The sequence below is a fragment of the Plectropomus leopardus genome, chromosome 13 (assembly GCF_008729295.1).
Source record: "Plectropomus leopardus isolate mb chromosome 13, YSFRI_Pleo_2.0, whole genome shotgun sequence".
Classification (NCBI taxonomy): Eukaryota; Metazoa; Chordata; class Actinopteri; order Perciformes; family Serranidae; genus Plectropomus; species Plectropomus leopardus.
The window spans coordinates 2,503,290-2,647,468 of record NC_056475.1 but is presented as its reverse complement, the minus strand read 5'-3'; the positions used below and the strand labels follow the sequence as shown (position 1 = coordinate 2,647,468).

The window sequence follows — 144,179 nt, the reverse complement described above, 5'->3', positions numbered from 1 at the left end:
CCCCCCGCCCCCCCCCACCCACCCCCCCCCCCCCCCCCACCCTCCCCCCGCACCCCGCCCCCCCCCACCCCCCCCACAACCCCCCCACACACACACCCACACACACACACACCACACACACACACACAGCCTGGATGCCCCTGCCGATGTCATCACATAGTCTCAGAGTGACCCAGGAAACACTCGGGATAAGAGACGCCAGCTATGTTTGAGGGCTTGAACTTTGGGCAGCCTGCCGAGCAGTGAGGAGCCCCGTATACACATATAACACCAGAGACTCGTTTCACACATTCACTAACGCAAAATCTCTTCAAGAGCGACAATGCAGAGACACCCCAGCGACGAGGCTTTCACCTGCATCATTTAACATGGACTGACGGAGCGCTCCAAATAAACCAGCCTCATAAAAAATTCAGTCTGACTCGAGCATCGCCACAGAACCGCAGAGCAAAATTGAGATAATGTAGATCACTTAAGGCGCTGAAAATCTGCCCAACAAGGGCTCAGTTGGCTCTGTCGCTTGTTAAACCCGAGCAAACTGGGTTGAGTTTTTGATGAACATGAAAAAAGGCAATAAGCAACTTAACAAGCAATTACCACTAAAGTAGCAAGACATTGGTAAAACGTTACGAAAAATGTATCTGAAAATAAGCAACAAAAAAGACAGCAATTGACTAGAAAAAGTGCTAAAACTAAATGAAAAATTATTTTAAATATTTTAAATATAAATAATAATACATATTCAAATGTATAAATATTATATTTTAATTACATGATAAGAACAACTTATATATAGTTTTCTTGAAATGTACCTAGTTATTTTATTTTTCCCAATTATTCTCCCACAGTTTTTTAAAAAATTATTTTAATTTTTATTTTTAAGCTAATTTTCAGGTCAGTTTCTAGTCTCCTTTTAGTTTTTTTTTTGTTTGTTTTTGTTTTTTTTTTTTTTTTAATTTTTTGCAATTTGTGGGACATTTCATGCCAAGATGCTGATTGTTGACAGATTTTTTTCTAAAGAAATGTAACCAAATTAACCCCCATTTCCAAGGGTTAATGCTTGTAAACTGCAACAAAGCCAAGAAAAGTGATGTTGATCCAGGATTTAAAGTTTTAATCTCTATATACTTCTGTTAGGCCAAATCATGCAAAATAACAAAGTTGCCTACCTTAATTATGCAGATGATACGCAAATATACATTTTGCTTTCACCAGGAGCCAGATGCATAAACAATGTGTATGCACAAAAACCACGCATACATAACATAAACAGGAAAACAATGTCCAAAGCTTGTTTGCCAACTTCACTGATTGATTTTATTTCTTTTTGCAGCTTACAAAGCCTTCTGAAAATGTCAAACTTACGTCCATTTAAAAAGTTAATGACCCAATGAGTGATGCATTTAAGCTTTATTTTTATCTACATTCATCTCCCTGTTAGTAATGGTTTAACTTTATCATGCAGAGCACTTTGTAAAGTCAGTTTTCACATGAGCGCTCTGAATGAATCATTGATCCTTTTGACATTAAGTAATGATGATCAAGATTTTCATGATTAGCAGAGATGTGATGAATTAATGCTACAAATATCCAAAGCCATGCGTAATGACAGCTGATCTGGCACTGCTGGAGAACTTTGCCAATACAACTTTTTCACTGAAAGTGCAGCTTCTTTACTGTATTTCTCACTGACAGGTGGAATGATTGGTGGAGGGACATGTATGTCAATATGCAAACTTATATTTAAGGTTGTTTCTGCGCCCATTTATGGTGAACTGTGGGTGTAAAAATGAGGCTCCTAGCCGTGCGCCCAGCACCACAATGACTGAGATTTATATAACACAGTCAGGTGTACACACGGTTTTATAAATCTGATGGAAAAAACAAATATTTATGCCTCTGTGCGTACACATAGTTTTAGTCATGAATCTACAAAAGAGTTTCATGCATCTGGCCCCAAGTGTTTATGGATCTGTAGAACATCTGTGTCTCTTTATTAAGCAAATCAATGATTGAACGAACTTGCTTTGTTTTGTTTTACTTTGTTTCCTTTGTTCTCTCCTTTTTTTTGGGATAAATTTCAGGTCATTTTTTGTAAGTAAGAACCTGTAACATGTCATGTGTTTATGAAAGAGATAAAGCCAATTTGCTCAGGTTTAAAGAGTTAAGTCGAAGCTAAAAATGCTCCTTTTTTACACTGCCTACTCCACTCTGTAATGATTGCAAACTTATTTAAAAAATGATTCTAATATTATTTAAAATTATCTTTTTGATCTCTGCACCTCCTGTCTGAACTATTGCTACTTAGTGATTAAAAAACATCATTTAGTAACAAATTTTACCTTTTATATTTTTTCTCTTTACTCTTTTATTGTAAGTCTCTATTCCTTGGTACATTTTATTGCTTGTTGAAGCACTTTGAATTGAAGTGTTGTAGAAAATTTGCTGTACAAAAAAAGCTGCCCTTCCTTTGATAGAGACAAGTGCTGCTTTTTATTCTGTCTACAGGTAGATTTGAAATATAGCTGGCTACCAAGATGCCGCTATGATTTGATCCAACTGGACCTGGAAATTCTGACTAAGATCTGAGTCAGTTTTTACCCATGATCAGAGCGCCCCCGCAGTCCCCTTTAAGTCCTTGTTTGCTATTCAAAGGAGCACAGGAGCAGCTGAGCCCAGCTTTGGCATTTCCCGTCGCGTTTGGGTTTTCTTTTCATCTGTTTTCTCGTATCAAACTGTCCTGCTCGGCTGGGTGCTAGCTCTCCACAGTCCTCCCCCGCCTCCTGCTGCACGGCGACCGCCAAAAGAAGCATGACTCCAGATAATATGAAGTGTGCAGATGCTTGTGTCACTGTCAGCTCGCTACAGTCAGATGAACAGAGTCTTGGCTCGGTAGGTGAGGGTTTTATCTAATGCTCAGTCTCCGTTTGAAAGCAGATGTACAAGCTGCCAGGCTCTCTTTTCACGTTGCTGTACAGTACTGTCTCATTAACCGCAGCTTGTGCGCCGTGTTGAGAACTTTTGGGACTCCTTTAACCCCTCTTCACTCTCTCTAATTACTTCAGATGCTCAAGAAGCTCTTTTTAGATTCCCCTTCGGAGCAACATTTTGTTTGATGTGGGTTTAAAGTGGATTCGGCGTACAGACAAGCAAACCCTGAGAAATACACATAAAATTATAGCTGCAGCAATGAGTTGGGCTGGGCATTTGAGGAGCAAGGAGAAGTAAAATCATGTGATTCTAACCCACACAGCACAAAGTCTGAGGAGGCAAAAGCATGTTTAATCTGCACCACCCAGCAACTAGAACTCTGTAGGCCCCGATGGCCCCGATGGCCCCGATGGCAAGTTGTTTTCAGGTTTAGCTCCCTCACCGGTGTAGAATTCAGAGCTGACATGTATTTATAGGCAGATTCAAACTAGTGTAGTAAACTAGTATAATAAAAATGTAGTTTTTAAGACAAAATTCTGAGGATTTGCACACTTCATCTAGACAACATAGAAAACATCTAACATTTCTCAGATTTTAGGACGTTTGCAGGATTTAGGACGTATCAAGGATGTGAAGACATCTCTCAGATTTTAGGACGTTTCAAGGACTTTAGGACATTTCTGGGATTTTCGGCCATTTCAAGGATTTTACGACATCTCTCAAATTTTAGGACATTTACAGGATTTTAAGACATATCTAGGATGTGAAGACATTTCTAGGATTTTAGAACATTTTATAGAATTTTTGGACATTTCTTGGATTTTAGGACATTTCTAAAACTTTAGGACATTTGCAGGATTTTAGGATGCTTCACAGATTTTACGACATTTCTTGGATTTTAGGATATTTGCAGGATTTTAGGACATATGTAGGATGTGAAGACATTTTGAGAATTTTAGAAAATCTCTGGGATTTTAGGTAATTTCTAGAATTTTAGGGCCTTTCTTTGATTATAGGACATTTCAAGGATTTTAAGATGCTTCTCAGATTTTAGAATGTATGTATCTAGGACTCTGCCATCTTATGTAAACTCAAAATAAAAAAAACAGTTTCCAATGTGACCTTTTCATTTTTATTGTGAATTGGAGATTGGTTGGGCACCCGGTACACTATTAGGGGCCAGAGTTGGCCCGCGGGCCGTAGCTGAGTATCACTTCCGTAGGCCATAAAGGTGATTTGTTATGAATTTCAAACTTTAAACAGGCGCTGTAGCTGCACCATCAGGATTATTGCCCCCCAGTTCTTGTTGTGGAAGTTTAACATGGAACTGGACTTATAGTGCCAAGTTTGGTTTAGTTTAGTTTTGCTCTGAAGGTGAAGGGAATTAAATAATACAAGAGCCCCTAAAAGGCAAGTAAAAACGCAGATAAATGTGCAAATGCAAAACTGCACAAGCATATTCAAATCTCACCTGCACTGTGAGGCAAAAAAGACAAACAAGGAGATTCTGCATTCTCTTTGACACCATGTATTCACCTGCCTTTCCTCCCACTCAGCCGACCTACACAATACACCTACACACGAGCCCTGAAATCCTCCTCACACAGACGCATTCAGCTGACACATTTTATTCTTTTGTTTTGTCCTTTGGTGCGCTGTTAATCATTTTCATGTGATGAGCTTGATGCGGTTAAGGGCATTTTCTTTTCTTTTTTTTTTAAGTAAAAAAAAATCAGCACTGTGGATAATTGCCAGGTTCTTTGCTCTTCACATCATAAAACCAACAGCACTCTCATCATTCAGCCAAACCTTCCACACAGTGTTCAAGAAGAGAAAAGCTGGAAGAACATCACACTTTCACCTCTCTCTGTACCCTTCCTCCCGTGCTCTTTTTATCTGCCTCTCTGCTGCTGCTGCATCCCTGAGTCCTTTTGTTGAAATATATCACACAGGCTTCATCGCTGGCACCGGTTTGTGCTCCTCATCCCCTCCTCACTGCTGTGCAGTCACCTGCCTGATTTTCTTTCCCTCCGCTCTGTCGCGAACATGCACTTCCTTTGTTTTCTGCAGTGGAGTTTTCATTGCTCTGCATCACAATGAACTCCCGTTTAACCTCCGCAGAGATCCCAAAGGGCTGCGTGTTAATTCATTCATAGAAAGCAGCTCCTATGCTTCCTCTTCTGCTTCTTTTACATCAGCCACATTGTTTCATTATCTCCCTCACAATTATATCCTCTTTTCCTCCCACGTCATTCCTTCTGAAAGATCTAAACTTCTGCGAGCAAATGTATCCGTGACTCATAAAAATAGTCCTTTTATCCTTTACAGGAATAGATCATTTACAGTAATCTAGTTTAACATACCATCATGTGGGCTGTGATGTGTGATCAAGTGATGAGAAGCAACAACAAGACATCACATCAAAGAAGAATTACTCACATGGTCTCGTCGTTCTGGAACTCCAGCTTGCCGGACACCTCCTCGTAGTCCTCCCCTGCCTTGGCGGTGCCCTCAACGGTGTGGTATGGCACCGCCACTTTCCCCCTCGCCCCGGACGTCCGGTGCACCTTCACCTGCATGTTGCCGACGCTCTCGCTGACCCTCGTAGAGTTGCTCTCAAATGTAAAAATGCCGGCGTGGTCGTCATCGTAGATGGTGACTGTCGCGATGTGAGCGCTGCCCAAGGCCGCCTTTGGAGGGACATGGGAGAGGCCCACCGTGCTGTTGCTGGAGGTGATGGAGCTCGGCTCCAGGATGGAGACCTCGGCTCGGTGCACGATGCGTGGGTTGCTCAAGCGGACGTAGAAATGCTCGTCCTCTTCGAAAATGTCGTCATCGATAACGCCGACGGTGAACTCTTTGGTCGTCTCACCAGGCTTGAAGACCAAAGTCCCCTCGGCGAACTCGTAGTCTGAGCCGGCGTTGGCGGTTGCGTCCTCTGTTCGGTAATCCACCTGAGTGGCAAGAGCAAAGAAAGCATTACTAAATATCATGGAAAGAAGGCAATGAGCAATGAAAGAAGAAATGATCCAAAAATCAGCAAGGAATGAGAAAATAAAGACAAACTACCTGAAAATTAGAGGGGAAAAAAAGAATAACGTGAAATAAAGAAAAAAGACGACAGAAATGATCTCATTAAGATGCTTAAAAAGTTATTATAATTCTGTGACCTAATTTTAAACTATTATGATTATGATAGTTTTCCTAGCTTTTCTTCGTTTTTCCCTAAGACATTTTTCCCTGGCTTTTTTTAGTTTAAAAAAATTCTACATCTTCTAATTTCTTGCAATGTGTGGAAGTTGCTCAGTGTATTTTTTATTCCCAAAATTTGTTTAGAAATCCAAATAATTTGCTCAAGGGTAAAAGGTATAACCCTTTGAAATTTGAAGCAACAGGACATTTCTTGTGGTGCTTTCGGATGCCTTTATAAAAGTTTATAAACCTTCAACCCGGAGCAAACTGGTGCGATTTCTTTCTTTCTTTCTTTTTAATCAAGGGTGATGAGCGACTTGGTAAGAAATGTTCCATAAATTGCAAGAAATTAGTAGAGAATTATTTTCAAAAAGCTAGAGGAAAACGTCTTGTCAGAAAACAACTAGGGTAACTGATTATTTTTATAATGATCATAATTACATATTTAAAATTAAGTTACAAAATTAATATTATTTTTAAGCATTTTTTTATAGATCATTTCCTTGTTTTTGTTTAAAATTCTATTTCAGGTACTGTTCTTGTACATTTTCTTCTCTTCTTTCTTCTAATTTCCTGCTAATTTTGGGGTAATTTCTTTCATCTCTCATTGCTTTTTTTCTCATATTTTAAAAAGAAATTAAGTAAATGTGCTCGTTTTTCAAAGGGTTAAATACTTGCGAAAGGCGTCTGAAAGCAGCACTAGATAAATGATGTCGCTCCAGGTTTTAATATCTTACGTGCCTCAAGCAATTACATTTGATTTTAAACTGATCTTATTTTCTATAATTACTTCTTATTACCTTCACAGTGCAGCCGCTCTCTCCTCCATGCCGGCTCACTGACAGCTTCAGCGAGCCACAGTTCTCAAAGCACTGGTAGTGAGAGGGGTCAAACTGCAGGTAGATGGTGTTGGGGTCTTCCTCTTGCCCACTCGCCTCGTGACAGCTCACCACCTTCCTCGCCTGGTCGGCTGCGTGCTTCTTCAAGATGTTCCCGGCTCCGATCATCATGCGAGTGGCTTGGATGCGATAGAAGGCTCGGCTCTTCTGTTGTTGGACCAGCACTTGGTAGTTGGCCATCTCGATCAGCTGCTCCATGTCCTTCTCCGGGTGCCTCTGTTTTAACTCTTTCAGCGTGCGAGCCATCTCCCGTCGGGCTTCTTCCTCTTGATCCTGCTCCGCACTCAACCCTCCGCCTTCCTCCACCCCCTCCAGCATCCCATCCAGAGCCTCTTTGGGGTGCGTATGGGAGTTCACGCCCTGTCCGTCCATCTCCAGGTCCATTTTCGTGAACATGGCGTCACCCTCTGACTCGATGATGATGCCACGGTTCTTGTCAGCTCGATAGCGCTTGTGGACGTACTTGTAGAAGAGCAGGCGGCGGTCTGCGATCCAGGCTTGCAGCACGCACAGAGGGAAAAAAAGGAAAGTCAGCACGGCCTCCCAGACTTCCACCTTTCCGGGTGAGACCACAGACAGGATGAGGTAGAGCCAGATGTAGGCGAAGACGCTCCAGGCAGCGGTGACAAAAAACACCCGCAGGTGCTTTATCTTACGGGTTTCGTTTTCAGGCACCACATAGACACAGATGGCGATGATGATGAACATGTTGAATGCAGCGCTGCCCACAATGGTGCTCGGACCCAGAGATCCGGCCTCAAAATTATGGCCAACCACTTCAATGACAGACAGTAGGATCTCTGGAGCAGATGAACCCAGCGCCATCAGAGTCAGGTTGGACACCGTCTCGTTCCAGATGCGCACGGTGGTCGTCGTCGTCTCACCGTTGGGCTTCTTGATGGTGATCTCCTTTTCCTGAGATGTGATGACCTCGATAGAAGACATGAAGCGATCTGCGATGATGGACATGCCCAGGAACATGTAAATGAGGGCTGCAAAGTAAACAATCGCGCGTGCCACCTTGTCACCCACCGCAGGGTTCTGGGGGTTCCACATGGGCAGCACGACGCCATCGGAGCAGTTATCTTCACTGGAGCAGTTAGCGGGTGTGCTGCCGGTATCGTCATGGCTGGCGCTGCCCTGGGAGAGGTGAGTGACTCCTGGGAGCAGGACTAGCAGGAAGGAGAGGAACATGCATGGTGTGCAAGGTGGAGTGAAGTTCAGGAGGCGCTTGTGCAGAAACATGGCAGCGTGGTGATGTTGGAGTCTTCCAAGTTCATTCACATGTGATTTATCCAAATCTCTGAAAGAAAAAGAACAGGGTTCATAAACATTTTTATCATTAATTTTCATGACTTTGGGTCAAATGTTCAAGACCTCTGAAATGATCATCAATACTCATTAGCTGTTCTGTTTCATTACTATATAATAGCTTTTTGAAATATATATAGCCTAAAAACATAAAGAATTCAGAGAAGGACAAACTCCTTAGAGCTGAAGATTTAAATATAACTTAGGGACTGCTTGTTATTTATGAGAGGAAAGGTGGTGGTGCAAAATGGGGGAGGAATGTCAAATAATTAGTTAAGCACTGGGGAATGACTTCTGTTTTGTTTTGTTTTTTTTTAAATGTTTGCCCTTTGGAGGTGCATACAACTTAAATTACGTATTTTGTATATATTTTACTGTAAATATCTAAAGAAAAGATGCTGTCTAAACCAGGAAGCTTTTTGTTTGTTTTTTTTTACTCTGAATTTCAGCAATTTTGTGTTTTTAATTTTTGACATTGTTTAAGAAACCATTTGGGTGATGTTTTTAAGAAAAACAACTGGTAATTTTTTTTTATCATAGCCAGAAACTGTAAAAACAGAAATTACCATTGCATTTTCGAATTTCTGATGCTTCTTGAATGCATCATGTGTTAATATACAGGTTTCTGAAACAAATTTCCATGACTTTTCCAAAACCTTAAGGGTATATTTAGTTCTCCAAAACTTTTCCAGGCATGGAAATTGCCATTTGAAAATTCCCTGACTTTTCAGGTTTTTCATGAGTAAATTAAGTGGAGGATAAAATCTTCGTCATATTCACTACGTCAGATGTTCATCCAGAGTTCTATTCCTAAAATAACCTGTACAAACAAAGGTATAACATCACAGAAGTACTCTCAGTCATACTCTTTTGTATGCAAATGATGTGGGATTAGACCGTTTCATTGGTCCGAGCTTGGAAAGCCACAAATATTGGCACCTACTAATCACTGAGTCATTGATATTGAACCACCCTGTCAAACTCCCACACATATAATGGTCATTGTGTGCTAAGCAGCAGTAAAAACGTTACCCTCTGCACCTGTAGTACTGAGGGAAAAAGTGACTCATGTATTGTCAAGTTCGAGGGGATTCCAAAAATAATCTTCACTGGCAATATAACAAGAAAAGAGCAGTTGTTCTCAGGCATCCTGGACCTGCTGATAAAGATATTATAAGACCATTCAAAGGAGAAACAATCCTGGTCTCTCATGGCAGTACGCCTCTCAACTCAACCCTGTAATATATTATTTAATGCGAAAAATGCAGTAAACAGCCTTTTTTTCCATTTTACATGAGCCATTTAAAATATGTCAGGGGACAGATTAAAATAAATTCGCAGAGGTTTTCTTGGCAGCAACACGGCAATCAACAGCTTGAGTGAACAATTCAGAAAGTGAAGCATCAGTGCTGTCCAGAGGATTAACATCTGCATCGATGTGAAGAGAGAGGAAGCCAAGGAATGTAATCTGGTGCTTCCTAATTAAATTTTCAAGACCATCTCCATCTCAAAAATAGGTTGCCTACCTACAGCAGGAGCGATATGACAATGCTTTATGTACAGCACATGCTGCTGTTGACATGCAGCAGAAAAAAGGCTCTGACCTGCATAACAGGAGAGCAGGTTTTCAGTCAAGGCTGCATTTCAGGGTGAAGCAGTATGGTGCAGATGTTGAAATTAAGTTGTCATTTTTTTGTTGTCTTATGAATAAATGACAAACAGATTGTGTTTGTGCAACAACAGCATTATGCAACAACTCAACACATGTCTGCTGATCAGATTCAGTGAAAGATCAGCACCATGGACAGTGTTTCCCGCAACAAGCAAGATCAGCACCATGGACAGCGACTCATGCAACAAGCAGGATCAGCACCATGGACAGTGACTCATGCAACAAGCAGGATCAGCACCATGGACAGCGACTCCTGCAACAGGAGAAACAGGAAAGAAAATAAAGAAATTCTTGATTTGTGTGTGTGTGTGTGTGTGTGTGTGTGTGTGTGTGTTTTATCTATATTCTGAACAGTCTATCTGTATGAGGTTTATGGATGAATGGACTGGGGAGAAGAAAGAGAGACAGAGAGGGAAAAAAGTACACTAATAAAAATCCTACCTTTACCATCACTAATGTTACGTCCAATAATTGTATAATAATAAAAGAGAACTGGCAACTACGTCATGGCGCAATGCATTCTGGGCATACACTACTTTAGGACACGCTTCTCTAAGGAAGACAGAATTCCGGTACAGTAGGTGGCAGTATGCACCTAAAAGTTGGCATGGCAATCCGCCAGAAAACGCATTGAAGATGTCCAAGAAACAGTGCAACATACTTTACTGATAGAAGCTGAAGACGGGAGCAAAGGACAGCTGCTTTAAAACAATTAAAGGATTTAAATGGCCTTTATCAGGCGATTTTAACAAGCTGCTAAATGTAACTTTTTGTGGAGTTGAGCACCTACACTTAATTACAGTTCAAAAATTATAACGGTAATGTAATGTGTAATGTGTGTTTTCAAACTGGATGAACTCAACTGCATCCACTGTTGGTACTCAGTATTCTTCTTTGAGGTTGAATGGTGGTTGTAAAACAACATGTTGGTGAATTACCACCACAAACTGGTATTTTAGATTTTGTAACTCAAAGTCCCACAAGACTTTACACAACTCAATACCACTCACACCATGATCCTATTCTTTATAAGCAAAACAAAGTCGGGGGTGTCTCCCCCAGTCTGTCAGCAGCAAAGCAGGATCTGGGCACAATTAGGGAACGTCAAAACGGGTCATCCTAAAATCTGAGAAACATCCTAAAAGCCAAAGAACATCCTAAAATCTGACAAATGTCCTTAAATTAGAGAAACATCCCAAAAATCCTAGAAATGTCCTTAAATCCTAGAAATGTTCTTAATCCTTGAAATATCCTGAAATCTGAGAAATTTCTTAAAATAATAATAATGTCCTAAAGTATGGAAATGTACAAAAATCAGAGAAAGGGCCTAAAAACCTAGAAATGTCCTAAAATCCTAGAAACGTCCTAAAATCAGTTGTTTTAGGTGTGGTACTGGCTGAGACAAGGAATAAGCTGAGCAATCCTGTATTCATTCTTGTATTCACTGTTCCTGTCTGCCTCATATTATTTTTTTGTGTTTTATATTTTGTCTTGCAATTTCAAAAACAAAAAAAAAAAAAAAAGAAATCTCTGATTCTGGAAGCTTTAAGCTTTAAAATTTGTGATTAATCATATGTCCGTAATATTAGAGCCAAGGATGCAATATTGTGTACTACACTTAATTCAGAGAGAATTAAATATACCACAGCGCTGTCGTGTGATATCATTGATTCCTTCCCATATTATGATACTGCTTTCGTCTGGCACACAACCCTGCACAAATTTTGAGTGGGTGACGTTTCTATGGCAAAAGCAAGCTCTCCAACTGGTGGCAACACAGAAATAAAACATGTTTTTTTGAAAATATTATAGAGACAAAAGGTGTCTTCATCTTTCATCTGTTCTAGTGGTGCCAGACACAGTTCAGTGACATCAATGGCGCAGGTTTTGTTTGAACATTGGGGAGGTGGGGACATATAAAACAGAGGGTTTAGAGGTTATGAGCATCAAATACTTAATTTCCTGTATTCTGGTCAATGTTTATGCAGCAATTTGTGCATCTACTGCATCACTTTATGGTATAAATGTCTTCAATTTTGTCAAAAAAGTTATCATTTATATTTTTCTACTACTAGCTGCATTATTTTCATAGTACTGTGTCATTTTTTTAAATGACATTTCTTGTTAAATATTGCAGTTACATCCCGTAAAATTAATTCTTTCCAGGATTTTACTGGGTGTAACTATAATATTTCACAAAAAGTAAATACTGTAAAAATGATAGTAATGTGGATGCACTGTAAAATGGTCACTAGCTCCTAGTTGCATTACTTTTGGTGTATGTTACGGTTTTGATTTAACAGTATTTTTGTGGAATTATTACATTTACATCCTTTAATATTTTGCCAATAATCGTGCATCTATATCACTGTGTCATTTACAGTATTTTTTATTTTTTTTGTTAAAAAATATTATGGCAATATCCTGTAAAACTGATTATTTCCAGGATTTAACAAGATGTAACTGTAATATTTCACAATAAATTAATCTGAAATTAATACAGTGATATAGATAGACCATAAAATGTTTGACTGTACATTTACAATAAATTACAGGCTACTAGATGCATTACTTTCACAGTAAGTTACTGTATCAATTTTACAGTATTTCTGTGAAATATTTGCAAAATCTTGCAAATAATCACAGCACCTATATCACTGTATAATTTATACATTTATTTATTTTGAAATATTAGGCACATCCTGCAAAACTGATTATTTCCAAGACTTTAAAGCATGCAACTGTACTAATTCACAATAAATTACTGTAAAAAGCTACAGTGATACAGATAGACTGTAAAATGTTTCCCTTTACATTTACAATAGATTACTGGCTACTAGTTGAATTACTTTAAATTTCTGTGTCTTTTTTTGCAAAATATTACAGTTACATCCTATAAAACCCTGTAAATAATTAAGAGTGCACATATCCTACACACCTACATCCGCCGCTGAAATGTACAGTAAAGGTGACATCCTCTCTGAAACCACCAGGTAGCAACCAGCTAAGAAAATACAGAGACTTACTGTTAAAAAAAATACTCTCATGTTTCTCTGAAGTATGAATGATTTATTAATCTTCACAAGCTAAAAGTTTGGGTTTTTTTTTTTTAGGCCTTACTTTGATAATTTGCAAATCTGGAGTCTTACCAAAGACATTTCTCTAGGGATGTAACACCCCACTCACCCCCCCGATCTGCACCAGCACAAAACTTCAATTCTCTGCACTGATGATATTCAGCATTCATTTCTTGATTAACAACCAGTTTAACATTTATCCCTCAGACGAACCCAGCAAGATGCCACTTGTCCTTTTTCAAAGTTTCTCATTTAAAGGAGCACTGTGTATGATTTACGACTCAGCGTTAGGTAAGTATACGGACAAGGATGGAGCCTTCTGTCTGTCCTCTGTGTTCATTTTGTCTGCATTTGTGCACGTTTACTTGAAGCTAAAGACAACACAGAGCAGTACCACTGGAGATCGTGGGGGAAATGTAGCGTGTTTCAAGCAGAATGCATGCATAGGAGATGAAAAAGACATTTAAAAATGTATTTTAGATGTGTTTAATGGCCTCACAGACCACTACCGACTACAGCACTGCCTCTATGAAAAAAGGTACATTACTACAACCTCCTCCACCGTCATGTTTGTTGTTGTGTTTGCTAATATGTATATGTATGTATATATGTTAGAGATAAAGATAAAGTAAATTAACTGATTAGCTGAGAATGGTTGGAAATGTTACGTTTATCCTCCTTTTTACTCCTTTTCAAACATGTAAGATCTTTTCTGTTTGTTTTACATGTTCGGAATAAATATCTATCTATCGAAGTTTTGACTCGGCCCTCTAGAGCCATCTGTTGGCTGTATCTATGCCATCATAAAGAGCGCATGGAGGTACGAGGGCAGTGACGTTTACGTTTGACACAGAAGTATAAACAGCAGTATAAAGAAGCCCTTAAGGCGATTTAGTGTCATCTAGTGGTGAAAATTTCATATTGCAACCAGCTGAAACTTCTCCCAGTGAGAATTCTTCAAGTTTTCATTATTTAGGAGGTTTTTAACTGGGAGATGAATTATCTGCAAAGATGATTAAAACTGATAAAAACATTAAACAAGGCAGTTTCCTGTTACAAAATGGCTTTTCTCCTATGCTGTTTGGCATGTTGGCCGCTAGCCTTAAATCTGTTCATGTGTGCTCACATTTTTTCTTTGAAAACTTAAGATCCAGATGTTTAGGATGTTTTTACTGGAGGGTGTATCATGTATAGAGGTCTCTTATTTTCAAAAACAAGCAGACCAGGATATATAAATGGGACAAAGCAGCTTCATGTTAAAAATCTGTTGTTTGGGATGTTGGAGTCAGGCCGCTTGCCTAAAACCTGCTTATGTGTGCTCTCCTATTTTTTCTGACAACTCTCTTCCTCTCCACAACAAACAGGTGATTTAAACTTGTAGAAACACTAAATAAATCAGTTTCACATTTAAAAAACAGTGTTTTCCTGATGCTGCTCATGGTGAAGTGGCTGCTAACTACAGTGGTAAACACAAAAATGCGAATGTCCCTGTCTGGAGCAAGTGTTTGGTTTGTCCAATCTGGGTAGAAACATGGCAGAGCAATATGGTGATCTCTGTAGACCAGGACCTGCTCCCTATGTAGACCCAAACAGCTGATTCTAATGTAACAACAACATTAAGATACTTATTTTCAGGTGATTATACACCAAAGAAAACATACTTGTCAATATATCCCCTTAAATCCTACACATTGAACCTCTAACCTTTAAAACTGATCCACATCTAAAAAAAGACAAACGCTTCTGACACAAATTACAAGTAATGATGATTTAATCCTCAGACTTGTTCCTGTTTGTTAAGCAGGGGTCTCAGGTTGACAAGTAAACACTTGTACATAATGAGTCACACTTTGATGCCGGCATTTGTTTTGTGAGTTTTTCAAATGGTGGCAGTCTCAGTTTGTAATGAGGCTCATCATAAATGTCAGTTCTACCATCTCGGGATTACAAAGAAAAAGTCATGAAAAGAACAAACAGAAAAGAAAAATGTAGCAGAAGTAGTGTGTAAACAAAAAAAAACGGACTATTTGCAGATACCATGATCAATAAAAAGCAAAAAGGAGATGCTGGTTTGCATGCAGATATGAGCTTTGTAGCACAGTGCAAGAAAACACAAGATGCTCATGCAGAGATATTCTTTAATATTTCCAGTTTTTTAATATTCTGAGAAACTGCATTACTTACCTGGGTGCAGTTGCCAGTGAGTCAGCTCAGTGTGGAAGTTGTGGCCTCAGGAGATGAACTTATCTCTCATATCGCTCTGTGGAGAGACAGGTTATCTCAAATTAACGAATCGTGGAGAGAGTTTCATAATCGGCATGAAAACTAGAGCACATTAGAGAGTTTTAAGTAGCTTATTAAAAGCCAGATATCTGGTCCAGTCAGCAGCAACTAGAGTAGAAAAAAAGACAAATAAAACAGCGCTGTTGCAGACTGGAGACAATTCAAAAAATGTTAACTCTGAGACAGCTCGATTATTGGACATTACAGATGCAGGAGGAAAAGCCGATTATCCCATCAGTACGCTGTGCATGAGGGACAAACACACTGGTCCATTTGGTGCGCACAGCAGTCCCACAGATACTCACAGAAAGCCCTGGATCTCAGCTGGACGCTGGTCACAGCGTGCCTACCCTGCACCAGTTCACCAGAGGAAGACACCCCGTGTGCCATTCACACAGCAGGCTGGTGTAATGGTGTTGCCTTGTTGCGCTGGTGTCTTGGAAATGACGCGTAGCTTTCCACGGTGCTTCTTCGCAAATTTTTTCTCTCCCTCTCCCTCTGACAGGTACCCTACCTCAGCAAACTTAACACTGACATCGGATTAGTTCCTCTCATTAAAATCCCCCTTTTGCTCCACCGCGGCGACACCTTCCGCGAGTGCAATTCCCCAAAAACCCCACAATGCGTTTTCCTCTTTATCCTCTCCAGGTTACGTGCGATTGTTGATGCGTAAAATAATAAATTAAATTACTGTCGTCCCGTTTGTATCAGTCAGAAATTCTCCCAAACTGGTATTTCATTAAAAAAGAAAGGCTTTCATGGTGTTTTGTCTCCCGAAAAAAAATAAACTGAGGGGGGAGAAGGAAAAAATCGCTTTTCTGTCTGAGCTGAACCAAACAGGACTGCACATGAGAGTAGGCGTGAATGAATGGTGAAGGATTGAGAGGACGCAAACCAACACAGACCACACGGATCAGGACAAGATGGATATCAAGCAAGAGAGAGGGATGGTGGCAGACAAGAAGAAAGAGGAGTGTGGTGTTATGCAAATGGAAGTCTTGTCTTACTCTTGCGGTGGGCAGCATTGGCACAAGAAACGATGAGCGAGAAGGAAAAGCAGTAAGACTGCTGCAGAAACAGGGGAGGAGACGTTCAGATACAGCGCTACACGCACGGCTGGTCCTCCTGACTGCGCATCAGGAGTCCACAATGAATGACCATTTCGCTCCGAAATCCTCATTATTTGCTCATTAATGTTATCAAGCCATCAGCGCGGATAAACCTGCCGCAGGCTAAAAGCGAAAAGATCTCAAATCCGAGTTGCAGACAATCCCAGATGTTGCTGCCTGCTGTGGGTTGGTGTTTTGGTATACACAGAGATGTAGAAGAGAGAAAAAAAAACACATATTCTGATTTTCAACCCTTAAATTATGATTCACGTTACTATAAAAATGGTAAAAGTTATAAGTCGCTGAGAAACAAAACAAATCAAACTGGACTTTGACCCATTGAAACTTGAGCAATTTGGCTTGATCTCTTTAAAAAAAAAACATAAGAAGATGATGGGCAACAAAAGAAGAAATTACCCCAAAATTAGCAACAAATATAAGTTAAAGGGACAACAAAATTATCCGGAAAATTAGTAAGAAAAAAAATTAATTGAAAAAAACGAAAACAAGACTTGGAAAAGTCCCTAAAATGATTCAAATAATTTTGTTACATATTTTCAGCTATGTAATTATGATAATTATACCGTTTTCCCTAGCTTTTTAAAAATAGAAAATTCAAAATCTACTAATTTCTTTAATTCTTTCTTCTTTAATTTGGTTAACATTTCTTCCCACATTATATGATTGTATATTATTAATTATTTATTACTATTTATTGGTATCTCTTAAGTACTGTTTTAAATATCGGGGAGATACTGTGATCTTTTGTTGTTTTATAACAATGACAATAAAGAACTTTTGACTTGACTTTGAAGTTGCTCACTGCCTTTTTTCCCCATGTTTTTGAAACAATCACACCAATTTACTCAGGGTTCAAGGGTTAAATACTTCTGAAAGCAGCACAAGAAAAGTGATGTCGCTCCAGGTTGCAAAGGGTTAAAATAAAGAGCGAGGAAAAGGAAGGTAAAAATCTACTGGCTACAGCAGCTCCATCTGTGCATTTCACACCTGCAACACACCTGCAAAGATTCCTGCAGGTAAGAAAACTTTGCCATTTCGATCCTCACCACTAGCTGTGTATAGTTTGGCCTGCAGGTGGCGCCAGAGTCAAATCAAACCAATATTAAAGGTCCAGTGTGTAGGATTTAGCGGGATAGAGTGGCACAAATAGGATATAATAGAATAATTTATTTAGACTGTAATCACCTGAAAATAAGAAATTGTTACATTTTCGTTTCCTAATAAGCCGTTCATAACTACATAGGGAGCAGATCCTCGTCCACGGAGTTTACCGTGTTGCACCAATAGGTTAGCTCCAGAACAGACAAAGTAAACATTGGCTAAAAATAGGGACATTTGATATGAAATGTATGAAAAACTGCAACAGGAGACTCATTAGAAAATTAAGAAGATAACTGGGGTAAGATATTCTGAAAATTATATTTATATTAATTGTGATAATATATTTGAAAAAAGTTACAGTAAAATATATATTATTATTTATTTTTATCTATTAATTTGTCTGAGCACTTTTTCCAGTTATTTCCTGTTTTTTTTTTTTTATTTCTTTTTAAAAAATTATTTTCTGGTTATTTCCTTATAGTTGTATAGTAATTTCTTGCTAATGTTTGGGTCATTTCTTTTTAAGTTGGTCATTGCCTTCTTTTTAAGCCAAAGGGTTGACTCAACATGTAAATTTTGACCTCTCAGGTCATCATTTCCATGATCAGGATTAATCCTCAGGGCACCATTAACGTCTGCATCCAACAGAATTCATAAGTCGTCCACACTTCGAGTGTTGACACTGAGTGACAGAGCAGCATCACCATCCCAGGAGCCACACTGCTAGCAAAGCTAAAAATACAGCTTTCATTTGGAAGAAATTCATTTAGTTTTATTGGCAAATGATTGCCTGTAATAATTGAGGAATGGAGGCTGTAGATTACCCACCTGAAGCGCTGATTATGGCGAACCTCAGAGGGAAATAAAAGAGATTAGACTGAGATCTGGAGGACAGAAAGCACCAAGGTAGGAGGAAGACCAGGTGGAGGAGCAGCACACTGGAATCTTCTGCTCCTGTAGAAAGGACTCAGTTTAACATCAGATTAAAACATGTGGAAAGCTTTGAGCTGCGACCCACAGAAATACTACAGTCACTTACCTTATTTTGTTCATTGCAGTACATCTTGTGCAACTGCTCATAAGTAGCCTCTCCTCTAGACTTGTGCATGTTTTCTGCAACATTGACACACAATGTTCTATTTAGGGAAGCGCGGACTTCTAAACATAACTCATGCTCATTAATGTCAAGTGACTGACCTCCCCAATTTGTGTTGTAAATGCATGAGCCAAAAGGTGAAAAGGAAAAATATTCTACACCTCTGAATAAACATAGAAAGGCAAACACATTTAATCCTATCAAATATGCTGTATGAAAATGAACAAGTGTGATCTTTGAATTAAAATCAACAATGACTTACTCTCCGAATGGGAGCAGATTGTGATGTATGAGTCTATGAGAAGAGGAGGTGCTGCTTACTGTAAGCCAGTGATACCCCAGATATGGGGTTTGAGTGGCCCACCAACTATTTTCTAATTCACAATAAAAATAAATTGATTCCCACTGAGGATCTGTTTGCATACTTTTAGTATATAAAAAAGAAAGTCCAACAAATAATCATAGAAATGTCCTAAAAATCAGAAAAATGTCCTTAAATCCTAGGAATGTCTTAAAATATGGGAAATGACCTACAATTCTAGGACTGTCCTAAAATCCTAGAAACTTTGTAAATTCTGAGAAACATCCTAAAATCCTAGAATTGTCCTAAAATCCTACAAACATGTCTTGTCCTGTCCTTTTGCAAAAGTCGCCCCTAAGCAAAGCAAGTTGAGTGTCCCTGCTGCATGTCATGATACTGATGCACTCTAATACACTTTCACACCCTCCAATGTGTTTAAATTAGCAGATATGTCTGTCACAGGCCTGTCAGCCCGAGCAATGTCACAACCCATCGTTAATTCAGCACCACGGACAGCAGCGCAGACCACCTCTAATTAACACCAAATAATAGCACGCAAACAAAGCAACCAAATCATTCGAAACAAGCACGCAGTATGTATTTACAGTATGTATATTACACACCTTATGGCCTTTATTTTGTGTGTAATGTTCAGTTTTTGGTGATGCTGTCAGATATTTGTGAATTAAGTAACATGTTTATTATCGAGGTCATACTTCACCCATTGCAAGCTGTATGAATGCATTAAGCAATGACAGAAGATGTGACCCAGATGTGCTTTGGAAAAAGTGCTTAAAATATTATAATAATTCTGTAACATAATTTTAAATATGTAATTATGATAATTATAAATAGATTTCTCCCAGCTTTTTTCCTTTAGACATTTTTACCCTTGCTTTCATTTTATAAAAAGTCTAACAAAACACAATCACTACTGCAATACTAAAATATGTTGATGACAGTGTCAACAAAAACTGAACATGCGTGTGTTTCTGTGACTGAAAAAAAATGTGGACATCATTGGTGCTATAAGCCTGTATGAAAACTGTGATGTGGTAGGAGATAATACAACAACATTAACATTAACAATAACAACAACAATAACAACAACAACAACAATAACAACAAAATGAATTCAAGTTCCACCTATTTGGTTATTCCCAGCCTTCAGCTGCATCTCACAGCAAATGTAACCGGCTTAGGTGCCATCAGGAGACCAATTATCTTGTCACTTATAATTATCCCCCGTGTCGTTATTAGTGATAACAAGGATTCTTGGTCCGATGGGAGATGTTCATGTTTCGGGTACAGCATGAGCGTGCAATAAATGTTGAGTTATGTGAACCCCAGTTTTCTGATGTAACGTAAGAGAAATTCATGTTGCCTGTTGTGAGTGATGTATTGTGAAGTACATACTTGGCCTTCTGTGATTTCCACTCCATCGGTGCCCTCTGGCCATGGACTCCAGCACTTTGATGCATCTTGTTGGGTTGTTCGATGCATCAAAGTATACGCCGCAATACTGCAAAAGGGAGAGAACAGAAAATAGAATTGGTTTTGTTGTCTTTCACTGGAAGATACAGTCTGGCTGCTTTGGTAAGTGATAAACATACAAAAAAAGCAAAACAAAACAAAGCAAAAGTATTTGCTTTTTTATGAATTTGCCTATTTTTCTCAAGTTGTTTACTTTTAATGAATACCTATCTCTGAACACAAAGAGCAGATTTTTTTGTAAGGATGCATGTGATCCTGAGTCTTTGCTGTCTTTACCTTGTCTTTCTGTCAGCACAAAAATGTTGGCATTGTATATTTCTGCAAACCACGAACACCTTTAATTTGCACGTTTCATACATATTATACCAAAGTTTCTGAGGTGACATAACAAAAGAGCTGACTTTGTCACTGAGAGGTGGATGGCGTGTCACCTTGGCGAGACGCCTGCTGCATACCAGCAGACAACCAAAGTGGTTGTGTTTTGTTTTAGAGAGTCATCGCAGTTTTTTCAGCAGGTTTTTAGGCTCTATTCGTGTGTGTGTGTGTGTGTGTGTGTGTGTGTGTGTGTGTGTGTGTGTGTGTTTGATTGACATTTTGATCATAAGGAAGTGTGCCAAATTAAATCACAATTTTCAGTGGAAATTTGATCTAAACAGTAGAGATCTAAACAATAACATGCATGGCAACAAATGACAAATGCATTGAAACAAACATTATCAATCAGTAGTACCAAAAGCTGCCCTTCTTGCCATTAAATCTAGATGTGGTTGCCGTATTTTAGAAAGCCCTGACTTACATTTTATGTTGTAGTAGAATTTTATCTAATAGGATGTAGCTTGACAATTTATTTAACCAATGTAATAATGCAGGAGAGTGATCAGATTTCCAGTGGATTATTTTTTCTTAACCATAACAAAGTGGTTTTTGTGCCTAAACCGAACCACAGCGTTGTTGAAACGTAAAGTTAAAATGTGTCTGCTAATAAGTAATGTATAAAAATTAACATATCCGTGGTTTGCAAAAATGTACAGTGCCACAAGCTTAGGTGGTTTTATGTTTTATGGTGGTGTTATGTTTTACAAAGCTTACAATGAAATGAGGATATATAAGATGTTAAAGCCAGAAATGCAGATTCTTAGAGAATCATACCACAAATGTAACTGTTCAAGTAAAGACTGCAACAGGTGGCTGGATGACAGCACAGCCCTTTTCTATATTTATTTATTTATATTACAAATATCTCTGTAGAACAGAAGTGTATCCTCCTTGCCCCTTGGAAAGCAATAAAATATTTAAATTCCTCAGATGACTTAAAAACATAAATGCTGTTATCTCTTTTTATCCTTAACTGTATGATCGCATCTCTAACTGTTTCGGCCTCAGATTTCTTTATTTTCTCATTCTTTTTTTTACCAGCACCTTTGTGCTAAGCCGCTACATTATCTGAAAAGAAGTTGTGATTTTCTTTGTGGTGCAGTGAGCTTCACTGTGGTTTTAAGACGGATATGTGCTGAATGTTGCTATAATATAAATGGTTTTAGGATTCCTGCAGTCTCAGCACTTTGCTGTGCTCAAGTTTTACATCTTGATATTATTAGATTTTGTTGCAGCTGAATTATTACACAGATACTCGTGATAAGATCTGCCTAAGAGAAGTCACTGCAAAAGAGTTAACCTCAATAAAAAATATTAAGATGCCTTCAAGCATTATCTAAACAGTATTTAAAGGGCACAAAACATTTCATTTCTGGTTAAACACTGAAAAGCAACCTTACTAGATTTGTTTTTGTTGCTATGGTAACTGTTCCGCCACTGTGCATCCATGGATGATAAGAACGTTTTTACGGGCCTGCTGAGCTCTTCTTTTTTTTTTTTTTTTTTGGCAGACGCTTGTGTATTTATTTTTAGCCTGGAATAAATCCATTAGAAATGGGACAATGTTCAGTGAACCACTTGTTGTAGTGTTGCTTTACATCATCTTGTGTGTGTCTCTTTTGCCTTCCAGCATAGAGGTCAATGAAAACGTCTGCAGTCTATTTGTTGCCGCGAGGTCATGATAAACACACCGTGAACACACTCGTGTTTGTTTGTGTCTGATTTGTTCCGTGCAAACTGTGCACAATTAACTCAAATATCCAACAGCCTTTTAACTACAATATAAAGCTGTTTGACGCTGTAAACTTGTCAGTGAAGTGCAGGAAGCTAAAAGGCATGCATTAGCCTAGTAATGCTCAACTAATGGCCTGCAGGCTAAATCTGGACCCTGATAGGGTGTTGGGTGGCCCCTCAAACATTTTCTAATTTATAATAAAAATAAAATGATTCACACTGGGAATTGTTGGTGCATTAAAAAGCATCAAAACAGAGATTGCTTATTTTTTTTAAAGTGCCAGTGGAGGATCCCCTGCACCCGACAGAGGTCCTCGCTTAGCCCCTAATGTCCTAAAATTCTAGAAATGTCCTAAAACTCTAGATTTGTTCCTAAGTCCTAGAAACACCCTCAATCACAGAAACATCTTAAAATCCAAGATATGTCCTACAGTTCTTAAAACATCCAAAAATCTGCGAAACATCCCAAAATCAAAGAAATGTCCTAAAGTTATAGAACTGTACTAAAATCCAAGAAATTTCTTAAAAATCTGAGAAATGTCCTAAAGTCCTAGAATTGCCCCAAAATCTAAAAAATGACTTTAAATCTGAGAAATGCCCTAAAGCCCTAGAAACATCTTAAAATCCAAGAAAGGTCATGAAATCCTTGAAGCGTCCTTCCCTGAAAATGTCCTAAAATCCTCGAAACTTCTTAAAATCCTAGAAATGTCCTAAAATCCTAGAAACATGCATGGGGCTGCTGTGACTGGTCCCTGGCCTCCTGAGATGATTAGCCCTACAATAGCTTATTGCGTCCTTTGGGTGCAGCATTTGATGTTTTTCCACATTATTAATGTGGTCAATAAAGCTGTTGAGAAAAAAAAGAACATTTCATTTAGGCCCAGTGGCAGCAGGTCAGGAGGCTTTGAATTGATCTCATCTTGTTTCTTTGTGAACTGATAGCACAGCTTATTACTGCAACACCTCTCTGTACCCACGGGACGGTCGAGAAAGAGCTGCAGTATCCAGTAAACACTGCTGTCAGCTGTTCACCAGCCCGGGCCTTAATCCCCACGCTGTTACTGTAACCAAAAAGTACTCAGATGTTTTACTACAGTAAAAGTAGCAATACTACAGTGTAGATATGCTGTGTTACAAGTCCTGCATTCAAAATTTTACTTAAATAAAAGTGCAAAAGTCCACAAGAATGACACGAATGCAAGGTGACACTGACCTTGTACTTAGACCTATGTCCACCAAAATCAAATCAGCTCATCGCTGAGTCCAAGTGAATGTTTGTGCAAAAGTATCATTGACATATCAAGTTTACAAGAATGTGCCGGACAGATGGACAACCAGAAAACATACGCCCCCCGGTGGGGTTGTTTTTTTTTTTTTTTTTTGGTGTTTTTGTTTTTTTGGTTCACCAAGGCTATTCCTTAATTAAATCAAATTAAATCAAATTATACAGAATTTTATATTATTTAATTCACAAAAACGTGCCAGACGGACAGATAACTCGAAAAATAATGCCCCTGGCTTCGGCTATCGCTGGTGCGGAGGCATAACAACTGTATTTTCCTTTGAGCTGGAATGGAGTAGAAGTACAAAGTAGAATGAGATGGAAATATATAAATAAAGTACAAGTACCTAAGTCAAATGCTTTGGTACATTTACTTAGTTACATTCCAGGACTGACTGTTACTGAGATTTCTGTGTCATAAGTCCAGGCTGCAATAATAGTCCCGCTCTCTCTTCATTTTTTAACACCTAACATTTGTTTCTTGCAGCTCTTTATCTGAATGACCAATGAGGACTTTCTCTTCTTTAACGCTTTTAAACCCGAGCAAATTGGCTTGATTTCTCTTGAAAACATGGGAAGAAGACAGTGAGCAACGTGAAAAGAAATGACACAAAAAATTAGCAAAAAGTACAAGGAAACTCTGTGAATATTAACATTAATAATTAATTAAATAATTAATATTAACAAGAAAAAAAGAAAAACAACCTCCCCAAACCCAAACAGCAAAACAAACAAACAACAGGAAAGTTAAAAAATATATATTAATTTATTATTATTATTTATCAAAATATATATAATATAATAATTTTAAATACAGTTCCCTAAAAATCTTTCCCTTGCTTTTTAAAAATAATTTTCTAAATTCACTAATATCTTTCAAATTTCAATATGTTTCTTGTTAAGTTGCTCATTGCTTTTTTCCACCATGTTCTGTAATAAATCAAACCAATTTGCTCCAGGTTCACAGATTTAAATACTTGTGAAAGGTGTCTGAATGCAGCACAACAAATGTGATGTCAGTCCAGATTTCAAAGGGTTAAACAAGTGAACGCGGGCGCCTCAGAGCCCTCATGTGCAACAAATAAAATCTTCGTAAGAATTTAAAGATTCTGCTCTCTAGAGTGACTCATCTGTAAATCAATACTGCTGTTAGACACCTAATGTGACCATCTGTTGCTGCCTCTGCTGCTCGCATGTTGCCATCTTGTGGACAATTTAAAATGTGTCACTTCGGTTGCACTGATGAACGAATTAAAATGTTCTCAGGAATCTCGCATACAGATTTGAAACCAGAGTTAAATGAAATCCAGCGCCAGTCTTCAATTCTGTAGAAGCTGTTAACACAACAGAGACAGCAAGAGTTCGACTGATGTAAAAAATAAGAATAATCTCATCTAATCTTTTTTTTCTTCTAAGTGATGCAGCAGTGAACACATCAGACTGATGTGGGAGTCAAAATATCTAGGGAAAAAAGAAAAAGCTGTCAGACCTTTCCCTGTGTTAAAAAAAAAAAAAAAAACTGGGTTGCCATTATATTACCGTAAAATTAACATCCTTTTAATGTTACCAAGTTTTACAGTTTTTTACCATTAATGAAAAAATCAGCTGTTTTTCTCACATTATTTTTCAGTTAACATGATCAAAAATACATTATATAGCTGTTTTCTCTATTTTTTTATTTACAGTATCTTACAGTTGACTTATTTCTTTTTATTTGCCATTTAGTTAGTTTTGTTTCTTTCATGCTTTTAAACAAACCTATTAGTTTTATCTACATTAACACTGACTTGGAAAGTTTTACAGATATAAATATTCACACTACATGGGATTTAAGAGAGTTTAATTAAGGGAAAGGCTGTAATAGGCATTACTTGCTCTCACTCTGACCAAAACCTAAAAAGCTGGCTCCAAGCACTGAATGCAAACTAATACAATATATTCTTTGGGAGTGAACACCAGCTAAAGCATTGATTTTTCAATCATGCAATTACAATATGAGAGAGAAAAAATGCTCAGCCTGTTGAAGCACTTAAACTTTTATTTCAATTCAATTCAATAAAGTTGGAAACTGCACATGTAGAACAGCTGCATGTTAAAGTATAATTACTGACTGACTTATGGCCCACTTGAAGGCACCAGTTCTCTCAGTCCAGACAGGTAACCCCTTTCACTGCAGGAGAGACAAACAGAGAGAGAGACAGAGAGAGATGACTTCCAAAACAACCTTCATTGCAACTTCTCACATACAAAATCAATGTGTGTCTCTCGTTTCCTTTTTAATAACTGGGACCAAGAAAGTGAAAATCCAATGAAAAAATACCCCAAACCCTGAACTAACCAATCAGCCAGAGAAAATATCCCAGCCTCCAACATCCATACAGTTATATGTAGTTTTAGAAACAGAATCCAAACAACAGAGAAAGAATACAAAGCATGAAAATAAGAGATGTCATGAGTAAAAAATAATATCAAAATGAGAGATTGAAAGAGGAATTCAGACTTTCTACCCTGCAAGAGAGAAAGAGGGAGAGAAAAGGAGGGAGAGACTGAAAGGGAGAAATAATTAGAAATGAGACAAGCTGCTGTTTTGTTGAATATATGTGAGTAATTGCATTGAGTAAACTCACCATCTTAAGTCCCACTCAAAGTCCACAAGACTCCTCAGCAGAGTGGATGCATGGGGATTGACTGTTGTCGACTGGTGACAGTTTTCCTCTATGATGTTGCTCAGTCCAGCCTTGTGCCTCTCTGAGTTTACTCCAGTGAAGAGCCTGAAAGATTATAGTAGAGTTTCTTCAGACACTGAGTAGAAATCAAGTTCTGTAACTCACTTATGTTAACAAGGTAGATTTATTTTTTCATTTCATGAAATGGAATTAAAGTGGATCCTAAATCCTGCTACATCTTTTTGGCGTCAAAGGAGGAGTTTAGAGTCTCACAGTCTGGGGAAAGAAGCTGCTTTTTAGTCTGGTGCTTCGGCAGCGGATACTTCTGTATCTTTCTCCCAGAATGCAGCAGGCTGAACAGACTGTGTCTGGGGTAGCTGCTGTCTTTCAGTATCCTTTGGGCTCTGTGCAGACACCTCACTTCACCGAGGTCACTGATGCTCTGTAGACGGGAACCAGCGATGGTCTGTGCAGTTTTAATCACCCGCTGTAGATCCTTCCTGTCCTGGGCCGTGCACGAACCATGCCAGCTTGTGATGTTCCAGTCAGTATGCTTTCTATTGCTCCTCTGTAGAAGTAAATCGGGATCTTGCTCTGGAATTTAGCCTTCCTGTGTTTCCATAGGAAGTAGAGCGTTTTCTGTGCTTTTTTAAACCTGGGTGGTGATGTGTGATGACCAAGATAGGTACTCAGTGATAGTAATTCTTCAGAACCTATATCTGTTCATCTGCTCCATCTCAGCTCCCCTGATGTAGACAGGAGTGTGTGTCTTTGCCTCCTTCTTTCTAAAATCAACAATCACCTCCTTGGTTTTACTGACCTTCAGCAGTAGGTTGTTGTCTGTGCACCACTCTGCAAAATTGTTGACTTCCTCCTGGTGTGAAATCTCATCGTTGTTGTTTGTAATGAGGCCAATGATGGTGGTGTCGTCCGCATACTTTACAATAGAGTTCTCCTGATGTCTGGGAGTGCAGTCATGGGTATACAGTGTAAACAGGAGGGGGCTGAGCACACAGCCCTGGGGGGCTCCAGTGTTGAGCACTAATGTGGAGGAGGTCAGACTGCCAATTCGAACTCTCTGGGGTCTGCATGTGAGGAAGTCCAGTATCCAGTTACAGAGTGTTGTACTGAAGCCCAGAGTGTTAAGTTTTCCAATCAGCTTCATGGGAGAGAGTGTGTTGAATGCTGCGCTCAAGTAAACAAACAGCATCCTGATGTAGTCGTTGTTATTCTCCTGGTGACTGAAGACTGAGTGAAGAGCAGTAGATATGGCATCCTCTGTGGATCTGTTGGTGAGGGTCCAGGCTGGGAGGGATGTTGTCTTTGATCTGCTGGAGAACCAGTTTCTCAAAGCACTTCATCAGGATTGGGGTAAGAGCCACAGGGGGGTAGTCATTGAGACTAGACTCAGCAGACTTTTTAAATACAGGAACGACGATAGCTGTCTTGAGGCTTGAGGGAACAGTCTCTTGTGAGAGTGATTGCTGTTGATTTGAATATCATCATTGGATTTTTTTTTCTGGTATTTATTTATATCATCATTTAGTTGTATCTGAGGCTTTGGCAATATTGTTTTACAAACATCCATGCCGATAAAGCAAATTGAACTGAATTGAATTGAGGAAGATGTTAAAAATGTCAGTTAAAACATTAACTAGCTGATCAGCAAGTTTTTAGTACGCATCCAGGAATGTTGACGGGGTCTGCAGACTTGTTTATATTCACTCTCAGCAGGAGTTTTCTTACATCTGCTGTGGTCACTGAGAGTGGCCAGTCCTCTGGAGGTGGAGTAGACTTCACAGCTGAGTCCTTATTCAGGAGATCAAAGCGAGCCTAAATGTGTTCAGCTCGTCCGGATGATGGAGGCCCTCCTGCTTTTGTAGCCTGTGACATTTTGAATCAGCTGCCACATACATACACATACAACACAGTTAAATGCAGCAAATGTATTGATGTGCAATAGCATGTCACCAGAGAGAAAATAATAATACATGTTTTACTGATGTAATCTGACCTTTGGTTGAATTCAAGTATGAACGGGCCTCTTCTTGGGGTTGAATCCTGTCACATATGACGTGGCCCTCAAGACATACCATTCAGTGTTAAATACAGCCTCCAAAAATTTTATCTGAAACTTATAAGAATTTACTTTTGTTGCATTTATAAGTTTTAAGTCATTTTTTAATGAATTGTGTTGAGCCATGGCATGTGCAGTACTGGTTAAGAAATTGTATTGTTTTAATTCATTATGAATGCTCTGTCCATCTGTTTCTATAGTACCACACTATCCAAAAACCAGTCTTACTCTCACTTCAACTGTTAAAGTAACTTTTTATAGGCTCTAGCATAAAAGGTTTACAAAGTCAAGACTAGTAATGTGCTTCATGAATTCAGGGCATCATCATCTTTGATATTCTAGCTAGCTGCTTCGTCCTTCTGTCATGACATGCACATATTCAGAAATACAAACAAATTGGGCAAAACTGAAAGACTTATGAAAGACACTTATTTATGAATAAAATAAAATTGCTACTCACCAAATAATTAGTAAGATGGAGATAGATGAAGTAAAGAACAGATCCAGCTTCACATGTGCAGTTTGGGTGAAATGGCTCCTGCCCAAATTCAAAAAATATTGCTTGATACTGTTACTTTAAATACTTTGGACAATAGCTTAGCAGTAAAGTGCTGTATTTTAGGAATACATTGCAGTTCTGTTAAAAAATAGTCATTGGAGTGTAATTTAATAGATTTTCTTGTATATCAACAGCAAACCACTGCATTTAAAAATAACATTAATACGGTTGAAATTCTGCTGTAAATTTACAGCAGAGTAAACTACATGTATGGCTAATTATCACAATTGCACATTTAATTTAAAAATATTTTTCAACTAATTTTTTAAAATTTAATTTTCAGGCTTAGAGCTGATTCGCATCTGCAGTCCCTCGGTAAGTCATAGCAAATACACAACACAACAACACATTATAAAGTTGTACAAGAAAAGGACAGAGACAGACAATGCAACATAAAACTACACAAAGTGCACATTACAAAAGTGCACTTGTCAAATAAAAGCAAGTTATAAAGTCCAGAGTTCAAGGTCAGTGAGTTAAGAGCTCAGCTGAAGAAATTGATTGCTCAAGTGCAGTGTGATGAAACAGTATGTCCCAGTCTCCTACAGATGTAAAAAAACATTTTGGTAATGTGGTTTCTGAAATTATCATTGACAATGTGTCATCTACTACAACATTTCTGTTTAGACTACACAAATAAACAGGTTAGAAATAAATTGACATCAGCTAGCAAATTATTCTGCATCTTAGTAAAGTATTTTGGGGTTTCATGGCATGCTTTTTGCAGTGTGACTAACAAAACTGTGAAAGAACATCAGCTGCAGTCACTTATTTTCACCACTAGTGGGCAGACTAAAGCCAGTAATGAGACTACAAACATACTCCATAACTTTTAAAGTGACAAACAATCTTGTTGTTTCAACAACCGGTTTAATTACTCCTCTTTTTTTAAATAACAGTTACAGCAGCTATGATGCACAACACCATCCACATAATCAAATAATATTTTTGTCTTGATCAACATGCATTTTTCAGCGACGGCACCAATATTGGGTGGTGTCAGAGGCTATTTCCACTTTCCTTATACACAGACAACTGGTTAGTCATTTGGCTAATAAAGGTTAACCCCAGTAGGTACAATTTAGGTCAAAATTGAGTTATGTCTGAAATTAATTTTGACACAATTTACTGGTTCAATCTTGTTGTGGGCTAGAGGAAATATGGTTTAAAAGGGTGCAGTAATTCCAAAACACAACCAAAACCCATGACAAAAAGCCATAAATGTAGTGAATATTACAACAAAATAATACTTGGGGAATGCTTAAACATTTCTCTGTTAATAAGAGAGGTAAATCTGCAAAATGTCACTTAAATTAACATGACGTGACCAAAACGAGACTAAAAATGACCACAAAAAAGCCCTGGAAAACATCTTTAAAAAAAATCACCATGTTGTGACAAGGGAATGATTAAAATTTAACACAAAGAGATGTAAAGGAACTGCAAAGAGACACAAAATAACTACAAAAAGGTACAAAACCACATAAAGGGGCATTATGACTGATGAAGAGAAAATATGCAAAACTATGACACCAAAAGAGGCTAAAAAACTACAAAGTCCATGTGTTAATGCACATCTTTTTTTTTCTTTGTCATTTTTGTACGTTATTGATCTGTATGCATTTGTTTATTTAACTTTAAAATGCTTTTTGGGGGAAAAAAATGCTCCTCTGTGTGTGAGGTAGGGGGGCCTTTTACATACTGTCCCCAGGGGCCAACTGTCCGATAATCCTCCCCTGTATATTACATGGCTGAACATCAAGTGAAGTAATTTTAATGGGAGCAAACTCAGGAGTTGAGTGTTCGCTCTGAGGGCCAGAAGATTAACCTTCTTGGACTTCCTCCGGTGACTTTGGCCCAGACACACTCATGTGGTGCTTATGATTTCTGAACTCCTGGCTGCAGATGGAGCCAAACGCTCTCAGCCCAGGGCTGTCTGGCAGCCTTCAGCACCCGTGGCATCCAACTGCAGTTCATATAACTCTATGACTAAACTAAGAAACTGATAAACACACAGTGTGATTACTCACTGTGACACAGAGAGAAAAATAGCTGCTATAAAAGTGGATTTCTCCAAACAAACTCTGCATATCTCATTAAGAGTTATTTTATTGCTTAGCCGGTTCAACAACCTAAATGGCTTCAGGAGAGACACAAGTGAGAAAGTAATTAACATCCAAAATAACATCTCGACACAGTTTGACCAGACTGCAGGGAATCCCTGACCGCAGACAACACCGCAAACCGAAATAGAGCAGCAACCTCTGCTTAAGCATTAGGTGGCTAACACAGTAACCCAGATTGCAGAATATCACTTTCACTGCTACGTGCTGTAACCCAAATAGCTTTTTTCACTCCACATTTTTATGACTGGCAATCAGCCATACAGTCTGCTATATGCTGTACAATATAGCCTGATAATCCAACTCTCTTTTTAATAAGAATAAGGTACTAAGGAAAAACAAACAAACAAATTTAACAAAAAAATTTAAAAAATACAAAAAAGTTTATACCAAAAAAAAAACAATCACAAAAGAAATGTAAAGAAAAAAAAAGAATCACTGAAATATTCAAAGTAAAATCAATGGCTATAATGCCTTTCAAGCCCACAGGCTCGCAAGTGTGGAGGACATGTTTTCTTTAAAAAAAATCACCTAAAAATTTAAAAGAAAACAAATTGACAAAAAAATGAAACTGAAAAGAAAAAAAAACATTTTTTTAAATCACAAAAAAAAACTTAAAAGAAAAAAGAAATTTTCAAAGAAAAAATAATCAACAAGAATTTATAAAGAAAACATCCTGAAACATCCCTTTTTTAAGAAAACATGCCTCCCAAACCTGCAGGCCCATAGGTTTTGATGGCATGTTTTCTCAAAACTCATCTGTAAAATAAATACAAGATACAGCCATGTAAAGTTGTGTCTCTCTCCTAAGCCAAAAATAAAAAACATTATTTGACATGCTTCCCACTTTTTGCATCATCCCTGCCCCTCTCATAAATAACAGACAGTCCCTAATATTGATTTTGATAGCTGTTGTAAAGTATTCTGTTAATCAGTACTAATTGCTAAAAACTACTAATATTTTCAATATTACAATTTCTAAGTTTTTTTTTTTTTAAAGTTTCTCAGGGTAAATAAGCTGCCAGGGTGCATAAAAAGGATCAAAATTAAGTTAGTTCATCAAAAAGGAGGATCCGGGTTACGCTCCCAATGTCCTAAAATCCTAAAAACGCCCCCTGCTTATAGACTTTTTGTCAAAGAAATGATGTAGAGAATCAGTGATGATCATATGGGATGTTTGTAGCAGAGGAAGTGACAGCAGCGTGCGTTAGATGGCACCAGTGGTTTCTGAAATCTGCTCATTAATAAACTGAAATTGGGGAGGATAAAAAAAAAAGAGAATGAACAAAAAGTGAAAATGAGAATTTTAACAGATGTTGTGTTAACAGCCAACAGAGCAGAAAGAAATGAAAAGAAATGACAGGTGATTGAGAGCAACACCCCCCGAAGAAACAGACTTCCATTTCACGAATTGACGGGTGACTGAAGGCTCTGGAGAGAGGAAATGACAGAGAGAAGTGGGAAGAGGAAGAAAGAGGGATGCAGACAAAAGGCAAAAAAAAAACATTTGCAGGCTGCCCTGCCCCCTCATCGCTCCCCGGGGAGAGAGGGATTATGGAAATGTATAAATGCAAGAGAGAGGGAGACTGACAGACACAGAGGAGGAGGAGAGAGAGGAGAGAGGGAGGGAGCGATGCTATTGGTTAACCGTTCAACATCAAGCGTGATAGAAATATTTCTCTCTCAGTCTAAGAAACAGAGGAAGACAGTAGACTCAGGAAACACAATCAGGTCTGTTTGCAAAGAGATGAAAAGGGACTTTTAGGGAGAAAGGTAGAATAGAATAGAAAGGTGGACTAATTAACTTATGACCTCTTGGAGATTATTATTAAAAATCAGAATAAACGCGGCTCAACATGTAGATATTCTGCAGCTTAAATCGCACTCCCCCCCTTTTTCCCCTCCTCTATTTAATAATTCACCCTCCAGAGACAAAAAAACCCATTGCTTTCGGAGAAATCTGGGGGATGAGAGAAAGATGCAGAGAGAACTGTGACATGGTGCAAATTGACAGAGACGAGGACACAGTGGACTGTTCAGTGGCAGACACGTCTCCGACCAGACGCAGGTATTCTCTACTCGATATAATTAAGCCTGATCAACTATCAATGTCGTGCTCTGATCTTGTTTTTCTAAGTCCTGGTGGATGCGCGTTATTGGCATTGTGTTGTTGAATAGTTGTTTAATTTGAAACCTGATTCCAATATCTACCGCCTAACTGATTTATACTCATTTTTATACTTAAATCTGGTGTTATTTGCTTTGTCAAAATTTGTCTAATATGCAAAGCAATACCTGAAATGATCAGAATATCGGTGTGATAATTTCTCAAAAATTTAGTAATAAAATAAGTAACGTGCCAACCAAAAAAAAAAAAAAAAAACAGAATTTGGCTGTGTAAATTGTAATTTGCAAAACAGTTATTTCAAACGTGCGTCATTGATTGTGTTGTTGATTTAAAGCAACAGATGAACTGAAAGCCATAAACTCAACTATCACAAGCCATAACCATCTTTGGCGATAATCGTCCCGGCTGTTTTAACGCTCAGTGTGACGAGATTCCTGTGCTTCTGTTGTCGGAGTGTCAGTCAGACAGTTTTGGGTTTACTGTGAGAGAAGAAAAAGAGAGAAAGAGAGAGAGAAATGTGTAGGCTTTGTTTAAAGAGAAACTACATGGAGGAGGAGGAGGAGACAGACATCTTGCCTGTCAGAGACTGAAAAAAAGGAGCATCAGGCCAACGACACAACTGTGGCTACACAGAAGTGCTTCCTAAATCACAGCGAGACAGGTTTGCTGTCAGGTAAACAAAAACGAGACAAAGAATGGGAGCCATGCTGATTATTGATTGTTACTAAAACTGAGTGCTCTACCTTCCTGGAGGACATCAAGAGTGGGGGGGGCAGACAATAATAACCTCCGCCAAGAGAAGGAGGGACAGCAATAGCCAGAGAGAGGCAGAGAGCAAAGGGAGAACTTCCCTTTCTCTCTCTCGACCCATCTCGTCGTCAGGCTGGCCGGCTCAGCCATGGCGTTCACCTTTGCGGCCTTCTGCTACATGCTCACCTTGGTGCTGTGCGCCGCGCTCATCTTCTTCGTCATATGGCAGGTGAGTAACAACTGTGCACACCAGCTACAGAGGGGGCACGAAACCTGCTTTGCTTAGGGGCCAATTTTGCAGAATGACAGGAGGCTAGGGGCCAGAATCAGCGGCACCATACATGCTTCTACAATTTTAGGATATTTTTAGGATTTAAGGACTTTCGAGGATTATGGGATATTTCTCTGATTTTAGGACGTTTCTAGAATTTCAGGACATTTTTAGGATTTAAGGACTTTTTTGGGGACAATTTTAGGATTTTTAGACATTTCTAGGATTTTAGGACATTTCCAGGACTTTGGAATGTTTCTAGGTTTTAGGGACATATCTTGGGTTTTAGGACATTTCTAGGAATTAAGGATGCTTCTAAAATTTTAGAAAATGTCTAGGATTTGGGGATTTTTCTCTGATTTTAGGACTTTTCCTGAATTCTAGGGCATTTTTAGGATTTAAGTACGTTTTTTTTTATTTTAGGGCATTTCTAGGATTTCAGAATATGTCCAGAACTTTTAGAACATTTTGAAGATTTTAGTGATATTTCTAGGATTTCTTGGATTTGAGGAAATTTCCAGGGCTTAGGGACATTTCAGGGATTTCAGGATTTTCTAGAATTATGGGATGTTTCTAAGATTTTAAGACATTTCTAGGATTTCAACGACATTTCTAGGGTTTCAGGACGTTTCAAGGATTTTAGGACATTTCTAAGATTTAAGGACATTTCTAGAATTTAGGACATTTTCATGATTTCCAAACATTTCTAGGATTTTCTGTTTTTTCTAGGATTTTAGGACATTAGGGGCTTTGCTAGGACCTCTGTTGGGTTGCAGGGGATCCTCCACTGGCACTTTATTTGATAAAAAAGCTTTATTCTGGTGCTGTTTTATGCACTCTGGCACCTCATATATACTAAAAGTAACAAAACAATGAATCACTTTATCTTTATTATGAATTGGAAAATAGTTGGGGGGGCACTGACCCAGATTTGGCCCATGGGGCATACATTGAGTATCACTGAGCTACTGCATATACACTCATTAAAACAGGGCACATGTAGGGCCTGTAAACGTCCACGCTCCGGCCCACACTCGCAGACAAACACAGTCCACCTACACACTGACAGGAACACTGCACACACACATTGCTCAGGTACTCCAGAGGTAATGTTATCCATAAAATGTCTGAGCTGAATATCAGTGTAATTGTACCTATATGTGACTGACATTTTCAATTGCCTCTTAAAAGCCACCAAATGACACATTGTTCCCACACATCGAGCTGCAAAGACATAATTAGTTGAAACAGACCACAGAGTTTCAGAAACCTGACAAACACAAGATTTTAAAGGGAAAGTTCACCCCCTAAGTCATTTTCTCCTCTAACTTGTCGTGCTATTTATTAACGTAGATAGTTTTGTGTTGGAGATATTGGCTGTAGAGATGTCTGCCTCCTCTCCAATATAACAGAAGTAGATGGCATTTCTGCTTGTGGAAATCAAAGTGCCAAAAAAAAAAAAAATAATACATTTGAAAAACTCAACAGAAATCTCTCTTTTCAGAAATGATTTTTCTCAAGATAATTCACAGACCTTGTTGTGAGCAGTTTTCCACAGGGACTAATGTTGTCACTATACTGACATTTCTAGCTTCAATACAACACCTTGAAAAATATTGATATTCATATTCAAAAACCACTGAAAATAGTGACACAATTTGAATTTTTTTTGAAGAGATAAACATAACAAGCGTACAACGTTAGAGTGATTAATTTTACTAATGTCTTTGCTAACACATTCAAACTCCCAATTCGTACGACATTTGGTTAATTACTCGTCACTTCAAAATGTGACGTGCTAGGTAACCATCCTGTGTCAGTTTTGGATGTTCAGGAACTACGTGCCAATTTACTCATTACATGCATCGTTTCTCTTCACAACAAACATCCGTTTTCACATTAAATTCATACGGTCTCTCTTCAAAATGAACTTAGATCCTATATTTTAAAAATCACTCAAAGTGCTTTTACACCAAGAGTCACAGTCGCCCATTCACACACATAAATTCATCCACTGCTGGCCAAGGCTGCCGTACAAGGTGCCACCTGCTCCTCACTCTCACACACACACACACACACACTCACTCACACTCACAGACACAGACACACACATACACACACACACACACACACACACACAAGCAATTTATGGTTCAGTATCTTGCTGTGATACCTCGACATGTTGCCTGGAGGAGCCGGGGATCAAACTGCCAACCTTTCAACTCTGTTTGCTTGTTACTGGCATTATATAATGTCACTTGACATATGTCATTAGCATAGTATGCTTGATATACTGGCACACTAAATCTTTATGAAAACATGGACTCATGGTTTCACACGTACAGGGACAACAGCAGGTTTATGGGTGAAAGTTGGAAATTTGTTAGACATAAAGACACAAAAGCCGCCACCAAGATCGGTTATGATTTCTGAAAAAAGACATTGCTGTTGTCAAAAGTTTGGATGGGAGGGGGGGTGTAATTTTTCATTTTTTGGGCGCTTTAAGCACCACAAGCTGAGTCTTGTTACATTATATTAGAGAGAAGGCAGACATCCCTACAGCTGATAACACTCTAAAGTAATATATACAGATAATAACACTACAGTTAAGAGGGAAAATATCGATTTTGTGTTGAATTCAGACCCCCTTTAACAAGCATTTAAACCTTTGAAACATGAGCAAATACGTTTTGTAAATATGAAAAAAGACAATGTACAAGAAACTGAAACAAAAAAGTCAGAAATATTAAAAAAATTTTAACAGGGAAATATGAACATATGATTATTTTAGTTTTATATTAAAAAAATATGCTACATCATGTATATATTTTTGTAATTTAATTTTAGCAATGTTCTTGTTTATTGGTTTATTCATTTTATCTTTTTTTTTTTTACAGATTTTTAGGTTATTCTCTTTACTCATTTTTTTTAAATTTATTTGGTCATTTTTTGTGAAATTGCTCGTTGCCTTCCTCCCATGTTTTTAAATTAAATCAGCCAATTTGCTCAGGTTTCAAAGGGTCAAGTCTACATGTATTTCATCTATTCCCACACAGCAACCTGCTTATAGCTGGTTTATCATGAGTATAATTAAGTGGAGCTCATCTGACCCTGACACATTAAACAACAGGCTCCCTACACAGTAAAACACTCCTACGATCCCAGAGACAACAAACAAGCTCCTCAAACAAGGTGCTTCAGCAAACTGCATAAAATGAGTAAAGGGAGACAGCAAAAAAACAATGATCATAAATTCCACCGCCAGACTGTTGTGAATATTTCTGCCTGCGGCTTTTTGAGTGGAATTTGCACAGATACCGCTGGACACCGGCGCACCCGGCTCAGCTGGTTACACAAGAGCAGACAAACACCGCAGCTTTGATCCCTCACCTTTCGCATTCGATCCACGGAGGCAGGGATAATGTGAAATACATAACACATCATTATGAACATAAGACTTGAAATGACTAACGTACCAATTGACTAAGTGGGTGAGACTACATATGAGTCAGTCAGTGTGTCTGTGTGTGAAAGAGACGGGGAGAAGCGTGTGTCTGGCTCACCATTCAGCCATGTGACTGTTATCAAACTATGTTCACCCCTTCCCCCCAGTCTGCCTCTACCCACGAGTGCAGCACCCCAATTCTACGCGGCTCCCGACCAATCAGAGCGCCTGTGCGATGCTATAGTAACCATGGAGCCCGCTGAGGGGCTCACCATGTCGCCATGGAAACTGCATCTGTTTACAAGTGCGAAGGAAGACAAGGCAGAGCCATATAGACTCGCATCAGCACTGTTTCCACTCCTGAAAGACAGTATTTTCACATATAATTTCACAGTCACTGTTGACGCAAATCAGATGCTCACTCATCTGCAACTAATGTCTGCGTTTTTATTGCTTTTCAATGAGCCGTCAAAGATAAGCCGAGCTGCTTAAAAGCCTGACTGATGATAAGCGTAGCGGGTGGCCTTTACACCAAGAATTATTAGTGTTTTTATAGAGCTATTAATCAGGGAGCTGGTGAGAAAAAAATTATCACCTCACAGGGAACAGTTAGAGAGCTTTTATCTAAACAATGGTGTTTTCTCTACACTGACATCAATTTCATATATTTTGATCTTTTTATTCACAAGTGTAGAATTCTGGGGGGGGTGTCAGGAGGATGTGCATTTAAAAACATAAAAGGGCAAAGGACTTTTACTTTGAAAAAAAGAAAATGCATAAATTGGTGCATAAAATACTCTTTCAATGTAAATTTCTACTGCTATCATGATGTCCATATCAAATTATATATCATATAATCTTATCACCAACATCTGATGAATGACTCACCATTTGGCATCTTTTGTACACTGTAAAATCTGTCAAGTTGATTTTACTTTAAAAAAAATGTAGGAAACCAATTGTCCTGAAAAATATTTCGTTAAAATCTGTCTTAATTTATGTTAACTTGTATCTATTTATTAAGTTTATTCAAAATTTATATTTACTAAATATTATGAAGTTGTTGCAACTTAAAAATGACAAGTTTAATTAAATCAGTCTTTTCTTAGATTTAGCAACGTCTATATATCAGTATATGCATTCTGCTGGTTCCAAAATAGTCAGTCATATTTGTATTTTCTTAAACATGTTAAGAAAACAGAACTCGCAGATCTCCTAACTTCATTTTTGGAATAATCCTCTTTTTCATGATCAAGTTAAGTCAGATTGATGTGGTTTATATAAGTTGCTAACACTTAAAAACAACAATGTAATTTCACTTGTGGCGACGTCACAGCATCTCGCAGGATGAGGGGCTAAAATTAGCACTAACACCCGGGTGTTCTGTTCACGTGAATGCCGATCAGAGCCGGAGGTGATAAACTCCTGTTACTGCAGAGTCATTTGACCCAGGTGTGAACGTCGATTGCAACCTTTCCCAAAAGCCAGATGTTAGTGGGTGTGAGGGTTTTTGTGCAGTGAAATGAGGCTTTATTGACCGTTATGCACCATCTGTGTACTCACAGTGCACTGCTTTGTGCCATACTTCTCAGTGTGAACGCACTTACAAAATAGCAATTATAAGTACAAAGGTATCCAATTTAAGACAGCAATAGTGACGCATGTAGGAGCTTACACATTGTACAGAAAAAGAGCAAGGCTGTAAGTAATTATGTACACATTAACTATTTAATCACTGTGCTCGGGCAAAGTGAACAATGTGGCTGCAGCTGGACAAGATGTGGTGGGTGTGCAGCAGAGTAAACTGTTGTAGGATAGTTACAACAGCATTGTATGACAGGCTGAGACAAGAATATTTTGTGTGTTGAAAGCAACTGTCTTTTTTTATATTACAGTTACAGTATGTGCATTCATTAGTGCTGTAAAAGTAACTAATTGAGAACAAACCAACGTGTCTGTTATTTTTCAGATCATTGCATTTGATGAGCTCCGCACAGACTTCAAAAACCCCATTGATCAGAGCAATCCCACCAGAGCGGTAAGAACCCTGCTGTTTCTCTTCTTTCAAGGATGATCAAACCATCACACTCACACAGAAATCCCCTCTGTACTGTTACAGGAGGAACCTTCACTGAGCTGCACATAAATACTGAGAACAAATTGAAGATTTTACTTCAAAAACGTCACATAGGACCTGAAATGTATCAGCCAATATCACAGACTGAGTTTATAAGGAGTGATTTTTTTTTTTTTTAACAAGAATCCCACACTGTCATTTCAGCCTGTAAACACAATGGAGAAGCCCAATCACCCAAAAATATTTTAGCAACGAACGTGCTGCAAACTGGGGACACGTTACATTTGCATGTTAATATGTAACAGATAGACTGAAACTTTACATTTCAACATTTGTTAATGTTTGGTTAGATTTAGGCACAAAAGCCCCTTTTTAACGATCAGGAAAATGTTTTGGAACACACAAAAAGAGCTGAAGGTTGCTAAAATAAATACCCTCATTTCGGAGCTTAAAGTCTGCAGGGAAGATAGAAGCGGGTCCCTAAAAACACCCAAGTCTGAGGGTTAAAAAGCAGCAAGTAACACAGCAATGACTCATAACAAAACAACTGGTTTTAGGGTCTCTAAAAAAAAACACATTTGGGGGCTAAAAATCGAAAGGAAAAACAGCCGTAGGTTGCTAAAAAAACACCCACATTTCCAGGCTAAAGTCAGAAGAAGTAAGAGCCACTGTTCCCCACATTTCAGGGCTGAAAAGCTGCAGAAGATTTACAGGTCACTACGTATGGGTACCAAAAAGCCACCTGAAAAACTGTGAAAACACCCACATTTTGGGGCTAAGTTCACAGAAATAAGAGCAAGGGGTCCCTAAAAAACGCCCATGTTTCAGGGCTAAAAAGGCAAAGGAAAAACAGCAACGGGTCCCTTAAAAAATATCCTCATTTTAGGGCTAAAAAGCAGCTTGAAACCCAGCAATGACTCACTAAAAAAGCAACCCATTTTGCTGTTTGTTGGTTTCAAACAGTTGTTTGGCTGGCAGGCATCTTGCATTAGTGACAAAGCATTCACTATTACCTCCGCCCTTTTGAAATGTTGATATGTTACGTGTGAGACATGAAAATGTAACATATTTCAGTTTTCTTCTGCCGACCAGGTGAAAAAAAAAAAGCATAATTTTATGTAAATGAAGGTTGTGATTTTCGAAAGAAACCCTTCAAATGTTTTACTCAGCTGCATTTAGTCAACATCAAATATTTGTACTTCTTTGAAAACACTTCCTACTAATACAAGCTGCCAGGTGATTGCAACCGTAGCACCCAGGCTGCGTTTGCCTTGAACGCTCATCTGTATGCAGATTGAAGCAATCAACCTTCTGCGAAGACGGCGGCTCGTTGGTCTAATCAATTAAAGAGATGGATGCAAATGAAGCCGTTGTTTGTACATTGAGACACCGCGCTGTCACCAAAATAAAAGCCCCGATATGAGATTCACCTCACTGCGATAAGAACAGACTCGTTCACTTTAAACCATATCTGAAAATCTCTGTCTCCATCTTTTTGCAAAAACATAAAATAACATCATCAGAAGCGACTTGCCGTTGCTGTGAATTTCCCTTTTCACAAGTTAGCTAATGTTCTGGCAATCATGTGAACCTGCATCTGAACCGCAAAGTGAGAGTGATGAGGAGTGGGAGAGGAAGCTGTGAAAGCAGACTGTGGGAGTGTGGAGGCACGCCAGCTACAGGGGGGTGGACACAATAACTGCAACACCTGTAAAATATAATGCAACTGCAAACAAGAGCTCGGGAAAAAAAATACTGATGTGAATTATCAGATCAAAGAGGATGCTATTTGTTTCCCTTCAGACAAAGACAAAGAGCTGCTTTTTCAGACAAAGTATCAACAAATATTGAACATTACAAGCTTCCTGGCTGCTGGATTTGTATTATTTTGGACAGGTGTCTCTTCAACCTATAACTAACAACCTGCACGTGTCAACATGTCAGATGTCCTCACAGGGAACATCATCTGCCAGGATGCGATGCTGCTGTTCTCACCCAAAATCAATAAACTGCACAAACAGAAAAAGACACACTGTACACGGTGGCAGCCTTGGAAAATAAACAGCAATTATTTCTGATGTTAGCAGAGAGCAAAGCCTGTTCGCTCAGCTGCAGCTGTCTGCAAAGAGCACACAGGCGGTAAATATTTGTCGGTAAAAGAGAGAAATTACAAGATTATTTCGGGAGAGGATGAAACATGTGTTTCCAAATCAGGTTTATGTGCACAGCAGACCAGTCACCGGGGGGGAGGTGGCATTGTACATTTTTGCAGACCACAAATAGGTTATATTTTTATGTTTTATACATATAAACATGTCTAAAGTGATGGAGTTTATGAACAGACTTTTGTCATCAGGAGGTGAAGGGAATCATGGATGGTGTATCAAGTGGTTGGACACCACTGCAGGCCACTGTTCAAAACCAACAACATTGTTTTGGTTTTTTATTTTGGCAACCCTTTGCTGCTACCAAAACTGGTGTTTTTTACTTACTGCATTGTTTCCCAGCTGCATTTGAGCCTATAAACTGGTTTTTACCGACATTTGCGGCTTTTAGTGCCGTTTAACCAATCACACCGGAGTGTTTTGCACCAACACGTTACAGTTTTTGCCAGTGTCAATTTAGCCTCCAAATTTAGGTGCTTTTCACTAACATATCGCAGCATTTCACAGTGGCATTTAAGCTACTAAGCACTGGCATTTTTCACTGACTTATCACAATGTTTCAAATCGCCACTTGAGCCACCGAACCTAAGTGATTTTTTACAGACTTAATGTGACATTTCATAGCGGTATTTGAGCAATCAAATCTAGTTGCTTTTCACCAAAATATCACACTGTTTCCCAGCGTCATTTTAGCCACCAAATCTGGGTGGTTTTCACCGACACATTGTTGCATTTCTCAGCAATGTTTGAGCCACTGAATCTAGTTTTTCGTGGATATATTGCAGTGTTTCCGAGTGGAGTTTGAGCAATCAAATTTGGGTTTTGCACAGACATATCGCAGCGTTTCACATTGACATTTAAGCCACGTAACAGGCATTTTTCACTGACCTATCACAACGTTTCAAATCGCTGTTTGAGTCACCAAACCTGGATGTTTTTCACCGACATATCAGGGCATTTCCTGGCTGTGTTTGATTAATGAAATCTAGGTAAGTATTCACAGTGTAATTATAGCCACCATACCTCAGAGTTTTTCACTGACAATTTGCGTAATTTCTCAGCAATGTTTGAGCAACCAAACCTGGTGTTTTTTATCGACATAATGAATTGTTTCTTGTTTTTACTGATAGATTGCAGCATTTGTGTTTTTCTACCGACCCGTCCTTGCTTTCCAGCAGCCTTTATGCCACCAAATGTTGGTATTTTAGGCCAAAACATGATCTTCTCTTAATGATAATCAAGTGTTTTTTCTGGCTGACTACATATTAACCACAGCCTTGCTGAAAGCTAAAGTTTAAACATATCTGCTACATGACATTGTAAAAATATAACAAATGCATGTTTTGTAGAAATGTACAATTCATTCTGGTGACTGGGTTGTGCACAGCAGTAAAAAGCAGACTTGCTGCTATTGTAGAAAAGACTGGAAGTTGGCTAGCTGACAAAATTAAGTATCTTAAAAAGAGGGGTGCGGAGTCGAATGGCCTCGGTTTTATGTCTCTCTACATGAAATAGCAAATTACAAAAGTCAAGCTCTTGACATTTCCTTCATTTCAAGCCTTCGATAGTGGAAAATTATGAGGCTGTTCGTCAGTGAAATCAGTTATTTTATTCTTAATTGCTTGATAAGATTACTTATTCTCTGCAGATTATTTTCCATACTTGACAACAGTCTTTGGCCTGCTTTTCTTTTATTTATTCTGTATATTGTGAAAAGGTCTGCGCTGCCTTTGATAAATGTCTTCAGTTGTGTTTCCCTTGTTGGAACAATTAAAAATTCATAGTGAAGAGGATGACCTGACACTAATTAGGGCATCTCGGGGAGGCTCCAGGCTGTAAAATCAGCAGAGCCGAGTATCTGCAGGACAACAATTTATGAGCGCAATTACAAAACCATAAAACGCACAGCGGCTTTGCTGGCAGGTCCAGCACTGTCCTCTTTACATTTTTAAGCTCTGTGTCGTGGAAGGATGCCGTGCACGGAGCAAGCAAAAGGAAGAAAATGACAGAAAAGCAAAAGCAACAACTGCAAATAGACAGTGAGGCTGGAGAGCGAGCGTCTGGCTCAGAGGCTCAATGTTGTAAATTCAGGGCAAAATCCACTTTCAGGTCACTCGGGGGGTTTCGTTTATGGCCACAGATTCATAAAAAAGGTGCAGGCTGGCTAAAGGGAATCACAGTAGCATTAATACTGGAAGCCGTCACCCTGTAACTAAGACAGATGCTTCAATATGTCATAAAATGAGACTCTCTCCAGCTGAGGCTTCAGTAAACTCAGGGGGAAAACAAACACCGGTATAGTTTACACACACTGCTTATCTACTTGATGTATTTTTGTTCCGCAAACAAATGAAGCAAAACAAATTAACAACCTGTCTGTTAATTACCACACAATTGTGTTTACCTGTTCTCTCAGCCTAGTGATGGATACAGATTAATAAGTGGATGAGTAAAAAAAGCAAAACATCTTATTCAAGCTGCTAGCTAATCGATGGACACCAAAATAAAATGTCACCATTAGAGGCCTTTAGCTGCTGGCAAGTGGAAGACAGATGGCTTTCATTTCTTAAACTGATCAGTAAGGCCTCGATCATGGCTCACAGGGGACTCATGACTATTAGCTTTAGTGCAAAATGTCTGCACATAACATTGATGTCCTTATTGCTTCAGATGTGGCTGATGTCTTCATGCACTGACAAACAGTTTCCATAAGTTTCTCATCAACTCGCGTTTTATTTTTCATGCTTGGTTACATCGTTTTTTTAGCTTTATAACAGAAATCAACTTTAGAGTCTGAGATAGTATATGAAGTTGGTTAGTCATTATTCATTAATCTGTATTTTTTAGGGGTTAAGGTCGAGGTGTATTGCAGAAAGAATCAATGTGTATTGTACCGATGCATCTTTTATTACTAGAGCCATTACATCACTATCTTCTTATAAATAACTTTTGAAGATTTATTTTTATGAAAAGGCATTCCTATAATTACTCTTTGAATTATTATTATTATTGTTGCTATTATTTTATTATTATCATCATCACCATCATCATCATCATTATTTATATAATTATTTTTAATTTTTTTTCTTTTGTGTTGTATTTTTGCTTTTGACAAAATGTCCTGTGCATTTTATTGTGATTTTATGTGTAAAGCGCTAGTTTTGATATGTGCTATAAAAATAAACTGTATTATTATTATTATTATTATTATTATTATTATTATTAACATTTATATTTTTGCATGAATCTCTGTTTAATTGCAAGCACATAGCAGGTCTAGTTTTTTTTATTTTATTGATGTTTCACCCATAGACTGTATTAAAGAAGTGGATGTAGCCACCTGTGACAATAATTATCTAAAACTTGAAAGCATGTATAATCCTTAATATATTTATTTTAATGGAAAGACACAATCTGTGCGCAGGATGAAGAAATGCCCACTGTTAACCAGATTTTCTTTATGTCCACAGAGAGAAAGGATTCTCAACATTGAAAGAATCTGCAACCTGCTCCGCAGAGTGAGTAATACTTGTTTTTTTTACCTGCTGATGGATGACTAAAACAGAGGGGCTCCAGACGAGCATGACCATTTGTCTCTCTAACCATTGTGAGGACCGTGACGCGTACTGATTCATTTCACATGAAGCCCATCCACACAACCCGCCGTCACCACTCTGCAGTGCAGACACGAAGAGACAGAGAACAACTTTACAGTCAGAGAGAGACTCAATGTCCCTGAAATTATATATCAATAAACAGAATGGGCTACAACAGGGGCTTAAATTATCAGGGAAGGTGGGATGCTAACTGTGCTATTGGGGCCCATACATTTATGCAGAGAGTAGAGTAATATCTTCCAAGATGAACTCGATGATAATGTGTCTTTTATCTGTAAAAAGATGAATGTTTTTATGACTGATTGAACCATTAGTCTGTTAAAATAGCCATCATGGGAACAGCGTCCAATAGGTTCAAAGTGGGAAAATGGGTAATAGAGGTTTACCTGTATTTCAACATTTGCTGTTGACTGACAGATTGATTTATTGACTCTATGTTTTCCACAGTGGTGCACAGCAAGGGACAAAGTGCCACTCAGTACGTTTACATGCTCTGTTAAGCCAAGCTACAGTTAGAGCTTGATTAGGCCATTCAACTGGACTACTGTCCTTGACTCAATATACAAGCACTGGGGCAGAAATGATTTATTGACAGAAGTAAATCCGACTCTGCTACGGTAGCAGGAAATATGCCCTTTTTCAGGTCGTTGCTATTGGACCTTCTTTCGGTTGACATATTACATCACATACCAAACAAGCTGGCAAACGGCAAACAGGTTGCATATCGAAAATATGGATATCTTCTCTGCACTGTAAATTTCTTACGTACTCGACGCTTTACTATTGTACATATGAGATACATGCTATTGTTCACTAATCTGTGCTGTTCGACTTCCCGGCGCACAGACTACACACACACACACACACACTCACACAGAAGAATACTCATCTGCTGCAGAGCCATGTACACAGTTCTGCTCTACTGGCTATAAGAAAGCAGTCTATAGTCTTTTTTAGCAGTATTTTTTACATAAAGCCAATCCAACCAATCTAGTCTGGTAATCTTAGACTGATTTACTCATTTGCTTTCACTTCATTATTCAGTCCCACATTATGGTTATTTTGCCCCAACCAATGAGCAACAACGTCAACTTCTGTTGCATTATCCCTGGTGGACAAATAATGGCTAGCCTCCAAAAAACACCCGTGTTTGGTGCCTAAAAAGCTGCTTAAAAACAGGGTCATGTCAACAAAAGACACCCACGTTTGGTGCCTAAAAAGCCATTGGAAAAACAGGAATGGGTCTCTAAAATACAATCACGTTCAGGGCCTAGAAAAGCCACTGGAAAAATGAACACTAATGTTTATCTGTATCAGCTAGATGTGCAAATAAGCGGCAGTTTGCTCAGACGTTTGCTACATCAAAAAGACTTGAAAGGTGATAATATCTGTGTCAACGTTGTGTTCACAGCTTGTTGATTTAGAGGAAGCAGGCTAGTTATCTGAACCATCTGTGTCAAACTACATCAATTTCTGCTAACATCTAACAGCCAGTCTACATGTGCATGAAACTATATTTGCACTCGTAACAGCAGCGGGCCATGAGTAACATTAACACGTTCTGTGGGAAAGTGTTTGGTGTGATTTCGGTTTTGTAGATTGTAGTTATATCACATCATGCAACCCATGAGTTTTTAAGTGTTTTTTTTTTTTGGTGTGGTTACTGTGATTATATGCAGACCTGTAACCTGCGTCCCTGTGTCTGTTCTGGTTAGTTGGTGGTACCTGAGTACTCCATCCACGGGCTCTTCTGCCTAATGTTCATGTGTGCTGGAGAGTGGGTCACACTTGGCCTAAATATCCCGCTGCTCTTCTACCATCTGTGGAGGTACAGTCCCTTAACAGATGTCTAACAAGCTTCTGATGATAAGGTGCGAGCATGAGCCAAAACTCTCTGCGTTTTTTTCAGGTTTTTTCATCGGCCAGCTGACGGGTCAGAGGTCATGTATGATCCTGTCAGCGTGATGAACGCCGACATTCTCAACTACTGCCAGAAGGAGTCCTGGTGTAAGCTGGGCTTTTATCTGCTCTCTTTCTTCTATTATCTTTACAGGTCAGTACAAATTATCAATCTTATCAATCTGCTCTTGTCTGATAAGATTTCAGTGGCTATTTTTACATGCACGCTAATATTCTGCTTTTATTTTCAATACAATAGTGACAGCATTTTGAATTACATGAAATTACAAGTTGTGTGAACAGAATATTCTTGGAAATGTTTCTAGGAATTAAGGACATTTCTAGGATTTTAGATGTTTCTCAGATATTAGGACATTTCTCAATTTTTTAAAAAATGTGTAGGATTTTAATACATCTCAAGGATTTGAATACCTCTCTAGGATTTTAGAATATTTCTTGGATTTTAGATGTTTCTCAAGACATTTCTAAAATTTTTTGACGTTTCTAGGATTTTAATACATCTCTAGGATTTGAATACTTTTCTAGGATTTTGGAACATTTCTTGGATTATAGGACATTTCTAGGATTTTAGGATGTTTCTCTGATTTTAGGATTTTTCTGGGATTTTAGGAAATGTCTAGGACTTTAGGATGTCGCTGGGAATTTACAACATTTCTTGGATTTGAGGACATTTCTTGGATGTTTGGATGTTTTAAGTATTTTAGGAAGTTTCTAGAATTTTAGGATGTCTTGCAGATTTTACACTTTTTGACAGATTTTTGACACTTCTCGGATTTTAGAACATTAGGGGCTTAAGACCTCTGTGCAGGGGATCCCCCACAGGCACTTTTTTGATGCTGTTTTATACACTATTGCACCTTATGTATACTTAAAGTACAAAAACAATTCCCAGTGTGAATAACTTTATTTTTATTTGGAATTAAAAATTGGTACAAATCTGGTACGCTATTGTGGTTTTAGGAGCATCCTTTGGACATGTGTACAGCAAATCTAGAATATGCATTTCAAATGGTGTTTTTATCGCAGTTTGAAACACATGTTCTCTTGCCTGTTCAGAGTCAGCTCCGTGCGTTATCATGTGTTGTACACAACCAACTAACCAATAGTTTCCAAGGCCGTGGTGGGGATGCATGCCAAGAAAAAGCCCACATTTCTGGTCGGAAGGAGAAACAAACCTATTTTAAAATATTATGAAAGACTTAGATATCATCAGCTCTTTGGATATGTGCAAAGATCACAACACCAACCTTTTCAAGAAGGTGGTTCAAGGTATGAAAGATGGAGGCTGTTTCAGCATGCTCAAAAAAGTCTGCAACCGCAGGAGAACTTAAATATATATATATACGCGAAGAAGCAAAATAGCCCAAGCAGCTCAAGTCGTTCCCCTTTTCCACATTTTTGCAAGATTAACGACTTTAGAGGGCATGTTAATTTCCATGCACAGCTGCATGTAAAAGGGAATATTACAGGGATTCATTTTCATTAGTTACGTAAACAGCTTAGCACGAATATTGGGCCTTATTCACTAAGACATGCGCAGAAATGTCCTTACTCTGCAAATAAAATGACTGCACACTTGAAATTCTGTCCCATTGTCTTTTTTTTGGATAAAGGCAAAAAACGGAATATCCTGTGCATGTAAACTTAGCCACTGATGCCTTGAATTTGTTGTGACATTAATGCGAAACAGCAGCACAGTTACAGTTTTCTCCCTGTTTTTCTTCCTGTTGCCCCGGTCAATTACCCGCCGCAGTATGGTCTACGCCTTGGTGAGCTTCTAACAGACAGGATAAATCTGGAGAAATAAAAGGAAATGTCTGCAAGAAAGACTCAGAGGAACAAATGGAGACTTTGATTCTTCCTCTCTCCATGTATCCTTCCCATCACTGGCTTGGGTTTTCAACCGTCTAACTTTGGACAAAACAAGAAGACCAATCTGAGTGATAATGTGAATGTAAAGGCCTCCGCTCGATTACACCGGTTTCTGCTGTCGGACGACTGGACGAGGTTTTGAAACGAAACAGAAAGAGGACGCAGCAGGTGTGTTGCCTTTGACCCATTATACGAATTAACAATATCTTTCTGAAGGGCTGGAGTTTTCCCGTGCTGCTCTTACCGATCCAGTCGCTCAACTCACTGTGAATCTCCAAACACTAATGGGCTGGAAAACAAAATAATTTGTCTGTATTCTTTGACTTTGAAAAATGTACTTAAAGCAGGATTGTTTTGGTATCATTCCATGTATTTAAGATGATAGACACCTCTAATATCAAGCCACTGCTTTGATCGTGTTACAGGTACATAAAACTGTAGAAAACAGGTCAAATTGTACAGGTTAAGAAATGCAGGATGGAGATACAACAAAACAAGGGGTGAGGGGTTAGGCTTAGGGTTTTCTCTGATGCCAGCCTCTGCCAAAAGTCAGATTTAACAAAACAACAGAGTTAATCATAAGTTTGACTGCTTTGAGTGCTTGTAATGTGCATTCAGAATAAGTATGTCCATAGCTGTAAGGACACATTTTATGCTACATGCTAGGTTCATGCTTTCCAAAGAGCTTCATGCTCAGACATTTAATGCCAAAAGTTTATAGCTGAAAAACCATTGTGCCAAAAAATAAATAAAACGAAAGGTCCAATGTGTAGGATTTAGGAGGACATATTTGCAGAAATGGAAAATATAATGTAATAAGTAAGCTTTCTTTGGTTTAAGTGTAACTTTAGAATTAGTCATATATTTCTAAATAGCGAGCGAGTTCTCGTACACGGAGTCCATCATGTTCACTGCCATGTTTCTACAGTAGCCCAAAATGGACAAGCCAAACACTGGCTCAACATAGGGCCACTGGTGTTTTTGCATTGGCCGTCGTTGTAGTTAGCAGCCCCTCCACGAAGAGCCAAACAGTATTGGAAAAACACTGATTTATTTAATGAAACTGCTTTATTAAGTGTTTTTACCATTTTAAATCACCAGGTCTGTTTGTTATGGAGAGGAGGAGGCTTCTGTTGAAAAAACGGCTAACGGTAAAAACCGCCTGAACGTCTGGATCTTAAGTTATCAAAAAAAAAGTGGGGAGCACAAATTGGCATGTGCTAGCAGCCCATCTGGGACGAGCAGAACAGCATTGAAAAACACAGATTTTTAACATGAAACTGCTTTTTTCAGTGTTTTTTTTATGATTTAAATCACCTAAATTTTGTTGTGGAGAGGAAGAGACCAAAGTGGATAATTCAGCTTATGGTAAAAACTTCCTGAATGTCTGGATCTTAAGTTAGCAGTGAAAAAATGTGAGAAGTATTTAGCAGGTGCTAGGCTAGTGGTCCCTCTGGGGCCAAACAGTGCTGAGGAAACATTGATTTGTTATGTGAAACTGCTTTATTTAGTGTTTTTACCAGTTAAAATCAACTGGCCTTTTTGTATTAGAGAGGAAGAGGCCTCTGCAGATAATTCAGCTTTCTGCAAAAACCTCCTCAACGTCTGAATCCTGAGTTATCAAAGAAAAGGAGGGGGTACAAATGAGCAACTGCTGGGCTAGCAGCCCATCTACCACACGGTAAAAATGTCTGAATCCTAACTGGAAGTTCATGCTCTGCACATGGGAGGAGTTTCAGCTGGTTGCAGTCTGCACTGCTAAATGCTGCTAAATCCTACACACATTTCCTGAAGTGAAAACAAAAATGACAAAGCAGTATCTTTGTCTTCACGCTAACGAACTGTCAAGACTCGTTTTTATTTTCACTTTTACATTTCATTTTGGCACAACGGCTTTTATTCTTTGAAAAAATAGACAAAAAAAAAAGAAACGTAGTTCTGTTGTATTTTTTAGTGTGCAATGAGCGCCTTATTCCTATTTCCAGTTTACTCATCTGCATCTATACTGTGGTCATCTTAGCACAGCAACTTTTCTCCGAGGTAGAAAATAGAAATCTCATGTACAAAAAGCAATTAAAAAACAGCAAACTAGCAATGTAATATGATTCATGAGACATATCGATGCAGTGTTATTCAGTGTATGTAATAACAGTGAGTATGACACAAGTGGCGGATGAGACAATAATGACTCTGTGGCCATGTTTCAGTTATTTCACAAGTGTAAAGGCAGTGAAGTCATATCAATACGTCTACAATCATACAGTTACAGAAGTGACGGACATTAATGTTGCTGGAAACAGCGAAGCCTCTCTCCTTGGCTGGTGCTGCCTTTGCTGTCCTGTGCTCTTTAGTTTGATCTATTAGTAGATACGTGGTGGTTCAAATGTGTGATTCTAACATCAGTAGAAAAACAGAAACTCTGGAGCCTGAAAACAAGCTGTGATGTTTGTCATGCGCCGGCTCCACATGTAGTAATTGGTGGTGATGACACGTTTGGTATATAAACTGTGGGACTCGCTTAGGAAAATAACATCTTTGTTTTTAATTATGTCAAAAGATTTACCACTAAAATTCACACCACAACACAAGCTTACAAGAAGGTTCAACAGTATTTTTTTTCTTCCTTAAGTCAAATTAACTTCTGGACACTTAAATACAGAACAAAGACTAATTAATATTATTGCAATTACTACCCAAATATGTCTCCCTGTTTCTCTATTGTGTATCATTGCATAATTATAAAAGATTTAACTGCATTTCAATTGGAAGCATATACTGATGGGCATCAATATTTCTACAATCGGATAACACTGGCATTGTTCTGTATTTCGGTTATTGTCAGCAAATCCCATGATAAGACTAAGAATAACAATATTTTAGACTTCCCTAATCTGTCTGTGACATTCAGCCTAAAGCCTGTTTGTTTCTACTGAGGACAAACATCATTACAAATGCATTGTTTCATTTTTAAAAAGGCAAGAGGATATCTTAAAATGACATTCAAACTACTGCCAATACACAGCCCTACTGCTTACTCCTTGAGTAAGAATCCTGCGATACAATACGCATCGCAATAAAGAGGATACGATTCAATATATTGCGATACTGTCAGTATCATGATACATTACAGTATTTTTAAAACTAATTTTAGGAGCTGGTGGTGGGTCCTTTGTGTTTACGATGGCAATATGTTGTACGTTGGAGTGGAATGGCGTGTTAACACTGAACACAAAGTGTCTCGCATGGTGAGTTTACATACAAAGTTGGTGCAAAGTCACGAATAGATGCAAATTCATGCCAGGCAGCGCAATGGACCCATTGTACGTGACGAGATCGACACCTTTGGGTCCATCACGCGACTTGAAATTTTTCAACTTGAGCAAGAATTTCGTGTGACGCTTTGTTTTGATAGCCTAGTCGAGATTCTTCTGACATTACTGAGATTTGTAATGAAGGATAAACGATGGGCCACTAACTGCTAACTGGTATCTGATGTGTTGGGAGTGAGAATGTGTTGCAACATGTCAAAACATATGTGAAAGAACCCTCTTGATCACTACAGAAATGCCACCAATTAAAAAAGCATCGTAGTGGAGCTTCATCTCACACACACACACACACACACACACACACACACACATCTTGTGCCAATCACAGCGTGTTACATGTCACTTTGGTACTAATGAAGGGTTCGGAGGGAACAACTCAAACCGCTTTTGTGATTTGAAATTCAACCAAATTGCAAAATTTCCTACTTGACTGAAGCAACTTCAATAGTCTGTCAGTGTTCTTGCACACAGTAGACGGTACGTGCTGTGCCAAATGATGTTCCCATGAAAGTAATCACAGGACACTGAGACCTCAAAACTCTGCCAACAATGTGAGCGTGTCGAGTCTGGACAATCACTATTAAAGCACAGGAACACGAGGACGGGAGGAGAAATACAGCTCGGCTGAATGTCATTATGTAGTCGCTCTAAACAAAGCGTTTTAGATAACTGTATTTAAGTATATCTATTTGTATCTGTCTTTTATACATTTATCATCAATGTATGCTACAGTAAATTTGGTGGATCACTTTATATTTATTAGGTTACACTCTGATGTACAGTTAATAAACAGCAATTCTCATGCCGTATTCTAATAAAACCTTAATGCCAAAAAAAGATCTCCAAGTTTCTTACTTCCTGTCTGTTAGGGGTCAGTGTTTTGCCCATCTGTGAGGAGCTTTGCAGACGCGATGCTCCGCCAACACAAGAGGTTTGCTGGAGGAGAAAAAAAATATAGAAATGAGGATGATGAGGGGACACTAAGAGGTGCATTAGACGTCGAGAGCTGTCCAAAAAAACAACTGCATTTAGAAGTGGTTTTAGAGACGTTTGCAAAAGCTCTTTAAGAGCACCAAAATAACTGAATTCCCTGAAAATGCCTCGCTGATGTGAAAAGCGCTTCTGCTGGAGAGGCGGCAAAGAGAGGATGATAACCTTTCATTAAAGTCTGCACCTCCAGAATACTAACATATCAAATTATAGAGCGCTGGATGCCTATGGGATTGCATAACAAAGCTAACTTGACATGAGTTCATCCTCACAGTAAGAGATGAAAATGTCACTGCAGCTGAAAAACATTAAACTTTTTTATGCTCAGCAGTATTTTTATGCCTCCACGCTGGCAAAAGCTGTGAGCAGAGGCATTATGTTTTGGGTTGTTTGTACTTCTGTACATTTCATCTAATTTCTGTAACTGTGATATCTCAGAGAATGCGTTAAATAAATTTCTTCTAATTGGGCACAAATGTTCACTTGGAATCAAGGATGAACTGATTGGATAAGTGAAAGGTCAAGGTCACTGTGACTGCGTCTGTCGCATTGTTGCAACATAAGAAGGCCTTGAAGGAATTTTCCTCAAATATGGCACAAACGTCGACATGGACTCAAGATTGAACTGTGAAAATTTGATAGTCATAGGTCACTGTGACCTTGCATCTATCTCATTATTGTGAATGTGATAGCTTAAGAGCACCATGAAGTACTTACTTCAAATTTGACGCCAATGTCCATTTGTTCTGATGAACAGATTAGAATTTGGTGTTCAAAAGTCAAAGGTCAAGGTCACTGTCCCTCATCTGTCTCATTTTTGTGAACACAATATGTCAAGAACACCGTGTGGGAGTTATTTCAAATTTGGCATGAACGTCCACTCCAATCAGTTCATCCTTAACTGATTAGATCAGGTTGTCAAATGTCAAGGTCACTGTGACCTTGGATCTGTCTCATTCTAATGAATGTAATATCTCAAGAACACCTTAAGGTGATTTCCTCAAATTGGCACAAACATTCACTTAACTTTACTTGATGAACTGATTAGATCTTGGTGGTCAAAGTCAAAGGTCAAGGTCACTGTGAACTCAACTGTCTCATTCTTGTGAACATGGTTTGTCTCAACATTGTTGAGGACGTTTTTTTTTTTTTTCCAAATTCGGTACAAATGTCAACTTGGACTCAGCAGCTAACTGAGTAGACTTAGGTGGTCAAAGGCTAAGGTCCCTGTGATTTTGCATCCTTTTCATTTTCATGAATGTGATATCTCAATAACAATTTGGGGCAATTTCTGTAAATTTGACACCAACATCCATTTGGATTAATGAACTGAGTAGAATTTGGTTCAAAAGTCAAAGATCAAGGTCACTGTGACCTCATCTGTCTCATTCTTTTGAACCCAATATCTTAAAAACATCTTGAGGGTTGTTGTTTTTTTTTATTAGGAGCAAACGTCCTCTTAGATTCACCAATTAATTGATTAGATTTTAGTGGTCATAGGTCAAAGGTCAAGATCACTGTGACCTTACATCTGTCTCATTCTTGTGGATGCAATCTCCCAAGAACTCAGATAATTTCTTCTTCTTGGCACAAATGTCCTCTTGGACTCAATGAACTGATTAGACTTTTGTGGTTGAAAGTTAAAGGTCCTTGTGACCTCACAACACGTGTTTTTGGCCATAACTCAAGAACTGATTTGCTGATTGTAACACAATTTCACATAGATTTCTATTCGGATAAAATGATGAAGTGATGACATTTAATGTACAAAGGATCAAAGGTTAACTTCACTGTGACATCATAATGTTTTCTGGTCGTTATTCAACGTCATATCTCAGGAACAGAAGGACAGAGGTTTTTTCAGATACAGAATTTGTGACAATTTATCTTGGGTGTCCACCTTGAAACTGATTGTAGAGATCATCTGTGCTGCCAAGGGGAAGATATGTGTGAAGCGTTCATGTTTTCACAGACATGGATGTAAACTGTAAGTGCTACTTGACTGGTGTGCAGAGGATTTCAACCACAAGGCGGTAATTCTAGTTTTCTCGTCTGGTTTTTAAAGGATCAAGGACACAGAGCAGAAAATGCTGAGGATGTCCTGACGACGCCTCAGGGAGTCATTTGGAGGGTTTACCGGGTTGTCTAAATAATGATTCAAAAAATAAAACAGAGCAACAAGGAGTCTTCAAGCTGCCATTTTCCCCCCTGTTTGAAAAGGACATATCATTCCCTGTCCGTTCGCTGTCACCATGGAAACTAAATTGTATTAGAGATTCCTGTTGACTCACTCTGAGGCTCTCACTCAAAACAGAAAAATACAATTCGAGTCTGTCCACAGGCCTGGCAGCACTGCTTTTCTGCACAAAGCATTTATTTTTCTCTTTAAAAATTCATACTCCCTCCGGTACAGGTTCATGTAGTCATGAGGACCCAAACTTCAACGCTTCTGTGCATCCCACCACACACACGCACACACACACACACAACACGTGCATCTGTTTCTCGTTCTGTCTCGTCCCATGGTTCACACTGTGTCACACTCATCATCCCGGGCTCTTCCTCTTCCAGCACCCTCCACCGCCATAATTGTCTCAACTCCTTTCCCCTCTCTCCTACGTCTGTGCTCTTGCAGAGATGTTGCCATGGAAACTGGCTACAACTGATGGGCCTGAAACGTCACGATTGGCATACACAATTGCCAAGTGCGCGAAGAGGTGCATGCACGGGGACGGACACACACACACATTTTTCTCATTCATTATTATGCAAGACACTCTGGGATGTTGCATATTATTATGTACAGTATGTACACATAAAAGGACGAGAAGGACGTCCTCGATATGAAGACAAGGACGGATACAAGAGAGAAAAGTGAAAGCATTATAAAAGTGGAGTATTTCATTAAAAGAAGAGATTTAATTAAAGCAAAAAAAGGTTAAAAGTCAATATAAAATGCTTTTATGTGGCCTGTATGCTCTACACACTCAAATTCCTGCTCAGCACAGAATGGATTTTCATCAAGACTGAAAAAGCAGAAATGAAAATAGCCACTTCACTCTCTAACAACTCTAGTTTTAGTCTACCTTTGCTCCATCATTTTATAACTGCTTCCATTTTGTCGTGACAAAATTAAGATGTTGTTTGCTTCATTTCCTCCTAAAACTGAAGAAGGAGCAGATGTGCTTCTTAACAGCGGCCGTTTGCGTCCAAGAATGTGTCAAACCTGTTCGCACTTATGTTTTTATTTGGACGGTGGCTCGTCGGTCCAGACAGAGAGACTTGAGCGTGACTCATTCTGGCTGTCAGCTGCTGTCTCGTTTATAAAAATACCCGCCGCTTTCATCTGTAACTAAACACTAAGACCATTTTCAACTAATTGCCTGAATTAATTGAAAAAAAAGTTGCATTTCATTAGTTAATTATGTGAAAATTACTCTGTGAAACTAAATCGAAAATGTGTTTTTGCTAAAAAATGAAATGCTGTTATTAATAAATGAAAAAAAATCCAGTATGTCTGCTGGTGTTTTTGATCAATAAGGGCATATGGTCACATTCCTGAGGCACTTTTTAGGCTAATTTAAGCGTAATGGTCTTTTTAATCAGGTCTAATTTTAAGATTAAATTTTAAAATCAAATCACAGTATATTTTTTATGAATGAGGCCCTGAGGCCTTATATCCGAGGTGTCTGCTGTCCTCCTTTTGCTCTTCGTGATGATCATGACAGTTTCTAATTTTACCCCTGATGATGGACGACTGTAATAGTGATCAGAGCAGTGGGTTAAAAGATCTTTACAACTTTCTACCTTTTGTTTCTTTTTAGTTAAAACACAAACTGATGAACTGTCAGATCGGTATAAATCTGAGAATAATTATTGTCAATTTAGACAATAACAAACGCATACAGTCTTTTCTGTATGATCAGAAAAAAAATTGTCCAAATTTCTCATTATCTTCACTAAATATAGATGAGGAGCGACAGTTTAGCACTGTGAGTGTGGATCAGGGGTGAAAGAAGATACTTTACTTAAGTAAAAGTACAAATGCAACACTACAAAAGGACTCCACTGCAAGTTAAAATTATGCATTTGAACTGTTTTAAATAATGTTTTGTTATTTATGAAACCAAGTTTAGAGGGGAAACTTTCCCTTTAGTCAAACTGATAACAAGTGTCGGGTTTCAGCCTCAATGCCTGCCCGGTGTCACATAGAAAACCACAGAGGACGCAGGACAGCTCCACTAATTTCAACTTAATTTATTTAAATAATGATTGTTAAAGTATGAGTGGTAGGATGAAAATCTCAAAGAAAAAGAAAAACATCATCTTAGTTTATTGATTTAGTGGAGCAATTTATGTCTTGAATAGTATTAATCACATTAGATACATCAGCCAGTCTATGTCTTAAATAAAATCACTTTGTTTTGATCAAATAATTAAATGAAAACATTGTGTTATCATGTTGAATACTACATTTAATTTAATCAGTTTCATTCTGTGACATATTAAATGCATTTATTGCAATTTTTTAAATATTCATGTATTTTTATCTATTTTTATTTATTTATGGTCTTTTTAAAATAATATTTGTAGTATTTTTTAGATTGTTTTTAATCTAACTTTTAATTCCAAGCAAAATCAATCAGTGTTAATGACTCATAACCATAAACCACATCAATGAGTCATTTAATCACTTAATCAAATACTTATATAAGAGAATGGATCGCTGCAGACGCTGGCGTAACAACACTACTCGTGCACTACATAAATCATTAATTTGCAGTCTGGCATTATTACCTTTACTGATTTACAAACAAATATCGGAGTAGGAATCACTCAGGTATCATGATACTTCAGTGACCAGACAATATTGTTGCAATGTGCTGTGTCCACCGTGCAAATGTCACATTAAAATGAACCAACCAGAAAGAGACTCAAAAGACCACAAAGAGATAAAAAGGAACTGCTTAGAGACACAAAACAACTACAAAAGTTTCAAAACAACCACAAAGAGATGCAAAAGAACCACCAGGAGACACAAAATGACTACACAGCAACACAAAACAACCAAAAAAAGAAAATTACCTCAGAGTTACACAAACGACTATAAAAAAGGCACAAAAGAACAACAAGGAGACACAAAATGACCCAAAATAGACATTAACCACCTAAAAAATTATTTGTTTAGCTCCTATGTAGAGGAGGTGGTGGGACCCCTTTGCGTGTCTTTGCCCAGGGGCCCAATGTCTCATGATCCGCCCATGTGATCAATGCAGCTGCAGTGGCCCCAACTTTCTCTTTTTGTAAGTCAAAAATATTAACATAATCTTTACAAATATATTGTATTATTATGATCGTATCATGTTTTTGTAATGTAAAATGTTATGAAATTGTGATCTTAATCTGAAAAGTAACCACTATCGGTCAGATAAAATAAATGTAATGCAGAAAGAAGCACAATATTTCTCTCTGAGTTGTTGAGAAGAAGTAGCATTAAATGGAAATACTTAAGAAGAGTCAGAGCATGGGATAGAAAGTACACTAGAATACTTCACTCAAATAAAAGTAAAGTTCCTTTAAAGACATTTTACACAAGTACAATAACTTGCCTAAAAATGTTCTCAGATAAAAGTAAAGTAAAAAGCAGGTAGGTTAAAATGTAAGTATAAATACTGCTGCATTAAGAGGAGGCAGCCTCAACCAGAAAAGGCACAAAATAATTAAATAAAAATGGACGAAAATAAATACAAAGTATATGGACACCACGGCGGATGCAACAAGCATTATTAACCCCGCGCACAAAATGCATAGAGACACACAGCCGAAGATATATATGATAATTAGCAGCAAGATTGATTTTTGTACATTATTATTTTTTTCTGCAGTGTCAAAGTGCAAGTGCACTTTTCAAACAATTATTTAGAGGGGGCAGCCTCACAACCAGAAAAGGCACAAAAATGGCTGACAGTAAATACAAAGTGCATGGACACCACGGCGGGTGCAACAAGCATTATTAAACGACACAAAAACAGCCTGACACTTTTCAGAAAATCAACAGCCACATAAAACATCACTAAGCAGACAACACAGAGCTGGAAAACAACATAAACTCCACAGCAGCTGCAGCAACAAACACATTTAAGCACAAAACTGCAGTTTTTACACAAGTAGTATAGTACAAATACAGGTGCATCTCAAAAAATCTGAATATTGTAAAAAAGTTGATTTGTCTTGTAATTTAACACATGTTGTATATTTATTACACATGAATCACAATATTTTGATTTGGTTGAGGCTCCTTTACTATGAATTACTGCATCAGACTGTTGTGGCATGGACAGTCGGGTGTCTCTAATATTTTTATTTTTTTTATTTTATTTTTTTTTTTACATTTTTTGATTATAAAAAAATGATATAAAATGTGCTTAAAACATTTAAGTTCATGCCATGGATCAACAGCATATTACATTTTCACTTTCTTAAATAAATGATGGAAAATACTGGTACTTTTTCCACAATATTCTAATTATTTTTAGATGCACCTGTGCACTTTACGGCGACGTTCTGCTCTTACAACCATCAAGGTGAGTTTGTTGTACTCACCTGACTGAACAGTCTGATGCACAGGACTTCATCCTCCTCTGCTCCAGGTTCACTGTCTCTGCCCGGCCAGTCTCCGTCCCTCTGCGTCCCTCAGAGTTTCCAAACATTTTGATCAGCCTCTGCAGTCTCTGTGCCAAACAAACAGCAGTGAGTCCTCACACACAGACAGATAAATGTATAAGTTAAATAAAAACTTGATTTGCTTCACTTAATGTGCTGACTAGGTGGTGTAAAAGGTGGTTAAAAGTACAAACCTTTTTTTTCTTTCTTTACAGGTATGAAGTCAGCCTTCACTCATGATCATGCAAATTGCAGCAAACATCTTTTCCTCAAAATATATGAAAAATAAAAAGAAGCAGGGTTTTTTTTGCATGATGCAAATACTCAAAATATGTATTATGGGTGTACTGGTCTATGTTGGTCTATAGCTCCACGAGGGACAAACATTGTTAACTAAGTTTGCCTTAACTCCATGATGCAGACTTAGCTAGCTGAGCTTCCACACAAACACAACTTTAATATAAAATACTGTGTGTTTTCTAAAGTTTTTGTATTTGACCAACCTTCTTCATAATGTTGCCACACAGGCTGAAACTTAAGTGTGACAAACAGATTCATATCGTGTATCATGACGTGAGTGTGGAAAGACGTGAGGGAAAGTTTGTGCTCACCTCACCTTACTCATTTGACTTCCCTCCAAAAAAAATTTTGAAAAAAGTGATGTCACTTCCTGAAAATGGCCTCCGTGGAATTGTAGTCCTTTTCGTCTTTCTGGTTTAGGTGCACAACGCCACCTACTGTACGGGAGTGTAAAACATCACGACACAGCAAAACAACAAAAACTGACAAAAACTGAAAAATAAAATAAAACAAAACAAAATACAATAAAATACATGCATCCAATCAAGGCAATGCTGTGGAAAAGGTGCCTAAAAATAATAATAATTCTGTAAACATAATAATAACCATATAATTCTGATTATGATAAATTGATTTTTGGACAATTTTCCTGGGGTTTTTATATAAATTTCCAAATATACTAATTTCTTGCAGTTTGCAGAAAAGTTCTTGCCAAGTTGCTCATTGCATTTTTTCTTTAAAAGGAAGTAAACTAATTTGCTCAGATTTCTAACATCAAAATTTTTGTGAGGGCATCTGAACGCAGCACAAGAAAAGTGATGTAGAAAAAGCTAAAAACAAACAAACAAAAAAGTTTTAAAAAATCAAGTTTTTTATTTTTATGTATTTGTTTATTTTTGGTTTGTTTGTTTTTGATTTTTTCTTATTTCAGGTAATTTTCTTATACTTTTTACAATTTTCTTCTTACTTTTGGTCAAGTTGCTCATCACCTTTTCCTGATGTTTTTAAAAAAAATTAAGCCAATTTGCTTTCAAAGGGTTAATTTGCATTAATATGATATAAGATAGAAGACCTTATCCTGTAATTTGATATAAGTATTTGTCTTATATAAATGACACTAAAAATATGTAAAATCTATTAAACTAAAATAATGTTGTTGTTATAATCTGACATGTAGAATTACAATTAAACAAAAAAAGACATAAATAAAACAAATGATAAAACAATTTAACATTAATCTCATATGAGAATAACAATAATAATACATTGTATCATGAACTTTTCTCAGAAGATTCATAAAGTGGCACAAGAGCAAGAAAATGAAACAGAACAAAGGGGGGGGGGTACAGATACAGTACATATACACACGTACATACAGAATATAATGTATCAATTCAGCACAAATCCCACCACCATGCAGACACCCGTGGCATTATACAAGCACATTCCTAATTAGCACTTAGTGTATGAAAAACAACAGAAAATAGCTTGAGCGCTGTGTAGGCAAGGCCAGAGGCAGCTGTATTGCAAATGGGCTTAAAAGGTGAAAAATGAAGGTGTGCATGCATCAGCAGAGAGCTCTGTCATCCGCATGCACACGCCTCACCGCAACGTGAGAGAAATATAATTTGCAGTGTACATGCACACAAGATTTCTGCCTTAGTAAGCACCAAATTAAAAAAAACTTTTCCCAAGGTGACGCACCTTTCTGTTAACAATGTGAACACCTGTGAATCAACCTGCTCTGATTCAAAGCTTCAGGAAGGAGCAGAGCGTTAATGATGATTGAGGGCATTATTCAGGAGCCTCCGGCTGCATTTACTTGTACTAATGCACCTCATATACTTTTTGTTCCTTCAGAGTAATTCGCAACAGAGCGTATTCAAAGCCTGACAGAAAAAAAAGCAGTGAACGTCTGCTATAAAAGCACGAATGCCGGAGAGAGAATCCATTTAAACAGGATGATGATGACAGGTTGGAAAAGGTTATTAAAATCTGACACAGCTATTAGCTGCCATCTTCACAAGCTCGCAAAGGCGTAGATTCAGATCATCATACGAAGGCATAATGCATTTTTCTATGGACACATAATGTACACTGAGGGCATGTGAAGACATTATGTTTGCAAAAGCTCATTGCCAGAGAAAATGTTGTACGTTTCCCTAAACCACAAGCTGTTTACACTTTTATAGAAAATTATTTAGCAGATCATTTGTTTCAACACTGCTGTAATTGTGTGGTTATATTTAGGAACAAAAACAACTTGGTTATCGTTGGGAAAAGATCATGTTTTGGCTTAAAATGTCCAGTTTGGGTGCACAATCTTTGCTAGAGAAACAACAATGCTTTCAGAAAAAAAACACCTGAATATTGTGCCACTATGTCAGCAGGAAACAAAGCATTTTTTTGGAGGAAAATGACCAAGTAAATGCAGATATATCTTTAAAAAATAAAGTTTTTGTGCTACTATCCAGGCAAGAAACACAATTATGTCTAATAAAAAAACAAAACTTCTTTTTGTGCCACTATTCCAGCAGGAAATACAGAGATGTCTCATAAAAAACAACCACTTTTCTACCGTTACCCTGGCTGGAAATGCATCAATATCTATTAAAAAAAACAGCACTTTTTGTGCCACAATAACAGCAAAACATGCAGCAATGTCTTGGTAAACAAACAATTTTTATGCCACTAGCCTGGCAAGAAACAATGTGACGTCTCATAAAATCAGCCACTTTTTGTGCTACCATCCCGCTGGAAAAACAGCCAAAGGTCACTCAAAAACATCAGGTTGCCACTGAAAACACAATAACTTGGCCAAAAACAACCAGTTTTGTTGATTGTTTGTCTCTAGCAGTGATCTGCGTTTTTCACGCATCGATTGATTTGATATTTGCATGAAATGAGCAAATGTAACATATCTGTGGTTTGCAGAAACGTACAGCGCCAACATTTTCTTCTGGCGAGTGGCCTGGTATCCTACAGTGCTCCAAGAGATTCAATTAGCTGTCTGTCTAATAAATGCAGCTAGGATGCGTGATCAAGTGCTGTTTTGTATTTATTTATTTTAATTGTATTTCACAGAGAACAACATACTTACAAAAAAAAGAAGACGTTGTAGTAAAAACTTAAAAAAAAAAACATGTTAAAAATGCTGTGACCCAGTCTTTTCATTCTAAAAAAAGGCACTGGTGTTTATATGGAAATGCATTTTATTTGTTATGTTTCTAGAATATTTTCTCGTTGAAATATTTTTTCTTCTATTCTTTTGCAACAACTTGTGTCATTTTTATAAGAAAAAACAAAAGGCCAGCACTGTTTTCAGATGTTAGCCGTTTATGCTGGAATGCTTTGGAGACGTGTGGCTCCTCTATCAGACCCCTGTAAGGTTTTAAAAGTCAAAATGCAATGAATTAGAAATAGTGATCCATTGAAAATCATCTTGTAATTGGACTGCAGCCTAACGAATCGAGGCTGATTAAAAACTGTGAGCTCCCTGCAGAATCCTAGTAGCAGCACCGCGTATTATTCGTGGTCCGTTTAACTGAAAATGGATTTAAATTTCGAGTTATTGCCAAGTTTGGAGGATGTGGCGAGACAGTTTTGGTCCATCTGTCTGCTTTCCTGTTCAGTAGATATATGGGAAGATCCTGTAGGGGACACGTCGGCAGTAGGTGTCCCACGCCAGCCCGTATTTGGCGCGACACTGTCTCTCGTCTCGGTCCTCTCGGTGAATCAGCAAGACGGTGAAATAAATGACATAGAAGTAAGGCAGGAGATGTGAGAATCCTAAAGAAAAGACGAGCACACAGAGACTGTCAGCAGGAGGAAACACAACAGAACAACAAAGAAAACTTAAAAATGTATGAATCACAGATGAAATTTAAAATGATCATCAAAACAGAGAAAACTGACACCTTTGTCTTATTATTCCCTGTCTGTGTAATTGCATTGTTCCATTTTATACTGTGTGTAGCTTTTATCTGTTGTTTTATTGTAATTGTTTTATCTTTGTGTCCGTCAGTGCTGAGAGAGGCGCTTTTAAATACAATGATTATTATTATTGATCAGGATTTGAATGACATCAAACAAGCTGTAATCAAGCTTCCTACGCAAATAGCTGTACATTTTCTTTTCAGTCCGTATTATACAAGAGCCCTGCAGTGAATGCCAGTTTAATTAAGCTTCTTTTTTTTTTCAGAAAATACCTTTTTGTCTTTCAGTCGGGGTCTAAATGTGACCGCCGCACATCTTTTGTGAGTGCAGCTTTCAAACGTCTGGAAAACGCTGTCACGATTTCACTTTTTGGAGTTCATTTGTGACTTTTACAGCAGCAATTAAGGCAGAAACCACAGTACATCTCAATTACAAAGGCAGCTACAAAAGTGAGTCACGGAAAGTTTGAATAGCAATGAGCAGAATGTGTCAGCGGCAACAAAACGTCTGACAGCCACCATTACAGGAAGAGGGATTTCAGAGGAACATAAGGCAGCTTACACAAGAACAAAGACAACACATTGTTGCTGCCTTTAGTGCTTCTACATCAGTCACTAACACATTATAATTATCTAGTAGTTTTGGTGACTACCAAAACGTCTTCATAGCGCAGAGTATCGGAAACTGTCAGTTACTGGGTTAGCAGTGAACACTGAGTCAGATTTGTCATTTTGTTCGCCTTATTTCGGTCCTGGTTTAAAGGACCAGTGTGTGAGATTTAGCAGCATCTAGTGGCGAGGATTGAATATTGCAACCAGCTGAAACTTCTCCCAGTTTGAATTCCACCACTGTCTATTTTTTTGTCCCAGGACACGAATCATCCACAGAAGTCTTTTCCCTCCAGGATTTTGCAAAACAATTCATGCAAATTCGGGCAGTTTTTGTGAATTCTGCACAACCTTGCGATTTTTTTCCAATCACCGCAACTTTACCACAAATTTTACTGCACAGCTGCACACAGCGTATTGATCCACTCGGCCTCTCTCTTTTTATCTCCCTGCTTATCATGAGATATACTTACTTACTTACAGTCTCCCAAGTGGCCGCGATCGTCTCTCCAAACCTCGTTTTAAAGTGTAGTAAACGTCGTTTGGATCGATTAAATATGATTCAAAATAATACAAAACTATCCACCGTACAAATTAAGGTTTTTTTTTGTCATTTTGCATCTCATTTTTATCTGCTTAATCTTGTGTGAAAGCATGCTGCAAAAACAGACAAATCTCCAACAAAGTTAATTTTCTCTTAATTTGAACGCCTAAAACATAGCAATTTGCATCACATTTTTTTTAGAAAAGCTGCCACAAATTAGGCATTTCAGGCTGCAACAATCACAAAAACAGCCTGAGAAATCCTGAGAGAAATGTCACTGTTTCTCTGACGCTATTTGGGACAGTAGGGGCTGCAGCTAATGTTTGCTCAGCTTGTTTTATTCATATCTTAAAATACAGACATCAGGTGACTTGAGTTTATCTGCTAAAATACATAGTTATAAATACCTGAGAGTGTAGCATAGAAATGTGGCTTAAAAATGGATTAAAAGTCCATTTATAATCGCTTCTGGCAGACAACCACCAGCCTGATGGATGTGCAAAGGGAAAATGATCCCACTAACAGGGTTTGAACATTGTTGGAATCATTTGGGATGATGTCAGTTCACACTAAAACTGGCCTTGTCTTTTTTGGACATTTTAATGCGGAAAAGTTGTATGTTATATCTTTAACTGGCTAATTTACTACTCACTGCCAAAGTTTGCCTATGAAAATGTTAACATTGGCTCTTCAAAACTGCGTACTGTAAATCATTTTGTCTGACTTGGGGGAAATCAAGAGTTAAGAATATCTGTATAAAAATGTCCAGTCTTTGCGCTGATTGTGTTGTTTGCTTGTGTAGATCATTAGGAGGCATCAGTGTTACACAGACTGTTTCATGAGCAGAAAACTGCTTTAAAGGGTCTTTAAAATCCATATTTCCACAGCAACAACACATCACAATAAAACTTGTATAGAGAAGGAACAAACACACAGGCTGTTTTGGCGTGACTGTGGAGCTCCCCTCAGCTTTTAAGTATCTCTCAGTTCATTATTTTCATTTTCCAGCCTGCAACTAAATTGTTTTGGTTCAGTCTCACTGCTCAGATAGTGCCGATTTCTGCCGAAAAGCTCTTAAAACCCCACAGCACGCCACAAACCCGGCACCAAACAGCAGGCAAACACAGTTAGAGACTAGCTGGTGAATTCTGCAGAGCATTTAACATCTGGTGGAGAAAATTTGCTGATTTTTTTAAGACACGCTGCACTGCAACAAAGACACAAACTACAAGCACTTAAATCTTACATGAAGAAAGCTGCTGGCCATAATAACAGACGACCATGTAAGATTTATCACTTAGTGAGCACTTTTGAGCAAATTTTTCCTCAATGTGACGCACTGACTGTCACCTCAAGTTGGTGGTGACCAAAACAGAGATAAAGTAGGAGTGAATAGTTGACTTATATTCACCCGGTGAACACATGAACGACTTAAAATGAGAGCTAATGTTGCTCATCACCTTTTAAAAATGACACTGGTAAAAAAAAAAAATAAATAAAAAAAAAAAAAAGTACAAGAAAATTACTTGAAAATTGGCAAAACAAACAAACCATAAAACCCTGCAAATAAACAAAAAACAAAGCAAACACAAAAAAAAGGAAAGTAAAAAAATCATTTTTTAAAAAAGAAAAAGGAAGGACCTAAAAAATAAATAATATAATAATTTTAAATATATATAACTGAAACAATTACAAATATATGCTATATATAAATATATGCATTTTTCCCCAAATCTACTAATTTCTTGCATGTTTGAGACATTTCCTGCCAAATTTCTTAGCATTTACTTATATTTACTTTATGTATATTTATATATGTTGACTTTACTTGAGGCTTCTGAATGCAGCACGGAAGTGATGTCAATCCAGGTTTCAAAGGGTTAAAAACTACTACACATCTATTTTTTTTTAAAATGATATGTCTGAATATAATTAATACTCAGCCTGATATTAATTTGTTATCAAAAACTTCCTCCACAGTTTCTAACAAAGACTCTTAGTTGAAGTTACAGCACCATGTCAGTGTGGCCACCGAGGCTTTTGAGCTGTCTTACCACACGGCAGCGACCACGCCAGGGCCATGAGGAGGTCACCGAGGTAATTTGGATGACGAACGAGACCCCACCAGCCCGACACCAGCAGCCGCTTCCCCGTTGCTGTGGCGATGGTCTCCAGTCCTGCGAGGGAAAATGTAAATACTTCAAAAAGTGCAAGTCACTTCAGAGATCAACGCTCGCTTCGCTCTGATTTAGACAAAAGATTGAAAATAAATGACTGACTTGCAACACTGGGATGTGTCGGGTCTCGTCTGAACTGGTTCTTCTGCGAGTTTGATTTTCTGAAAATATAATATCCAATACCTGATGGCAAAAAGAGAAATGATAACATCAGCATCTTTAACCGGGACGCGCAATATATTACTCACTAATGAACAAGCGCTTTCACATGATTACCATTCAGTGCTATTATAGCTGCTGCTCCCAGTGAACTGAGGGTCTGTGGGTGAACCACGAGGAAGGCAGCCTGCAGGCCGTACGTGAAGGGGACCCAGGCCAGGTCCCCGAACACCAGCATGAAGCCAAAACCATCATGAACAATGTCCATGGTTGTCAGAACAGCTTCCTGTTAGAACGCAGCAGCACACGTGATGAAGTGAAACAGATCAGGTAATAAGTATGCAAGGCTTTGTGCATGTCTGCAGGATTAAAATGAGAGTTCAGGTAAACAGTAGAGGTGGTTTTTTTTTATCTGTGACACAGCTGACCCACGCACCTCATTCCACAGAGCGTCGGCCACATACAGCAGCTGGAAACTGTTGACCAGTATCATGGCGAGCGAGGGGGAACCTCGAAGCTCCACCTCCTTCATCAGCATGCCGAGGTTTATGACCACCTGAGAGAAAAACAGATGGAGTCAATACAGAGTAACATCACCATATCGCAGGTTAGGCAGCCAGATATATAAATTATATAATTATATATATCAATAATATCATTTTATATCAATGAAAATTCATTTTGTTTAAAAATTGACTTATAAATCTACCTTCTGCCCTCTTCTACCTTATATATACAGTATATATGTATACTATAACTATATATATACATACATAGATAGATAGAAAGAATTATCAAAACATATTATAATTTGTTTTTAGCACTTTTTTTTTATCTAATTTCCTGTTTGTTAATTTTTTGCTTTTCAAGGTAGGTTACTTCTTAAGTTGCTCTTTACCTTCTTCCCACATTTTTGACAAAAACAAGCCAATTCGCTCAAAGAAACGTCCTACAATCCTAGAAATCCTCTAAAACCCTAGAAACATGTATGGGCTGCTGTGACTGGCCCCTGGCCTTCTGTGATTTAGCAAAAGTGGCCCCCAAACAAAGCAAGTTGAGTATCCTTGGTCTAAAATTGCACGTGTCTGGATAATAAATGTAAACATTTACACATTCATAAAGGCCTGTAACTCTCTTGACAACCATGCACTTGATTTATCTATATTCTTTAAACCATTGTAAAAAAAATAAAAAATTTATAATATTAATTTATATTTTATATATATTATTTTTGTTGATATTTTATCCATGTATTTTAACTTGCACTATTTAATGTCTTAGATTCTCATTTTAATAAAACATATTTAAACATATTTAATAAGTTAATTTGCTGGAAGGAGCCAGAGATTCAAGATTTTCATTGCCAAAGACTGCTTCTCTGTAACTGCTGTGCACCTTAAATCATTTAGGACATTTAGCCTGTAAAGTGTCATAATTATCTATTGTAAGATGATGTAAGTTAAAAGTACATAAACATTCAACAGGAAGCAAAGATCTCCCACACACTGTCTGTGGCCAGCTGGTGGGAGCTTTTTCTGTCCGCTCCTACGCACCTGGCTCCAGAACATTCAGATGTGCAAAGGTTTGACAGTTTTTACTGTAAATACACAGAAAACAACATGAATAAATCTTGATCTTTTGCTGTCTCTGTGTTGTTTCTTGTGATGAGTGAAGATAATGAATGAATGAAGATAGTTTTTTGGATCTTACTTGAAATTCTCGGTGGGATTTCTTTATTTTGTCTCATTGGGTGTGATGACTCAGACACAGATAATGATGCCTGCCCTCCAACAAACGTCTCACTGTGTCAGGTCATCGGGGAGAAAAGTTTCTCATTTCAACTGCAAAACTCTCAGACTGCAAATTATTATCAGCAGAGAGTAACATCGCCACCTGTTGGTCCTGCTTGGCTCTCGGACAGAGATCACCATCAGTGTCACTTAAAACCTGGAACGTCATCACTTTTCCGTGTGCTGCGTCCAGAAAGCTTTCTCACGTATTTTAACGTTTGAAACCTGAGCAAACTGGCTTGATGTCTTTTGAAAACACGAATAAAAAGGCAAGAGCAACATGGCAAGGGATGTCAAATTGCAATAAATTAAGGTGGCAAGAAAATAGAAGGTAGAAAGTAGATTTAATAGTCATTTTTTTTTAAACAAAGTTTAAAATTACGTTAGTTTAAAAATGACCTGAAAGTTTTATGAGAGAGAGCGAGAGAGAAATTGCAAGAAATTAATAATAAAAACTACAATAATAGTAAAAGTAATAATAATAATAGTGATAGTCATACTAATAGTATTAGTATAATAATAATAATAATAATAATAATTTGCTTGAAATCCCCACTATTATTATTATTAACCATTTTTATCTAGATTTTTTTGTTGTTAAGTTTTTGATTTTTTTTAAACATTTTTTTAACAGCTACATTTTGGGTAGTTTTCTTGTAACTTGTAACTTAGCCAATATGCTCAGTTTCTAAGAGTTAATGTTCATTTATAGCTATACATTATTTAGACTCAAAATAAAGTGAAAGATTACGAAAGTTTCAACTTGACGTGTCACAACAGATTCAGATATTTATAATTTGTGTTTAATAAACACTTAAAATTTGTTGTAATCTTTGTTCTTTTAAAGGTCTTTTGCTTTTAAATTAAACTTTGCTTTAAATCCTCACTGTATGAAAAAAAAATTAGCAGCTAGAGTTCAATATCCTCTAAAAGTAAAATATAAATTGGAGAATGATTCAGTAAATTCAGTAAAGCAACACACACACACACACACACACACACACACACACACACAGAGAAGACACTCAGAGAGTGACCTGGCTCACTCCTGCAGGTTAACTCACCCAGCCAATCAGACCCGGTCTGAGCTCACAGAAATATTTCAGGTCAAAGTTTCCGACGCGGGGGTTTAGCTCCCGTCCGATGAAGAAGTCATACAGAGGATTTCCTAGAGGAGCCAGAGGGATTAATTTTTTTTTTTTTAAAAATCATCATCATGAGGATCTGACATCAACAACATGAAAAGTTTAGATCACCTGTAAACATATTAAATCGCTTTTTATTTGCTGTATATACCAGCAGACACTGACACAGACAACGTCAAAGGCTGAAAATCTTTAAAACTGAGAAAACAATGAATATGTTATGTTGTCGTTTAAGTATCCCTTCCTTAAAAAAAGGTCCTTCATTTTAGAATATAATAGAAATACTCTGTTAATCCCATGAGGGAAATTGTTTTGTTAAAGCAGCGTCAGAGTGACAACTGAATAAAATATTTGTTAAAACTGTAAATGCAAATACATATACAAAGGAAGGCACTTAACATAGAATAAAACAGAATAAAATAAAATAACACGAATAATAATTAAGATATGTATGTACATTATATACAGAGAACAAACAAAAAAAGCTTAAAAGATTAAAAAAGGAAATAAAAAGAAATAAATGTGCAAATTAGTGTGCAAAAAGTGAAGATGGAGTGAAAATATAGTTATGTGCAGAACTGTAAATGTAAATGTGAGTGTTGGTGTTACCTCTATCTGGATCTGTGTGACATTAAATGTAGTAAATTATTTTAAAAATATAAAGATATTAACCATTATTTTGAGATTTTATGATGCAACATCAGAGAAAAAGTTATTTATAGATAATGTATTTCATGCCTTTAAGGACTTTTTAAGGATCAGCAGGAACCCTGAAAAGCGAGAGGAGTCTGCAGCCATGTTAGAAGCCCTTTTTTAAGGCTGCAGCATTTTATCTTTTCACAAACTGGGCTGAACGTTATCATCAGTGAGCAGGAGCTGAATCACAGCGCTGGATGCTCTCTGGTTTCTGCCTTCAGATGCAGCAGAGCTCAGCACAGCCGGTGCAGCGGGGTCACCGTTCACTCTCTGCCTGCAGGCTCCGTGAAGCTTGGCCCACCGTTAGATAATTACCCAGAGGAATACTAAAATCTTCCACTACACAACAAAAAAAGCCTACAAATGCTCTGTGTTTTAAAATAGCATTTTTTTTAAAAGGTGGATTGTTCCTTTATTGATGAATCTCCACTCTCACCTGTGTTGCCCCCCAAAGCGAGAGCATGAGCAGGAACCCAAAAGGAGCGGACGTAGAGGTAAACGGAGAGCAGGAATGACACTGCGATTGCACACACTGCCAGAGGCACCAGCAGCTCGAACAGATACCCCAGAGGAGCCCCGAGCACCAGCAAGAGCAGCAGCAGCAAACCGCTGATGCACAGGCCATGAAAACCTGAGGGAGACAAACAAACAAAGCTAAATGTTGCAGCCCGGGGAGAAAGAGATTCGCAGACTGACACTACAAAAAAAAAAAGTTGGAAGAGATTGAACTTCAGATTGTAAACTTTAGCTCAAGGTCAAATCAGCCAGAAACGCGTAGAGGTTAAACTGAAGATATATAAATATCCTTCTTAAAATAAAATGTCACAGTAAGAGCATTGCACTGCAGTAGAAGATAACAAATGCACAGCAAACTGTGAAATATTGCAGCTATCATAACACAACTATTCTCCGTTACTCACAGCACAAACAAACAACCACACTGCCGAAAATCACATTTAAGACATGATTTAAAGATTAAATCTGTGTCTTAACATATGCATATTAACCCTTTGAAACAAGGTGAAATAGGCTTTATTTCTTTCAAAAACATGGAAAGAGGGAAATGAACAACTTAACAGAAATGGACCAAAAATGTGCCTGAAATTTTTAAAAGGTTACCAGATAATAAGCAACAAAAAAGAAAAGTAAAATACAAAAACAAAAAGGAAAATGACAAAGAAAAATAATTATTTCTTACTTTTATTTAATTTCTTTTTTTTCTTTTTTTTAACAGTTTTTGGGACATTTTCCCATGTTTTTGAAAGAAATAAATCCAATTATCTCAGGTTTCAGAGGTTAAAATGCCTGTAAAAGGCATCTGAACAAAGCACAAGAAAACTGATGGCGATCTACTGTAGGTGTTAAAGGGTTAAAACGTATAATATGATACAACTTTCGTGTTTCTAATAATCAGTAAGATAAATACCGTTTATGGGATACTTGAGACGCGTTCCATCCCTCAGCACTAATCCTTCAGACACCTGCAGGGAAACACACTCACTTTAATCTAAACACAAAAACATCCTGTGTATTTATCACAAATTTAAACATAAATAGCTAGCCATGGTTAGTGAAAGTACATGAAAATGTATGGAGATCAGTAAACCAAATTTGGATTGAAGTCAACTGATCAAAAGTGTGCAATTCATAGAGTATCATGTATATAATATAACTAAGACCGAGCGATTTGGCTGACAATCATCACTTTGTTAGTAACAATATTTTCCAATATTACTACATATCACTACAAAATTACAGCTTACATTATGACATGTGTATGGAGCCAATGTCCTGCCAAAACTTAACAACCAAAAAAGATTAAATTAACTCAGAGCGCCACCTGCTGTCTTGGAGGGTGTATTAATTTCTTTTTTTCTGGCTATTGGCTGCACACATAAATACATATTAACACTTAACTACCACTGATAAACACAACAAACAAAACAGCCCGTCTCATCAGTGTTGTGTTGCACTTCTTTTATTGTGAAGCACTTTAAGCTGTATTCCTGGTATGAAAAGTGCTCTATAAATAAAGTTTTATCATTATCATTATTAATGTATTGACTGTGTTTATGTACCTCACACAACCCCACTTAAAAATATCCAAACTGTCCCTTTAACCTTAAAACCAGGCTGATGAACGCATCATACCTTTCCAAATGGCATCACGTAGAGGAGAGCGTGCAGAGCGATCCAGCCCAGCAGAATCACGAGAGCCAGAGGGTCCCATAAGTGGTCAGTGGAGGGGAGGGGAGGGGGCCACTGGAGCACACTGGCCTCCGGCGATCGACTCACACTGATCAGGAACAGCACCGTCAGCGGGAGGAAGATGGGGATGCATATGGCACCTGAGAGACGTTTACGGAGTCAGAAAGAAATGAAAAAGTGAAGCAGAATCACTAAGAAAACTTCTCAATGGAGCACAGCGAGACTAACTCCTGCGCGGCCATATTATTACAGCGAATGTGTGATGACTGTGAATAAATAAGCAGGTTGAATGACTGTGTAGCAAAAACAGATAGTTTAGCTGTCGGTGTGGGTGCAACAAAGCACGTGGTTCTCTTTCGCGTTGTCTCATCTGCAGTCTGCAGAGAGTTCAACCGTCGTGTTCGAAACATGAATTAAAAACAATCAGAGAGCAAAATGGAACACAGCAGGACACACACACACACACACACACAAACAGAGAAGCTGTGATGTATTTGATGTATTTTGGATCATGTCTATAATGAAATCTTACTTAAGTGATAATTATTTAATATAGCTGTAATAACAACCCAATCAACCAGTGATGCACGAGAATGATTGTTTCAGCAGATGAGAATGAGAGCGGGGCGGACACCTGCTGGAGACACCGACGGAGAATGAGAGCGCAGCGGACATTCGGACACACTGACGGAGACACCAACGGAGAATGAGAGCGGAGCGGACATTCGGACACACTGACGGAGACACCAACGGAGAATGAGAGTGGAGCGGACACCTGCCGGAGACACCTGAGCAGACACCAACTACACCGGCGGAGAATGAGAGCGGAGCGGACACCAGCGGAGACACCTGCGAGGACGCCAACGGAGGCACCGGCGGAGAATGACAGCAGAGCAGGCATTCAGAGACACAAGGGGAGATACCGGCAGAGAATGAGAGCAGAGCGGACACCAGCAGAGACACCTGTGGAGACACATGCGGAGACCCTGACGGAGACACCAGCGGAGAATGGAAGCGTAGCAGACTTTCCAAGACACCAGGGGAGATACCGGCGGAGAATGAGAGCGGAGGGGACACAGACGGAGACACCGGTGGAGAATGAGAGCAGAGCGGATCAGTAAGCATCAGTGGGCCTAACTCACCCCCGACTTTCACTTTCAATAGCTATGTCCCTACAAAACACCCATGTTTGAGGTCTAAGAAGCTGCAAGAATAACAGACACAGGCCAGTAACAAACACCCATGTTTGAAGACAGAAAAACTGCTGGAAAGAGTCACAGGTACAGTCACAGGGGGATAAAAAGCTGCAGGAAACAAAGTGATGGGTCCCCAAAAAAAATCCCACATTTTGGAGCTGAATAGTCATTGGAAAAGGAGTCACAGGTCCCTAAAAATCACCCATGCTTGGTGGCTAAAAAATCTGCAGGAATAACAGACACAGGTTGGTAAAAAAACCACCCACATTTGAAGGCTGAATAGCTGCTGGGAAAAAAGAGTCACAGGTTCCCAAAAAAACACCCATGTTTAGGGTCTAAAAAGCTGCAGAAATAATAGGCAAATATCAGTTAAAAAAACAACAAAAAAACACCCACGTTTGAAGGCTATAAAGCTGCTAGAAAAAGAGTGATAATTCCCTAAAAACACCCACACTTGGGGGATAAAAAGCCAAAAGAATCTCAACAAAAGGTTCCTAAAAACATCCATGTTTGAAGGCTGATAAGTTTTGAGAAAAAGAGCAGCTAGTTGCTAAAATCCACCTACAACTGGGGGCTACAATGCTGATGGAAACAGCAATGACTCGCTAAACAACCAGTTTTGTTTGCTGGTCTTGAACGTTGGTCTGCACCTTCCCCTCCACCTCCAGATGACAAAGTAGGTTCTTTAACTTCATCACTTTAGAGATGTGTATGTGATATGTATGAAAAGGGCAAATGTGATGTATTTGTGGTTTGCAGAAACGTACAGTGCCGACATTTTCTTTTGACGACTGGGTTTGTACAGTCCTGTGTTTGATGGGAGGTCACTCTGTGTAACTAGTGATCTTCAGTGCAGCAAGTTTTGTCCTCTTATAATTTCTATCGTGGCTTCAGTTTGTTGATTTTAAGAAAGACAAAATTTCATGGCAACATATATGGCATATTATTAGAACTGATAACACTTTTTCTGGCATTTCTTTCTCTCTTGGATGAAATCTGACTTTTTCACCCAACAACATTCACCTTCAGTGTGCAGTAGTATGTAGGTAAGGCAGGTAAAAGCATGAACAAGTTGACATGGGATAAGAGTGCATGAACAAAATGAAAAGAAAATGTTTTGCTTTCTGCTCAGCTGCAGCACACGTGCTAGGAAAAGCTGCTATATAAAGTGGAGCTTATGGCTATATAAATGGTAAAATGAGTGAGATTAAATGCAGGTGGATGCTACGTGATGGCGCCGGGTTATGGCGGTCAGGTCTGCTGCGACTCACCCAGGGTTCCTCCAAACTCCCTCTCTGTGTCATGTGACGATCTGTGTTTGAGCGTTTGACTGCTTGGCCTCATTATTGGTCTCCTGTGGAAAAAATATTTTATTAAAACAGATATAATTCACTCAAAATAAAGACATGAGGAGCAAATAAATATAAATTAGACTGCAAATGACCAGAATCAAAGAGCCTTTTGATGATGGTAAAGTTTTAGTTTTACCAAAAGCTAAACATTATGTTAACAGTAGCTGTGGTCAGTGATGGAAGAAGTATGCAGTTTATTTATTGAAGTAAAAGTACTGGTGCCATATTTTAAAAATACTCTGTTCCAAGGAAAAGGCCTCCATTGAAAATGTTACTCAACAGAAAAACGTACTTTGAGTATTCAAAGTAAAATTATTCCATGCAGAAGGATATGAGAAGGATATAAGTTGCTTGTTGCCTTCTCCCCGTGTTTTTGAAAGAAATTCAACCAATTTGCTCATGTTTCAAAGGGTTAACTACATAACTGACTGTGTAATTAACTAAATAACTAACTTACTAAATAATTAACTTAAATAATTAATTAAAAAAGGACAAAAGGGAATTAAAGAGTGGATTATAGTGGTGTCAACAAAAAGTAGGCTACATTGGATTTTTTGTTTTACATTCTGCAATATAATTTAAATGAGCTGTTAGCATGTTGAGTCCTTCTACTGCTGTGTGAGACAAAGTTCAGGTGTTGTGTTATTGCAGCTACATTTCTATTATGAAACGTGAGACCAAAGGCCGTGCAGTCTGCCACCCATTACCTGTTTAACCCAAAATGATCTGAGCGCGACAAAAACAACTTTGCAGAAAAACAGCGCATGTAAATGAGAAAGAAGCAGTTTGTCTTGTAACAGTAAATTCAGAGTCTTACCGGTGAAAAGCATGGAGGTGTAGACGGGAAAGTAATGATACTCTGATGTATCCATCCAGCAGCCTGCAGAGGAGAAAACGCCCCCGACACACGTTGACCAGCACGAAACTGCCTCTCAGCCAATCAGAGGCCGTCGCGGTCATCAGAAGAGGGTGGGGAAAAGAGGGTTCAGCCAATCAGAAGCGCGCATCAGGTGGCGACAGACGGAGCACGCTACAGAGAGGAAGTGACTGGAAGATGTTGTGAAATACACCTGAATTACACTACAATCTTGTTAAATTTTTCAGTTACACGACTTTAAAAACCCGTCTGTGAAACTGCAGCTGCAGATATTCTTGTCATTGCAAAACTATCTCTACTAGATTTTAAACTTTATATATAATTATAGCCAATAACATAATAAAATAACAACAATAATGATTAAAGAAGAAATGAATCAGGATGGGTCTGGTTGCCTGATTCTCCTGAGCCTGCCAGATTCCAGCTGCTGACACTGCCATCAGTGGGCAGTTATCAAAAAAACGACCTGGCCCAGCATCGACCAAAACTCAGCACGCCAGAAGAAGTAAATCGGGCCATGTCTGGTTGACCGACTCTGCTGAAATCTAATGAAAAACAGATAAATGACACCTCAAAATCAGGCAAAACAAGCTGGCCAAATTCCAGCCCAGCATCGGCCCAAACTCTCCACCAGAAGAAAGAAATTAGGTCAAGTCTGACAGCCCAAAATCATCTGCTGCCACTGCTTTTACTGGGATTAAATGTTGTTTCAAGGTTTTTTTGGGTTTTTTTTTCTGTATTTCAACATTGAAGATCGACTGCATGCCGGCTGGGGAAGAAAACACATTTTTAATCACATTTAAACACTTTTATTATAGACATACACATAGAAACCATTCCTAAACGTAGCGAAAGACAGGCAAGGGTTAAAGTAAATCAGCTGCAGTTATTTTAGTGTTAGACATAATCAGATTGCATCCAGATTGCAACTTATTCAGCAGAAGACACTTCAAATAATTTATTAATACAGATTTGCACAGAGCCTAAATCCTCTTTTCAGTCTTTATATTCTGTGTTCATGTTTTTAGCACATTTCCTTTGAAGGAAAAGTTTGGATTGTATCATGGATATTTCATTTTTTTAATTTTTTTTGCATGTAAAGAAGGTGGAAGGGTTTCTTTTCTCATATTTTGTGGTTTGTAAAGGACTATTTTAACATTAAACCCAAGAACTACAGGCTCATGCACTTTATGTGCCTGGAATGTGATGCTGATCCATCCAAAATTCACGGTGAAATCCTGTCAACTTTTGCAAAATGTTTGATTTTCTTTTCTGTTGGAAGGTTAATTGATATGCTTACAGCAGTTTTCCCAATGACAATTTGACTGTATTATCTGAATCAATAAATTAAACATTTAACAGTAATTATGTAAGTTTTTAACCCTTTGAAACTGAGCAAATAGGCTTGATTTCTTTAAAAAACATGGAAAGGTAATGAGCAACTTAGCAAGAAATGGCCCAAAAATTAGCAAGAAATCACAAAAAAGAAAATTACAGGAAAATTTTTAAAAAAAGTTAAAGAAAAAAAAACCCAAAAAACAAAAAGCGATCGTAAGAAAATGTGAAAAATGAAATAATATTTAAAAATATATTTTTTGTTAAATTATACTGAATATATAATTAAAAAGAATTATAAATATAGTTTTTGGGGCATTTTTTTCCTTTTTTTGGATATTATCTAACAATCTCCCCATAGCTGTTTTTTTAAAACTTTTTTTGTGCATCTTTCTGGACATTTCTTGTCATGTTACTCATTGCCTTTCTCCTATGATTTCAAAAGAAATAATACTAATTCTCCCAGGTTCCATCGGTTTAAATGCTTGTGACAGGCGTCTGAATGCAACAAAACTGATGTCGATCTCGGTATCAAAGGGTTAAATTTGGATGCACGATTCCAGCATGTGTTGTAATTCAGTATTTGTGATGTGGTGTTCGTGCTGTGCTCCACTTTGAGCTTTAACCGCGTTCACAGATGACCTCGATGACGCTCTGCTCCATCGGCGCGGGGTCCAGGCAGCGGTGGGCGGAGCTCCCCACTATCTCGTCCAGCAGGAAGTGTACGAGGTTCTCATCGGAGACGAACCGCCACAGGTACATCTGCAGGTAGTGGCAGTCAACCTGGATCTGCTGCAGCCCGTAACGGCCGAAGGTGCGCAGGCGGACGCACTCCAGGAACGTCTTCAAACTGATTTTGATAATTCCCGTCATCACGGAGACCTGAGACAGCGGAGGGGTGTGTGAGTGTGTGTGATGTTTTTTCACTGAAGATGACACTACAGAGCAGGGATGGGAACTGATAAGATTTTTTTTATACTAATGCCATCAGCGATGCTGCTTCCTGTTTTGATTTTCTGTGAGGGAATAAAGGTGGGGCGTCTGTAGGCTACCTGCTTACTGGAGCAAAATCATATGAAATATTTCCATTATCAGCTCCATTATAGAAAACAGCCAACAGTAAATATTAATCCTTTGGGACTGTTTGGTGCATTTTACGCACTTTTCATTCTTCATTTTTGGATCATTTTGGCATATGGCATCAATTTTGGCAAGATTGTGTATATTTGTTTGATTTTGGAATTTACAGCTAAGCTCCTTCAAAAAGTCTAAAATGCACAGTGGAAATAAAATTGTTATATTCATACTGTTAAGTGCAAAAAATAAAAATGCAATTTTGGATCCCAAAGCTATCAGAGCATAAAAACATTGTGTTATTTCTGGGTGTCATTCTGAGCTTTTGGCTTGGAATTTGTCATTTTTACTATTTTCAGCCTGATGACGTCATTATTTTAACGATATTTGCCATATGGAGGAAATACATAATATTTCCACTTGGTGCAGTCACAAACAATGTTGCTGCTAATCACTGACGTATCCCAGCCTGTGATAATCCAAAACAAAAGAATCTACATTACATGTAGCGTAAGGTCTAATTCTGAATACTTAAACAGAATACGCTGGTTATATGACCCACATCAAATCAAAAATATCCAGAATAATAGGGGAATATTAATGTGCATGTCGCCATAAACACTGAAAAACAAACTAGCACTGATAAAAGAAATTTGCTCAGTTCGGACGCGTACGATACTGATGGATCGGATAATCTGGAACCAGTTTTCGATTCCCATCCCGACTTCAGCGTAACGCAGACCTGCACTGACCTTGTTGAACTCCACTGAGCTGAAGATGTCGATCCTCTCAGAGAACAGCTTGTGGATGTTGCTCAGCAGATTAGTATCCATGGGAGCGCTGCAGGCAGACAACAGACAAATCACTCAACCAAAATCCACAATTAGGACAGTGACCTTGTTTCTATGATTAAAGGCACCTCAGTAAAGATTGCCCCCCTGCAGTGGAAGTGAAGGAGGTAATACAGAGTAGCTGCGTCTGTCTGTCTCACAGTGTCAAACTAAGACACGCGCAGGAATTAACGGAGGGTATGTCAAAGTGGTGACAGTGTCAAGAGGAGGGCTGCAACAATTTGTCAATTAATCGATTATAATCTGCAACTATTTCGATGATCCATTAAACCTCTGACACCTGGATCGACATCAGTTTTCTTCTGCTGCGTTCAGATACATTTCATGAGCATTTAAACCCCAAAAAACCTGAGAAAAAGTGTTTGATTTCTTTCAAAAGCACAGGCAAAAAGGTACTGAAATTGCAAAAAAAAATGTAAAGGGTGACAAGGAAATGACAAAAAAATAACTAAAGAGGATTAATTTAAAAAAAAAAAAAGACGAGAAAAAAATGTCCAGAAAACTGTAACTATATTCTCTTATAATTTTTTTTAAAAAAGTTACAGGAATCAAGAAAAAAGTATAATTTTTTATAGCTTTTTTGAATTTATTTTCATGTTTTTTTTGTCTTGGTTTTGCTTTTCGCTTTTTTGCTATTTTTACGTGCCATTTCTTATAAGTTGCTCGTTGCCTTTTTCTTAGTCTTTTGAAATAAATGGAATTTGCTTTAATGGCTTTTCTTGGTCTGACATAATAATATATATATATATAATAATAAATTTAACAAGTTTGGCCTGAGAAATGTTGGTTGGACAAAACAAGACATTTGCAGAAGTCATTTTGGGCTGCAGGATAAATAAACGGGCTTTTCTCGCTGTTTTTTTAATGTTTTGTAGACCGAACAAAGGACTGCTCGAGAGACAGTCTACAGATTATTCTGTATCCTTCGTTGCTAAACAAGAGTGATGGATTTCACTTTAGATTTTGGCTTCACTTTAGAGCTTTGAAGAAAACTCACTAAATTAAAAACTGAAGACTTCACTCTCTATCTGACAGAGTGTAAATATACCAGAATTAAACCAAACACATGTAAACCGCTGGAGGACTGCTCTTTGTCTCATCACGTCCTCGTTCTATTTACAGCTTGTTTACCTCGGAGTGTAGCTGGCAGCGTAGCGCGCCTGCTGCCTCGAGCTGCTGTACACGGAGAAAGTTCTTTTGCTGGAGTCGCTGCTGTGCGCTTTCCTCACTCCTTCTTCATACAGGAGGCCGACCTGCGGTGGAGCACAGACGGTTTACAGGACTCACGCGTGGACATGGAAGAGTAGTGAGAGGACTTAAAGTCAAAACACGGACGATGACGGTGTGAACTGTGACCTGCACGTCGATGGAGGTGGTGTCCTCCACCACTCTTTTCATCACCGCGCGGACGTTTCGCGGCTCGATGGTGTTAACCCAGTCTCGTGTTTCAACGCTCTTTCTTAACATTTGGGAGATGATCAGGCCCTGAACCTGCAGAAAAACAAATAAAATACACATATTTGTGAGCAAAGAGATTTCTTTGTATGATCATTTTTTGTACCGATGTTTGTTTTCTATCAGTACGAAAAGCACCTCAGTGGATGTTGCAGGCTCGAATATCTAAGTATTGGAGTATCTGTATCTGTATGTGTACTTGAGTTTTTACATTTCTGTCAACTTTCCTTTTCACTCCACTACAGTTCTGCTAAGCAGCTTCATTTCCTCCTTCAAATTAGGGGAGAAAGGGAGGAAGAGACAAAATAAAGACGAATAAAGGATTGGGAGGGAAGGGAAAACTGGCTTTTGTTCTTTAAATACTTCAAGAAGTGAAAAATGCCTTTTTTTTCCATCCAAGTGTGATGTAAAGCTCCATTTTTAAGGTGTACATTGCTTGCTTTTATATTAACAGCATTTACTTCTACGTTTACTTCACATAAATACAATAAAAATTACTTTCATACTTACGTCCAGTAAAAATCAGATACTTTAGACTAGACTAGGATTTTAACGTCTACCAAAGTCATTTTCAGGTAAGATATGTGTACTTTTACTCGAGTAAGGCTTTCAGGTGCTTCATTTATCACTGGTTCAGGTGAAAACTTACCTTTACGTAATGGTTGAGCAGTTTCTGTGCGGCCTCTCTGGCTTCTGCACATAAAGTTGTGACGGGTGTGACGGGACTGTGGTGCTGGGAAAGCACGAAAAGAAGAAAATTGTTATTTAAATGGCAGTGAAACAGATTAACTGTCGAGTTTAACCTCTTCAACTCTGCATTCCCGGACAACATTACTGTCTTTTGGAGGCTTTTGGGGCCTGAACGTAAAACTAGACTGACGATACTGGTGTCATAATAAACTAGAAGACCTAAGAAATCCACTGGTAGCATGTCTCACTAGCTTTTTGGGGAGGAGCATTCAGAGGCTGTCTGACCTTCACAGGTATACTGACAACAAAGGGGTTTCTTAGCAGTTTCCAAAACAAAAATGCTCCTCATTCAATCGCCAAAAACTGATGTATATGAGTTTTGTTGGTTCAGTTATCTTGATCTGGGGGACATTAATGCGATAAATTATTTTTAAAAGATGATGATGAGATTCTAAAATATAACTTTTAAAAACAAGTCATACAATCATTTCATCATAAACAGCATTTTTAAGACTGTTGAAAGATTGATTTCAGACATTTTTTAAATGCCAGTTAAGGCCTTATTTCTACATTAATTTAAATAATGCTGTTAAAAACGTTTTAAGGATCTGCAGGAACAGGGTTTTTTACAGTCAATGTGGTCGTTCGTGCATGCTTCTGCATTTCTAAGGGGACCGTTTACCTGCGCGAGGAACTGCTCGTCTGTGAGAGTCAGTATGTAGGAGATAGTGGAGGTTTCGTAGTCCAGGCAGAGGCGAGACAGCAGCAACAGAAGCGCCGGAGGAGTCGAGCCTCCCTTGTCTCCTGCGCTCTCACAAAACTGTCGAGAAGACTGGCACACAAACTTTATGAAGCTCACCACCAGGCTCTCACGCACACCCTGGCTGCAGAATTCGCCCTGCGAGGAGACGACACACACAAACAGCTGTCACTCTCACTATGGGGTAGAGCGTAAAAGCGATTTCCTGAGGGCATGCTGTTAAACTGGCAAACAGACAGAAAAACGATTCACCTTGAAGTAGGGCTTGTTGGAGAACGTAATGTCTTTAGCTGTGAAGAGATGCACTGATGCCAACACTGACTTTATCTGATTGAGAATGGAGGCTGACAGCGAGGAGAGCAGCTCTGGCAGGCTGTTCGGAGCGTCTCTGCCAGAGGCCGGACCCCCGTGAAGAGCGCCGCCTCCGGCCACTGAGGCGCCGGCCACAGAGAGCCGAGGAGTCGCCAAGGCCTGCCTCACATCGGTCAAACTGTCCATGTAGAAGCTCTGTAAGGCGGAGAGGTACTGCTTGACTCGCTCTGTCGCGGCCCGGATCACGATTTCGGTGCCCTGGTTCGGCACGGTGGAGCCCGGCAGCAGTTTGGCCACGGCCTGGAGTCTGCGGTAGAAGCGGTCGAGCGCGCGGACCAGGAGGGAGTTATCGCCGACCCCTTTCTCCTCTTGTATCCTCCGCTCCACCAGCGAGAAATACCGGGCGGCGAGGTCATCCACAAAGGCGTGCAACTTACCATTCGCCATCTGAGGAATATTTTTCGAGGCTAGCTCGCCTGTCTGAGCGTGGGTGATGAATAGTTCTTGATAAGACGTGATTACTAAACATAAGCTGCTGACAAATTCATTGCAGCCTCGGTCGATGAACTCCAGGATGTCTGTGTTCGAGGTGGGAGAAGGCAGAGCGCTCGTTTTAGGGGAGTTATCAGTCAGAGATTCGGCGGCCGCGGCAGATGACGGCCTGCGTGCAGAGGCATCTTTCACGGCGGAGGCGGAGGGGTACGGTCTTATCTCTGCTTCCAGACCCTGGAGGTCCGACTCGAGCCGAGACCGAGCGTGGCTGAGGAATTTATCACAGAGCTCCTCCGCCGGCTCGTCCAACTGTAGCAGCAGCTCCACACACTCGGATAAATCTTTAGCACTTGACCCGCCATCCCTGCAGGACGACAACAAAACAGAGCAGAATGACAGAACATGTTGAAGTCAGACACAGATCAAACATATCTTTAAGACTTTGAAATTCAAGCAGCAAAAACATTTAATACGGGCAGACCCAACATTCGATAACAAGGGTCAACAGATATTTGGAACCGTTATGCATTTAACAATAAAAATGAAAATGTTTACGTCAATATTTACAAGTATTTAAAAGCAAGTTTTTTATAAAGTCAAGTGAAATTTAAAATAAAAAATGAATAAATAAAAGGTCTGAATAAAGTTAAAGTTCTTCCCATGTTGACACTTTCTTTGCACTTTTTAACTGATTCATTTTATTGGCGATCATTAAAATAAAACGCAGATACAGATAATCTGCAAAATGCCAAATATCTGCCCCAATAATCTGCCATGCCGATAATCTGCCGACCCCTATTCAATAAAAACAAAATATCTGCAATATAGTAAGCAATTAACAATATTCAGTTTGGGGAGAAAAAAAGGCTTTTTAATAATTTCAGTGAATTTTGTCTGGAAGAAAATATTCAGTAAATTCACTCTTCTACAGTGTCCCCAAATATTCACTCCACTCTTAGAAAATGTTTTTTCTTCGACTTCTGAAAATTGAAAGACAGACAAACGGTCCGTGAATTCAGTTGACATATCATTATAATCATAAATCGTTATGAGTTTGTGTCAACATTTTCTGCGGCACCGTGTAAGTGCAGGGCTGAGAGTGAAGGTGCTTGTTGGTTCTTGGAAAAAGCTGCAAGCAGCAACACCGCAGGCCAAATAACCGGCCCGTTAAAAACCGGCACGTTTGAGCGGCGCTGCACTTGTGGCTCATGAAATCAGTAAAAGAGTTTATTTCCTCACAGCGGTGTCTCTAATCCGAATGTAGGTTGAGAGCTTCCTACCTGAACTTCTGCCGAAGCTCCTGCGCCAGTTTATCCATGATGGCGTGACAGTCGTCCTGAATCCCCTTGAAGGAGGGCAGGTGGCTGTACTGCTGCAGCACGCAGCGGGCGCGGCGGTGGGATCTCACCGCCTGAGCGTAAGCCTGCAGCTCCAGACACTTATTCAATCGAGCAGGCAGCTCGAACAGAAACTGCAGCTTCCTCAGCAGAGTGTGAACCCCTGAGGTCGAACACGGCGAGACAAAAACATGAAAATAACCATCAAGAAGTCCCCAAATAACTGACTCAACATTTCCAGGACTTTTCCAGGACTCTGAGACAAATTAAGGCAAAACATTCTCTGAAATGATCATCGATACTCCTTATCGCTTCTTTATCTACTATATGATAGCTTTTTAAATATATATGTTATTTTAAAATAAGAATAAATTTAGAACAGGATTATAACTAAGCACTGAGACATGATTCGTGTTTTTTTATTTTGGCTTAAGGAAGGGGAATACAACTTTTAATGGCTGTATTTTGTCTTTATTTTGAAATATTTTTTTAAAAAATGCAAAAGAAAAAAAAATGCTTAAATGTTTGCATTGACAGATTCAGCAGGTTTTGGAGGGCATGCTTTCTTTAAAAATTGTTACTTTTTTTCTTCAAAAAAATTTCTTGGGGCAATTTTCAAATTAAAAAAAAAGTTATTTTTCTTTTCTATTTCCTAATTTCTGCCAATTTTTGACACAAACATGATTTTTGTTTTTAATTCATGGTGAATTTTGAAGAAAATATTTTGGCTTTTTTTCTTTTTTTTTTTTAAACATGCCTGTGGGTTTGGTAGCCATGTTTTCTTCAAAAATCCCCAAAATGAAACCATTCTTCACAGAGAGAAACTGTGAAAACATAAATTATCGCTGGATTTTCACATTTACGATGGTCCTTAAAAGCTTTCAGGGTATATTTAGTTTTCCAAAACTATTCCAGGACAAATTACCGTATGAACTCTGAAAACAAACCAGTCTCACCTGAGAGTTTTGTAATCTGCGTGTGCTGGTCTTGAAGAGTCCCGCTGATCCGAGCGCTGAACTCTGTGATGGCCGCCATGTTGGCAGACAGACAATCCATTTCATCCTCCATCTTTTTGAAATCATTCTTCATCTTTCTGATGGTGTCTGGAAAAATAAAACATGCAAAGACAGTTTAAATCACGATTCACGCATGCAGTTTCAACTTCACGGTGAGCGAGACGTCCCCTCACCTGTAGCAGATATGAACTTGTTGTAGTTTTCATACACCAGCGTCTGCATGTCGCTGTCCAGAGAGCGGATCTGTTTGACCATGCAGGTCTCCTGGTCCATCAGCTCCGCCAGAGAGCACTCCCGTCTGAGCTGCATTTGGAGACCAAACACACAATCAACACACTCACTTAACCAGCACATGTAAAACACATGGTCAAATGAGACATTTTGAAGACATGGACACATCGTGAGACAACAGTCCCCGGGCGCAGATATGCACAAGGCCCCGCCACCTCTCCTACAGAGGAGCGACACACAGACTTTGAGGTTTACCTCTTACTTTTTGCTGTTTCGTAAATATTTGTAGTTGTCTCTGAGGTAATTTTGTGTGTGGTAATGTTGCATCTCTTTGTGGCTATTTTGTGTCTCTTTGAGGTGATTTTGTGTCTTTTTTGGTCGTTTTCTCTACAATTTTGTGTTCCTTTGTAGTCATTTTTGTGTCTCTTTGTGGTTGTTTGAGGTAAATTTGTGTCTTTGGGGGTCTTACTGTGTCTCTTTGAGATAATTTTGTGTCTTTCTGTCGTCATTTGGTGTCTTTGCAGTTGTTTTTACCTCAATTTGTAGTTGTTTGTGTCTCTTGGGGAGCATTTTTTGTCTTTTTTGTCATTTTTGATGATGAAGAAAAAAACCTTTTAATGTCAGGTTTCTGTCATGATGCAACTATATTTTTAGATGAAAAAAACACAAAAACAGAATTATTTTCCTGATACTACATGTGAAGTGAATATGTCATGGTTCGCATTGATTGTGACAGTGCACCTGTGTAGCATGTACTTTGTCCATATGCCAACTATGGTGAAAAATAAAATAATTTAAAAAAGGCTTAATCAGGCTGAAAATAGTAAAAATGACAAAGTCCAAGACAAAAACCCAAACTGACACACAGACATAATACAAAGCATGTTTTTATGCTTTGGTGGCTCTGGGACCATAAATTACAGTTTGAATGGGTCTCAGTGGCACAATACTGAACTGCCTTTGCAAAGTCTGCCTTCTCATTTACAATCAAACATTGGAATATGCTTTCAACTGAGCTAAAAACAGGCTCAGACCATCAGACTTTCTCCCATGGTGTCAGAAAATGGATATTGAGTAACCAGACGTCAACATTAATTTCACCATGAACCAGGTTTTATGAATGTGTTGGTATGTTGATGTTTTTTTATCTGTTTGTATTGTCTGTTGTAATGTTTTTTATCATGTGTGGTAAGTGTTTTTTTAGTGTGAGGCATTTGTCCTGTTTAATGTTAATGAGATTAATTTTTTTATGTATGTTTTTTGTCTAAATAAAGACATGTATTTTAGACTTATTGTGGGAGCTGAGCTGGAAATTCCAAAATTAAACAAAAATACAAAATCCTACCAAAATGTATGCCATATGCATGAACACAGCCCAAAAAAATAAGAATGAAAAGCGCGTAAAATGCACCAAACAGTCCCTGAGGGTTGATGTGTCATACTAAAGGGATGGTGAGATAAGAAAACATAGTGAGATTAGCTACAGGTGCATCATCCAACATCCTCAAATTTCCTTTTATTTTAAGATTATCGTGATATTTCTCTACCAAATTTCATAATTGATGTGCAGTAAATGATACTTTGTTAAACATACTGTCTATTTTAATTTATCTTATTTGACAACAGCATTGAGAAAAGTGGCTAGTCCTGAGCATTGACAGCTTCAGGTAACACTGATAGCGACTCTGTGTTAATAACAAACAGTGCAGAGGCCTTTTTTGGGAGAGCAGCGGTGTCTCACCTTGTTGAGGAAAAGCTCGGGGTCAAAATGCGGCCCGTTGATGTCGCAGGGATCCAGGGACTCCGCCTGCTCCGCGGCCTTTCCTTCCTCGTTCATCCCATAGTAGAGCTTCAACATGCCGTGCACCCTGCGCCTCCTGTCCCCGGACACCGCCACCAAGCCGTCCGCCTCCCCGTCCATCCTGCGAGACACCGGCCGGCTGAGAAACGAGCAAACGAAACGACGATAAACAAACACGACGAGCGTCCAGCTAGCAGGACAAAACTGTCGACCACTGCCCGAAAACGTCAATGTTGTACTCTAAAGTGATTTCTAAAGTGATTAATATTCGTATAGTTTAGCTGTCTGCTCCAAACAAGTTGATTTTCAGACGTAATTACTCGGAAAATGGCATGTTTCTCACCGATTTCTACTGATACAGCTAGCTTGAAAAACCAAATGCAACCACTTCCGGATTCGTAGCCTATCCGGTGTTACGTCGTCAAAGAGTACGTGAATCCAAGAGAGTAAACAGCCGAAAAATGTTCAAATGGGAAAACGATAAATAAAGATGACGGATGAAACCACTGCCTAACAACGCTAAAATTTTGCTCCAAATGACTATTATTCGTGTGGCTTAGCTGTCTGGTGTTAATAAGTGGTCTTTTCAAAAGCAATTCATTTTAAAATGCATACACGAGCAGCTAGCTTTAAAAACGCCACTATTTCCGGATTTACGGTGTTATCTCATCAAAGAGTAAGTAAAGTCAAGACAGTTATCTTACTTACGTGAGGAATGTACTTCTAGCCCGGAAGTGCACTACTACGCCTGTCATACTTTTCAGCAGGCAAGATAAGGCTCAACTGCAGTCTATGGGTCTCACAGCATTAAAAAGACAACAATATTGCAGTTAAGTTAAATATATATATATATATATATGTGTGTATATATATATATATAATAAAGTAAAAGAAAAATAGAAGAAATCTAAAGGTAAATTAGACTAGAATAAAAAAAATGGAAAAAAAATAGCATATGAAAACTAAAATTTCAAGGTGAAGTGACAGAGTAAACTATTATTAGAGTCAGAAAGTCTATTAACAGAGGACACCAATTAGACTAATGTTTGATATGATTAAATATCTGTATACGAATATGAATATTAAATATTAATATCAAGGCAACAACATGACATTTTAGGTCATTTCTTGCAAAATTTCTCATTGCCTTTCTCTTTTGTTTTTGAAAGAAATAAGGCCAATTTGCAAGAATTAATATAATACAAGTTAAGTATAATATATAACAGAACATATAATCATATTCAGCAGGCCAACAGAGAAACAATGAATAGACACAACTAAACAAGCATTTACCAGACATTTTCAGAGTAATGGGCCCACTTTGTTTCTGTTTATTAAAAAAGAAAAAGCATATCAGACATATTGTAATGAAGGCAGACTGAGCACTCCATCAAGAAGAACCACAACACACTGTTCAACAGCAGCCCAGTGTTCTTATCCAGTATATCAACACACTCACATCCGATAGGAAAGATGAAATGCATGGTCTAGTTGAAAATGTGGGAAATATATTACAAAACATTTTTTTCTTTTAAACCATAGCAATAACAAAAACTGTCAATTTTCCCGGTTTCAAAGCACCAACTCAGTACAAACAAAAAGGCACTTGATGCTTTCTGCAAAGTGTTTGCTCGAGAAGATAATGACCTATTTCTTCATTTGCGTACAAACACCCATGAGTGTATGAAAACGAAATAAAAACATTCTCTCATAAAAGCTAACAAACGATACAAAAGGGATTTATAAACAGTGTTTTAGTATTAATAGTGCAGTAATCGCATGGTGTGTCGTCTGATGTGGAATGCCTATTCTACAATGTGACATGCATAGTGTAGGTTAGCAACAATATATCGGACTGCTGCAGGTTACAGACGGTAGCTGACGTATATGGAGTGAAAGCGTAGAAAAAGTGAAAACATTCTGCAGTTTGCATGCTCAGGAAGGATAAATGTCGCCACCACGTGTCAAATCAGGATATTTGTCCAAGTGGAAGGCAGTATTATAAACAGGTTTTAGTGAGGTTTGTTGCAGCAAAGACAGAAACTGCTTGTTTCAGAGGGACACCTGGAGGACTCCGCCATGTGGTGCAAGTCTCTCTGCAGCGTTTAGGTAGCACACTGTGTTGCAGCACGTTTTGACAGGCTTGCTTTGGCGTGCAGACTGAGAATAACAGCATAGTCAAAAGTTCCTCGTCAATTGGTCTGTGTCATACACACATAGTCCTGTACGGTGAACATTACTACCCTAAAAAGCCAAAAGGCAGTATCTGCAAAAATGCTAAAATGAGAAAAACAGCTTTTAGTGTTTGTTTGCTAGTGTAAGCATTAAGTCACATTTACTGATTTAAGGCTAATTAATGATTTCAGGCAAATTTTGCCTTTTTTAACCCCTTGAAACCTGCAGCGACATCAGTTTTCTTGTGTTGTTTTTAGATGCCTTTCACAAGTATTTAAACCTCCGAGCAAATTGAGACACTTTCTTTAAAAAAAAAACATGGGGAAAAAAAGGCAACAAGCAACCTGGTAAGAAATGCTACAAAAATTGCTAGAAACTGGTAAATTTAGAAAATTGTTTTGTCTACTGAAAATTATGTTACAGAATTATTAAAAATTTTCAGCACTTTCTCCAAGTCTTGATTGCCTTATTTACTGCAGTATAACTTAATGACCATAAAGTGATAAGTTGCAGTGAGTAAGAATTTTGGGAGGAATATCTTAGTTTTTAAAATAGTTGTGTAGACAAAAAATGTTGCTGCAGTTACTGCACTCTGCCTTGGTTCCACGGTGCATTTTTGCAGATACTGCAAAAACCTCAAAAAAAAAACCTCAGTATCTCCTGTAAATGAAGCAGTAGACCAACAAAATACTAACAGATTAAAGAGCAGACGCTGCACTTTCGAGTGATGCAAAAAACTGAATTTTGCAAAATGTGCAGGTACTGCACCTTGCTTTTGTACATCAGATTTATCTCAGAGTTTTTCGCTCCAAACTGGACCAGTGTTTTTTTTTTTTAAATGTTGTATGCATTAGTCACTTTGTAACAAAAACATGGGAAAATAGGGTCTAAGTGGATGATTTTTTTCTTCTTTTATCACTGTATGTTTTGGGGGTTTTGACTCTAATGTGATTCTTTCATTGCTGCAAAAAATGCATCTTCCCAAATGAAGACTTCATACTGTGAATGTGTACTTTGCGTACTCTGCATGCTGTAAAATTGTATCTTGTTCATTTCCATGTTTAGACTGAATTCATGCTAACCAGATGCAAATATCGCCAAATACTAATTACTGTCCAACTCTTAAAAGCACATATTTGCAAGAAACACAGACAACGTGCTCCTATACGGACTCTTAATGATGAACCACTAAACGTTTCTACCTGTAGTAAAGTAAAGTGAGGTTTGTTCGAGCAAAGACAGAAACTGCCCGTATCAGAGACACCTGGAGGACATGTGGTGGAAATCTCTCAGCAGCGTTTAGGTAGCACACTGTGTTGCAGCACGTTATATAGGCTTTGGTGTTCAGACTGAGAATTCAACGGCGTAGTTTCAAAGTTCTTCATCTACTGGCCTGTGTCATAAGCACAACCCTGTCCTTTTTTCTTTTTTTAAGATGAACTTATGCTTGGGCAGTACCATGGTTTCACAGTGTACCAGGGCATTTAGATATCCCAAAGGTATGTTTCTCATTACCGTCACAAATACAGGCGCTCCGCTTTCTATTAAACTCACTGTTTGTAGTGCACAGCACGCACCACCAGTCTCTGGTCTCCACTGGTGGATAAAGCAGTTGAGCTGAAAGACACCGCAACACCTAGCACATTTATACCACCATATACCGTATACCCTGGTGAATTAAAAAAAAATTGGGTTTGTGTTTGGTACTTTTCCATTATCAGTATATTACATACATATTGTGTCGGATGGGGGTTAAAAAAACATTTTAGACACAAAAAACATTAATATCACTTTAAAACCAGATAAAATTAGCTGATATCTTTCAAAAACAAAGGAGGAAGGAAATGAGCAGCTTCACAAGAAATGGTCCAAAAATTAGCAAGAAATTAGTAATGTTTACTAATTCACTAATTAATTAGAATTAAACAAATTAGTAGTAGTTTATTTTTAGGATAAACTAATTCCTGTTTATCCTAGGGGAAAAAAACATTCAGAATTATCATAATTTCATATTTAAAATTCTGTAACAGAATTATTATATTTTAAGCACTTTTTCAATGTTTTTTAATTATTCTTTAACTTCTTATTTCCTTTTCATGTTTGTTTTGTTGTTACTAATTTTTCAGGTAATTTTTTATTTCAATTTTATGGACATTTCTTGCCAAGGTGCTCTTTGCCTTTTTTCCGCATGTTTTCAAAAGAAATCAAACCAATTTTACTACATTACAGCCTGTTTTGTAGCTGCCAAGTATAGCCCTCTAACTCAAAACTGGACCATTTAAAAAAATTAATGTATCCATTAGTCACTTTGAAACAAAAACAAGGGAAATTGGGTCCAGATTAAAAAATACTTAAGTTAATTGTTGAACAAGAGCTTTCAGTGAATTAATTTGTACTTCTTCTCTTACTAACTTACTGTTGGTTTCAGGTTTTTGACTCTGATGCGATTCTTTAATTGATAATATAAATGTGTACTTTTCAGTAACTGCATGCTGTAAAATTCTGTCCTGTTTTTCTTCCATGTTTACACTAAATTCAAGCTAACCAGCTGCAAATATCACCAAATATAACATTGTGTCCAACTCTTAAAAGCATGTACTTACAAGAAACTCCCACAACACAGATAACATGCTCCCATACGGACTCTTTGTGATCGACCGCTAAACGTTTCCACCAGGACTTCTCTAACGTGTCTTCACCCTTTGATGAGAACAAGGCACTGGCAGTTTGAGTAGCGGGAACACGCCCTCACATCGTCCCCTAAAAGTGTTTGTCATGCTGACTGTTTGTGGCGACTCTTACAAAATATTACGAGGGAGTAAATAAGAGGTAATGCAGTGGTTATATTCTCATGAGGTTTTGACTATAAACAGTAAATGCAGCACCAGAGCGCTGCGGAAAGAGATATCGTAAAGTCATCAACTGGAGTCGATGTCTGAGGACTTTTGTAAGGCTTGTCTCATGAAGGCGGTCCATTATGTGGTGCTCACAGAATGATATATTTCTCTATGCAAGGCCATCTAACGAACAGCCACTTCAGTTTAACCTCGGAAGCATATCTCTTAATAGATCACTTTGTTTTTCACATTACTGTACTCTCTTAATATACACAACTTCAAAAGATAAATATTGTCACTCACGCTTAGATCCCTCGCTTGGTCCTTTGCATCTTTATATATTACCAGGTTAATGTCTCAAGCTTGTGTCAAGTCTTTAAATCTCAGTGTAAAATGTTCAGGTTTGGTCTTCGAGAGAGAGAGAGGCGCGGTTGATGGGCGAGTTTAACCCTGCTCCAGACTGTCCGTCACCTGCACAGCAGAGTACGTGGTCGCAGACGCCTGCCGGGTGAAGAAGGACGCCGCTCTCTTCGGCTTCAAGCGTTTGATTTCTTTTCCTGAAAGACAACGATGGAGAGAGATTGAAAAACTGATGTTACTTCAACTTAAAGAGATTGTCTCGGTATAGAAATAGCTCAGGCTTGGATGATTTTTTAAAAATATTGCCAAAATGACAATTTTGTTAGATTTCCAAAATTTCTGCCAGTTCTTGATTATTACACAGGTTTGTGAAAGAAAATTTCATGACTTTCCAAAACTTTCAGGGTATATTGAATTTTACAAAAGTTTTCCAGGTTCTTTTCATGACCGTAAAAGCCCTGTAAATGTGACCGCAGGACTCACCATTGTCCACATAGCTGATAGTGTTCAGCGAATGGACGCGACTGCACACAACACTGCTCTGCCTCTGCAGCATCCCGCGCCGTCCTCCACGTCCGTTCTTGTTGCTGCCGTCTCGTCCGGCAGGCTGCTGAGACGCCTCGCTGTCTGTCTCAGCTGCGGCTCCTCCCTCAGACGCAGACTTCAGTTCCACACAGAACTCAATGAAGCCGCTCATTAGCTCCGCCTGCTCGACAAAAATATCGGGACATAAAAGAAAAAAATTGGCGATTTATTTTCTTTACAAATTTTTACCATTTTTTCCCTAACTTTTAGCAATTTTTAAAGAAAAAATCTTGGCATTTTTTTTTTTAAACTTTTGGCAATTTCTTTTCTCTTTTTTTTTTAAGATTTGGGTAATTTCATTTTTGGCATTTTTTTCAAACTTTTTAGTGATTTATAAGAAATAAAAAAATTCTGGCCATGTTTTTGAGAGATTTTTTTCTTTACAAAAATCACCCGAAATGACATTTTTTCACAGCCAGAAACTGTATAAAAATATATTGTTGTATTTTCATATTTCCAATGGTCCTTGAACACATCATGTGTTATGATACAAGTTAATGAAACAAAATTCACCAAACTTTCCAAATCTTTCAGAGTATATTTAGTTTTCCAAACATTTTCCAGGCCTTTAAATTGCCATTTGCAAGTTCCATGACTTTTCCAGGTTTTTCATAAAAGTATAAACCCTGATAATAAACAAATATAAACAGCTGTTCTCTACTTTCCGATGGTGCATTCCTAAACCACAGACACATGAAGGGTCACATTGCCAGCTCTGGATTAGAGCCTGGTGTGATTATGAATTACTGCCTGGAACATTATGTAACATCTCCCCACCATCTGTTGGCTGAGACGGTCTTTTTCAAAGCCAACAACCATTGGACAAGGATGATATGCATGCAAGTGCAGAAATGTGTTTGAAATCTATTCAGTTTCGTTAGAAATATCGAGTGCTGTGCTCCTGTTTGCACAAATATGCACAGCAGCTGCACCTGATCCTGGAGCTGTCACAAACACCAGGTGCAGCGCGCTCTCCAGAGATAGCCGCACATCCTCTCTCCTTGTTGCAAATATTTGAAGTAAGACGCACATAAAAGGACTACATCTGTCGCTACAGAAAGACGCTCTTAAATTGATGTTACAGCAGAGATGCAGAGTTGCCAACCATGACAGGTGTGACCCAAAAACAAAATGCTGATCAACAACACACAGCACTTTGGAGGCAAACTAAGGCCACACAGTGCACACGCTGTTGGTGACGCTCTATGTTCAGGTGTTAAATACAATCATATTGAGATTTCTCAGATATTTTCGTACCTGTTTAGAGTAGATCTTTAGCAACTTGTTGACAGGAGTGCCGTCTTCATCTCCATCAAACTCCAGCCACAGAATGTGTGAGTCCCCCTGATCCTCGGGGTAGCTGTGGTCCCACGAAAGCTCGTTGAAGTGCAGGCCGAGCAGCACGTGCTGCAAGAAAATGTGTCCAATCAGAGGTCCAGTCACTGCTCATGCAGAATGAATATTTCCTAATTCGCAGCTTTACGTGAACATTCAACTTGTAAAAAGGAGCTGACTTTTATTATGAAATAGTGGCAGGAAATGCAATTTCTTCATCAAAAATGCAAATAAAAAACAAGACCACGGCCATTTTTAGCATTTGCTGACAGCCTATTCCTCTGAAATATTGCAAAGAATTAGGTTTAAATTAGGGGTTGACGCATTATCATCGTGGCCAATTATTGGGGCCAATATCTGGCATTTTGCAGATTATCTGTATTTTTTTTTAGTGATCGCTATTAAATTTAGTTAATTAAAAAGTGCAAAGTAAGTGTGTCAACATGGGAGGAACTTTTATTTTGTAAAACCTCAGGGAGCTATTTTCATTTATCAATTTTTTTATTTTAATTTTCACTTGACTTTATAAAGTAAAATAAAAAACTTGCTGTATGTGATGTTCCAGATTATAAACATGGACTGAAAGATTTTCTATTTTATGTAAATGCAAATCAATTCAAAATTACAGTTATCGGTCTCATTAACAACTAATTATCCGTGTCGGCCGTGAAAAAACAATATCGGTCGACCCCTTGTTTAACCTCACATTGCTGCCAAACAGCACTTTTGTTTTCGCTGACACCAGATCCTCCAGCATCTTGTATGTCATCTCAACTCTGCTTACTCTTTTCATGAATTCGACCTAACTCTTGGTACTCTGTGTTACTACTACACAGACAAAACGAGACACGTCGCATTGTGTTGCTGTTTTACAGAGCTGTCAGTCAAAGACAACGCAGCGCTCACCTTCTCTTTGACATCCATCACATAAACTCCCTCCAGGCAGATCCCAACGTTGACAGGTTTGCGTTTGGCCCTTTGCAGAATCCCTTGCACTGGTTTGTCGATCTCCCCGAAGAAGAAAGCGCACCTGTTTATGCAATTAATGAAAATTAATAAACATGAAGCGATTTGAGGTGCAGGGTTCCCACACATTTTCAAAGACACATTTTTAAAAGGATCCATAATGAAATTTCCAAGATCGCTCACAATGTATAACATGAATGAACTGTATAGTATGCTTTACTCCAAATGTTAATTAGGAGTCTAATTAACATTTGGAGTAAAGCCTTTTCCAGCTTCTTATAGTTGGGTATGTTCATATTCACTTCTCATACTTTGAACTACAGGCTCAGTCATACAAACACTTGCATTATATACGTTTGGAAAATTAGAATGTTTTTACTATGAGTGTATACTTAATGTATTTTATTATAAACTAATTTCTGGATGCAAGGCTGGAGAACAACGCTGAAACATAAGAATGTGGTTATATACTTTTTAAAGAAATCAAAGATTATCTACAAAAGATAACTGTAATATTCAGTTTTTATTACAACAAATTTCAATGACTTTTCCAAAATGTAACCATTTTTTAAAACTAATTTTATAACTTTTTTAGGCCTGGATAGAGATAGTGAAATTCCATGACTTTTCCAAACATTTTAATAAATATTTTTACATTTTTACTAATTTCATATTTTTTCAAGCCTGGAAAATGCAATTGTGGAATTCCATAACTTTTCCAAAACTTATTGATTTTTTTTTTTTTTTTTTTTTTTTACTAATATCCTAACTTTTTCAAGCCTGGAAACTGAGATTGTGAAATTACATAGCTTTTCCAAAACTTTAAAATTATTTCATGACTTTTGCAGGACTGAAAAATGAGATTGTGAAATTCTACAACTTTTCCAAAATTTAATAAATTTCTTAATTAATTAACTAACTTTTTCAGTTCTGGAAAAATAAGAAAATTAAATGAAAATGGAAATGTTTCTGTTTCTGTTTCGGTTTTTCATGACCGTGGGAACCCTGGAGGCAGAATGAATTTTTGTGGAGTATTAAAGGCTCATTAGACGAGTTCTCACCCATAATAAGGCAGCATGTGACATGTGCTGAGGTACTGGTGTAGGAGCTGTGTGGGCTCAGGAGAGTTTCCAGCAGATGTGCTGATCTTTCTGTACTCCTCCAGGAGGCTCTGCTCCAGCCCTGCATGGCGGCTCGACTTCCCTCTCAGAGTGGAGAGCAGGCCGCCGCTCCCCATGACAACGTGTGCGGGCAGAAAAGAAGTCAGTTTCTTCTCCCTGTAAATTTAGAAAAAATATTTTCTTCTAAAAACTAGGGAATCGCTAATTTCTTGCAAATTTTTGGGTAATCTCTTCTTTCATTGCTCATGTTTCTGAAAGAAATCAAACCAGTTTTCTCAGATTTAAAAGGGTTAAACACCAAATAAAGGAGCATTTCTTTTACAGGTTGAAACTGTAACACAGTTAAAGGGAAGTTCACAAAGCAGACACAAACTAACACATAAATACAACACTGCAACCAAAAAAAGATGAGACTTCCTCAGAAATATTTACTGAGAAGTGAAGTGTAGGCAGCCTGTGCAGTGACATATAGCCCCCTTCATATACGTATCATTCTCGACCCTTAAATTACAATCATGTCTCAAAAGGACTCATTCCCATGATAATCCCACTCCAATCAAAAAATGTCATTTTGTGCATTCTTGTACATGGCACTTACAAACTAACGAGTAACTGAAAACACTGCTGCTGTGACACATTTTTATTTAAAAAAAAAGAAAGAAAAATCAAAGCCTCCTCAAACAAAAGACACGCTGCTGACCTTTTCTCACAATGCCGGTGGATTTCCATCAAATTGCAAAACGTTGTCACCGATTGTGCCGAAGCACTTGAAGCAGCTCAATCTGCAAGCTGTCCTTTAGAAAACGTGGGTTGAGGGACATGAGATTGGTTGTGCTTTTTACAGTGTTGATTGTTTCTGGCAAATTAACTTCAGAAAGGCGTCCTCTCACCATCTGATTAACAGCAGGGGCCAGGACACACTTCTTCATTTTCTAAAAAGGCGAACTGTGACCGAGTCAACCGTGAACTTCACTAAATGTGCTTTTAAATAAGTACTTGAGTAAAAGGAACAGAAAGTCGAGTTAGATCATGTGATAAAAAGAACACTGTGTGTTAATTATCTTATAGGCTCATTTATGTTATTACTGTATTAGCATATGGATACACAGTTAACCACATGCACTTTAATGAATTCCTGTTTTTAAAAATCAATTTCTACAACCCCAATTTGAAACCTTTGATACCTAAATGGACATCATTTTTTCTGTACAGTTTAACTTAGCATAAAGACTGGAGGCAGAAGGAAACTGATACTGTAGACTGTAATTTCCCAAAATATCAAAGTACTCCTTAAAGTGATCATCTGTAATATTCAGAAAGAAAGACAGAAAAGCTCCATATCCAGAATTTGGTCAAACATTTTTATTAACCAACTGTTCTTACCTTACTGTTGTAGTAAATTGTTGCCCGTCAAGACCAGTTCCCTCCTCAAGAGCTAGAGACAAGGCTCCCAGACCCGTCCAGTGCTCGGGATCGCAGGGGTATCGACCTGTGAGAATGTTGTCTCTGGCTTCCTCGTACAGAAGCCTCAGCACGCCCTCGTCATCGATCTGCTCATGAGTGGGACGAAAACAATAATTAGTTGGTCTGAAGACGTCTTTGAACAAAATTGAAAAATAACTTTTAGAAAAATCTTCATTGGAGCTCACTCAGTACTCAGTGAGCCATGTTTACTACGGCAAACTTTCTCTATAAGTCTCCAATGATGGATAACAATGACTTTATAATAATTTACTTGTATGTAAAATTATTAGATATTCTTGCAGAGAATTGGGGTTAATAGTACCTGCAGCTCTTTAGATTTCGGATAAAACACGTTGCGACGGTACTGGAGACACGGTTCATCTGAGGAAAAAGCAGAGGACAATGATGCATCAGAGATCAAGTGACCATCTGTATTATTAAGATAATAATAATAATTTTAATAACATACATGAAAATCAAAAAGAAAACAAATACAAAATAAAGAATACAAAAATGACGCTTACATGAAACAGAAGAATAAATACACAATAAACAGTTGATCCAATCATCACTGAATGAGACTCAGCTCCACCACACAGAGTGAAGGAGTGACGGTACAGAGACAAAGGGCATTTCCAAAATCAGACTCTACACACTCTCCCTCCATCTCAGAGTGTCACATGTAGTCAGCTTCACAGCTCAGTGAAACACCCTTCATCAGGGCGAACGGTTAAATACTGTGGCAAGCTTTGAGACGAATTCCCTCTCTTCAGCAGAAAAAGGAGCACCTGTTATATTTCGTAACCACGCAGAAAAATAAAACTTACTCCCCATTTATGTTCGTCATATGTATTTGATATCAGAATATTGGTAGGCTATATTATTAAACAAACAAACAAATTGATGAATGTAAAAGTTAATAAAAAATGAAGAAAAAAATGCATAAATAGTAACAAAACTAAGTGTTCAGATTAATTGGTGACATTTATTTTCTTTTTTAAACACCTTCTCGTTTTTCACTTAACAAGCTGCTCAGTTTTAGTGATGATTCCTGTAATTGTAAAACAAACTAAACACGTTTTGTAGCGACAACAGAGGGGCGTATTTGATCCTAAACAGAATGTAGCGTTTAACATATTAACCCTGTGCAATCTGGATTGTCATTATATTTTTGTTTTGTTTAATTTTTGTGGTGCGCTTCACACGTGCTATTTGACCCTTTGAAACCTGAGCATGTTGATTTGATTTCTTTCGACATGAAAATTACCTAAAAATTAGTTTTAAAAAAAAAAAAGGAGGATTGGATGGATCCCATGACCCATATATATAATTAATAGTAATTTCATATAGAAAATTATGTTACAGAAAAAAATGTCTTTTTATATATATATTTTTGGGGGGTGGGGAGGGGGTCGTTTTTTTTAAATTAGTAATTTCTTGCTAATATCTGGACTATGTTTTGTTACGCTGCTTGTTGAAGAAATCAAACAAATTTGCTGTAGTGTAGTTGTGTTGAACTTTATTAGTAGGGAGCATCTTAATGACAAACACAATATGGCGTTGCATGTGGTCATTAAGTCAGAATCAGTGCAGGCTCACTGTTTGAGGATTTTATAACCCACTTCAGCTCCCTACTAGTTGATTTGGGAAAAGGCCCAAACACTGTGGTACATGAAGCATCTATCAGTCAAGCCCCCTCTAACCCACTCTGCTCCGACTCATGGTCCTGTACTGTGTGCAGAAGCCCATTTACGCCACAAAAATAACAAAAAACATGAAAATGTTTAAATGATTATGCAACATGTAACGTTGTCTTTGTAAAGAGCTGTCACAGTTGTGGTTTTTTGCAGTGCACTTTGCAGCAGTGTCACCAGTTCTTCTAAAAGGACCTGGCAAACAGAAAACACAAGTGTGGGTTGTTGTACTTTGACTGTCAAGTAATGACAAATAATAGCAGACTTTGACTCACTGCCTGACACCTCATTTACAACTTAATAAAACTGTGTTAAAAGAAAACCCATTTCTACCATTGTGGGTAGAAAGTTTGACAGAGAAATAACCCGAATTTCCACATACTTTGTAAAAAACCTTTGAAACCTAGATCAACATCACTTGTGCTGACTTCAGACGCCTTTCCCAAGTATTTAAACCTTGGAGCAAATTGGAGTGATTTCTGGCGAAAACATGGGGAAAAGGCCATGAGCAAATTGGTAAGAAATGTTCCCCAAATTGCAGGAAATTTTCAAGTTTTAGAATTTTTGAAAGCTGAGGAAAATGTCAAAATTATTGTAATTTTAAGCACTTGTTTGGGGTCATTGCTTTGTCCAAAATCTAAGATGTTCAATTCAACATCATACATATAAGACAAAAAAAGAGGCAAAGTTCATTTAGCTCATTCTTGAATCCAAGTGGATTATTGTGCCAAATCTGTGGAAATTTCCTCAAGGTCCCCCCCCAAAAAAATCACATTCACGCAAATGAGATGAATTCCCTCAAAGCATTCTTAAGATATCGCTAGGGCTGGGCGATAAAACTATTTTCTACAGACTACTTTGTGTTAGTTTCAGGTTTAATCAGACTTTGGATGAATTATTTAGAAACAGCAGGAAACATCGCTCCGAGTCTCATCCAGCAGCTCGTGCTGAGCTCTCATTATTATTACCAGGGGCAGATGTAATGTTTTGGGGGCCTGGGACCACAAGCACATGACCTTATTTTCAGCCTTTCTCTAACTGGGAATGTTGGCAGGCTGTTGGCAGCTGTAGGAGAAGTAGGCCTACTCAAAAGTTTGTAATTCCTGAGTATTTCACAGGAATTTTCACAGAAGTTTCACGGAAGTTGAAGTTAGAGTCCTGCAGTCAGGAGAGGTTGGCCTATTATCAGCAGATGGAGCTTTTAATTTTCATACAATGCTGGAAAGTTTAATATATAAAAATAAATCAGTAAAAGGGAACCTTTGAGCTTGACAGAAATAGTTATTTGATGTATATCATAGTATATATCGATATTGACTGATAAGAAAAAAAGTATTGTGATAAGACTTTATTCCATATCACCTAGCCCTAGATATCGCGGTCATGAAAACGAGAAAAATGTGGTCACAACGACCTTGACCTTTGACTTATAACCCCTGTAGTATAATCAGTTCAACACTGAGGCCAAATGGACGTAAGTGTCATATTTGAAGAAATTCTGTCACAGCATTCGTGAGATATCGCGTTCATGAGAATGGGCTGCGTGGACCAGCAACCTGAAATCATAATGCCTCGGCACGGAGGCATAAAAATGTCTCAACAGACAAAAACATCTACTTAGTTGTATTAATTTACTAAGAAATACTCACAGCAAGTGTAATGTCTTCTCTGCTCTTTTTCTCTGAGTGCTTTCTCTTCATGTTGACTTCCTACGTGTTTCAGCTTTTACTTTGCTTGGTCCGCCACAGGTGTTTATTGCTTATCGCGCCAACTCTCTCTCCTTTTATTTATTCCAAACAAACCTGGCAGCACTTTTACCCTGAGTGAGCTACTAAGCACCAACAATTTAAAGTAAGCTATAAATCCACGGGGAGCAGCTGCAGAAAAAGAAACTGGCTGTGCTTGGCATACAAACACACAGACTGTTGTGAAACCAGGTTACTGAGAGCAACCAGCTTCAGGCGAGAGACCAGAGAAGGAACTGTCCTTGCACTGCGATGACTCACTGATATGTACATTTATGTGGTTTAGTGGAGACAGTATGTAATGGTGCAGACTTAAAGGGGCAGTTACTTAGTGCAAAATAAACTCTCACCTTGACCAATGTCTTCCTCTGAGGCCTCGGTGAAGCGATACAGCAAGTCCTGCCACTGCCGGCACAGTTTGTATGGTTGATGCCGCGCCTTCAGCTGCAATTCTGCAGAGTTAGAGGAGGCGAATAAAACACAGTTAGTGCGTTTACATGCACAGTTTGTTCGAGCTATAACCATAGCTCCAATATAGGACATTTAAGTAGACTACTGTACTTCTCCCAGTATACAAGCACCAGAGCAGCAAAGATTTATTGACAGAAGTAGGTCCGACTCCTTCACGGCAGGTGGAGGTAGCCCTCTATCACCTGACTGCAACAGACCTATATTACTTATACAGTGTATGATATAGACTGAATCACAATCTTAACTGTTTATTTACAATAACCTCAGGATGGAAAACTGCTGCGTCATGTACATATAATCAAACAGCACTGAGGAAGCTCTGCCTTCATTGATTAGTTTTAAGCCACCTAAAAAAATCAATATCCGTTTAAGTGTACGCTATATTCAGAATATTTTCACAGCTTTACCTTGCCCTGAAACAGGATTTGAAGCCATTATATCAAAAACACCAGACTCCATTGAGGAAAAAGAGTCATTTTACTCCACTGAACGACAGAGTTGCTGCTCTACCGCTGCCTCCATCAGCTGTTGTGGAAGGTAGAGATGAGCAAATATTCAAATTTAGTGTACACTTAAACTGATATTGATTTTTTTTCATTGGCTAAAATATGTTTTGCTGCAACCCCGTCCACAGCAGTGCATCACTCACAAGGTAAAAGGTAGATTTATTACATAAATAATTAAAATCTGTCACTAAATCCTGCTACATCTTGCAGAGTTGAAGGAGGAGTTCAGGATTTGGATTCAGGATCATGCCGGTGTTGTGGGACTACACTTTTTATTTAGCAGAGGAGGGAGGTGTCTGGGGGGGTGACTTCTTTTTTTAAAAAATAAATCTAACATATATATTTTTTAAGTTGTTTGTTCTTCTTTAAAGCCAAAATTAAAAACAAAAGTTTCTCTTCAGTGCTTGCATTTTTTTTTTAAAAACTGACCGGACCACTTTTAGTTCACTTTTTTAACATCTTGTAAAAGAACTGATTGTAGTGCTGTTTGTGATCGTGACACTGAAGCTGCTTACATCAAAGTGAGGTTTAACCATTTAAAGAGGCAAATGGCAAAGCCACAAAGTGAAAGCTATTATTTTTTTGTGACTTATCAACCTAAATTATTCCTGCTGTAACAGTTGAGTACATAAATTAAACATATTTAAACGTGATAGCAATTTATTCCTAATTCAAGAAGCATAGTTTTGTATAATGGCTACATAATATATGCTTGTTCTGTCAAAATTCATATATATAATGTATTATTTTGTAGCCAGACTTGATACATACATATACACACATTGCCAGATGAAGAGTCGCAGCATTTATGTGTGTAAAAGTGGTGGAAGAAGTTCTCACCAAGTAGCGGAGAGCAAAGCCAGAAGGCAAAAGCATCCTGTGCAGAATCAGGAATATGAAGAGCTTCACGAACACTGCGGCCCAACTCCTGCACGGTGACGCTGCCGAGCCCTTCTACTGTTAAGTGTACCGCGCTGTCACCACAGAGGTATATAAGCACATCTTGAGCTGTGAGAACAAACACAAACAAACAAAATAAAATAAATAAAAAGGAAAACAGTGTGACAGAGACAAAAAAACACATCAAAAATTTAACTTTCATTCAGGTTAATTTACTGCAAATAAAAGTAATGCACAGTAAGAATCACTGAGGAGTGAGATTATCCTCCATGAGTTACGTAAACATTTGCTGCTCCGTACCTCGTGAGAGTGTCGCAGAAGACGCAACACTTCCTCTTTGCGAGTGATCGTCTGATGAATCTGGAGGAAAACTGCAGTCGTCTCCTTCCATCTCTACTCTGGAGCACGACAAACAAACACAAAATCAGTCACAGTGCATTCCCAGTAACATGACACGAACATCACAGCATCATTTAGAAACAAACAGCCTGAAAAAGCCCTTAAAGCTGAACCAAGGCTGATATATATTAGCGGTGGGTGGGGGAAAATTGATACAGCATAGCATCATAGTATTTTCGCATGGCAATACTGTATTGTCAAATGGATGCCAAGTATTGATTTTTTATTATTTTATTTAATTTTTTTGTATTTTTTTATTATATTATTAATATTGCATATGCAAGTGAAACTTTTGGTAGCCTACTAGTACAATAAAATCCATTGATTATTTTAAATAAAAATGATTGAAGTGAAGTTAACAGAAAAAATTGTTTTATAAATCACATAAAATTAAACAGAGTTTTTCATTTGGGGACAAAATTTACAGATGAAAAATATTTTTTAAATCCTTATATATGTGTGTGTGTGTGTGTGTGTGTGTGTGTGTGTGTGTGTGTGTGTTATCACAACACACAGCACATCAAACACATTTAAAATCCCCAAAATATTTAATCGTGACCTAAGTATCATGATAATATCATATTGTGGGGCCTGTGGTGAGCCCCACCCATGGTATATCTACACTTACATGAAGAGTACAAATACTGTGTTGTTTTCTATGCAAACATCACTTAAATGAGAAAAACATAATTGTGACATAATTGTGTGAAAAAGTTGGAATATTGTCATGACCATGATATAATTTTTTGTAAAAATCATTAAAAATTACACCAGTATTGCCTTGAACAATATGACTTTTTTTTCATGCCTTACATTAACGCACACTGGACTGGACTTTCTCTGATTACACTGCACACTGTAGGTTAACTTATTTAGACTAGAGCTGGGCGGTATGGCCTTGAAATAATATCACGATATTTTTGGGCTAAATCACGGTACACGGTATATATCACAATATTTTAAATATCTTCAAAAGCTTCATAAATGCTGGACTGGGCAAGAAAATCAAATGTCACGATATGACGAAATACGTAGATATTAATACAGTGACAATATTTTAGGGATGATTGTTTGTACTTGGACAAAATATTAACACAAAGAGATTTTTGATTATCATCAGTAATGTGGCTTTAATGACTCAAAGTGGGTGAACGCAAGTATTAGAATAAGTAGAACAGTCTGATAAGTTTAGAAAATTACATCACTTTACTGCAGCCTTTGAAATCAGGAAAAGACAACACTTACATACATTACATACTCAGACGGTATGTGGTCTCATATCAGGGTAACAGTTTGTATGGAGTTTATTGCCCAGCCCTACATAACAATGTGACATAACTGTGTGAAGAAGTTAGAATATTGCCATTACCATAATAAATATATATATTTTAATCATATTAAAAAATGACACCGGTATTACCTTGAACGATATGATGTGGCACGCCCCTAATGTGCACAAAGAGTGACCAGTTGAGAGGTACATGTGGTGCCCATACTAACATTAGTCTCATATGCCTTAAAATAAAGAGCTAGTATGACTACACCAGATTTTAGACATTAGTGGGAGGATCTTTCATATGCCACCTCATTCACTGCCTGTAGTCATGTGCCAGTAAACAAGTAAACAGGCTGATTCAGCCCAAGTCTATCTATGCACCAGCGCCACCATGTGGTATTAAACTGGAAAAGAACCGGTGCAACCAGAACATCCCATTACAGCTGACCTCACCCTGTTAAACCAGACTGATAGTTTGGCCCTGACATGTTAGAGTCATTCAGCAGCGTTTATAAAGTACATTAAAGAGCTTTGAGCCTAAATATAACAGCCTAAATACAGAAAAGGACGTAAATACAGAGACACAAATGCAAAAATCACGAGGCCTGCACTTCCAGAGGTAGCTATCAGTGTCCTTACAACGTTAGCTGTGCACAAACAAACCCAAAACAATGGCTGAAATACCGCTGGCAACTATTTATTCAGCGCCACTGCATTCATTTCGTTAGCTAACGTTAGTGTGACTAACGACGGTGCCGAGTTAGCAGTTAGCTTTTTGACACTGTCACTAACTCAAACAATGCGACTCTTTTAGATACAACAATAGGTCTGAGTCACAAGTTGTTGGCGATTTTTGGTGGTTAGTTAGCTCCCTTTTGGTGTTTTGCCACACAGTCTGACACACTGCTAACAGCAACTGAAGGAACAAAATGTCTCTTTTTTTCCACCTACCTGCCACTTTCGGTAAATTTCCCTCCCCTTGCTGTTTATGTGCTGGATGGGAATTTTGTTAATACTGTAGCTAAATACATTAACTAACAAACAGAGTCGCAGTTATCCTTTTGGCTACGATTAGCCAGTTGTCTAAAACTAGCTTTCCGGGCAGCTGCAACAGTTAGGGGCGGTCCGTGACCGGCGGAGGATTCGCTCATTCTGAATGAGTCTCGACTGGGTGTGACTGAAGCAGTGATACTCAACCGACGACCCGCGGGCCAAATCTGCCCCCCGCTATGGTTACGGGCGGCCTCCCAACCATTTTCTAAATTACAATGACATTAAAGTGATTCACACAAGGAATTCCTTTTGTACTTTTAGAATATATAAGGTACCAGAGTGCATAAAATAGCATGAAAAAGAGCTTGTTTATTAAAAAAACAACAACAAAAAAAACAAAAGCAACTACCAGTGGATGATTCTCCCCAACAGAGGTCCTAGCTAAGCACCTAATGCTCTAAAATTAGAGAAATATCCTAAAATCCTAGAACATCCAAAAATCCTGAAATGTCCTGAAATTCTAGAAATGATCTAAAATCATAAAAATGTCCTAGAATCCTAGAAACATTTAATGTCCAAGACACATCATAAAATCCTAGAAACATCCTAAAATCCTATAAATGTGGAAAAATCCTAGATGCACACTAAAATTTTAGAAATATTGTAAAACTCTAGAAATATCCTGAAATCCTTAAAATGTCCTAAAATCCCCAAGATGTCCTAAAATCTAGAAATGTCCTTAAATTCATTTTTTTTAAAAAGAAGAACATGTACGGGGCTGCTGTGTCTGGCCCCCACAAAAGATTCAAAACACTACTTTCATAAAGGTATTCATAAAAGTAGCCTTTAAAACAATGAAAAACAACTATTCTATAGTGTTTGTTGGCAGAAAATTTTAAATAAAAGTTACTGAATGAATATGTAAATTTTGAACACGTTTAACACGAGACGAGTTCAAAAAGGTCGGATCCCGACAATGAGTCGAATCGTGAGTTGAATCGGAGAGCGCGTCTTCGCCCCGTCACGTGATCATAACGTCATCGCGTCTTTAACTACGCAGGCAGATTAATTTTATTTTGACCCGGCTGACTCCCCAGTCGGAAAAATGTTTCTCACTACATCCCCAAAATAATAACAGAGCCACACGCGTCCTATTTCAAAGAGATGTCTCTATTCCACATGTCATGGCGCATTGGAATCGGGCTGTAAATTATTTTATATATGCTAAGAAGCTCTGGACAATTCATCTAAAAATCCAGATGTCCTTCAAAATTATTCAGAAATATTACCCTGCCAGTGACTACATGCCGAAAATGTAAAAAGCAATAAACACAAACTGCTTCCTCTGGCATGAATATTCAAGACATTTCAAGACGTTTAAGACATACTGAAATACTGGCAAGACTTTTGCAGATTTGTTAATCTTTAAAGATTTTACATTGTCATGGTCCAATGTGAGTTTTGGTTGCCTAAAAAAAATCCAAGAAAAGAAGACTTATTATAATAAATTTGAAAATAATGTTGGCATTTTTTATACATAAATGTATATTTAGCGAAAGTAATAATTAAAAAAAAAACTTTTCCTGCAGGATGTTAGCTCTTTTATTGTGCTTTTTGGATACTGTCCCTTGTATACTGAATCTGTAACAGCCAAACTTAAACCATTAATTTAAATATCACATTTTCGATAAACAGACTTTACCTCACTGTGGAATGAATTCTCTCCAGTATACTTTTACTGAACTGTAATATTGTGGGCTAATATAATTCAGTCCATTGGATCATGCAATTAATTAGTAATGTTCAAAACAAATGGACTCCTTGATGTTGTACCATATTAAAATGCTTTTTGTTTTTTGTTTTTTTTGTCATGCAGGTGGACAGAATTCACATATAAGTGTCATGCAATTATTTGCAACAGGGATTGTAAGGTACAGCCTAAAAAACAACCAAAAATTGTCTGTACCAAAATTGTACACTTACCTTCAAAAAAGTAATATTTAAATGGGTTTGGCATTGCTTAGTTTGTGTTATTATTATCAAAATGAAATGAAATGAAATGAAATTAAATACTTTAAAAAGAAAGCAACAGCAATTATGAGCAATAAACAGTGAAAAAAAGATACTTCTAAGATTTACAGACTGAAGCCTTGAAATTAGAATACATGGGAAACTTCTGAGATTCGTTTGTTTGTTTGGGTTTTTTTTATGACATCTATTGTTCACTACTTGTGTTTTTGTCAGAAGAGGTCTGCCTATCCCCAGAAAGTCACTCAAGATGCAGTCTTGTTTTTAAATGGACCTTTAATAAAGCTATTCACATGGGTTGAGAAAGATTTGGTCGACCAATATTGTGTTTCTCATAATAAAGAGAAAATTTTCCTTTAATTAATCTCCTGGGGACATGGGTAAAGAGCACAAACTTTTAAACTGAATTAAAAAAGTTATACATCTTAAAATATGATCATTTTTTTCAGCACTTTGATTTTCATAAGCAAACAAAGCCGAGGCTTATCGCTCACACTGTGTCTTACATTCACCTGACGCAGGTGTCTAACTGCAAGGGCAGCAGGTCGAGTATTAACAAACCGGATTAAAAGCTTTAACAAAGGAGTCAGAGCAGAGGACACACTTGATGGCTTTCACTGCATTACTGACAACGATTATCTTCATAATCCTTCATATTCCTTTCACTGACAGGGAGAAGAGATGCAGTGAGAAATTAGAAACTTGGAGCACCTGTTATGGAGGGTGACATCTGACGTGAAATATTATGATGTCTGCATGTCACTACAAAAAAAAAAGATGCAATAAGTGATTCTATTCCATAAGGCATTGGGGACCTCAAATTTTAATAATTATTTGTCATATAATGCCATAGTTGTGTTGCACAGCGATGCATTGTGTCTCATTTCTCTCCACAGTCAGCTTTGCATTATTTTTGTAAGACCAAACATCTGTTTTGTGCATTGCCTTGTGAATTAGTAAGTGACAAACAGGTGATTGTCTTGGTGCTTTTGACACATACTCGTGAGAATGCAAGTAGAGATGCACATCACGTTCAAAAGCTGATTTTGTGTATTTGTGAAGCTGTAAATGAATATAACATAAAAGGGCTTATCATCAAAATCAAAAAGTAAACTGAGAAAAAAATAGTGTCTAAACTGCCTAGAAAAATTAAGTTGACTGAGTTTGAAAAGACAAGTTGAGGTAAATGTTTTTAAATGATTCAACTTTATTCTTTTTTTAAATTCAGTCAACTTAAAACTTTTAAAACATGTAAGTAGAGGACTATTACTTTTACGAAGACATTTATGCCATAAATGGCACATTTTTATGCACAAATTTGGTGCATAAAAATTCTTTAGAATGCAGAAAATTAACTGTTTGATGCTCCAAATTTAAACCTCCCATTTAATCTGTACTTTTTACTTGACTTCATGCAACCACTCATATGATATCTAACAATAAGCACCTCTTAGGTAAAGTTAAGAAAAAGAAACATTGATTGGGTGTTGTCACATACTGTACTTAATGTAAAATTATTTGAGCTGGGCTTGGGAAAAGAAACACAGTTGGGTGCTTTAAGGGTATGTGATCAACATAAAGTTATGTATTTACCATAACATTAAAATGTAAGTTAAAATAACTCCACTTTTTTTTACATGGACACAAACACCGCTCTCCCGGGGGAAAGTCTTCTGTTTGTTTGACCAACAGCGTATTTGTCACGTATTTGCAGCCTTCACAATAATGTGGGTTAAACATTCCCAGTGTTTAAGCGAAACCTACACCCATCATACAGTAAGTGGTTTAGAGAGGGGTTTTCAGTTCATAAAATGGGGTTTGAACATTTACTTAACCTGTGATGATCATCTGAAAATAAAAAAATACTATCCCTATATCTGTGAAATTCATACAAATTTGTGATCCATATTCTGTTTTAAAAATTCAAATAATTAATCATTGTTCATAAATTGACCTCTTTGTGTAAAAATTATTTACATGTGTTTACATTATTTATGGTTTATTTAGTTGCCGGTGCTGGAGCCGGGGCTGCGGCTCCAGGAGTGCCCTCCTCCACCTGGTTTGTAAGCAGGAGGAACTTCAACACGGGGTCAAGGTACTCCATGATGGTGTCTTTGACTGATTTCTCCAGCAAGTACCCTTCTGTCTCAATCTCTGTGTTTTCATTCCCCGCCAGTGCTTCCATGGCGGTCTGCAGGAACCGCAAGCTCACCAGCACAGAGCCCTGGAAGGGAGGTTAGACCAGAGAGTCAAGGATCCACATAGCAGAAGTGGTGGTTGATGGATATTAAATGAATTATGCTCATAAGTTAAATAACTTCAAAAACAGACAGTAAAAATGGTCTTTTGATATTTATATTGGCTCTATATCACCGTTTATACCACCCTTCAATGTCTATATCTGTAACAGACATCAGAAAACACAAATATATCTGTTTTATTTAACGTTTCCTGTTTCTGTTTCAAAATAAAAGCCCTCTGACATTTTTTCTGTCAGCAGAATGCCCTCAGTGGTTGATACGAGGCATTTTACAGTGAAACATTTTCAGGGCCCTGTTGTTGAAGCAGCAGCTTGCAAGGCTTCATTATTAACTGTGGGAACACAATAGTTACAGCAACAGGCAGCTCTGCAGCAACAACAGCAGGCGGGTTTCAATTACAGATTTTTGCAAAACTTAAAGGATTATTTTTGAAATGTCAGTAAAACACAATTGTGAGATGACTGCCTTTCCATTGAGTGATGTTATGCAACTTCTCCTCTGCACATTTTCCCCCTGCTTGTAAAGACATGACACAATGCTAAATAATGCGATTTCAAAACAACTTGGCACCTGCACCTTTCCCTAAAAAGCCAATGTTATTCCTCCAAATTAAAAGGTCACCTTTGCACCACTAACTGTGCTGGAAATCCCAATGAAATACTGTAAATTTTAGTGTACCTGTAAAAGGAAGACAGACAGAACTCCAGCCCCAATGGTGTTCATCAGGCCCATGTAGTAGTTGACCAGCGCCTCTCTGCAGCCGCGCAGGTAGATGTTGAGCTCCTCCGTTTGGTATTCGTAGTTGTAGTGAGCTGAGTTGTTGGTGAGCTGGTACTGGATGCACGGCCGCGGAGAGCTGGGGTTGCAGCAACTGAAAGGGACTCCGTCTACCAGGTAACGTCCGTCCACATTGCTCTTGATGCGGCTGAGAACACGAGGAAAAAGATATGTTTCAGATTAACCCTTTGAAACCTGGAGCAGCATTACTTTTCTTGTGCAGCTTTTTGACACCTTTCACAAGTATTTAAACAAGGGTTGTCAAACAATAATTTTTTAAATTTCAGATATGTTGAGGTGAGAGGTCAAGGGACCTCTGTGAAGTGACCATGCTGTTTTTCCATCGCCAAAATTTTCCCAAAATTTGGAGTGTTATTTAGCTCCCTTCCTGAGAAGTAAGCATGACATGGTCAGGACCACTGGAATCTTTAGGTCTTCTTGCTTCATGATACCAGTATCATCACTTTAGCTTTAAAACTCAGCCCTGTACAGCCTCTTGAAGACATGAATGTTGGCTGGTGAATAAAAAATAAAAAACACTTTATATGAGGACCTTAATGGCATCGCGATTAATGCTTTACCAACATAAACATGTCAAAAACCGCAATGAGGAACTTGGTAAATGTTTCACAAATTGCAAGAACTTAGTAGATTTGGAAAATGATTTGGAAAACGTTAGGGAAAAATTATAGAAGCTGGGGGAAACTGTATTTATAGTAATTGTATTTACATATTAAAAATTTACAGATTTATTCTAAATTTTTCTGAAGTTTTTCCAGGACACTTATTTGTTTATTTATTTATGTCCCTTTTTAATTTTTTTCACATTTTAATTTATTTATTTATCTATTTTACATTTTTAGGCACTTTTTAGGTCAATACCTTATTTTACCCCCCTCCCTTTCTTTTTCTTTTTTCTTCTCTTTTTTTCCTCAATTTGTAGTCATTTCCTCTTTTGTTTCTCATTGCCCTCTTCCCACATTTTTGAAAAAAAAAGAAAAAGCCATTTTCCTCAGTGTTTCAAAGGGTTAAATACAGACAGTAGATGTTTGTCCATTACCCGCCCCACTACACTGCACAGTATCATCCACAACTTACTCTTTGACCTCCTTGGAGCTGAAGTCCAGGTAGCGGTTGCTGATCCACTGCACCTCAAACCAGTCCCGGAAGTCATTGTTCCCACAACACTGAAACTCCATCTGCAGCCGATCGATGTTCTGTTTCTGGAAGCAGCGGCCCGGGGTGTCGGTGTCCTTGTAGAAGCGGATGCCGTTCCTCAGGCCGGCCTTCAGGGAAGACTCCAGGCTGCCCTTCATGGCGTAGCTCATGATGACGGCTAGCAGCATGAGGACAGTGAAGAAACAAGAGACGGCAAAATAGGGCTTCAGCATGTTCTTCCAGCGGGGGAATCGCCCGGCGTCCAGAGCATCCTGACAGATCTTTGAGGCAAAGTAGTTGATGCCCAACGAGGCCAGACCGACAATCATGAGGGTGTTGGGCACAACATGAATGTCAGAGTTATCCATTACCTGGAAATAAGTCACATGATAATTTCATCAGTATTTGTCTGCTGGAAGGAATCGGAAACATTTATTAAGACATAAATTAAAAAAAGAAAATGTGCATAATCTCTCAAAGATGGTCAAAGATGGTCTTCCATGGTCCTGACAATAGACTGTATATAAAGATGGACGACATTACAACTCCCCAAAAAGTCTAACTTTTCAATCTTGATCGCCCCCTGGTGTTTGTCTGCAGTATAGGTCATAAAGCCTGCCCCTCCATGTTAGTGTATGGGCCAAACTTAAAACTCAAGGTACACGCAAAATATTTTTTTTTCCAAAGATGATTTCAGTCACTGAAGCTCATTCTCATCACCATGATGTTTGTTCGAGTGTTCGTTTTTATGATAATTTCAGTTTTAACAACTTGTTCAATTCTACAAAAAGGGGATTTTTCGCCATGACTGACAGCTGTGACAGCCAGTCCGTGTAATCGCATTCAATAGGGCTGCTCGCAATTGGTTGGATAGGTGTTTTGGCGCATTTTGCTTCTATGCAGACTCCGGCTCTCTAAATTGAAATTAGGCTTCTGAAATTAGGCTTCCACTGGTACTAAACATGTCAGCATAGCATGTCAGGACAAGGGCTAAATAAAACTATACATTTGGACTAAATCTGGAACACAGCCATTTTCAAGGGGTCCCTTAAACTGGCTGTATTTTATATATGAATAAAAATGGATAATATAGGTATCCATTGGCCCTAAAATTAAAAAGTCTTATTCTTAGTAGAGACGCATGATAATATAGTAGATATCGGCTTATTCTTTAAAACGAAATATCACAGATATTTGTGTGTGTGTATATACAGTATACATTCATATATATATTTATGTATGTGTGTGTGTGTGTGTGTGTTTGTGTAAAGGTGGGATGGTGGCCTTCAGATGAGGAGATTAGGATGATTAAGACTGACAGAGCCTGGTTTATTATTAAATGATGATCCGGGATCCAAAGTGGGTCACAGGTGTATTTATCTCTTGCTGGTCTCCAACAAGGACGATCAGATTAATGTATCCTTTCAAGACATTTCTTAGCATTTTTGAGTTTCCTCCCAAAATGATATATATCATATATCATCGACCGTATCACCTTACCACTTTCAAATCTGTTGTCTTTCAATGTAGATATTTTCAGGACAACTTATGTTTCGCCCTAAGTTTGGAGAAGCAGGCTAGAGTCTGACAGGGGGGCTACACAATGTATTAGTGTGGATGGGGGCAACAACAAAATGTATTTTAGCGAACACCTCAACAAATCAGTATCAGTATGAGTGTATTCTGCACTTTGGTGAATCCAAACTAAACCTGTTAAACACCGAAGTCACACAATAACATAAACAAACAAAGTGATTAAGGCAGCGATAGACCAGCAGCTACTGTTTTCAGCGATGTTAAATCACTGTTTATCTCAATGGAGTCTGGCACTGAAGAAAGCGATACAATGGTTTAATTTTGCAGTTGGAAATCACAGTTTGACATCAAGGTGAAACAGTGAAAATACTTTTAATATAGCATACACTTAGACTGATGTTTATATTTTCAGTAGGACTTTTTTTTAGGTGGTTAAATTACATTTTGTTGCTGGTCCCCAATCAGAGCAGTAGATTGTTTAGCTTCAACTCCAGCCTGCTTCTCCAAACTGGGGGTGCGCCGACTGACATCCACTGTTTCCAATATACTGTCTATGGTTAAATACCTCATACAACCTCATTTTAAAAAATGACCGAATGCAACTGCTGTTTTTCCTCTCTGAATGAGCGCAGTTGGACTTCTCACACTACTATATAATTACTCTAGTGTCAATCACTTTAACAATAAAATCAAAAGGATTTACACTATTAATTGTTGTGATTTGTTGGCAACTTGCAGGTTAAAAAAAAGAAAAAAAAAGAAGGTTTGGGATTAAGTATGCAGGTAAAACTTTAAAACTGTACCTCTGCCCTCCTGCGGAGCTCCGTCTTGAGGATGCAGCCCAGGGTGAAGGTGATGGCCCCGGCCACTGTGGCAAACCAGGAGAGGAGCCACAGTCCCTGGGCCAACTTCACCCTTTTCTGAAAGGGGAACTTCATCTTCATCACCACCATGGTTGCAGCGAGGGAATCCGAGTCTCACGGGGGGAGTAGGGGAAGGAGAGCGACGAGGCAATGTGGGGCCGATGCTGTGCTGCTGTGTCTGCAAGGAGGACGCAGAGGTCACAGGAAGGAGATGAAGAGGACAAAACTGAATTTAAAAAATAAAGCAGTGCCAGCAGAGAGGGCTCAATTCTGCACTGATAACAGCTTTGTGAGGCCAAACTTTTATGCAAAAATGAAAAAAAAGAGAAGTTAGTGCAAAATCCTTGGAGAGTAAAGTTTTGCAATTTCACAAGTAGTTTGTTCCAGTTTAACAGATTTCAGTGCATCAAAATTTACCTTATGTGTTTCCCCAAAAAGTGCTGAAAAAAGTCCAGTTATCTCCGCCGACCAGTATCACCGCCCAGTGTGCCACACAGTGGATTTGGCACACTGGATTTGGCAAACCTGGATGCAGCGAGCGTCTTACAGTTAATGCTCACCTATCCTATTAAAGTGGTCTGCGAATCCAGGCCATTGTCTGCTCAGCATCCAGCGCTCACACACAGGGACACGGATGACAAAACAAATCGAACCTGACAGGGAGATGGATATTATGAGGCATTACCTGAGCAACAGTGATCCTCAGGACACACCTTTAATAGCACATAAACTAGAATAAATGTGACATTAAAATAAAATGAGAGTTGAGAGGGAAAAAAGTTACATATAAAGATAAAGAATTTCTATTTTAATCATCTGTTATTTCTTTTTCTACTATAATATGTTAATTTTAAAAGAGGCGCTGAAAGGAAAAACAAAACAATGTCTACAGTCAGTGAAATAACTTTACATTGAAGAAATGTTCCTCCTCAGCCAAGAGACACAATGAGTGACCGGAGAGTAAATGTTCATTATCTTATAATACTCATGAGGCGCTCATAGGGATAAAAAGGACGTTGTCTTTTTTGCACCTGTGTCGATCATTAGGTTGGGTTGTCTGCAGGGTTTAACCCTTTAAAACTTGGGAAAATTGATTTGATTTCTTTAAAAAAAAACACAAGTAGAAGGCAACAAGATAACCTGAATAAAAAAATTTGAAAATTGGCACAAAAATAAAATAAAATAAATGAATGTAGAAAACAAGGAAATGACCTCAAAAAATGCTAAACAAATTATGATAAAAATGAAAAAACAGTTTTAAATATATTATTTTAATTACATATATAGCTCTCTGGACAAATTTATAAGCTCTTTTTAAATAATTTCTTGAAGAGGGCCTTTGCCTTTTTCCATGTTTTTATAAAGAAATCAAATCAATTTTTCCATTGTTAAAAGTATTAAATACTTGTGGAAGGTGTCCAGCTGCAGCACGAAGCATGAAGCATGCAGCATGCAGCATGAAAACTGATGTCAATCCAGGTTTCAAGGGGTTAAGGGAGTTTCAGACAGAATTAAGACAGCTAAGCAGGACCTTTTCGCCCCCCTGTCCTGTATCTGACCCCGAGACACTGGCGCTCACACACTGAGCGCTGTGTGTAGAGGTGGAAATCACTTTCCCCGGCTCAACTCAGCATCATATGATAGGTTGTTTCACTTTTAAAGAGTTATGCGATGCAATAACAGCTCTTGTAGTTCCTGCTGCAGCATGAGGGAGCCAGTTCCTACCAATAAGCTCATAGCCATAGCATCATGTGACCTATAAAAGCCAAAAAAGTGTTTCCATTGCAGTTTTGCAAAATATGGCTTTTTCAAATACCACCTCATGTGAGCATTTTTTATTTTTTTTAATTTATATATATTTTGGTTTTATATTATTTATTTATTTTTATTTCCATAAGGAGTATTTTATATTGAGAATTTCGACTTGCCAAGTCTCCATGGCTGTATCCAGACTTTCTTAATACATCCATGGATGACACAGATGGTGGATGTAGTTCAGTAGCAAAAAAAAAAAAGTTCCTAAATAAAACTGCTCACAACAAGGTCCGTGGACTACCTTGAGTAACCAGGTTATTTTTCAAATTTTGCCGTTTTGAGTGCCGTCTAGTTCCATTATTTTGGAGAAAAGACAGACGTCTCTACGGCTGATATCTTCAGCACTCTGCAACTCTCACCAAAACTATCTAAACTTTCCTTTTCAAGAAAAAAAAATAAAGCAAATGTAGACATTTGAAATTATGTTTTGTTGTTCATTTGGTTTATTATATGTTACATAGACAGAGTTACATAGATTATATTTCCACCAACATGTGAAATGAATTCAACTGCAAGCTTTCATTCAGCAGGTTAATCATTGAAACCAGAGAACATAAATGTTCTGCACAAAGACTATACTTTTGCATATTAACATATTTAAAGCTATTTTATAACTGTATTTGTAAGTTTACATAATGTTATACAATACATATGTACTAAAACTACTTTTTTAAATATTTTATCGCCTAACACTTGCAGTATATAGCGTTAAGCAATGCATTCAATTATGCATAATTGTGGACACCTACACTAGAAGTACATTTTATATGTATACATAATGTTTCATGCAAGAAAGCAAACAGAATAACGAAATGAAAGGACAGGAAAAGAAATACTTAGGTCTGCATTTACACAACAAAAATACATGAACAAATCTAAGCTGTAAAGTATGTTTCAAGGTTCAGAAATTCACAGTTTATTTTAATACTTTTAACATTAATCTGCCTCCAGTTCCTCTTGGCAAATATTGGTCATTTTAGTCTTATAACTTTTATAATGTAGAACTGGAGCTCAGAGTGCTGTCTGAAAAGTGTTAATTTCAGGCAATCAAAGTGAATTCTCACAGCTTGAATTTTAAGTCTCCTAAAACCCTTTAGAGCCTGGATCGACAGCAGTTTTGTTGCGCTGCATTCAGACAATTTTCATAAGAAACCTGAGAAAATTGTTTAAAAGTAAAAGTAAAGGGTGACAAGAGCTGTTGGGAGATTTTTTTTTAAAGAAGACGAACTGTAGTTATAATTCTTATATACTATTTAAAATTATGTTACAGAGATAAAATATTTTACTTTCCATTTTCCATTGTCTGTGTTTCTATAGGTTTTGTTATTTTTTGGATTATACAGCACTTTGGTCAACTGTTGCTGTTTTTGAATGCACTTGATAAGTACATTTTGATTGGACTGAATTTTTTGTCTCTTTGTCTGTTTTTTACTTTTGCTTTTTTTGTTGCTTATTTTCAGGTGATTTTCTTGTAACTTTTAACAATTTTCTTTTGTTAATTTTTAGGCCATTTTTTGCAACAAAAAAATAAAGGTGACAAGAAAATCAATTGAAAATTAGTGGCAGAGAGCTTATGAGACATTATTAAAAAAAAAAGTAAAAAAAAGAAACCCAACATATTCAGCACTACAACTAACAACTACATTTATATTTCTTATAATTACATATTAATATTTTATTTTTCACACTTTGTTATGGTCATTTTCTTGTCTCTTTTCATCGTTTACTTTATTTGTGCTTATTTTTTAAGGTAACTTTCCTGTAACTTTTTACTAATTTCTTGCTAACTTTTGGTTGCTCATTGCCCTTTTCCCATGTTTTTGAAAAAAAAATCAAGTCAATTTGCTCAGGTATCAAAGGGTTAATTGGAGGAGCTTAACCACTGAAGAGGAGCTTCATTTAACTTTTCCTTAAATAAAGAGTAAATTTTGATTTCAGATGCAGTGAACAGTGTATTCATATTTGTGTCACAGTTTTGTTCGCTCCCCCGCCCAGCCGTGCGCCTCTGCCCTGCCCTGAACTTGTCCTTCGGCGGACTGCGGCCCGCACATGAAGTGGTTGAGCATCCGCTCAGCTGACTGCAAGCCGACCAGGCCGCTATCTGCCCCAGACGTCCTCCCTACAGCCGCGTCCCTGTCACCGCTCGTTCTCCAGTGATGAATGATCTCATTATCTAAATCTGGGATAGTGTCACCCCCTTGGTGGTGGAGGTCCATCATGGCCTCCGTGCCTCTCAGCTCCTCCTGCATGTGATGGCGCGCTAAAGGGATCTCTTCCAGGCTGGCAGACCGGATCAGGATGGCAGAACCGAGGTTTGGACTCGTGATCCTGTAGGTGTCCTCTCCTGTCGGGTCATCCGTCAGATTCTCGCTGTGCATGGTGAACTGGAGATGAGGTATCTGCAGCGGGCGAGGAGAGTGTCCTCTGACGATCTCCTCACCCCCCGACTCGCTGTCTTTGTCCACGTCCGCCTCCCGATGTCTCCACACTGGAGCTCTGTTCGATCCAGTCAGTATGAATCGTGGGGTCTCGTCTCCCAGTTCTGACCAGTCAGATTCCTCCTCCTCTGGGACAGAGCCCAGAGATTGTTCCTGCCCGCCGGCTTTGGCCTTTCCGTAGTTATGGCTGTCCATGAACTCAGCCGGAGGGGGGGTGATGGGAGGGATCACCTGATTCATGGCATCTTCTGACTGAAAATGGAGTTCAGTTTTGTGTAGCACTGATGTTACCTACAATAAAAGTTATAAATGGCTCAATTTATTGATTAAATGATGCAAAGTCAAAAAATAAAGAGTGCTATGTGTAAATAAACAAAAGATGGTTCACAAGGGCCTTTAAATTTTTCTTGGCATGTATTGATCTGCCTACATTTTCCCGTTTGAAAGTATTTTTCAGTCATTGAGGGATTGACCTTTTCTACTGGTGGAATATTCTGTTGGACTGTATATTCTTCCATAAAAAATAATGATAAACGATATTATTGTCAACGTTGTTTTAAGACCTTTTTATGCCACTGATATAATGATAATACAGCAAAACAATACAAGTGCATCCTTTCAAAGATAACTTGTAATTCTCAAGAATATTCAAATTTGGAAAGATAAATAACTGGCAGGAGGAGAACATCTTAAAGAAAAAGGTGAAGATCTTACATTGAATGTTTCCACACTGTTGGCAAATTTCGCATCAGCGAGCTGCTCCATTAGTTCTGAAATACGGCGGTTCAATCTCTCACGCTCTCCTTCCATACTCTGAGCCTGACACAAAAAGTAAAGAAAGCACAGTGCCACAGGAAAACGTTTAGTGAGTGTGAAATTTATGTCACAATATCTCCTCCTGAGTGTTTTAAGAACTTTTACTGCTTTCTCAACAATAATAATTCAGTAGAAAAAGGTTCCAACATCTTAAACGTCTTAAACTTCTAATAACTGAGATTTGAGTACAAGAAACAAAGAAATGATTCCTCACCACCAAGTGAAGCTTTTGCTCCAAAAGACTGTTGGTCTGTTGTGTTGAGGAGCAGTTGTCGTGTAGTCTGAAATAAGGCACAGAAAGTGATAGAGAATTCACTTAACAATAGTACAAATAATTGCAGCTTTCATGCATTTTTAGGAGGTTGAGTATCAGAGCTATTGTTCATTTGCAACTATCAACTGATGAGAACCACATAGTAACATTTGATCAACTCTACAGGACAACCCAAACAGAGCTGATCAGACCAGTGGATGAGAGGAGAAGCAGAGTGCACAGTGAGTGAAAGCAAACTTTTAGACCCACCACAATGAACGATTAAATTCATCTTTCACTGCACCTGGTGTTCTGCGGCTCTGTGACAACAGTACTCTCTGCACTCCGAGAGTTTGGTGCAATAAATAACCACACAGTGTTCATTTTTCAAAAGTACTAGAAAATCTATTTGAGGTGACAAATGTTTTAATAGTGGCGGTCCACCACAAATAAATAAACGTGCAGGACACCCTGTTTAGTAAAACAGAAACAGAGAAATCTAATTTCACATCAGATTTTTTAGGATAACAACATAAGTCAGCAGATTGAAACTTTACATTGATTTAATGGATAGGTGTAAGGGTTTTGGAGCATTGTTACCTCCTGAACCTCTCTGTGAGGTTGCTAAGCTCCATACGAGTCTTCTGAAGTTCTGCCTCCAAGAGTTTTTGGCTGCTCATGAACTCTTCGCCCAAACACTCCATCCTCACCGCTGTCTTAAGCAAACTTTGATGCAGACCTTGATTCGGCTCCTGTAGGATCCTGTCACGATGGATAAATCTATGTTATTCACATACAGGATAATTTGAACCAGTTAATTTTTGCACAATATCATGATTGCCATGCAAATGGTTTATGTCATACTTACATAATTGTACCAAGTTCATGTGACTTTTCCTATATGAAAGAGAAATACTGTTAATGATGGCCAAATAATTAAGTTTAAAAAATGACCTAAAAATAGAAATGAATAAAGAAGATGGGCAAGTCAATTACTTTGAGCATGACAACCAATCTATTGTTCTGCAATTACTAATTTAGTGTCCACTGTAACATGCACACTGGTGCCCAAATCAATAGGCAAACAAATGAGTGGAAAATGATTACATAACCAGCTAATTAACAGCGAGGCCAACTATTGACTCGCCAATAATTACTTTATGACACTTCTGTGAGGGGATTTCACGAATGGGAAAAAGCCATACTTTATGTAATGATGGGCCAGAAAAGCTTGTGCTTTCCTCATCCTGACTGGAGGGGCTGCTGTTCCTGGGTGACTCCGCTTTGCTGGAAAGAGACTCCTTCCTGGGTGAAGGGGGACTACGCCCCGTTAAATGAGCGTTGTGGTCTTCATGGTCAAAATCATTTCTGGAATGGGACTGGTTGTGATGTGAGTCAGGGTGATGACTTGTGCTATAATAATCTTCATGATGATACTTGTGGCCTGGACTATGATGGCCTGGACTATGGTGGCCTGGACTATGATGGCCTGGACTATGGTGGCCTGGACCTATGATGGCCTGGACTATGGTGGCCTGGACTATGATGGCCTGGACTATGATGGCCTGGACTATGGTGGCCTGGACTATGATGGCCTGGACTATGGTGGCCTGGACTATGGTGGCCTGCACTATGGCGGTCTGGACTATGGTGGTCTTCATGATGTTCTCCACGTTGATGCTGGTGGCTTGGACTATGGTGGCCTGGACTATGATGGTCTCCATGGTGTTCTCCATGTTGATGCTGGTGGCTTGGACTATGGTGGCCTGGACTATGATGGTCCTCCATGGTGTTCTCCATGTTGATGCTGGTGGCTTGGACTATGGTGGCCTGAACTATGATGGTCTCCATGGTGTTCTCCATGTTGATGCTGGTGGATTGGACTATGGTGGCCTGGACTATGATGGTCTCCATGGTGGTCTCCATGTTGATTCTGATGGCCTGGACTATGATGGCTAGGACTATGGTGCCCTAGACTATGGTGATCTCCATGGTGGTCTCCATGGTGGTCTCCATGTTGATACTGATGGCTTGGACTATGGTGGCCTGGACTATGGTGGTCTCCATGTTGGTGACCCAGACTTTGATGATGATGCTGATGGCCCGGACTATGGTGATCTTCACGATGATGCTCATGGCCTGAACTATGGTGGTCTTCATGTTCTCCATGTTGATGTTGATGGCCTGGACCATGGTGGTCTCCATGATGATGTTGATGGCCTGGACTGTGGTGGTCTCCATGGTGGTCTCCATGTTGATGCTGATGGTCTGGACTATGGTGGTCTCCTTGTTGATGCCCATGGCCTGAACTATGGTGGTCTTCATGATGATGGTCATGGCCTGGACCATGGTGATCTCATGTTGATGCAGATGGCCTGGACTATGATGGTCGCCATGTTGATGTTGATGGCCAGAACTATGGTGGTCTCCATGGTGATGGCCTGGACTATCGTGGTCCCCATGGTGATCTCCATGTTGATGTTGATGATCTCCATGATGGTGCTGATGGCCTGGACTATGGTGGTCTCCATGATGATGGCCTGGACTATGGTGGTCTCCATGATGATGGCCTGGACTATGGTGGTCTCCATGGTTGTCTCCATGCGGATGTTGATGGTCTCCATGATGATGGTGATGGCCTGGACTATGGTGGTCTCCATGATGATGGCCTGGACTATGGTGGTCTCCATGGTGGTCTCCATGATGATGCTGATGGCCTGGACTATGGTTTTCCCCATGCTGATGGCCTGAGCTGTGGTGATGGTCTCCATGGTGATGTTGATGGCCTTGACTATGGTGGTCCCCATGGTGATCTCCAAGTTGATGTTGATGGTCTCCATGTTGATGCTGATGGCCTGGACTATGGTGGTCTCCATGATGATGGCCTGGACTATGGTGGGCTCTATGATGACTGCCTATACTATGGTGGTGGTCTCCATGATGATGACCTGGATTATGGTGGTCTCCATGATGACTGCCTATACTATGGTGGTGGTCTCCATGATGATGGCCTGGATTATGGTGGTCTCCATGATGACTGCCTATACTATGGTGGTGGTCTCCATGATGATGGCCTGGACTATGGTGGTCTCCATGATGACTGCCTATATTATGGTGGTGGTCTCCATGATGACTGCCTGGACTATGATGGCGGTCTCCATGGTGACGGCCTGGACTATGGTGGTGGTCTCCATGATGACTGCCTGAACTATGATGGCGGTCTCCATGGTGACGGCCTGGACTATGGTGGTGGTCTCCATGATGACTGCCTGGACTATGATGGCGGTCTCCATGGTGGCGGCCTGGACTATGATGGCGGTCTCCATGGTGACGGCCTGGACTATGGTGGTGTTCTCTTTGATGATGATGATGATGATGACGTTCATTGTGGTGGTCGCCATGATGACGATGAACTGTTGGGCTGTGGTGATCCGAATTGTCACTGGTCAGGCTCTGGCATCCATGACGACGTGGTGTGGTTGGGCGTTGAATGGTCGGGTGGTCACCATGGCGGTGGTGACCTGAACTGTGATGGTCTCCGTGGTGATGTGTTGGGGCGTGATGATCTTTAGGATGATGAGTCGTGATGTGGTGGTCTTCATGGTGATGGTGATGGTAGTCTCCATGGTGGTGGCGAGGAGATGGGCTATGATGGCTGCGATGATGATGATGATGATGATAGTATTGATCTGAAGGGTGGTGATCTGGAGTGTAGTGGTCTCTATGGTGATGGTCTCCGTAGTGATGGTGATAGGATTGGTTGTCATGGTCTCTGTGGTGATGAGGAGTGTTGTGGTGATAAGAAGGGTGATCGTCATGGTGATAGGCAGGACTGTGGTGGTGATGACTTTCGTTGTGGTGGTCTCTGTGATGATGGTGGTGGTAACTGGTGCCATGGTGGTGATGATGACCAAAAGTGTGATGGTCTGGGTGCTCAAAGGATGGCGAATGGGGGCGACGCTGAGAACTCTGAGACCACGAGTGACTCCTTTTCAAACAGCGGACATCGGAGCAGCTTCTGGGCCTGTGACTCATGCGATGGGGCGAGCCTGTAGAACGATGACGTTGGCGATGGTGGAAAGATTTAGAAAGCTGAGAAGAGTTCTTGCTGGATTGGGAGTACTTGCTGGAGGCAACGGATTCAGCAGTATCATGCTGACTCCTCTGCTGACTTTGTTTCTCATTGTCTCCTTTGCTGGATCTGACAGAGGCCTGCCCTGGACTGCAGGGTCTTTGAGCATTTGTTACACCGAGAGTGGTGAGTCTCATCGGACTGAGCACCTGGCGGGTGATCTCATTAAGGAAGGCAGAAAATTTCATTTTCTCCTTCATCAAATTCTTCCTGGCTTCACTTTTTTTCTTCTCTAGTTCAATTTCATCGCCGTGCCATTCTCCTTCTTTGGGTCTGGTGAGAGCTTCCATTGATTTGGCTTTACGGACACTTCCATCATTCCTTGAGCCCCTTGAAGTCCTCTTTGTGGTCTTCATGGGTCCACAATGAGAGGACTTGCCTTTCTCCTGTTTGGCTGAGAGCCTGTTTGGACAACCACTTTTATCTATCAAAGGGACCGTGTCGTCTGTGTCTTCAGAGTGCTTGCGTTTTCCGGAAATGTCGGTACAGGACCGTGAATGCTGGGCCTTCTTCAGGGGATATTTATCCGAACTCTCACTGCTGGAGTCGGAGGACAGGCTAGAGGAAGAGGAAGATGGTGAGGAAGAGGAAGAAAATGAAGAAGAGGAGGTAGAAGAAGAGGAACGGGAGGAGGATGCTGATGAGGATGAAGAAGAGGAAGAAGAGGAGGAGGATGAAGAGGAACCAGCTGAGGAACTCAAAGTAGTTTCTGAAAGAGAAACATGGCGATGGTTTTGCTTGTGATGGAAGTGATGGGAGTGAGGATGACGAGTCTTGTCTTCATCACAGTGATGATGATGATGATGATGATGATGATGATGGTCGGGGGGATGATCAATGAAAATGCTGTCGTCTGCTGTTGAATGGGTGCTATTATAAAAAGAAAACATAGATCTTAACACTTAGAAACCTGGATGAGCATCACTTTTCTTGTGCTGCGTTCTGACATCTTCACAAGTATTTAAACTTTTGAACCATGAGCAAATTGGTTTGTTTTCTTTTGAGAACATGGGATAAAAGGCTATGAGCATTTTGGCAAGAAATGTTCTGCAAATTGCATAAGATAAGTAGATTTAGAAAATTATTTTTAAAAAATAAAAATAAAAAAGTGGGAAAAAAAACAACAAAATTTTTAAGTATCAGAATTATATGTAAAAATTGTTTTACCGAATTATTATTCTTATTTTCAAAAGCTTTTTTATTCAATTTTTGGTCATTTCTCAGTATACAAAATTATTATATTTTTATTTTTCAGGTCATTTACTTTTACTTAGGCAATTTGTTTGACTTTTTTTTTTTTTTTTTTTACTAATTTCTTGCTATTCTTTTATTAATTATTTTTCATTGCTCATTGCCTTCTTCTCATGTTTTGAGAGAAACACATTTTGCTCTAGTTTCAAAGGGTTTTAATACACACTAGATACCAATACAATGCAATACAATGTAATTACAAAATAATTTTGACAATTGCTACTAAAAAATAACAGAGGTTTTAAATATCTATCTACTTTAAAATTAAACATTTTTCCTATGAGGACAGGTAATAAACAATGAAAAGATTTCCAAACTTACTCATGGCTATCGTTGTCATCTGACTGATGTAACTTTTGCCGATGACGATGACCTTGATTTTGGTGATGGTGCTTCATTTGTTGAGATTTAGAGTTCTTTCCATGCTTGTGGTCTTTTTCTTGACGGTCACACATTTCAGACTTATGACCTTTGACGCCTCTGGTGTCCTGATGGGGATGTAAAGGTCTGAAATATTTCTCCATCAACCAGCACAGTATTGATCCCTGGGGAAATGTTACATCATTTAGTCTGCTGTGGACATTATTTTTCCATTGACTGTAACAGAAACATGGATTTTTTTTAAATAGGAAAAACATGGTGATCACATTATATATTATGGATAGTTACTTCTTTATAACCAATCACCAGAAAAATCTTTTTTAGAATTGTACATTTCTGCAAACCAAGGATACATTGAGATTTGCATGTTATTATGTAGCAGATGCATTGAAACTTTACATCTTAACAAAGCTGTGGTTATTGCTGGTTGGGTTTAGGCACAAAACCACTTAGTCATGGTTAGGAAAAGATTATGTTTTGGCTTAAAATACCTGCTTTTGTTGGCGCTACCCCAGCAGGAAATGCAACTATTTCTGGGTAAAAAAATAAATAAATAAAAAACACTTTTTTGGCACATACTCACAGGAATCACAGTGTAAATAAATAACAAGTACTTTTTTGATGCACTACCCTCAGGAAATGCAGCAATGTCTCGGTAAAGGGGAAAAAAGCACGTTTTGAGGCACTATCTCCATGGAAATGCAATAACAGCTTGCCAGAAAAAACACTGACGTTTAGCAGCTAAAAAACAATTGGAAGATAGTGATGACTCACTAAAAAGCAACCAGTTTTGTTTATTGGTCTCAAACCGAGGTCGGGAGCCAGGCAGGTGTTGTAGTCCACCCATCATCCCCTCCACCTCCCATTGACAAAGTCAGCTCATAAACTACACCACTTTACAAATGCTAAACTGTAACATGTATCATACATATGAAATGTACAAAAGCAACATATCTGCGGTTTGCAGAAATGTACAATGACAACATTTTCTTCTGGTTACTGCTCAGAAAACTGCACTGGTTTACAGAAGTATATGATTGATTATCAGGTGTATGCACATGATTTCTAATCTGTATTAAAGCATTATTTTAAAAAAAACACATTTTATGAAACATAATTAATGCATTATCACATGCAATGTAAAGGAAAATGTAAAATGATGCAAAATGCAGCCAAGTTACAAGCAATTCTATGAAAAGCTCAATTCCAAAACAAGCTCAAAGCGTTTAATGCAAGTTTATTCTAGTTCAGACAGGAGCTACAGAGAAGTTAATTCAGATATAATTTACCATGCAGCCAGCGTCTGTACTTACGTCCTCAAAGAAGCCACCGAATGACACAGGCAGTGTTCACCGAAACACAATGACTCTCTCAGTGATGTTCCGTCTAATTAAACTCCGAAGCACATGTGCCAACCACACACACACACACACACACACACACACACACACACACACACACACACACACACACACACACACACACAATCAATAAATACTCCTGTGCCATCCAATGATAGAGCGGCCGGTTGTTGCACAAAGCTTCTGTGAAGTGTATTAAACTCTACTGTGTTCTGCTCTGCACATACTGTATTTAATCCTTTGAAAGCTAAAAAACAACTTAGGGAGAAATGTCCAAAAAATGAGTGAGAAATTTGTAAAAAAGTTTCAAGAAAACTCCTTAAAAAAAATAGCATTAAATAAACAGATATACAGACGGAAATGGCATGGGAAATAGTGAGGGGAAAAAAGAATAAAAATAAAAATACAAAAAAACATCTTTTTTATATATTCTTTTTAATTTTAAATGCACAATAATGCTAATTATAACGATATATTTTCCCCTAGTTTCAAAATAATTCAAAGAATTTTCTCTCCCCCCTCCTCATTTTTCACCTTTTTACGAATTTCTTGCATTTTGCTGGACATTTTCTTGCCAAATTCCTGATTGCCTTTTCCCTTGTTTTCATTAGAAATCAAACCAATCTTCTCATGTGTCAGAGGTTTAAAAGCTTGTTAAAGGTGTCTGAATGCAGCACAAGAAAACTGATGCCCATCCAGGTTTCAAAGGGTTAAAGATACCAGTATGAATGAGGACATATACAGTATACACTGTACATTTGTGTAAACTATATATACTAACTTTCCTGTCATGTGCTTGTTCCTCATAACTCATAAACATTTGACAATCTTTTTTTTCACAATATGGAAAATATACCCAAATATTTCATCAAATCCACAGACACTATCTTGCAGGGGATCACTCTTGCAGCAATACTGTTAGAGCCATTTTTATTTTAAATTAATATTGTCATGGGCTGCTAAATCTGCAATCGAGTCTTCCTCTGATCCACAAAGTGACGCCTAATCAATGTGATTAATAAGATGATGATTGGCTGTGATAGAGGGGACTGGACTGAGCCTTTTGTCTCTTCAGCAACAAAGTGGGGAGAACGTTAGACAGAGGAAGTTTTTTTAATTTTGTTTTAAAGTGACAATAAATCAGCCAAATGAAAGCAACAGGATCAGCGACTGCAGGGTTGTGATTTGGACTGTTTTTTAACGTGTGAGTCAATAAACGGAGCCCAGCAACGATGACACAATTTAAAAAACTGTCAAATAACGAGCCATGAAATAGTCAACTATTTAGTGAGGATTGCTACCAGCTACACACCTATACACACCTTCCTAAATTAAACCTTTTGTCGCTCTAGGTTTCAAAGGGTTAACTGGGCTCTATGCAAAACTCAGAGCGTACGAGTTGAACAGAAACATGGAGGCATCTGAGCCAGCAGCTAGCAGGTAACAGCACTAACTCTATAAACAGCACTGAGCAATGGAAACAGTGCTGACAGAGCTAAGAGTGTTGACTGGCTATTATGATGACAAACTGTGTCCACGAACAGAAAAACATTTTTTAAAAATAAATAAATAATAAAATAAGGAATATGCACAGAACAGGGATAGTCAGCAACTAAACAGGAATTGGCCCAAAAATTTGTAAGACGATAGCTAAAAGTTACAAAAGAAATTACCTGAAAAAAAGCAAAAATTAAAAAAAAAAAAAAAGTTTTAAAAAATGTATGACCTCAGGAAAGTGCTAAGAATTTTGTTGATTTTTTCTGCCTTTTTCTGGAACACAATTTTCAATATATAAATAAGAGAATTATAAATATAGTTACTGGGACATTATCCCTTAGTTTTTTTGGATAATATGTAATATTTACCCCACGCTACTTTTGTTTCCATGTCATTTTTTTTAAACTATTTTTTGCAGAACATTTCCTGCCAAGTTAAATAAGTCAAGTCAAATAAAAGTATTAAAACATGCAAACTACTCATAACTGCCTCTGTAGTAGTTCCAGCTATAATACGTATTACATGATCACATTTTGCTACACGTGATGTTGTTGTGGCTGATAAATGATTTAGGATTTTGTTTAATAAACCAACATATATATATGTACTGTCAAACATTAATGTAATAAAGTTATTGTTGTTGTTTTTCTGCACTTTGGCTCTCCAGCGTACCTCTGTGATGTTTTGACTTGGAGCAGCCTTGAGCACAAAATAGACGTTTCAGTGTCTCGGATCTGAGTAACTGTACAAGCCAACAAACACTGGCTTCCAGCATTCACTACTCAACTAGAAGTGCTTTTGGTTTTTGTTAGTGTTGAACATCAAAAGCTGCAGAAGACAGAAATGTCAGAGGTGAGCTCTTCAGCTGAAGTGAGCCCGTGTAACTGGAGGCATGTTGGTGGGCGGGTGTCAGATGTCACCCATTTTCCTCCTGCATTACTTTAGTTTTAAATATTCACAAATGTCTCTCTCACTCATCTCACTGTAAAATAGCAACAAAAAAACATATATATGCAAACATAGAAATATATAAATCGCTCCAGATGACTCCCTCACTTGTGACTGCCATCATGAGAACAGAGCAGAAAGATTGTGCTGTCAACAGCGCTCACGATAACTACAGAGTGTCAAGTTATTGATCGGGATGTCCCTATTATGTCAGTGCAATGGGCAATGTAATAACTCAGAGTTATTGAGAAATACATGGAACTCCAATAGAGCGACAAACGCAATTACACATAACAAGCTTCTGTGACGTTATATGAAACCACTCATGATTTTAACCATTTTCAAATGTCAAATAATACATCAGACAGTAGAAACCACATCTTTGTGGTGAGTACAAGAGCCAGATCTGTCATCCTCCTTGTTATTTTGCAGCATTTATCTTTATGGCCGCCGGCAGCTTTCCCTGCATCAATGTAATATGGCTCAGATCCACCGACAGTCAATAGCAGAGCTACACTGCTGTGACTCGTTGATAAACGCAATGGAAAGTCGGAAGAGGTAACTGACAGTCACACAAACACGTGACGTACGGCTGAATACTTTTAAATCTGGCCACACTTGAAAGTGAGGATTTCCAAAAGGCAGCATGCGACAGAGTTACATCACACAGGATGTCACCATTAATGAGCGCAGCACGCTGCAGGGCCGTAACATGCCAGTTTCAACGCAAACATGCCAGTTTAACCCTTTGAAACCAGAGAAAATCTGCTTGATTTCTTTTACAAACGGTGGAAGATGGAAAGGAGCAGCAAAAGAAGAAAACACCCAAAAAATGAGCAAGAAATTAGTGAAAAGTACAATAACCTGAAAAATAGAAAAAAAGATGAAGAAAAAACAAACATGGCAAACAGGAGATGGAGAGAGGGTTTTAAATAATAACATTTTTGTAAAATAATTTTAAATATGCATTTAGAAAAAAGAAAGAAATTAGGAAAATGACCTGGAAACCATGACGGTTTAACCCTTTGAAACCAGAAAAATGTTGCTTGATTTCTTTTAGAAACATTGGAAGAAGGAAATGAGCAGCAAAAGACATAATGACCCAAAAATGAGACAGAAATGAGCAAAAAGAGCAAGAAAGAGAGAGTGCTTTAAATAATAATCGTGTAATATAATTTTAAATATGCATTTATAATTTTTTTTAAATATATCTAAAAAAAACATTAAAAGAAGAAATGACCCAAAGAAATGAGACAGCAATCAGTAAAAAGTACAAGAAAATAACTTGAAAAATAGAGAGAGAAAAAAGGCAAACAAGAGTTGGAGACAGTGCTTTAAATAATAATAATTCTATAAAATAATTTTAAATATGCCTTTTTAAAAAAACAAGGGAAATTGCCTAGAAAAGGTGCTTATAAATTCTAATAATTCTTACTGTGAAAACATAGATCATTCTCTTTAAATGCAATTTTTAGTGCTTGTGATTTGTTTTTTGTCCCTCTGTGTCTCGGTCTGCAGCTTGTGTTCTCACTGCTGTCTGTCTTGGTCTCCCTTGAAAAAGACAATCTTAATCTCGATGGGACCAACCTGGTTAAATAAAGCTTGAATTAAATTAATGACATTATGAAGAGCCCTGACCCCGGTCTCTGTGGGAGAGAGAGCACCACCAGAGGGAGTGATGTGCAAATATTTGGAGAGAAATGTCACGGCTGAGCACCACAGCGGCTCCATTCATCGGGTTTTGTCTCAGTTAAAAGTACACAATGTTCAGCACGAGGTGAGAATATATAAACATATCTCCCCTGAAGAACTGGACATGAGAGACTTTTCTGTCCAGTTCCTCTGGGATAAGACAATGACGCACAAATTTATTTTTTAAACAATTATTTTATAGGATCCTACACCTCAGACATTTGGTTTTTAAAAACATTTTAAATGTTTTTAAATTTAAAAAAAGGGAAAGCATTTAAAATGACTTTAAATGACAGCATTTTGTGTTTGTTTTATTGCTGGGTTTTAAATAGAAAAAAGTTTGTTTTTTGGGTTTTTTTTCAAGTTTTGGGCAAATTTTAAAGAAAAAATACTTTTTTTAATTTAAAAAAAAGTTGTTTTTTATGTTTTTTTTTTTCCTTTTTTGGGCGATTTTCAAAGAAAAAAAAATTGGTGATTTATAAAAAAAAACTGTATAGAATATATATATATTTACTCCTTTTATCAAATTTCAGCCAGAAACTGTAACAATACCATACAACACCATCTGTTTGTGTTTTTAGGCAGATTTTTGACACTAAATTTAAGACGTTTCAGCTTTGTCATGATCGCACAGTCCCTATATTTAGTTGAAACACAGCAGCAGATTTATCGATTCATGGACGTTAAAAACCATTATAATAACAAAGTTCTGCAGTATTCCCATTTAATAGACAGTCAAAAAAAAACATCAAGAAAATGTACATACAGTTATGTATTGCAAATCTAAAAGCACTCAATTTCAGAAGTAATGCAGACACCCATAAATAGTTATGTGTTAATTAAGTGTGGGAATCAAACCAGCGAGCGGAATCAGTTTGTAACCATGACGACGTTATTTTACGTTTCTGCCAGCTAAAGATGTTGTTTCAACATCAGCGGTGTTTATTTGGATCCTACTGAACTTTTAAAAAAAATTAACGTACAAAGATCACTGATAAATGTTAGCTGGAATTGTAAATATAAATTTTTACCCTCTTCATCTTTAAATAACCGGATCCTTCGTCTGCATGCACCGGGCCGTGGTCACCTTTGGAAAGTGTCTGAATGCTGTGAGATGTGTTTTATGGTCTGAAGGGGCCCGGGCATGTTCCTACCGCCTGAGATGACCTCCACTCTACAGAGGTGCAGCGTCTCTTTCTCTCCTCCACTCAAAGCCTTGTGAACGGCGCCCTCTGTCGGGCTCACCGCGTATTAAAAGTCCCGTTTCGGCTCGTTCTACACGGGCTTAAATTGTGTAACACAGAAGGAAGAAAAGGAATCAATGCTTGTTATCAGTTTTTCCCCACACGGATGTTGGGGTTAAGAAGAGGATCTAAATTTGGGTCTGAGCCGGCGGACGCACGCCCAAGTTTAGCCATGATGATTATCAACGTAAAGAATCCCAAAACTCCAACCAGAAGAAGCATGAAGACGCGCTGCTTCCAGGACAGAGACGTCCGCTTTCCACCTGTACGATTTCTGAAAAAAGATTTTTTAAAAATTAATAAAAATGACATTTGTGGTGATTTTTTTCTTGAGACAATAAAAGAGAGCTCTGGGTCGACAGCAGATTAAAACACTAACTTGATAATCTGAGCAAACCAACTTAACGTTGGCCGTCGCCGGTACTTGTCATCGTCAAAGTCGATCTGTGTGACAGAGCTGTGACCGACGTCCCGCGTGTCGTAGATCTTTCTGGGTGACGATGCTGGAAAATGACAACAAATTAGTTTCTTAATCTGTCAACATAGTCTGTTAAATGTTCAGCATGTGCACACAAATATGACCGACAAAAAGATTTGAATGTTTCAGAGTATTTAAGGATGGATTTAAAATTTTCTTTCAAACATAACGCAATAAACAATTATCAAAAAATGGCCGAACTTAACGAGATATGGCCCAAAGTCACTTTCTGTTACATATTTCTAAATATATATATATATAATAATTTCTTATTATATAAACATAATAATTACGTTTTCTGTATAGTTATCGGGACATTTTAATTTTAATAATGTTTTAAATAAATAAAATAAATAAAATTTTAAAATTCGCTATTTCTCTGTCTATAAGCTCATTTTAGGTCATTTTCTTGCATTTGTTGGACATTGTTGGACAGTCACTGATTGCCTTTTTTTAAACATGCTTTTGATATAAATGAAAACAATTTACTCCTGTTACAAATTTTCAATTGCTTACAAACGGTATTTAAAATAGTAACAAGAAAAGTGATGTTGATCCAGTTTTCAAAGGGTTAAAAGCGGTCAGGGAGCAGATTCAGAGGGTTTTACCTGCGTGTAGTGTGATCGTGTCACAGGCTGTAGTGTTATTAAAGTTGACCACAGCGTGCTCCTGCATGTTTGGATCTCCATTTTTGCGAGGACCTCCGAGGTCGTCCTGCGCTGGAGGCGAGACAGAGTTTGGCGCGGCGCTGAGGCTGGTGCTGTAAGAGTGGCCGGGGTAAATGTTACTTTTCTTGTGCTGTGCAAAGAGAAAAAAAAGAGTTTGATTAAACCACTTCAATTACATTTTGTAAATGATAATAATAATAATAATCATAATAACAATAAAGTTTATTTTTATAGCAGTAAAAAGACAGGACATTTAAAAAAGCAATAATACAACACTAAATACAAATATAAAAACAGACACATAAACGGTGTGTAAGTGTTCTGTGTTTGTGAGTATTTATGTGCACAGTGTGTCCTTTAATTTACGATTTGTCCACTTAAAAACGCACATATGTCTTAACCGACTAAAAAGTAAATATTAAGACTCACCATCAAACGTTGACCAGTCAGTATAATCGGTGACATCGTTCGCTGAGGTCTCCTCAAGAACCCCAATGGGCTCTTCAATCTGTCAAAGATGACATCTTCATTAAATCTCAGAGCGTCACATCTGTAAGATTTATTCTTTAAATGCAACCAGAAAATGTGCGTTTTCCTCTCACTTAATTTATTGTCAGCAGTGTTCATTCTTTTAATAAAAAAACATGACCTAATGGTTATTAATTACAGTTTTTCCATGAATAATAGACAGATGACATGATGGCACCAACATCATGAATCACCAACTGTGACAATATCAACATGCAAAGACATGGCAAAATAATAGTTAAAAAAAACAAAAAAAAAAATGACTGAAATCTTTTTATTTTTGCTGACAAAAAAAAGAGTAGACAAAATATTCTAAACTGTTTTTTTTTTCTTTTTCCTGTGCTGCGCACGCTATCAGAACGCCACCAGCAGCACATAATTGAGAGAAAATATGTGGTGATATTTGGGCCTATTTTTTCTACTATATATAATTTTATAGAGTATTGGGCCCAAAGCCAGCTGCAAACCACTTCAGCTTAAAATAAATACGCAAATAAGAACATGCTCCGTGTCTGGATGTATTAAATTGATTGATCAAATTCTGCAAAGCTGCAGTCCTGCTCCTTCAACATATAATGAAACCATAAAATCCTATGTGAAATAAGTTTGACTTAAGCGACAAAATTATTGGTTTTGGCTCAGCTAGACTGTAATGTTTAATATAATCTTGATAACTAAAAAAAAAAGACAAGTTTAAATTTCATGTCATTTTCATTCAGATCAGTTTTCATTGACTAAAACCAAAACAGTTACTGTTTTTGACTAAAATAAGACTATAGACTAAATATAACAAAAAAAAACTAACAGAACATTTGACATAGGATTAAAATTAAATGAAAGATTTGCTGACAAAGTTAATATTAAAAGACTGTCTAATGGTTATGAGATCACCAAACAAATGTTTCTTACCAGCGGCAGCCCCAAAACCTGCTCTGGCCCAGTTCACTGACGACAGCTGCTCTTTCAGCACATCAGCGATCGGGCTGGCGAGGTTAGAGGGGGGAAAACACTGGACCCTGACAGGTGGGACACTGGTATCCCGCTGGAGCCGTGTGGAGCGGCAGCCGAGACGCTAAGTTATTGAGACAGGACCAGTGAAACACATCTGTGGAGGGAAAGAAACGTTGAACGCCGAGCAGACTGGAAATATGACATTTCATCGTTTTGCATTCGTAGATGTATTTAGCAATAAGTAGAAAAATGTTGGTGCAATTCTGCTGAACAATTTCGATATACATCAGCGGCTTTCCAGGTTAAAAAAAAAACACTGAATTAGAATTAATCCAAGTATACCTAATAATGTACTTATTAGCAATGTACAAAAAGTACGCTATTTTGATGTACTAACGATGGTCTTCATGCATTAATGTCATACATGCTACTAAACACATAATAAAACACAATTTAGTATTACTTGACTGTAGTATTTTGAGGCACCATTATGATACAAAATACTCATCTTTTATTACTAAAGGCGCACTTTTTTTAATTATACGTTAATCCAACTTTTTTCGACTGAAAGTATTTTTAGTTATTATTTAAGTAAACTTGAAAGGTATGCAGCAGGGGCTGGCTCAGCGGCAGCGGCACCTAACTGTGGCACCTGGTGTGGCACCCCCAGATGCCGCAGCTAGGTGCCGCTAGCAGTTGCAGCAGCAGCAGATGCCACTGGTTGCCGAGACGTGCCGCGAGGTGCCAGTGCTTGTGCCGCGGTTTGGCGGAGGTGCCGGGAGGTGCCAGTGCGTGTGCCGCGGTTTGGCGGTTTTTAATATAGCCTACTCACAAAATTAATATATTACAAGGTGACAAAAATTATCTGCAGCAGCGGAAAAATCCGCCGAAAAGGGGACACGAGGATGATATCAGCTTCCTCTCATCTCACTGTCTCTCCGCTATGTGTGTGTTCACAGGCTGTCAGAGTGCGCGCGCACACACACACACACACACACACACACACACACACACACACACACACACACACACACACACACACACACACACACACACACACACACACACACAGCGGAGAGACAGTGAGATGAGAGGAAGCTGATATCATCCTCGTGTCCCCTTTTCGGCGGATTTTTCCACTGCTGCAGATAATTTTGTCACCTTGTAATATATTAATTTTTGTGAGCAGGCTACATTAAAAACCGCCAAACCGCGGCACACGCACTGGCACCTCCCGGCACCTCCGCCAAACCACGGCACACGCACTGGCACCTCCCGGCACCTCCACCAAACCGCGGCACACGCACTGGCACCTCCCGGCACCTCCTGGCACCTCGCGGCACGTCTCGGCAACCAGTGGCATCTGCTGCGACTGCTAGCGGCACCTAGCTGCGCATCTGGGGGTGCCACACAAGGTGCCACAGTTAGGTGCCGCTGCCGCAAATTGAGCTTGCTGTCTCTCAAGGTATGAGGAATTTAAATAAATCATGCTTAAAATTAATTTTTAAGTCATTTTACTTCGATTACAAGTATATTTATTGTAGATTACAAGTGTATTAACAGTTGTCTAGTGCTACTAAAGACATACCATAGTACTTAGGTGCACATCTTTTAATGCTGCACTTGTAAAAACGTACTTTTCCCTACTTTAACTATAGTTCAATCAAATTTTCTGTGTTAATACACTTACAATATATAATAAATGTATTTATAATTAAAGTCAAAATGTATTAAAAGTATTTCAAGTACAATTTATCTGAATGTGTTAAGAATTTCAAGTGCACTTGCTGTACATTTGAAAAATAATAGAAACAAAGATGCATTTAAGTATATTTTTAAAACTACAGAATTAGCAATAAAATATGTACTTAAGTATATTTATGTGCATCTTAATGGTGATTAATGGTAATTCTTAATGGTGTCTCAAAATAGTGAGGTTTAGTACATTTAGATGTATTTTGTCTTTAGTAGCATCGTGACATATCATTAGTATATTAAGTATAATGTTATTGAAAATAACACTTTTTAATATATATTTTTTATATATTCATATACTTTTTGTAAACCTGGGTTTGCTGGACTCAGGTGTGCACGTATCCTCAGTGAGTTATAACTTTACCGTAGCAGACCAGCCTGACGGTGTCCTGAGCGTTCAGTGGCGTGTTGCACAGAGTGCAGTTGGGGTTGTAGTCGCTGTCCTGGAGCCACTGCAGGTACGACTGCACGATACACTGAAGGGCGGCGGGAGGAAATACAGAATTTTAATGTGACGTTACAAGCTTTGGACAAATGAAAATCGGGTGATACTTGTTTACTCACTGACCTTGTTGTGGTTGGAGACGAGGCAATGCTCGCACACGTTTACACGATGTTCGAAGCAGAATAAATTGGTCACCTTTCTCTTCGGACACTTGCAGAGACCCATGGCCACCTGCGCTGTGTGGACAAACACATGCAGGTTTGTTTTGTGTGTATACACAGGGTCATACACGTTTTTAACAATTGATTTCCATGATTTTTCCATGACTTTGAAAAAAGAAAAAAAAATCTAAAAATAAAATCGAGACTCCTTATCAGTTCTTCATCATTACTCTATAATAGCTTTTCAAAATATACTGTTTGTTAATTATTTTTTAAGCACTGTGGATTTTTGGGGAGGGGTGTACATCTACAAATGTCTTTTTGTTTTTATTTAACTGCAGATTTTTTTTTTAAGGAAACTCCACCTTTGAAAATATCTAGCCAATCTTTTTTCCTAGAAATGTTTTTTTCCTACAAAGATGCAACAAACAAACAAACCAAAGATTAAAAAATCATTGTTATTATTCTGCAAAAATATTTTTAAATATATTATTATGATAATAGAAGTGCAAATCTCTAGAATTTTTTCTAGTTTAAAAAAGAAAAAAATCTTGAATCTACTAATTTCTTGTAAATTACAAAACATTTCTTAACAAATCACAAAAAAAGAATCATTTTGGATTTTTCTTTTTTTTTTTTTCTCAACATTTTTTGGAAATTTTTAAAGAAAATATTTTGCCTTTTTTTTTTTGTTTGTTTTTCTTTCGGAAGGCATTTTCCCTTCAAAAATCACCAAAATGACACCATGTCTGACAGCCACAAACTGTAAAAAACAGAAACTATAGTTGGGTTTCAAATCTCCAACAGTCCTTGGCCACATCTTGTGTTATTATACAGCTTTGTGAAACAGATTTCCATGACTATTGCAAAGCTTTTAGTGTATATTTAGTTTTCCAAAACTTTCCTAGGCCTAGAAATTGCTATTTGCAAATTCCATGACTTTTCCAGGTTTTTCATGACCTTACAAATCCTGTATACAACAAATATTGTTCCGACCGAGTTCTCATGAGCCTGTACATTACACACCGTCCTCCTGTTTAGTATGAGTAGAAGCAAGAGGAACGTGTCTTCTTTGTCTAACAAAGTGACATTAAGATTTGCAGTGACTCTATATATCCCGAGGCTGATGTTCTCTTTATTATAGCGCAGAGAAACAAAACAGAGACAAAGACACGTCTCTTCCCTTTTATCTGACAGCCTGAAATTTCCTCAGACACACTCGGAGTTAACAAATTTTTGCAAGTGACTCACTCACAGTCATGAGAAGAGTTTGAACCTGGTGTGTGTTAATCTTCTGTCAAATAAGCTTCGTTAAAGATAATCAAAAATATTCACCATTCGGATATACGTACATAATAAAATAAGCAAAGAAAATCATAACGAACATGTATGTTACAGATCGGGGCTTGGAGATATGTCAGTATTGGGTTGGCCAATATCACAATAAAAACCATAAGATGATATATATTTGTCACTCTTCAGATATTTTACCATACCATATACAAAAATTCATCCTGTCTTGTCCCCTCTTACATTACAATGTACAAAACTAGTACGTAAGTTTAAAACATAAAAATATAAATATGTGTGCAATGCTACAATGAGCAACAGAGATGTGCATAAGTAAGAATAACAATAAGAATATATAAAATATATATACAGTTAGCTTCTTCGCATGGTGTTGAAAGAACTTAAGCAAATTTTCGCAAATTTCAAAGGATTAATGTAAGAAGTATCGCCTCCTAAATCATCCAGTTGTGTCTCACACCTGTTTCACTTATGTTCCCCTTTCAACATGTCACAAGTATTGAATGGGGCAGTCCTAAATGAATGTATTGTAATATTTTATGAGCAGCAATCATGACAGTCAGTTCATCTCCACATTATCAATAAACACAGTGTGTGAGGTTAACACGACACATAATTTAACTTCTTAATAATGACACTCAGTATTAGATACTCATGATGTCTGTTACTGTGATTTGTACTTATCCTAAAACTTCAAATAAAAGCCTAGTCCGAATTAGACGCCAGTCTCTTTTACTAGCCCAGTGTGGTGACACATTTTGTCTAAAGTCTCAATTAGAGGCCCAGGATGGTTGCCCTGCAGTTTGTATTTAGCATGTATAAAATCAGGTTATTGGCAACCTGCTGAAGTTAACATTAGTCAGCTATTTAGATTGAACATACAATATGTATATATGTTTAAACTTTTGTCAATATGGACATACTACAGTGTTAGCTTGGTTAGATTCTCCACAATTCAATCATTTTAGTTAACTTTACTGACACCGTGAGCACCAAAGAAGATGTATGTATAGTCGATATATTACACAAGAAAGTTGCAAAAAAGAGGTAAGTAGATGTAGGAGATGGGGTTGCAAATTGTAAGCATTTTCCTTGATCAATTAATCTGCAAAATAATGACCAATTAATCATTAATCAGTATTTGAAACATATAAACTGCTTTTTTTCCCAACAATATTGAATATGTTTTATCCCCAGTCAGTCTCACAGCAACATATTGCATATATTTTGACAGCATTTTATAGCCTATCGATTAATCAATTAAATTTCACGTTTGGTTAAATCCTTCACAACAAATTAATCAATCAATTATTGTCATCATCCCTAGTAGGAGGATAATTTTTTAAAAGCTGAGGAAAAATGTCCAGTTAACTATATTCAAAATTTTTATATTTAAAATTATTTTATAGAATTATTAGATTTTTATTAAAAAAAAAAAAAAAAATTACCCCATGTCATTACCTTTTTTATTTGTTTGTTTTGGTGTTGTTTTTGCTTTTTGTTTTCTTGTTTTTGGGGGTTATTTTCCCGTTTTCTTTTTGTAATATTTGGGCAAATTTTAGGTAATTTTCTTGTACTTTTCACTGATTTTTCATTTCTTCTTTTTTCCTGCTCATTATCTTCTTCCCATGTTTTGGAAAACAGAGCCAATTCGCCAGGTTTCAAAGGGTTGACTAAATAATTTCACTGTATTTCCATCTTTCCTGAGCAACAGTTTTGTGAAGGAAAATAAAAGCCCGTCTTAGATAGACACCTGTCCCAACTGTAATCATGTTGAGTTTAATGATTATAAGCAAATAATCGCCCCCCAAACAATAGTTTTTTACGGTATTTAACTGCGCTTTGATTGTTGTGTTGTTTGCGAACTTCACACAAGTTTTCGTACACATTTCAGGACGTAATATGTCAGTTTTTTCTGTTTTACCTTCACGTTTCAACACCGAGTTTAACTAAAACGTCTCGTCAGCTCACTCCCAACATTTTTGTGAGCTAACATTAGCAGCTACCTGAGCTGGAAGTTATCAGTGAGGTAACGCTAGCGAGCTAACCGAGCTAGCTTGGCAGAGTTGAACAAGTTCCGACAAAAAATGATAAATAATAACAATTTACCTGACTTTAATGGAGCCCCGTGTGTTTTAGGTGATGTGGTGAGACTGTCATTTAAGCCACCGTGTCAAATTCACGTGGAAGGCGGCTCCGGGAGCTGTCATCAGGAGAAACTTGGCTGCAGCTAGCAGCTGGCTGCTTCCTTCCTCTCTCTGTTTATGTGCCACGTCTCTTCCGCTTCGGCGTCTTCTTCGTGGGTTTTTGAAAAAGACAACAGCCGCACTCTGCTGCCACCTACTGAGCAGAAGCGGGTACATGTTTAACCCTTTAAACCCCGGTAAAGTGGCTTGATTTCTTTCAAAACACGAGAGGAACGCAAAGAGCAATTTAAGAAGAAAGGACCCAGAAAGTCGCAAGTAAAAATTACCAGAAAATTATCAAAAAAATGAGCACAAAAAGTAAAATAAAAAAAAAAAAAACTCAAAAAGTAAATTAATAATAAAATAAATCAAATTAGATGAATAAAGAACAAATTAAATATGACAAAATAACCCAGAAATAATAAAAAAAATTATATATTTAAAAAAAAAAAAAAAGGATTTAAAAATTACCTGAAAATAAGCAATGACAAAACAAAACAAAGCAAAGGAAATGACCTAGAAAAAAATAACCCTCTGAAACCACTTTTCTTGTGCTGATTTCAGACACTTTTTTTTTTTACAAGTATTTACACCTTTGACCCCTAAAAAAAGTGGTTTGATTTTTTTCAAAAACATGGTTTAAAATTTATTTTTGAAAAATGATTCATGTACTTGTACTCCTTTTGGGAAAAAAAACTTTAATTTTGCTTTCTCTCTCTCTGTAGCCTATGTACTCCAAGTATGGACTGCTTTTTTTTTGGTGCATAATAATAATAATGTACCTTTATTTCTTCATTAAAGAAATTAAAAAAAAAAAAAAAAAAAACATTTCTCAATACTGTGAACTTTTGTGCATCCCCTGATCAAGAGTTTGGCTCCTCCTGACCTGTGCAAAACTTTACAGTTCTCCCATTCAAGCAGTTATATTTTCATATCTGTGATATTAGTTTTCATAATATCTTTTCAATATTTTTATTTTATTTTTTTATCTATACTATATTTTTGTACTTAATTTTGCAGTATTTTGCCTTATTTTTCCTCTTTTAAAGTGTTTATTGTAGCCTATGCACCAACAAGCTTGATTGTGAATTAATAGCTTTCCATCTGTTTTTTTTTCTTGTGAACTGCTAAATCAGTGGGTGTCACCTCATACCATGGAGGAGACTCTGTTTCATTTTACATGCACAGGTGCTTAATAGCATCAGAAGTGCCTGTGCAAGACGTACACTGACACCGTCAATTATGTGAATGGAGATAATATTTATAATAAAATACTAACAGGTAGCCTATTTACAGGGAATTATTCATGATCCACACCATATGTCTCCTGTAGCAGACTCTCACCACAGTGGACGCTGTGATTTATGCACATTTAAGCGCTCATTACTGAGCATAACACATCGCATTGACTCCCATCCTTTATACTGACTCTTTAAGCCAGGGATACTCAACTTGATTTGCTTGGGGGTCAATTTTGCAAAATGACAGGAGGCCAGGGGCCAGTGGCAGCAGCCCCATACATGTTTGTAGGATTTGGGGATATTTTGAG

At 38.2% G+C, this 144,179-nt stretch overlaps 7 protein-coding genes across 8 annotated transcripts in view; 1 reads left to right on the top strand and 6 right to left on the bottom strand.

Annotated features, from left to right (window-relative positions):
- LOC121952721 (sodium/calcium exchanger 1-like) overlaps positions 1 to 16,362 on the bottom strand; it is a 28,613-nt gene extending 12,251 nt beyond the window's left edge. Inside the window, exons 1-5 of the mRNA XM_042499532.1 lie at positions 15,671 to 16,362; positions 15,267 to 15,342; positions 6,924 to 8,325; positions 5,371 to 5,885; positions 4,403 to 4,407 (exon numbers count right to left, since the gene is read on the bottom strand). Of these exons, the coding sequence (XP_042355466.1) occupies positions 4,403 to 4,407; positions 5,371 to 5,885; positions 6,924 to 8,267 (1,864 nt within the window). The 5' untranslated portion in view covers positions 8,268 to 8,325; positions 15,267 to 15,342; positions 15,671 to 16,362. The remainder of the gene's footprint in view (positions 1 to 4,402; positions 4,408 to 5,370; positions 5,886 to 6,923; positions 8,326 to 15,266; positions 15,343 to 15,670) is intronic.
- A 17,353-nt stretch (positions 16,363 to 33,715) lies between these two features.
- On the top strand, positions 33,716 to 50,577 carry cnih2 (cornichon family AMPA receptor auxiliary protein 2). The gene is made up of 6 exons (XM_042499690.1): positions 33,716 to 34,410; positions 39,867 to 39,935; positions 45,610 to 45,657; positions 47,472 to 47,584; positions 47,666 to 47,809; positions 49,430 to 50,577. Exons 1-6 carry the CDS (start codon positions 34,330 to 34,332, stop codon positions 49,455 to 49,457), a joined length of 483 nt encoding a protein of 160 aa, XP_042355624.1. The 5' UTR covers positions 33,716 to 34,329; the 3' UTR covers positions 49,458 to 50,577.
- Positions 50,578 to 63,804: 13,227 nt separating this feature from the next.
- Positions 63,805 to 77,898, bottom strand: tm7sf2 (transmembrane 7 superfamily member 2). The gene is made up of 11 exons (XM_042499475.1): positions 77,459 to 77,898; positions 76,561 to 76,643; positions 74,037 to 74,233; positions 73,312 to 73,366; positions 72,322 to 72,516; positions 71,109 to 71,212; positions 68,691 to 68,810; positions 68,372 to 68,540; positions 68,198 to 68,278; positions 67,973 to 68,095; positions 63,805 to 64,619 (listed from the first exon to the last, which is right to left on the bottom strand). The coding sequence occupies exons 1-11, from the start codon at positions 77,599 to 77,601 to the stop codon at positions 64,459 to 64,461; spliced, it is 1,431 nt and encodes a 476-aa protein (XP_042355409.1). The 5' UTR covers positions 77,602 to 77,898; the 3' UTR covers positions 63,805 to 64,458.
- A 1,335-nt stretch (positions 77,899 to 79,233) lies between these two features.
- Positions 79,234 to 89,280, bottom strand: vps51 (VPS51 subunit of GARP complex). Its single transcript, XM_042500026.1, has 12 exons — positions 89,216 to 89,280; positions 88,813 to 89,011; positions 87,014 to 87,143; positions 86,781 to 86,927; positions 85,768 to 85,987; positions 83,936 to 84,851; positions 83,606 to 83,821; positions 82,883 to 82,966; positions 82,135 to 82,269; positions 81,910 to 82,031; positions 80,680 to 80,767; positions 79,234 to 79,735 (listed from the first exon to the last, which is right to left on the bottom strand). Exons 2-12 carry the CDS (start codon positions 88,990 to 88,992, stop codon positions 79,475 to 79,477), a joined length of 2,499 nt encoding a protein of 832 aa, XP_042355960.1. The 5' UTR covers positions 88,993 to 89,011; positions 89,216 to 89,280; the 3' UTR covers positions 79,234 to 79,474.
- A 4,196-nt stretch (positions 89,281 to 93,476) lies between these two features.
- frmd8 (FERM domain containing 8) lies at positions 93,477 to 107,805 on the bottom strand. Of its 2 annotated transcripts, none has more exons than XM_042499970.1 (11): positions 107,658 to 107,805; positions 105,332 to 105,429; positions 104,972 to 105,139; positions 103,505 to 103,606; positions 100,038 to 100,096; positions 99,635 to 99,801; positions 98,192 to 98,407; positions 97,071 to 97,194; positions 96,087 to 96,236; positions 94,728 to 94,950; positions 93,477 to 94,441 (listed from the first exon to the last, which is right to left on the bottom strand). In XM_042499970.1, exons 2-11 carry the CDS (start codon positions 105,420 to 105,422, stop codon positions 94,329 to 94,331), a joined length of 1,413 nt encoding a protein of 470 aa, XP_042355904.1. In that variant the 5' UTR covers positions 105,423 to 105,429; positions 107,658 to 107,805; the 3' UTR covers positions 93,477 to 94,328. The 2 variants fall into 2 exon arrangements, with proteins under 2 accessions (XP_042355904.1, XP_042355905.1); XM_042499971.1 differs by lacking the exon at positions 107,658 to 107,805 and adding an exon at positions 106,851 to 106,933.
- Positions 107,806 to 111,726: 3,921 nt separating this feature from the next.
- Positions 111,727 to 116,412, bottom strand: rom1a (retinal outer segment membrane protein 1a). The gene is made up of 4 exons (XM_042500041.1): positions 116,263 to 116,412; positions 113,864 to 114,294; positions 112,667 to 112,913; positions 111,727 to 111,951 (listed from the first exon to the last, which is right to left on the bottom strand). The coding sequence occupies exons 1-4, from the start codon at positions 116,410 to 116,412 to the stop codon at positions 111,727 to 111,729; spliced, it is 1,053 nt and encodes a 350-aa protein (XP_042355975.1).
- Positions 116,413 to 133,933: 17,521 nt separating this feature from the next.
- On the bottom strand, positions 133,934 to 142,696 carry LOC121952714 (zinc finger protein-like 1). The gene is given in 11 exon segments (XM_042499522.1): positions 133,934 to 134,424; positions 134,530 to 134,653; positions 135,237 to 135,426; positions 135,644 to 135,651; positions 135,726 to 135,804; positions 136,734 to 136,748; positions 136,750 to 136,830; positions 136,832 to 136,929; positions 138,895 to 139,006; positions 139,099 to 139,211; positions 142,554 to 142,696. Coding segments are annotated over 10 exon segments (996 nt in total). The 5' UTR covers positions 139,201 to 139,211; positions 142,554 to 142,696; the 3' UTR covers positions 133,934 to 134,237.
- Positions 142,697 to 144,179: the final 1,483 nt, after the last annotated feature.

Coding starts and splice junctions, on each gene's coding strand:
- cnih2 (XM_042499690.1), top strand. CDS start 34,330: ATGGCGTTCACCTTTGCGGCCTTCTGCTACATGCTCACCTTGGTGCTG. Junction 34,411..39,866: donor TCTTCTTCGTCATATGGCAG/GTGAGTAACAAC, acceptor GTTATTTTTCAG/ATCATTGCATTTGATGAGCT. Junction 45,658..47,471: donor TCTGCAACCTGCTCCGCAGA/GTGAGTAATACT, acceptor TGTTCTGGTTAG/TTGGTGGTACCTGAGTACTC.
- tm7sf2 (XM_042499475.1), bottom strand. CDS start 77,601: ATGACCGCGACGGCCTCTGATTGGCTGAGAGGCAGTTTCGTGCTGGTC. Junction 74,234..76,560: donor GGAGTTTGGAGGAACCCTGG/GTGAGTCGCAGC, acceptor AACGTCTCTCAG/GTGCCATATGCATCCCCATC. Junction 72,517..73,311: donor TCTCAAGTATCCCATAAACG/GTATTTATCTTA, acceptor TGTCTCCCTCAG/GTTTTCATGGCCTGTGCATC.
- vps51 (XM_042500026.1), bottom strand. CDS start 88,992: ATGGACGGGGAGGCGGACGGCTTGGTGGCGGTGTCCGGGGACAGGAGG. Junction 87,144..88,812: donor CCGAGCTTTTCCTCAACAAG/GTGAGACACCGC, acceptor CTCCAAATGCAG/CTCAGACGGGAGTGCTCTCT. Junction 86,928..87,013: donor CAAGTTCATATCTGCTACAG/GTGAGGGGACGT, acceptor TTATTTTTCCAG/ACACCATCAGAAAGATGAAG.
- frmd8 (XM_042499970.1), bottom strand. CDS start 105,422: ATGGAAGGAGACGACTGCAGTTTTCCTCCAGATTCATCAGACGATCAC. Junction 105,140..105,331: donor TTCTGCGACACTCTCACGAG/GTACGGAGCAGC, acceptor TTGTTCTCACAG/CTCAAGATGTGCTTATATAC. Junction 99,802..100,037: donor CGAAATCTAAAGAGCTGCAG/GTACTATTAACC, acceptor ACTCATGAGCAG/ATCGATGACGAGGGCGTGCT.
- rom1a (XM_042500041.1), bottom strand. CDS start 116,412: ATGGTGGTGATGAAGATGAAGTTCCCCTTTCAGAAAAGGGTGAAGTTG. Junction 114,295..116,262: donor AGCTCCGCAGGAGGGCAGAG/GTACAGTTTTAA, acceptor ACTTATTTCCAG/GTAATGGATAACTCTGACAT. Junction 111,952..112,666: donor TGTCTGTCTTCCTTTTACAG/GTACACTAAAAT, acceptor CCTCCCTTCCAG/GGCTCTGTGCTGGTGAGCTT.